Source organism: Mobula hypostoma, chromosome 9 (genome assembly GCF_963921235.1).
Source record: "Mobula hypostoma chromosome 9, sMobHyp1.1, whole genome shotgun sequence".
NCBI classification, from domain to species: domain Eukaryota; kingdom Metazoa; phylum Chordata; class Chondrichthyes; order Myliobatiformes; family Myliobatidae; genus Mobula; species Mobula hypostoma.
In genome coordinates this window covers 74,189,425-74,333,603 of record NC_086105.1, presented here as the reverse complement: position 1 = coordinate 74,333,603, position 144,179 = coordinate 74,189,425, and the positions used below count along the sequence as shown (strand labels likewise).

General features: G+C 41.2%; 2 protein-coding genes across 3 annotated transcripts; one reads left to right on the top strand and one right to left on the bottom strand.

The window, feature by feature from the left end:
- Positions 1-22,946: 22,946 nt before the first annotated feature.
- rpap3 (RNA polymerase II associated protein 3) lies at positions 22,947-85,384 on the bottom strand. Its single transcript, XM_063058497.1, has 16 exons — positions 85,169-85,384; positions 83,118-83,258; positions 76,019-76,117; positions 71,602-71,729; positions 68,074-68,195; positions 67,855-67,925; positions 59,269-59,394; positions 58,686-58,813; positions 49,348-49,469; positions 46,650-46,720; positions 43,031-43,135; positions 33,481-33,674; positions 32,084-32,285; positions 31,680-31,777; positions 25,181-25,281; positions 22,947-23,232 (listed from the first exon to the last, which is right to left on the bottom strand). Exons 1-16 carry the CDS (start codon positions 85,328-85,330, stop codon positions 23,147-23,149), a joined length of 1,956 nt encoding a protein of 651 aa, XP_062914567.1. The 5' UTR covers positions 85,331-85,384; the 3' UTR covers positions 22,947-23,146.
- Positions 85,385-89,041: 3,657 nt separating this feature from the next.
- Positions 89,042-128,185, top strand: atp23 (ATP23 metallopeptidase and ATP synthase assembly factor homolog). Of its 2 annotated transcripts, XM_063058495.1 has the most exons (6): positions 89,042-89,392; positions 97,968-98,013; positions 100,300-100,381; positions 116,496-116,633; positions 120,880-120,963; positions 122,089-128,185. In XM_063058495.1, exons 1-6 carry the CDS (start codon positions 89,236-89,238, stop codon positions 122,290-122,292), a joined length of 711 nt encoding a protein of 236 aa, XP_062914565.1. In that variant the 5' UTR covers positions 89,042-89,235; the 3' UTR covers positions 122,293-128,185. The 2 variants fall into 2 exon arrangements, with proteins under 2 accessions (XP_062914565.1, XP_062914566.1); XM_063058496.1 differs by lacking the exons at positions 97,968-98,013; positions 100,300-100,381 and having other exon boundaries at positions 89,253-89,392.
- The last annotated feature ends 15,994 nt before the right edge of the window (positions 128,186-144,179 follow it).

Sequence of the window (144,179 nt, the reverse complement as noted above, 5' to 3'; positions counted from 1 at the left end):
AAGCCTGCACCGCCATTTATTATGATCATGGCTGATCATCCAACTCAAAACCCTGCACCAGCCTTCCCTCCATACCCCCTGATCCCCATAGCCACAAGGGTCATATCTAACTCCCTCTTAAATATAGCCAATGAACTGGCCTCAACTGTTTCCTGTGGCAGAGAATTCCACAGATTCACCACTCTCTGTGTGAAGAAGTTTTTCCTAATCTCAGTCCTAAAAGGCTTCCCCTTTATCCTCAAAATGTGACCCCTCTTTCTGGACTTCCCCAACATCTGGGACCAAGTCTCAAAATAATAACCTTCAGATGCAGACTAAGTATTTATTAAGCTAATTTACAATCCATGTTCCTTAAACTAATCGATATTCTAGAACCCTTTAAGTGTAGTGTCAGGGACTGAACTACCATTCAACTGGATGGGGGTTGGGATTTGTAGGAGGGAGGCAGGAGACAGGAGGGGAAAAATGGGGAAGAACTGAAGTCCATGTGGGAAAGGTACTCCCATATACTCTTTGATATGGAGTACAAAGTTTAAAGAAGACTTATTATCAAAGTACGCACACCATATACAACCTTGAACTTTGTCTGCTTACAGGTAGCCACAAAACAAAGAAACATAACTGAACCCATTTTAAAACATCCACACAACAGAGCCAGTCAAACACCCAATGTGTGAAAAAAGAACAAATTGTATAAACAATGAAAAAGTCAATAAGTAACACACAGAAGATGAACCGTAGAGTCGCCGAAAGAGTCCACGGCACGGAGCCAGTTCAGCACTGAGATGAGTGAAGCCAGTCCAGGAGCCCGATGGCTCTAGGTTACAGCCATGGAGACAATTCCAGCATTTCAAACTGATAAAGCCTCTATTTCTGCAATGAAGGTATTTCACAAAAGCTGATTTCATTTCTAGAAGCAAACTGGGGTCTATGCCAAGATGCAAAATAAAAACATTTGAAATCAGCATCTGTGAGGAGATCACACCTGTTAACATTTAAGCAGAACATGAAAGCTATTCATGTAATCAAAAACAAAAGTTAGCTAGAGCCAGGGGGAAAAAAACAAAGTGCTTGAAACCGATTTGAGCTGGAAGTAATTTTATAGTGTTGTTTTCTGGTGAGCCAATGCCCACTTAATTGTAGGTCCCTTTTACACACAGAGCTCGAAGCCCTTGAGCAGTGCAGAGGAAGGTAAATGGAGTGTCTGAAACTGAGGCCAAGTACAGACCATCAAGCTTATGAGAGGGCAGGGAGTCAAAGTCTAGAGGTGATGAGGGGTGGTGAGTCATCGAAGATCAATCAGGCTTGAGGTGCGGACTGGGGCTTCCTTTGGGGGTAGTTGCAGTGGGCATGAGCAGTTGAGTGGAAGATTGGAAGTTAAGCACTGAGCTAATTAGGAATCAGAGTTTTGGGAATGTTGGCAGCGGGTGGTGGTTGGAATTGTGAGAAGAAATGGGACTGAAGAATAAAAAGTAATTAACTTACCTGCCTGGAATCCCATCCTGATTGCCCTGCGGTTGTCTATTCATCTGCAATGTGGACTTATTTCCCCAGTAGCTCTCCATTTGAGAATGGTCATTTATTACTTGACTGACATGAAAATCAGTTATTTTTTTAAATTTCAGGAATATATTTTATTTTAAAACCATATACAGGGAATACAATCAGTTTCTGTCTTTCTTTACATTAATTGTGCCATCAAATAAACATTGATAAATGATTTTATTGCTATCACATGTACCAAGGTATCATAAAAAATGTTGCATATTGTTTATTTGGATCAATGCATCGAGATAGCACAAGGGAAATCAGTAACAGACTTCAGATTATTGTTGGGTTATAGTCCAGTGCAGGTAGACAATAAATAGCAAGGCCATAATGAAATAGATTGTGAGGTCAAGCAAAATTAATCATCAAGGATCCCTGCCATCCAGCTCTTGCTGTCTTCTCTCTGCTGCCATCCTAAAGGAAATACTGGAGCCTTAGGTCCCACATCACCAGGTTCAGGAACAGTCATTACCCTTCAACCATCAAGCTCTTAAGCCAGCATGGATATCTTCATTCTCCTTAAAACTGAACTGATTTTACAACCTAAGGACTCTACAACTCATATTCTCAATATAATTTATTATTTATTATTTTTTTTCAAAATTCAATGTAAATTTATTCTCAAAGTACATATATGTCACCAAATACAACACTGAGATTAATTTTCTTGTGGGCATACTCAATAAATCTATAGAATAATAACCATAATAGAATCAATAAAGTACCATACAACTAGGGTATTTAATCAGAGTACAGTGGTCAACAAACTGTGCAAATACAAAAGAAGAAACATCAATAATGAATAAATGAGCAATAAATATCAAGAACATCAGATGAAGAATCCTTGAAAATGAGTTTATTTGTTGTGGGAACATTTCAATGATGGGGCAAGTCGTGTTGAGTGAAGGTATCCCCTCTGGTTCAAGAGCCTGATGGTTGAGGGCTATTAACTGTTCGTCAACCTTGTGGTGTGGGTCCTGAGGCTCTTGTGCCTTCTCCCTGGTGGCAGCTGCATGAAGAGAGCATGCCCTGGGTAGTTGGGGTCCCTGATGATGGATGTTGCTTCCCTGCAACAGTGTTTCATGTAGATGAGCTCAATGGTGGGGAGGACCTTACCAGTGATAGACTGGACCATATCCATTACTTTTTGAAGGATTTTTCATTCAAGGGCATTGGTGTTTCCATACCAGGCTGTGATGCAGCCAGTCAATATGCTCTACACTACACATCCATAAAAGTTGTCAAAGGCTGATTTATACTTGTGCGTAATAGCTTACACCGTAGCCTATGCAAGTGGGCTACGCCGTTGTGAGCACTTATACTTGTGTGTTGGTGTGTCTGCATCGCTCTGCAATTCACTGCCAAAACACTAGTTGGCAGTGAGATTTCTATGCCACTGTGTTGAGTTTCTTCATGTTGAAACTCAACACCAAGAAACTCAAACTTCAAACAATGGCGACTGAAACTGAAGGAGGGTGAATTTTCTGTGCTTGTCCGGCCACTGAGAGACATGGATGAGGAAATACATTTCAACTACTTTCGGATGTCGGCAGGTAGATTTGATAATTTGGTTCATCGTCTCCAACCGTTTATTTCGCATCAGTGTACGCATAGCGTACTCTGAGACTGGCAATCACCATTCGAGTTTTAGCTTCAGGTGGAAGTCAACAGGCTGTAGCAGCTAGCTACAAACTGGCATCAAGCACAGGGTCCTCCATAATTTTGGAGGTCTGTAAAGCTTTATGGAAAGCATTGCAGCCAGAGTTCCTTCCCTGCCCTTCAGTCGCCCAATGGCAAACTATTGCAGCGTATGAGGAAATGCGATGCTACCAAGCAGACCAACCACAGTTGTTGCAGTCTGCGATGCCGTGATGCGTAGTTACATTTTGGGAGAGATGCGCGTTAGGCTATGGCATAGGGTGGTTGGCATAGAGTACAGCGTAGAGTACGTTGCTACGCCGTACCTACGGTGTACATTTGACACACAAGTATATATCAGCCTTTACCCGAATCTCTGCAAACTCTTAAGGAATTAGAAGTGCTTGAACTTTTTTTTGTTATTGCACTTGCATGCTGGGCCCAGGACAGGTCCTCTGAAATAGTAAACACCCCAGAATTTAAAGTTGTTAACCCTCTCTGCCTTTGATCTGCCAATGAGTACTGGCTCATGGATCTCTGGTTTTCTTCTCCTGAAGTCTATAATCAGCTCCTTGGTTTTACTGACATTGTTACGACACCCCTCAGATTTTCAGTCTTTCCTAAATGCTGATTCATCACCACCTTTGATACGGCCTATCACAGTGGTGTCATCAGCAAACTTGAATATGGCTTTCAACTTGTGCTTAGCCACAGTCGTAAGTGTACTGTGGAGTAGATGTTGCCAAACCGAACTGACTGGGGTCTGCAAGTCAGGAAATCGAGTATCCAATTTCACAGGGTCATTGAGGCCAGGGTCTTGGAGCTTTTGATTAGTTTTGAAGGGCTTTGTATGGGCAGTTTGTCTTCTTTTGCACATTGGATGTTCGTCTGTCTATGCTTGTGTGCAGTTTTTTATTGATTCTACCGTGCTCCTTTGCACCTACTGTGAAAGCTCACAAGAAAATGAATCTCAGGGTAACAAACTTTGATTATAAATTTACTTTGAACCTTGAACTTTGAAGAGTCCATCTTATAGTAAGGCAGCTGTCCTTGAGCCTGGTGGTATGTGCTTTCAGGCGTCTGTACCTTCTGCCTGAGATAGGATAGGGAATAGTATGTGGAGGATGTCTTTGATTATGTTGGTTGCTTTACTGTGGCAGCCAGGCATTCACTGTGCATTCCACCTATATGTACTCTTACCAAGCACCAATACCACTCACCTTTCTTCTTTAAACAGTACACCAATGAAAAGTCAGATGCATGGAGTAATGACACTGAGCATGGGTTCATTTTCCATTCTCCAGCCTTGACATAGCGTCCGACCCAGAGACAGCCGTACCTGCATTCTCAAGAGTCAGGTTTGCTGAATCCTTCAGGAGATTGTGAAATCACTAGTTTGTTTAGATGATTCAAAAGTAAATGTCTTAAAGGCAAATTACAAGCTGTGGATTGCAATGATCGTAGTTCAAAATTGTATCTAGTAACACATACAAAATACTGGATGAACTCCGCAAAACATTGCCACATGTCATCGGTGCCATTTTGCCAACCAATTCTTACCATTTTCAGCCTAACTACTTTCAGTTTAATACCTACCAAGTGGTTTTACATTACATTAACCATGAAAAGGAATTCTACAGAAAAGAGCTGTTGCATTTGCACCAAGCAAGTTTATATTCTTTTTTCATTTTCCAAGATTGGGCATTGCTGTCAAGACCTGCATTTATTATCCATTCCTAATTCCCACTAAGATGGTCACATTGAGCTGATTCCTTAACCTTGCAATGCTTCTGCTGAGGGTCCTCCTCCTGCTACCGACTGCTGAGGGAGGATTTCCAGGAATTCAAAACCAGCAGGTTTGGAGGAATGGTGATAAATTTCCAAGTCAAAATCATGTGCAACCATAAGACATAGGAACAGAATTAGGCCATTCAGCCCATCGAGTTTGTTCTGCCATTCCACCAAGGCTGATTTATTATCCCTCTCAACCCCATTCTCCTGCCTTCTCCCTGTAACCATTGACGCCCTTACCAATCAAGAACCTGTCAATCTCCAGTTTAAATAGACTCAATGACTTGGCCACCACAGCCACCTGTGGCAGTGAACTGCATAGATTCATCACCGTTTGGCTAAAGAATTTAGGATGACACAGGAGTCATAAATTAAAAATACATTAACATACTGTAAATGCAGTCCTTTTAAACTGATAAAAATCTTCAAATCATAAATGAAAGGGGAAAGATTTCAAATTGAATTAGCATGCTGTTCCTAATTTGATTGTGCTCTACAACTCTTCCAGCACTAATAACTGTAGGAAGCTTCGAGATTACATTCAGATACAGTAACAACATCCTGACTTAGATAACATATGGAAATGTACTTCATAAACTCCTCTAACACACTAGTTATAATACTTTGGTGCCACCCTGTGGCATTTAGAATTCCTCAAAAGGAGTCCGAGCATAGGGCGATGTTAGCCAGTCAGTCAAGTTTACTGCCATAAGCACAAGTACATGGATGTGCAGGTGCTATGAAAAATTTAGCATCACAGACATGTAAAACTATATCAGCAATATTTACAAGACAAATATAAATTAAACATTTTTGCAACAAATACAGTAAGAAGAAAGAAAAAATCCCCATTGGTGCAAAGAGATCGAAATGGTCCTAGTGTTGCTAAACTGTAGTGAACAGAGTTTTGCCAGTTGGTTCAAGGACAGGATGGTTGAAGGGAAGTGGATGCTCTTGAACCTGGTGATGTGTGACTTCAGACTTCTGTACCTCCTGCTTGATGGTAGATGCAAAAAGATGGCTGGGCCCCGATGGTGGTGATATTTGACGACGGATGGCGTCTTCCTGAGGCAGTGCATTTTGTAGGTACTACCAATGGTGGGGAGGGATGTACTGGGGCTGAGTCCACTACTCTCTGCAACTTTTTGGCTTTGTGTGCATTTGAATTGCCATGATCCAGCTAGTCAGGATACCTTCAACAGTATATCTGTAGAAGCTGGTTAAAGTGTTTGATCATGCAAGCTTGAGTGATATATAGTTAGGAGATGATTCATTTCTTTATTCTGAATCATGCATACTGAAGAACATGGTGTCACAGTGGGGCAGCTAGCAGAGCACCAGTGAGCCAGGTTCAATGCTGACCTCTGAGACTGTGCAGACTTTCCATGCTCTCCAAAATTCCAAAATTGTTTTTATTATTATCACATGTACCGAGACACAAGCAGGAAATCACGTTTTCTACTGCAGCATGACCTCCACATGTTGCTTTGGCCTCTTCCACTTGCTGCCTGGTGGTGGATAAGCCAAAGTTTCCACCAATTAAACACTGGAAAGACCAATGCTATTGCTTCTGGATCCTGCTCCAATTTTCACTGATCAGCCACCAACTTTTTCCCTCCCCATGGCAATTATCTGAGGCTGACCCAGGTAAAAACTTTTCACTATCTCTGTACAAATGACAACAATAAACCAATACCAGACAATATGTAACTTTGCTGACAATGTTTGACCCTTGACGACTTGTCAATGTATCACTGTAACCACACATTTCCACATTCAGTGCAGTCGCTCCCTCATCTTAGAATGGGAATCCAAATGTTTATTATCACTAATATATGTTGCAAAATTTGTTGGTTTATGGCAGCAGTACAATACCATGCATAGAAAATTATTGTCAGTTACAATCAGAAATGAAATAACTAAAATGTCTGCAAGGGAAAATGAGGTAGAGGTCATGGGTTCCTGGACAATGTAGAAAACTGATGGTGGAGGGGAAGAAGGTGTTCATAAAAAGTTATGGTTGTCTCGTTATGATCCTGTACCTCCTCCCTGTAAGTAGTAAGAAGAGGGCATGTCCTTAATGCCGGATGGCGTCTTCTTGATGCACCGCCTTTAGAAATTGTCCTTGATAGTGGGGAAGCTTATGCCAGTGATGGAGCTGGCCAAGTCTACAATCATCTGCAGCCTCTTTTGATCCTGTGCAATGGAGTCTCTCTCTGAAGCCCTGTTTTATACGTTTGTACTTCATACTCTACGGTTTGCTATTCTATTGGACTCTTGACCAATTTGTCTTCCATCCTTCAGAAGTCAAAGGTCATCTAAAAGTCCACTGACCCTGATTAACCTGTACAATCACTTTAACCATCATACTGATACACACTGACTATTCAGTTCACTGAAGCTTTAGTATTAAAATTTCTTTTGCTTAAAAGAAAATCTACCAGAGGAATTCAGTGTGCCATTAAGTTCTACAAACGTCATCCAGCAGTTTGTTTTCTGTTCCACATTCCAGCATCTGCAAACTCTTTAAATTTTTCATCCTTGTTTCCAGATCACTGTGTATTGGGCAAGGTTTGAGAATTGGATTTGTTTTTAGAGGACGCTGCAGTCCATGTTATGATATGTTTCTGATTACTCCTTTTTTTATTGCTGTTTTACATTTTGATCAGGGCTGACTGGCTTTGCGGTTTGCAGTCAATAAATAACACAACAGTAAATTGAACTGAACTGAACTAAACTGATCATTCCTAAACTGTTTCAAGGACTCTGTAGTTTGGTGTTTAATTTTCTGTGTGTTATTTGATCATTTTTTTTCAGGCATTTACACAACTTGCTCTTTTTTTGGTGCTTTAGGTGTTTGAACAGGTTCCATGGTGTTTTCTTGTTTCAAGGCTGTCTGCATGATGACCAACCTCAGGGTCGTATACTGTATATCTACTTTCACAATAAATGAATTTTGAATCTTTGATCTCATCCCACTCTGCCTCTGTAATTGCTACAATTCCCACAACCCCTCTGAACCTTCACTGTCATTCCCCAGTATCAAGCAAGGAGTGTTTTTTGTCACTTCTCTTCATTCTAAACATCTCCATCACTATTTGAAATGCACCTTAAAACCACAACCAGCACCAATTATCCAGCACACTCGATTTTGATGTCATTCCTACTAATACTCCACAGATTTTTAAGATGTTATACAGTAACATAATAAATTTCCCATTCAGCAAACCTATTTAAAGAGAGTATGGGAATTGTGACCCAGGCAAAGTGAATGGGAGCTGGGGAGTTGAGGAACTGGGTCTCAGATAAGTGGGAGGAAGGGCATGGATCAGGGGACGCAGAGCCTTGGTGAGCAGGACACAGGCCAGAAGAAAGAATTGACATCCTGACAAATGGAAGAGAAGGGCAGCAACCACGCCAAACTGTCAGGATTTCTGAAAGGTTGAACAGCAGATTAGAGTTTAACTATATCTTCTTTTTTTCATTTAATCAAAATATATTTGATAATTTTCATGATCTTGTCAATTTAAAGACATTTAATTGAAAATGCTTCGTTTGCTTTATATCAGTAATTATAAATTTATATTACTATTTAAATCCTTCTCTCCATTTATTTCCAATGAGCAATCTTATGTCATTATTACCATAGTACCATTGTCGGACTTTTACCGCTGTACTACTGAGAGTATACTCACCAACTGCATCTCAGTGTGGTACGGCAATTGTCCCGTATCGGACTGCAAAGCACTCCAGCGTGTGGTGAAAACTGCCCAGCGGATTATCGGCACCCAGTTGTCCACCATTGAGAACATCTACCATAAATGCTGCCTGGGCAGGGCGAAAAGCGTTATCAAGGATGCACCTCATCCTAGCCATGGACTTTTTACTCTCCTCCCATCCGGTAGGCGCTTCAGGAGCCTCCGCTCCCACACCAGCAGGCACAGGAAGAGCTTCTTCCCTGAGGCTGTGACCCTGCTGAACCTCTCATCACAGCGCTAAGCAGTATTGCATCCATATTGTACTGTCTCAGTACTTTTATATTTGTGTGCTGTAGCACTTTTTTTATTTGCAGTTATTTTGTAAATAACACTATTCTTTGCATTTCTGGTCAGATGCTAAATACATTTCATTGGCTTTGTATCTGTACTCGGCACAATGACAATAAAGTTGAATCTAATCTAATTGAAATAGACTGGGGATCTGCATGATACAGAGTACCAATAATGGTTTAGGAATATTTATCATAAGCATTCTAAATTGCTGATATTAAGTGGGAAGTTTACACTTGACACTTCGGTAAAAATAATAATTATATATTGTCATACTCCATTATATAGCCTTGTAAGATTTGTGGTTAAATGTGGAATAAGACAAAATATTGCAAAGCCTTCTGCTGTATTTTACATTTACATTCTCTGCATTCTCTATTTACCTCTTACTAACTCCATTTAAATCTCCTGACATTGCAGTTTATTCTATAAATGTTTATGAATGCAAAAACAATAGAGACATAATTCTGCAATCTTAATATTGATGCTGTAATAACCAATGGGAGTGAAGCTCATTAGCATATTTTGCCCTAAAGATTCACAGAGGAGTAAGTCCCAAACCTCTCTTCACAGAAAGACGTACATTTAGTATAATTTGTTTGAGTAAATTGTGAATGATAAAGCACTTACAGTACATTCCATTAAGTAGTAAAACTTGTTCTACATTAATATTAAATTGCCAGTGTAGGAGCATACTGAAAAGCCACACGGAGCTGGTGCTCCAAATAACAGATTTATTAGAAAACTAGAGCACACCAGGAGTCCAGTCAAAGCTGATCTACCTGTATGAATTTGGTAGAACTTTTACATTCTCAGTTACATTACAATTTACATTAGCTCCATTTTTTAAAAAAAACAGCATGGTAGCTACAGGAAGACTTAATTAAGTAAAAGATTCTGTCCAGATTACAGAATAACATGATTATACAGAGGTCTAACAAAAAAATATCCAACTTTCTATGGTAATAATAGGTGCACGGTATAACATAATTAACGAAGTTCCTGGAACTCGGATGTTGTCACTGCTGCGTTCCATGTCTCCACTTCTAGGCCTTGTCAGTGTTTCCCTATTATCACATTAGCACCATCCACATCCCTATGTACTAGTTATTAGCACACACTATTCTTTTTCCGGAGGGCATGCCTCTCAAAGTGACATAAGAATGCCTTGGAAGTTAAATTCATCAGTACACCATCAGGGTGAACTACTGAATTTCCTTTGCATTGTGCTAAGCAAGGTTGAGGGTTTGGTGAGAGGACTGGATGTATTTGCAGTTCTTAGATATTTTGTAAGACTTTCCATCTTCACCAAATATTTACAGTACTTGATCATTCTCCTTCAACTCTTTGGCATCAAGTGGGGGTGTGGGGTGGGGTGAAGAAATTACCAGCAGTTAATGCATTCATTCTCCACGGCTTCAAAAATTGTTTCATTTCTTTAGCTCTACCATTTCTTTAACTTCCAGTAATTTCTCTCCATTCCCATTCTGCCCTTTTTCGTTCCCCATACTGGTTTCCCTCTTACCCCTTCTTCCTCACCTGTCCATCACCTCTCCCGGTGCCCCTCCTCCTTCCCTTTCTCCCAGAGTTCACTCTCCTCTCCTATTAGTTCCTTCTTCTTTAGCCTTGTACCTTTTCCACCTATCACCTCCCAGCTTCTCACTTCATTCCCCATCTCCCACCCACCCTCCTCACCTATATGACCTGCCAGCTTGTATTCCTTCCCTTCCCCCCACCTTCTCAGGGCTGCCCAACCTGGGGTCCACAATCCCTTGGTTAATGGCAAGAGCCCGTGGCATAATAAAGGTTGGGAACCCCCACTTCTTCCTCCTTTCTTTGTTGCACTGATGAAGGGTCTCAGCCTGAAGCATTGACCCCGTGTTCCTTTCCAAAGCTGCTGCTTGACCCGAGTTCCTCCAGCATTTACTCAGTGCATTACTCTGGATGTCCAGCACCTGCAGAATCACATACTTATGACTAGCCACACAGACGTGGGTGTAGAGAGAGTCAAGCAGTGGGCTAAGCTCACATCCTTGAGATGCGCCAGTGTTGATTGTCAGCAAGGAGGAGATGCTATTTCCGATCTGCAAAGCCTGGTCTCCTGATAAGGAAGCCAAGGAGCCAGTTGCAGAGGGAAGCATAGAAGCCTAGGTTATGGAACTCTCCCGTTCATTCTGCTCTCCAATGTCTGCTCCCTGGACAATAAATTGGACTACATCCGACTCCAAGGAAATACTCGGCGGGAATACAGAGTTTGCTGTGCGTATGTTTTCACAGAAATGTGGCTCACCGATGGAATCCCGGACGCTGCCATTCAGCTGGATGGGCTAGTCTTGTTTCGAGCGGACAGAGATGAAGCTCTTTCTGGTAAGACTTGTGGTGGTGACTTGTGTGTTTACATCAACACGGAATGGTGCAAGAACTCTGCGCTGGTTTCAAGATACTGCTCATTGCTAGTGGAGTTTGTGACTGTTGGATGCAGACCATTTTATTTACCACGGGAATTCACCGCTGTCCTTATAGTCGGTGTCTACATTCCCCCCAGCGCTAATGCTAAGGAGGCGCTCTGTGAACTGTATGGGGCTATTAGCGAACTGCAGAACCCACACCCCAATGGACTGTTCATTGTCGCTGGAGATTTTAACCACGTGAACCTTAAGTCAGTGCTCCCCAGATTCATCAGAACGTGGACTTTGCAACGAGAGGGGCGAACGCGTTGGACCTTGCTTACACAAACATTCCTGATATGTACTGGGCAGAGCCCCACTCCCACCTCGGCTACTCAGATCATATCTCTGTTATGCTAATGCCAGCATACAGACCGTTCGTCAGGCGCTCCAGACCAGTTCAGAAGCAGGTGAAAACCTGGCCAGCAGGAGCCATCTCTGCTCTTCAGGACTGCTTTGAGCACACTGACTGGCACATGTTCAGGGAGGCTGCAACCGATGGTGACTCTACCAACTTAGAGGAGTACAGTGACTAGCTACATCAGCAAGTGCATTGATGATGTCACCGTGGCCAGGACCATCACTACACGCGCTAACCAGAAGTCACGGATGACCACGGAGGTGCGTGCACTGCTGAGGACCCGTGACTCCGCCTTCAGAGCAGGTGACAAGACAGCCCTAACAACAGCGAGGGCCAAACTGTCCCAGGCCATCAGAGAGGCAAAGCGTGCACACGCCCAGCGAATCCACAGCCACTTCCAGGACAGTGGCGACACGTGGTGCATGTGAAAGTGCATTCGGGGCATCTCCAATTACAAGACAACACCACCTGCCTGTGCTGGTGGTGCCTCCCTCCCAGATGTGTTGAATAACTTCTACACTCATTTTGAGGTGGAAAATGACATGGTGGCGAGGAAGACCACCCCTCCTCCAAATGACCAGGTGCTGTGTCTTACCATGGCCGATGTGAGGAGGACCCTGTGTAGGGTCAACCCACGGAAGGCTGCTGGACCAGACAAATTCCTGGCAGAGTACTTAGAGGATGTGCAGACCAGCTATCTGAGATTCTCACTGACATCTTCAACATCTCCCTGAGCAGCGCCGTCGTTCCTACGTGCTTCAAGGCAGCCACCATCGTCCCCATGCCAAAGAAGTCTTCAGTGTCCTGCCTCAACGACTACCGACCCGTCGCACTCACATCCATCATCATGAAGTGTTTCGAGAGGCTCGTCATGAGGCACATCAAGACCCTGCTGCCTGCTGCCCCCCTCACTGGACCCACTGCAGTTCGTGCACCGTCCCAACCGTTGCAACAGATGACACCATTGCTATCACCCTCCACCTGGACAAAAAAGACACGTATGTTCGAATGCTGTTCATAGACTTCAGTTCAACATTCAACACAATCATTCCTCAGAAACTGATTGGAAAGCTGAGCCTACTGGGCCTGAACACCTCCCTCTGCAACTCGATCCTAGACTTCCTGACTGGGAGACCTCAGTCAGTCCGGATTGGAAGCAGCATCTCCAACACCATCATACTGAGCACGGGGCCCCCCCAGGACTGTGTGTTCAGTCCACTGCTGTTCACTCTGCTGACCCACGACTGTGCTGCAACACACAGCTCGAACCCACTTCAAGTTCACTGATGACACGACCGTGCAGGGTCTCATGAACAAGAACAATGAGTCAGCATACAGAGAGGAGGTGCAGCGGCTAACGGACTGGTGCAGAGCCAACAACCTGTCTCTGAATGTGAACAAAACAAAAGAGATGGTTGTTGACTTCAGGAGGACACAGAACGACCACTCTCCACTGAACATCGATGACTCCTCTGTAGAGATCGTTAAGAGCACCAAATTTCTTGGTGTTCACGTGGTGGAAAATCTCACCTGGTCCCTCAACACCAGCTCCATAGCAAAGAAAGCCCAGCAGCGTCTCTACTTTCTGCGAAGGCTGAGAAAAGTCCATCTCCCACCCCCCATCCTCACCACATTATACAGAGGTTGTATTGAGAGCATCCTGAGCAGGCGCATTACTGCCTGGTTCGAAAATTGCACCATCTCAGATCGCAAGACCCTGCAGCGGATAGTGAGGTCAGCTGGGAAGATCATCGGGATCTCTCTTCCTGCCATTACAGACATTTACACCGTACGCTGAATCCATAAAGCAAACAGCATTACGAAGGACCCCACACACCCCTCATACGAACTCTTCTCCCTCCTACCATCTGGCAAAAGGCACCAAAGTATTTGGACTCTCACGACCAGACTATGTAAGTTTCTTCTCCCAAGTCATCAGACTCCTCAATACCCAGAGCCTGGACTGACACCAATCTACTGCCCTCTACTGTGCATATTGTCTTACATAGTAACATAGAAACATAGAAAATAGGTACAGGAGTAGGTCATTCGGCCCTTCGAGCCTGCACCACCATTTATTATGATCAGGGCTGATCATCCAACTCAGAACCCTGCACCAGCCTTCCCTCCATACCCCCTGATCCCCGTAGCCACAAGGGCTATATCCAACTCCCTCTTAAATATAGCCAATGAACTGGCCTCAACTGTTTCCTGTGGCAGAGAATTCCACAGATTCACCACTCTCTGTGTGAAGAAGTTTTTCCTAATCTCGGTCCTAAAAGGCTTCCCCTTTATCCTCAAACTGTGACCCCTCGTTCTGGACTTCCCCAACATCGGGAACAATCTTCCTGCATCTAGCCTGTCCAAACCCTTTAGGATTTTATACGTTTCAATCAGATCCCCCCTCAATCTTCTAAATTCCAACGAGTACAAGCCCAGTTCATCCAGTCTTTCTTCATATGAAAGTCCTGCCATCCCAGGAATCAATCTGGTGAACCTTCTTTGTACTCCCTCTATGGCAAGGATGTCTTTCCTCAGAATAGGGGACCAAAACTGCACACAATACTCCAGGTGTGGTCTCACCAAGGCCTTGTACAACTGCAGTAGTACCTCCCTGCTCCTGTACTCGAATCCTCTCGCTATAAATGCCAGCATACCATTCGCCTTTTTCACCGCCTGCTGTACCTGCATGCCCACTTTCAATGACTGGTGTATAATGACACCCAGGTCTCGTTGCACCTCCCCTTTTCCTAATCGGCCACCATTCAGATAATAATCTGTTTTCCTATTTTTGCCACCAAAGTGGATAACTTCACATTTATCCACATTAAATTGCATCTGCCATGAATTTGCCCACTCACCCAACCTATCTAAGTCACCCTGCATCCTCTTAGCATCCTCCTCACAGCTAACACTGCTGCCCAGCTTCGTGTCATCCGCAAACTTGGAGATGCTGCATTTAATTCCCTCATCCAAGTCATTAATATATATTGTAAACAACTGGGGTCCCAGCACTGAGCCTTGCGGTACCCCACTAGTCACTGCCTGCCATTCTGAAAAGGTCCCGTTTATTCCCACTCTTTGCTTCCTGTCTGCTAACCAATTCTCTATCCACATCGATACCTTACCCCCAATACCGTGTGCTTTAAGTTTGCACACTAATCTCCTGTGTGGGACCTTGTCAAAAGCCTTTTGAAAATCCAAATATACCACATCCACTGGTTCTCCCCTATCCACACTACTAATTACATCCTCAAAAAATTCTATGAGATTCATCAGACATGATTTTCCTTTCACAAATCCATGCTGACTTTGTCCGATGATTTCACCACTTTCCAAATGTACTGTTATCACATCTTTGATAACTGACTCCAGCAGTTTCCCCACCACCGACGTTAGGCTAACCGGTCTATAATTCCCCGGTTTCTCTCTCCCTCCTTTTTTAAAAAGTGGGGTTACATTAGCCACCCTCCAATCCTCAGGAACTAGTCCAGAATCTAACGAGTTTTGAAAAATTATCACTAATGCATCCACTATTTCTTGGGCTACTTTCTTAAGCACTCTGGGATGCAGACCATCTGCCTTTAATCCCTTCAATTTACCCAAAACCACTTTCCTACTAACATGTATTTCGCTCAGTTCCTCCATCTCACTGGACCCTCTGTCCCCCACTATTTCTGGAAGATTATTTATGTCCTCCTTAGTGAAGACAGAACCAAAGTAATTATTCACTTGGTCTGCCATGTCCTTGCTCCCCATAATCAATTCACCTGTTTCTGTCTGCAGGGGACCTACATTTGTCTTTACCAGTCTTTTCCTTTTTACATATCTATAAAGCTTTTACAATCAGTTTTTATGTTCCCTGCCAGTTTTCATTCATAATCTTTTTTCCCCTTCCTAATTAAGCCCTTTGCCCTCCTCTGCTGAACTCTGAATTTCTCCCAGTCCTCAGGTGAGCCACTTTTTCTAGCTAATTTGTATGCTTCTTCTTTGGAATTGATACTATCCCTAATTTCTCTTGTCAGCCACGGGTGCACTACCTTCCTTGATTTATTCTTTTGCCCAACTGGGATGAACAATTGTTGTAGTTCATCCATGCAATCCTTAAATGCTTGCCATTGCATATCCACCGTCAATCCTTTAAGTGTCATTTGCCAGTCTATCTTAGCTAATTCACGTCTCATACCTTCAAAGTTACCCCTCTTTAAGTTCAGAACCTTTGTTTCTGAATTAACTATGTCACTCTCCATCTTAATGAAGAATTCCACCATATTATGGTCACTCTTACCCAAGGGGCCTCTTACGACAAGATTGCTAATTAACCCTTCCTCATTGCTCAAAACCCAGTCCAGAATAGCCTGCTCTCTAGTTGGTTTCTTGACATGTTGGTTCAAAAAACCATCCCGCATACATTCCAAGAAATCCTCTTCCTCAGCACCTTTACCAATTTGGTTCACCCAATCTGCATGTAGATTGAAGTCACCCATTATAACTGCTGTTCCTTTACTGCACACATTTCTAATTTCCTGTTTAATACCATCTCCGACCTCACTACTACTGTTAGGTGGCCTGTACACAACTCCCACCAGTGTTTTCTGCCCCTTAGTGTTACGCAGCTCTACCCATATCAATTCCACATCTTCCCGGCTTATGTCCTTCCTTTCTATTGCGTTAATCTCATCTTTAACCAGCAACGCCACCCCACCTCCTTTTCTTTCATGTCTATCCCTCCTGAATATTGAATATCCCTGAACGTTGAGCTCCCATCCTTGGTCACCCTGGAGCCATGTCTCTGTGATCCCAACTATATCATAATCATTAATAACGATCTGCACTTTCAATTCATCCACCTTGTTATAAATGCTCCTTGCATTGACACACAAAGCCTTCAGGCGCTCTTTTACAACTCTCTTAGCCCTTATACAATTATGCTGAAAAGTGGCCGTTTTTGATGCTTGCCCTGGATTTGTCGGCCTGCCACTTTTACTTTTCTCCTTTCTACTTTTTGCTTCTACCCTCACTTTACACCCCTGTCTCTCTGCACTGGTTCCCATCCCGCTGTTGTGAACTAACCTCCTCTCGCTTAGCCTCTTTAATTTGATTGCCACCCCCCAACCATTCTAGTTTAAAGTCACCTCAGTAGCCCTCGCTAATCTCCCTGCCAGGATATTGGTCCCCCTAGGATTCAAGCGTAACCCGTCCTTTTTGTACAGGACACGCCTGCGCCAAAAGAGGTCCCAATGATCCAAAAACTTGAATCCCTGCCTCCTGCTCCAATCCCTCAGCCACGCATTTATCCTCCACCTCATCGCATTCCTACTCTCACTGTCACGTGGCACAGGCAGTAATCCCGAGATTACTGCCTTTGCGGTCCTTTCTCTCAACTCCCTTCCTAGCTCCCTATATTCTCCTTTCAGGACCTCTTCCCTTTTCCTACCTATGTCATTGGTACCTATATGTACCACGACCTCTGGTTCCTCACCCTCCCACTTCAGCATATCTTGAACACGATCAGAAATATCCCAGACCCTGGCACTAGGGAGTCTCTGGACTGCGTCCACAGAATCGCCTATCTGACCCCCTTACTATCGAGTCCCCTATCACAACTGCCCTCCTCTTCCTTTCCCTACCCTTCTGAGCTACAGGGCCGGACTCTGTGCCGGAGGCACGGCCACTGTCACTTCCCCCGGGTAAGCTGTCCCCCCCAACAGTACTCAAACAGGAGTACCTATTGTTAAGGGGCACAGCCACTGGGGTACTCTCTATTACCTGACTCTTCCCCTTCCCCCTCCTAACCGTGACCCACTTGTCTGCCTCCCATGGCCCCGGTGTGACCACCTGCCTATAACTGCTCTCTATCAACTCCTCACTCTCCCTGACCAGACGAAGGTCATCGAGCTGCAGCTCCAGTTCCCTAACGTGGTCCCTTAGGAGCTGCATCTCGGCGCACCTGGCGCAGATGTAGACGTCCGGGAGGCTTAGAGACTCCAGGGCCTCCCACATCTGACACCAAGAACAACAAACTGCCCTCACACTCATACTGCCCCTCTCCTCAAATAACAACAGAAAATGAATACCAAACCTTCCTCGCCCGTTTCCGCCTAAGCCCGTTGAGCCGAAGCCCTTAAGCCTTCACTCTGCTCCCGGCTCACTCTGCTGCCCGCTCTATGAGGCTCTGTTCCTTTTAAATCTGCCACGCTGCACTGCCCGACGTCACACGCCTGCGCAGTCCCGCCTCTCTGAACGCCGTTGGAGAAAAAACCCGAAAATTTCAAAAATGTCTTTCTCCGCACTCCCGCTCCGACTCTCAGACTTCCTTCTTCGAATGTTCATTATTTATTGTAATGCCTGCACTGTTTTGTGCACTTTATGCAGTCCTGGGTAGGTCTGTAGTCTAGTGTAGTTTTGTGTTGTTTTTTATGTAGTTCAGTGTAGTTTTTGTATTGTTCATGTAGCACCATGGTCCTGAAAAACGTTATCTAGTTTTTACTGTGTAATGTACCAGCAGTTATGGTCGAAATGACAATAAAAAGTGACTTGACTTGACTTGTTTATTAGTACTGAGAGGATGATGGTGTTGAATGCTGACCTGTAATTTATTAACAGCAGTTTAACATAGGTATTGCTGTTGTCGATGTGATCCAAGACCGAATGGAGAGCCAGTGAGATTGCATCTGCTGTATACTTATTGTGGCAGTAGGCAAATTGCGGTATGTCTAGGTCCCGCTGAAGGGATTTAGCCCAAAGTGTCGACTGTACTCTTTCCCTAGGTGCTGACTGGCCTGCTGAGTTCCTCCAGCATTTTGTGCATGGTGTCCAGGTCCTTGCTCAGGCAGGAGTTAATTTTAGCCATGAACAACCTCTCCAAGCACTTCCTCATAAGTGCTACTGGGCAATAATTATTGTAGGAAACAATCCTGTTCTTCTTAGTCACTGATATGATTGATACCTTTTTGAAACAGCTGGAAACCTCCAACTGCAGCAGCAAGAGATTGAACATATCCTTGAACACTCCCACCAGTTGGTTGACGCTGGTTTTCGGTCCCCTACCAGGTACACCATCAGGGCCTGAAGCCTTTTGAGGGTTCACCCTCTTGAAAGATGTTCTGATGTCATCTCAAGACAGATATGACAGGGTCACCAGATGCTGCAGGGATTCACACTCCCTGCAGCATCTGGCAGCCCTATGACATCCGTCTCAGAGGCCTATAATCTGAACACCTTTTTTGGCACACTTTGAAATTTTCTTTCAAAGGACAGTGTTCAGCTCATTTATGATGATAGGTTTCACCTCGAAAATAGTTAATAGCCGGCAAACCCTGGCACAGCTGAAGTTCATCTGATTTTGTCTCCAAATTCATTTGGAATTGCTTTTTTGTTCTAAGAATGCCCTTTGTAGATCATACCTGGAACTCTGGATCACTGGTCATGAACAGCACAAGTCTAGCCTGTGAATCTTCTGATTTGGGTATGTCTGGTACATTCTTGAAGGCACACACTTAAACACACAAGTCTTGAAGTCAGAGACAACTATGGCATATTCAACGATGGGAAAATCTGCAGAAGCTGTAAATCCAAGCAATACACACAAAATGCAAGAGGAACTCAGTAGGACAGGCAGCATCTATGGAAGAGTAAACAGTCAAATTATCGTGCTGAGTCCCTTCATCAGGATTGTAAAAAAAAGATGAAAAGTTAGAGCAAGAAGGTGGGGTGAGGGAAGGAAGTAGTACAAGATGGTAGGTAATAGGTGAAATGGGGGGAGGGGTGAAGTGAAGAGCTGGGAAGCCGATAGCTAAAGAGATAAAGGGCAAGAGAAGGTGGAATCTGATAGAAGAGGGTAGAAAAACATCGAAGGGAAGGGGGAGGAGCATCAGAAGGAGATGATGGGCAGCTAAGGAGATGAGAGAGGGAATGGGAATGGTAAAGTGGGGGGTGGGGGGAGGGAGAGCAGGCACAATTACCATGTTCGTGAAATTGATGTTCATGCCATCAGGTTGGAGGCAACCCAGACAGAGTACAAGGTGTTGCTTCTCTAACCTGAATGTGGCTTCATCGTGGCAGTAGAGGAAGCCATGGACTGACATGTCAGAATGGGAATGGGAAGTAGAATTGAAATAGGTGTCCACCAGAATAACACTAGATCACACTTCTTCTGGTGCTCTGCAAAGCGGTCTCCCAATCTATAATCGGGTTTCACCGACAATCATATCTGTCTGAAGCCAACATCAGAACATCTTTCAAGAGGGCGAACCCTCACATGGCGTCAGGTCCTAATGACATACCTGTAAGGGCACTGAAAACCCATGTCAACCAACTCCCCCCACCTCCCCACCTTCTTGCTCTAAGTTCTCGTTGTTCTTTCCAGTCCTGATGAAGTCTTTGTACATGTTCCTCTGCCTCTTTTGACTATATGTTCTCAGTCCTCACGAGAGGTGCCACAATCCTTGGTCTCTGCCTCTATGCTGGGGGAGTAGAAGTACAGTCAAAGTGCAGGCATGGGATGGTACGGGAAGCGTTCTTGATGGTGGTATGACAAGTAGTCCAGTATTTTGACTCCTCTGGTTCCACAGGTGACATACTGGTGGTAGTTGCTCAGTGACTTCAAGCTGACCTGGTTTAAGTCCCTTGCAATGATCGGTGCACTGCCTCATGACTGTTGATCACAGTGCTCAGCTCCTCCAGTGCTAGCATGATGTTGGGTCGAAATAGAGTGTACACTGCAACCAGGATGAAGGCTGAAAACTCCCTTGGCAGATAGAAAGGACAAGACTTGACTGCCGGATGGATGTTCCATAACTCAAACTGTTGTTCCAGAACTAAGCATAGCACTATTAGAAAACTCTTCTGTTTGAGATGTCAGGCTATAGTTCAGCAGGATATAAACTGGTACAATTTGAAGAAAAGATTTCTCTAATGGCCTTCTGGCAAATCAATATTTCCAATTCAAAATAATCTGTATATTACCACAAGGGTACATTTGAAAGAGCTCATGTGCACAAATTGGCTGCCACATCCTTTACACAGTGAACTACATTAATAAATTCCAGATGCTCATCATGAATGCATGTCCCTCTGATTATTATTGACTATTTAGGTGAAAGGTGAAAATTTGTCTGTAAATATACTTCTATTGCCAGGCTGTGAGCAATCCAATATTAAATCCAATTCTAAATCCAATTCAATATTATACTGCTTTGGAAAATATTATCTTATGGTTTTCATAATTTTTGGGAACACTTAAGCACCTCGAATGACAAAGAAAAATGTATTTTGCTATAAAGCTAAGCAAATGCCTTCATACTGGTTATTACCTCCTAATCCAAGTATTTTTGTTCAATACAATTTAGTAAACTTTTCTGCACTTGGCTCTCCACAAAGCTGCTGGGCAAAATGCTTGGTTGAAAGCAGCTGGATAGATTTTCCCTTTATTTACTTGGAGCTACTCATACAGGTAGTTAATTTTCTTTTTGAAAGGAATTTTGAAATATTAATTTTGAAGCTTCTGCTTTCAGAAGTTTATTCTACTGAGTTCTTTAGCACATTCTGTACCACCAGCAGCCCATCTTTTTTATTGCATTTAATAATAAAAGATTTTCTTTTAATATTGTATGCATGTTCATAATCTTGTTGCAAATTTGAAAAAAAGCTATTATTGCATTTTGTCTTGGAGCATTCTTCTAATCTCTGCAATTCCAACTAGGAAGCAAGAGATCATACCGTGTGCTGTCTATTAACTGAGCCAAATGGCTTACAATATTTCTGTGCAGAATTGTTAATAAGTTTTCATCTCAACTCTTTAATAACTGCAATTCCAAAGTGGAAAATAGACCATGCATAAAGTGCAAGTAGAAATTTTTAAAGTTTGTACATTTTAACTCAGGTTCACGCCAGCTCATTGCAAATCTCAGACTGATAAAACACTTGGATTAAAATATTGATGCTAGATAAATCTTAGATAACATTCTCGCTCCACTTTATTTGCAATAGATGTAAATAAGTCTTTCAGATACCTCAAAAATAATGCAAGAACTCATGCAAATCAGAAAAATAAATTGGATTTAATTTGCCAAAGGAAGACTAAATCAGAACAGGCCAGGGTGAAAATTTCATACAGCAAAAAGTGGTGCCTTAGTTCATGCACCCTACAATCCTACGATGAAGTTTCTCAAGTGCCACAGCACTTAGATAATGTTCTGTAGTTTCAGTCAAGCTAGACATATGGCTAAAATTCCAAAAAAAACCTCATCTCCCAATGATGTTCAGTGCCAGGATCTTCAGCAGGATCAATCAAGCAGCGAACTGACCAAACAAAAGGAGATCAGGAGAAACACTCACAACAAGCTGGAGGAGCTCAGCAGGTCAGGCAGCATCCGTGGAAACAATCAGTCGATGTTTCAGGACGGAACTCTTCGTCAGGACTGTAGGGGGAAGGGGCAGAGGCCCTATAAAGAAGGTGGGGGGAGGGTGGGAAGGAGAAGGCTGGTAGATTCCAGGTGAAACACCAGTAACGGGAAAGATAAAGGGGTGGGGGAAGGGAAGCAGGGAGGGGGATAGGCAGGAAAGGCGAAGAAAGAATAGGGGAAAACAATAGGTAGTAGAAGGAGGCGGAACCATGAGGGAGGTGGTAGGCAGCTGGGGGAGGGGGCAGAGTGACATAGGGATAGGGGAAGGGAGGGGGAGGGAATTACCGGAAGCTGGAGAATTCTACGTTCATACCAAGGGGCTGGAGGAGCAACACCTCATATACCGTCTAGGTAGTCTCCAGCCCCTTGGTATGCACATAGAATTTTCCAACTTCCGTTAATTCCCTCCCCCTCCCTTCCCCTATCCCTATGTCACTCTACCCCCTCCCCCAGCTGCCTACCACCTCCCTCATGGTTCCGCCTCCTTCTACTACCCATTGTGTTTTCCCCTATTCTTTCTTCGACTTTCCTGCCTATCTCCTCACTGCCTCCTTTCCCTCACCCCTTTATCTTTCCCCTTACTGGTTTTTCACCTGGAACCTACCAGCCTTCTCCTTCCCACCCTCCCCCCACCTTCTTTATAGGGCCTCTGTCCCTTCCCCCTACAGGCCTGACGAAGGGTTCCGGCTTGAAACGTCGACTGATCGTTTCCACGGATGCTGCCTGACCTGCTGAGTTCCTCCAGTGTGTTGTGAGTGTTGCTTTGACCCCAGCATCTGCAGGTTATTTTGTGTTTAGGAGATCAGGAGAAATACTGCACACGTACACCTTGTGTTAAAGTATCTGTTAATGAAGGAAATCATGTACAAATAACATTCAGTTAATGTGGTCAAATCAAATAACCTTTCAAACACTGTATCTACTCTTCAATGCTATCAGCAATGGTTCTTCAATGCCAGATTTCCGTAGATGATCAAATAGTTCTTTTACAACTGCAAAAACAAAAATTAATTTTTGCTTTACATTGACAGTCATTAAACTTCTCCACAAGTCTTGCTGAAAAGCAATAAACACTAAATATTACAGAAGATGAACCAGTGATAAACGTTAGTCATAGGGAACATTCAAAAAGAGCTTACTATTCAATCCGCATCTCTCTTTAAACAAGGGTTTCTAGATATGGACACTCCCAGCACTTACTGCTATAATGAAGAAACATTTGTGAATTAGCTGTATTCATTCATTTAACTAGCGAGTCCATGCTTTCAGTTATTTATTATATAAATCATATTCCCTTCTTCACTAATACAGCTATTTGCTTTAAATTCTTCACAAGAATTTAACCGAGTTTAAGAAAGCTGACAATAGCTCTGGAGACACTAAGTGACTGACAGTGAATCACGTTTTGATTCAATGAAATAACTATTATAGCCTTTGACTTATTGACCAACTATTGCAATGAAGCTCTAGGAAATAGCTTCAAATTATTACTGCAGTGTGAAAAGGTAGAACCGGGTAATAATGTGGCACAATGCTGAATCAAGAGAAAAAATTTCAAAAACCTTGTGCCTGTCACTTTTCCAGTTCAGGTATTAGGATTTCTTCCATTGTTTTGAGAAATTGGTTTATTAATGTTAGGACTTTACTTTATGCAGAACTGCCTACTTTATATGAGTTGTGTAGTCAAAGCACTGGCAGGATGCACCTGATCGTTATTCATCCAATCACAATAAAGAGTGTTTTATACATGACACTGAAATCTGTGGCTCTTTTTGGTCAGCGTTGTTGGCAATGCTGTCTTTTCATAATGTTACCAATGTTACAATTGTTCAGTGGACTCAATTACTTTAAAGATAAAATCTTTATCTTTACTCACCCTCATATGCCTTGCTTTCTTTTTGTCCATCCCACATACATAATCCAAAATAAAACAATTGTGCTCTTCAAATTTAAGGAAATAGCCAAAAAAAACTTTGATTTTGTCCTTCTAGATACAAATAATTTTGTTTAACAAGTCCTCCGATTTTAGGGAAATAATTTTTTTTAAAAAAACAGCCCATACCAAGCCTCCGACTTGACTTCTGCATGGTGTAGCTATACAGATAACATCAAATATATCAGCAAATTAGCAAAGGAGATGGGAAAAAAAAGCAGCTCTTGTAACAGTGAAGAGTATATGCTGTTATGTTACCACTGACAAGTTGCATCTCCATCTGGTATAGCAGCAGCCAAGTACTGGATCGTAAGTCCCTACAAGGGACTAAGAAAGGCTGACAGGATCATAGGGATCTCCCTACCATCCATCAGGTACATTTATCAGGAGTGCTACATACGCAGGGCCCTTAGTATTATCAAGGATTCCACCCATCCATCCAGCATCCTCTGACTTTCATTAGGCTTCTGAAATCTCTGCCACATTGCATTCTAAGCGTCACTGATTAATCTGTTCTGTGTCCTGCAATAAGTAATTTTTGTTTATGTATATTACAGTGCTGTACACCCTGGTTCGAAGAAACATTGTCTCTCTTTGATGGTACACATATATACAGTTAAATAACAATAGACTTGACTTGATTTACAAGCAAATCAAATAAATCAGTGTGTTCCTCAGTGCATAGAATGCTGGATACACTTATGCAAAGGTAAACAGTTAATACTTCAGGTTGAAGATATTCTGGAAAAGAGAAAACAGGTTAGTTTTAAGCTAGAGAGTGGGCAGTGGTACAAGGGACAAAGAGTATCCCTGGTATGCAAAACCAAAGCTGCCAAAATGAATCTGTGAATTATGGGATTGTCTAGATTCCAGATTAATGAGGACAAGAGAAAACAAAGGAATTTGTAAACAGATGACTGCTGAGTGCTTCGCACTATTGTTTTATTTCAGATGCCCAACATCTGTAGTTTCTAAGCTTCTCAAACTTCAGCATAATAATAGCTTACCTTTCCGTTCAGAATCGGACATGAACATCACTGCCATATCAAATCGCTTTACATTTGATAAATTCTTCAGGATGTCAAAAATTAGGGAAGGTTCTTCAAATCTATAAAATACAGTACAATCACCGATTACTTTAGAAATCAATTCTGTACAAATATCTATGTTCCAAATTTCTAACGCAATCTAAAACTTCATGAGAGAAGTAATGGAATCAAAATTTGCTTGGACAGTTGCAGGAATTATTCAGTATGATGCAAGATATTGTTGCACCCACAATTTAATAGCATCAAATGACACTTACAGTGACCATAAGGCATCCATTCCTATTGGTAAAGAACAGAATTGTTAGGAGCTGCCCTGGAACTCTGTGTGGACAACGCCCTATCCATTTAAAAAGCCATAATATTTCTTCAGTTTTATTTTTGGTTCAAGAGTGATCTTGCAGCTATTTTCAGAGTTTGTCAAAACAGAGTACATCAGTTTAATTATTAGTTTATCATATTAAAATTGCACTTGTAGGTGAAGAAATTCACACTGAAGGAGCTGAACAGTCATTCATACCACACATTTTTAATCTATTCCAGTTTTTTCCCTACTACCCCAAGATATCCAGTCACTGGTTGAAAATCCATTTGGACAGAAGAAACTACAAACCAGCAGACAAACCAGTTGTCTTTGTTTCCCCCTATTTTGTGGACTCCAAACTGATTCTTGCTTTTGGATAATCTAATCTGAGCAACTGAATGTGGACACAGGGAGCTTCAAGAAATGATCTGCTAAACCTCAGACCATTCTCAAGCAAACAACAGGAATTCTGCAGATGCTGGAAATTCAAGCAACACACATAAAAGTTGCTGGTGAACGCAGCAGGCCAGGCAGCATCTCTAGGAAGAGGTGCAGTCGACGTTTCAGGCCGAGACCCTTCGTCAGGACTAGACGAAGGGTCTCGGCCTGAAACGTCGACTGCACCTCTTCCTAGAGATGCTGCCTGGCCTGCTGCGTTCACCAGCAACTTTTATGTGTGTTACCATTCTCAAGCAAGTAGCTATTTGTTATGTAAAGAGCATGGACTCTGAACTGATTCTTGCTCTGGGACAACCTAATCAGAGCACCTGAATGTGGACACAGGGAACTTCAGGTAATGACCTGCTGAATCTGAGACCACTCTTGGAGGAGTAGCTACTTATTACTTAAAATGCCAGACCTACCAAAGAAGCAATCTGGAATCTCATTAGACTCTGTCTAGGTTGCCTCATTTAACTGGTTTGGACCAGTCAGAGTTGAAAGACACAAATACATAAGGCTAGGGTGGGCAGAGCTGTTGGTTGTAGTCCTATACAATGACCAGTAAGAAAGTGACCAGGTAGGTCAGGTGACCTAAAGCCAATGGGATGAGGAGCACTATAAGAGTCAAGGAGCTCCAAATACGCAGGAGCGATAACTCTCCAGCAACTAGAGACCAACTATCGCAGATAAGGAGGACCCCACAGACACGTGGAGATCGGGACTACAAAGAATGCCTGGTCAGCACAGACTTCTTTCCCGGGTAATACTTTTTCTCTTCATTGACTGTTCATGGAGGGTCAGGGATCCTAGTAGGGTGCACACGGAGACAGTTTCTGAACCCATTTGCCTTTTAGTTGAAACAATAGAAGTTATTTGTCCGTCAATACAGATTCTCTGTGCTTCACTGATCATTATTACAAGGGGTAACTCTTGTAACAATGTCATAAACAAAATATCTACATTTAAAATTTCATCTGACATTTCCTTTCATACCTTTTAACTCAACTTCTGCTGCTTCAAAGCTAAGAGACATTTTTCAAAACAATATATGGAGATAATCAGGTCAGTTAGAAATAGATTGATAACTATCCAGATGGTATTTGTTTTACAGCATCCACAGTTTCTTTTTGCTTTCAAGCCTCTTGTTCATCTCCATCTTCATGCTTTCCTGCTAATGTGTTGCTGATAAACAGCAACATTCCTAACTTTCAATTCAAACAGAAGTTAACTGACTCAAAACATGAACTGCCTCCCTAATGGAGCTTCACTACTCACAGTGGTTTACTTTTGCTTTGTGCTCTTATCATCAAGCAAGTACAGGAGCCTGAACACACACTCAGTGATTCAGGAACAGTTTCAGGAACAACTTCTTCCCCTCTGCCACCTGATTTCTAAATGGATATTGGAATCCTTGACCACTACCTCATTGCTTTTCTTTATGTTTTTGCACTATTATTCTTAATTTAATTATTTAATATACATATATACTTAGTGTACTTCATTTATTATTTTCCTATATTTATCATTTATTGCATTGTACTGCAGCCATTAAGTTAACAGATTTCACAACGTGTGCCAGTGATATTAAACCTGATTCTGATGATAGGACTAAAGCCATTATATTGAAGGCAGCTGGATTATTCAAGCTTGTTCCTTTGAAACACTGACAAAAAAGTTTACAAACAAAACATGTTTTGATGTCAGATTTTCAGCACCTCGTTTAAATGCTGCTTTACCATTTACAGTCAGTGTTGACTAATTTAAGTGATCTAATAAACCACAGCATCCTATTAACATCTACACTCTTCTTTCACTATTAAAGCTACTTTTCTTCACTTTATCTCAACTTGGTCTTTATAAAGTATTGAAGTTTAATCTGGAGTGGATATTTGTAGTACTGCTGCAGTATATCTTACCAGCAAAATGCCAATATGTTTAAAACCAATGCACGTTAACTACAGTACTAGAGCATGCCATATGTTCTGGTCAAAAACACACACAATGGACAAATGCTCACAAGGCCCCCCCAAGTTAAAAATAAGGGGGAATATATATAGTGCTAGGTTTCAGAATCAGAATAACATTTAATATCACTGGCATATGTCACGAAATGTGTTATGTAGCAGCAGTACATTGCAATACATAGTGGAACAAAGCTATAAATACATTGTATATACATACATACATACATATATTTATATAACAAAAGAGTAGCTGTAGGTGGGTCATATTCTGCATGGAGGTTGGTCACCAGTGGAGTGCCTCAGGGATCTGTTCTGGGACTGGATGGGGAAGTGGAGGGATGAATTTGCTGATGATACAAAGGTTGGAGGTGTTGTGGATAGTGTGGAGGGCTGTCAGAGTTTTCAGCGGGACATTTACAGGATGCAAAACTGGGCTGAGAAGTGGCAGACGAAGTTCAACCCAGATAAGTGTGAAGTGGTTCATTTTAGTAGGTGAAATATGATGGCGGAATATAGTATTAATGGTAAGACTCTTGGCAGTGTGGAGGATCAGAGGGATCTTGGGGTCCGAGTCCATAGGACGCTCAAAGCAGCTGTGCAGGTTGACTCTGTGGTTAAGGCGTACGGTGCATCAGCCTTCATCAATCATGGAATTGAATTTAGGAGCCGAGAGATAATGTTGCAGCTATATAGGACCCTGTTCAGACCCCACTTGGAGTACTATGCTCAGTTCTGGTTGCCTCACTACAGGAAGGATGTGGAAGCCGTAGAAAGGGTGCAGAGGAGATTTACAAGGATATTGCCTGGATTGGGGAGCATGCCTTAAGAGAATAGGTTGAGTGAACTCGGCCTTTTCTCCTTGGAGCAACGTAAGATGAGAGGTGACCCGATAGAGGTGTACAAGATGATGAGAGACATTGATTGTGTGGATAGAGGATTTTTCCCAGGGCTGAAATGGCTGCCACAAGAGGACACAGTTTTAAGGTGCTGGGGAGTAGGTACAGAGGAGATGTCAGGGGTAAGTTTTTTACTCAGAGAGTAGTGAGTGCGTGGAATGGGCGGCTAGCAACGGTGGTGGAGGTGGATACGATATGGTCTTTTAAGAGACTTTTGGATCGGTACATGGAGCTTAGAAAAATAGAGGGCTATAGGTAAGTCTAGTTAATTTCTAAGGTAGTGACATGTTCGGCACAATCTTGTGGGTCGAAGGGTCTGTATTGTGCTGTAGGTTTTCTATGTTTCTATGTTTTAAGAAGCTGTTTCTGAAATGTGTGTGTCTTCATGTTCCTGAACTTCCTCCTTGACAGTAGCAATGAGAAAAGGGCAATGTCCTCGGTGATAGGGGTCCTTAATGATGCTTGCCCATCTTTTTGAGGGATCGTCTTTTGGAGGTATCCCTGGTGCTGGCAAAGGTAACGCCCATGATGGAGCAGGCTGAGTTTGCAACTTCCTGCAGCATTTTCTGATCCTGTCCAGTGTCCCCTCTATTACCAGATGGTGATGAGACCAGTTAGAATGCTCTCCAGAGTACATCTGGAGAAATTGGTGACATAACAAACCTCCTCTAATTCCTAACGAAACACAGCCTCTGTAACTATGTTGGACCCACGATAGATTCACAGAGATGTTGACACCCAGGAACTTGAAACTGCTCACCCTTTCAACGGCTGATCCCTCAAAGAGGACGGCATTGTGTTCCTTCGACTTGCCCTTTGTTCCACAATCAATCCCTTGGTCTTGCTGATCGTCAGCAAGGAGGAGATGTTATTTCCGATCCTCACATACTGTGGTGTCCCAGTGAGGAAGTCAAGTATCTAGTTACAGAGGCCCAGATTTTGGAGCTTGTTTAGAACTGAGGGTATGATTTTCTTGAACAATGAACTGTAAGCAATAATCAGCACACTGACATAAGTATTACTAATGTCGATTGAAGAGCCACTGAGAAAGCATCCACTGTTGATCTATGTGGTGATAGGCAAATTGCAGTGGGTCCCGGTCCCTGCTTAGGCAGGAGTTGATTCTAGCCATGACCGACCTCTCAAAATACTTCATCACAGTAGATGTGAGTGCCACTGGGTGAAAGTTGTTGAGGCAGCTCACCCTGCTCTTCATGGGCACTGGTATGATTGCCACATTTTTGAAGCAGGTGGGAACCTCTGACTGCAGCAGCGAGAGTGTGAAGATGTCTTTGAACACTCCATAGTTGGTTGGCACAGGTTTTCGGAGAACTTCCAGATACACCATCAGGGCCTGATGCCTTGCAAGGGTTCACCCTCTTGAAAGATGTCCTGACATCAGCTTCCAAGACTGAGATCACAGAACCACCAGATGCAGTAGGGATTCGCAAGTGTAGCTTTATTCTCCTTTTCAACCTGTACAGAAAAGGCATTGAGCTCATCTGGGAGTGAAGCATCACAGCCATTCATGATGTTATGTTTTGCTTTGCAGGAAGTAATGGCCTGTAAACCCTGCCAGAGCTGACGTGCATCCAATTCCGTCTCCAACCTCAATTGGTATTTGTTTTTTTTTGCTCTTAAAATAACCTTTCATAGGTTGTCCCTGGATTTCTTGTCTTGAATGCCACAGATCTAGCCCTCAGCAGTCTATGAATCTCCTGGTATGTCTTTGTCAGTTTCCTGCCTATTCCATGACAAGAATTTCAATGGCTGGATTGTACATTTCAGGAGTGAAGGATTGACTGACAAGCTTACTTTCAAGTCAGCAGATAACAAAGAATAAATTGTGTGTGGGTTCTCAAAAAGCTATTGATTAACCCCTGTAAATTAATCATTAATTGCCAAGTTTTACATCAAAACTACTGATAGAATGTTTTAACTCACAATGAGCTTGGAAAGGTTAACTTGATTTGTTTTTCCAACATATGCTGAGATTGGCTCACTGTTCCCGTTGTGATAGGCCTTAGAAGCACTAATATATCGAGTTTGAAAAATGTACACATTTAACAGCAATAAGATAGCACCAGAGACATTTGCATTTACTTAATGTCACTAACGAAGAAAATATTGCAAGAAGTATTACAAAGAGATTTTCAATCAGTATTGTGTCGTGGTCAAAATCTTGGTAAAGAGGAGGCATTCAACAACATGTAAAGTCTACAAAAATTAGTGGATGCGGCCCAGTTTATCACGGGTAAAGCTCTCCCCACCATTGAGCATATCTACATGGAATGCTGTTGCAGGAAGGCAGCATCCATCATCAAGGACGCCCACCAACCGGGCCTTACTCTCTTCTTGCTGGTGTCAGTGGGCTGAAGGTACAGGAGCGTAAGGTTCCACACCACCAGGGTCAGGAAGTTATTACTCTTCAACCATCAGGCTCTTGAACCAACATGGATAACTTCATTCACCTGAACACTGAACTGATTCCACAACCTATGGACTCATTTTCAAGGACTCTACAGCTCAAGCTTTCAGTATTTGTTACTTATTTATTATTGCTTTGTTTTATTTTTGTATTTGCACAGTAGTTGTTTGTCCATCTTTGTTGTGTGCAGTGTATTGTGTTTCTTTGTATTTACTGTGAATGTCTGCAAGAAAATGAATCTCAGGGTAGTATTGGTGACATATGTACTTTGATAATAAATTTACTTTAAACTTTACAAGACATGGGAAAGAAAAACATTTGGATGACTTCTGCTTTTTTTGGTAAATCTTCCTGTTGTTTATCACCATCACTCACACTTTGGTGCACTATTCAGAGAAAGTGGAATGAAAAGCTGAATATTGCTTACCTGATGTATAAATCATGAAGGATCTTTAAAATGTGATTTAGAATGTCGGGTTCCAAAGACTTTTGAAACAGTTGTGGATAAAAAGAGGGCTCAATTTGCTGCTCAAAAGGAACAATAATTTAAATAAATCAGAACAATGCACTGGAAAGTAAATATTTACAACAGTCTACATTTAACTACTGGAATTTACTGAATTACCCTAAATTGCTGATTGTGCTCTGCTGATTACAAAATGGAAGACATAATCCTCTGTACTTCTGATGCAATGTCACTTGATTATTGTTAGCCTCCTCCTTTACATTAATTTTACGAACCTAGGTAAATTTCTTTCTACCATTTAAGAACATTTAAAATTAACATACAAAAAAATTGCACACCCATGGATGATACACTATTATTCCTACCTTTAAATACTTATGGACCATCTCTGGATAATTTTTCAACTTGCGGAGGTCTGCTTCAAGCTGAAAGGCATTGGCAGGGGCAACAGGGATAGTTACATTGTGATGAGGCAAAGAGGATTCCGGTTTCTTCACTTTCGCCGAGTTTGCTACGGCAATGGCTTCAGCCTTACCTGGCTGTTTGTCTGGCACACCAGAATAATCACTGAAAAAGGACAGTTTCAGTAAAATACTTGGAAAGGAATACAATTCATTCAATATACATAAACCATTAAAACACTGAAGTTTCATATTTCCCAATTTAGTTTTTTTTAATCTATACTTTTCCAGCAGAACATTAAAGTAGCAAAGAAACTTAGAGCCACTTTTAAGGTCATGTAGGAAGTTCCATTGATGTATCTACTGGGGAACACATGATTTGGTTTATACAATCCTCAGGGTATTGAATGAAAGAAATCATAGCCCCAAGATGCAGAAATTTAAATACAAGGTTGAAACTGTGGCAGACTAGATTACATGCTCAAATATCTTCAAAGGTCAGAGTACATTTTATTTTCAAAGTATATATTCTTCATACAACCTTAAGATTTATCTATTCTCAGGCAGCAATGAAACAAAGAATGCCAATAAAATTAACCAAAAACAAAAGAAGACTGTCCAAACACCCAGTGTGCAGAGAGAGAAAAAAATTGTGCAAACAATAAAAGCAAGCAAACAGCAACTAGACTGGGACAGGACCATTATCAGTAAACTGATTGCTTTGTATGGTACTTTCAGAGTCACACTCTACACTCCAGGTTTACTTTTTAACAAAATAACCTTCTTCATTTCTCTGAAATATCAGTGTAAGTACACTGAATCATTAGACCAAGATGATGGTTCCTAGTTCACTGTCACCTAGTTGATTTCACCAACAGTACAGTAGCAGTGGACACACTATGAGAGCTCTCCATCTACAGGTGGAAAAAATAAGGAGAAAAGCAAACAGAGCTCCCTTAACACAGTATTTTTACTGGCATAAACATGCCCAAGATGTCAGAGATAAATTGTTTCTTCCCCCTCAACCCCCATACAGAATGGTGAATGAGTGGAACATGCTGCCAAGAGTGGTAGCCGAGGCAGAAACATTAGTGGCATTTAAGAAACTCTTAAGATAGGCACATGGATGATAGAAAAAAATGAGGCCTATGTAGGAGGGCAAAGTTAGACAGATGTTAGAGTAAGTTAAAATGTAGGCACAGCATCATATGCTGAAGGGCCTGTAACATTAAGGGCTGTTGCTCTATAGTTAAATGCCAATGCATAGCAAAACAAATACCACCCAACACTTGACATTCCTACCTTGGGGAAAGTCTACCCTACCTATGCCAATACATTTTCTTACAATAAACATAACATACCTCCTGCTAGAAGTTAATGGAGAGCCTCCACATTCTTCCACTTTAAGGATTTTGGCATTGGGAGCTTCAGGAGATAATAACGCAGATGTCTGCTTTGATGGAAGATCAGAAGAAGAAGAGACTGCAGCTGTTATCTCCTTAATGTTACTTGTTTTATCACCAACTTCTTCAATTGCAACTCTGATCAAAGGTTTCTTGAAGGGAATATTAATATTAAGGCAAATTAATTGTGGGATGTTACAGCTAAACTTAAGACAGTAAATTCAACTAAACAATAAATATACTTTTCCTCAATATTTGTTTTGTTTTGCAATGCAGATACAGATTGCTTTTGTCTGATCCTTTGTCAGAATGAATTATGAAATTACATTTCACAAAAAATTAAAGTAATATTAAAATGAATTTCCTCATCAGGAGCCCACAGTCTGTGTGGATTGGAAATAACATCTCCTTCTTGCTGACAATCAACACTGGAGCAGCTCAAGAATGCATGCATAGCCCACTGCTCTAATCCCTCTACACCCACCACTGTGTGGCTAGGCACACTTCAAACACCATCAATAAATTTGCCAATGACAACTATAGTCGGCAGAATTTCAGATGATGATAAAGAGGCATACAGGAGCGAGGTAGATCAGCTGGTTGAGTGGTGTTGTAACAATGACCTTGCAGTCAATGTCAGTAAGACCGAGGAATTGTTTGTGGACTTCAGGAAGGGGAAGTCGAGGGAACACACACCAGTCCTCATCGAGGGATCAGCAGTGAAAAGAATAAGTAGTTTCAAGTTCCTGAGTCTCAACATCTCAGAGGGTCTATCCATGGCACAAATTATTGATGCAAACACAAGGAAGGTACACAGAGGCTATAATTCATTCGGAGTTTGAGAAGATTTGCTATGTCACCATAGACTATTATCAAATTTCTGCAGATATACCATGGAGATCATTCTAACTGGTTGCATAGCATCTGGTACCGCGGAAGCTGCAGAAAGTTGCAAACTTAATCACTTCCATTATGGGCACTAGCCTCTCCTACATTTGGGACATCTTCAAAAGGCAATGCTTCAAAGAGGCGGCACCCATCATTAAGGACCTCATCACCGATGACTTGTCTTCTTCTCATTATATATTCATTCATAATGCTGGTAAAAAATAAATTATATACATCCTTATTGTAATTTAGTTTTTTTTTAATCATGCATTACACTGTACTGCTGTCACAAAGCATCAACAAATTTCATGACATATGCCAGTGATTCAGATTCTTCAATTTCTACTTTAAGGCAATTGACTACACAAAGAAATCTAGGTTGACATTCCACTTCAGCAACCTGGGTGTTTCACATGGATGCAATTGAAATCTTCTGTATGAAGCTTTAAGCTAAGGCTAAGTCTGTGTACACATATGGACAAAGAATCCCATGGGAGATTTCTGGAATGCACTAAGGGAGTAAACCTAAATGATATGACCATTATATTTCTTACATTATTATTAAAAATTAGGAACTACCTTCAAATTTTAACTGATGGAAGCATTCTGCACTAGATATATTACAAAAGTGATTAGACTCCAGAAGAACTGCACTGGATGTAAAGTTTTCCCCTGAAGTGAAGGACAGTCTTTGAAAGTCTGGGTCTTTGATTTACACAGGTTGAAAGAGGCTTCGGTCATGCCAAAATGCACTTGATAGAATTAGGATGTATATAGAGAACAGGAAACTGCTCACAAATTAAATAGAGTGTGGGACTTTAGGCAATGAAAATAACTTTTGGAGTATAACACATTATACCTAATCAACTGCAAAACACTTCTTTACAATATTCAATTAATACTGCTCCTATTGTACAAATACTCAAGATGGTGGAAAAAAATTGTTAATCTCAGGAAGAGAAGCGAGGAAACATGGTTGATTTCATCACCTCAGGACATGGAAATTAACTTTATATCGAATCCAGTAATTTTTATATTTAGTGATCTAGCATGTTACCAGATATTTTGTTAGTTTGCTCCCATAATATATTGCCATACAAATTGTATGTGGTTTGAGAGATGGGTAGAAAACCAGAACTACACTGCTGCTCATAGAATAAATTTATGACACCTGAGTTGGCAAGTGGCATTTTGGTTTAATGTCCGTCTCACCTGAAAAGTAGCAGCAACGTTAAAGCAGCATTTTCATAGCACTGCACTTGAGGTTGAAACCCACAACCTATTGACTCAGATCAAATGCCCACATTATATAAATTGTTTTTTGCTTAACTACATATTTAACTGACAAGCCTGCTAAATGAGTTAATTATTACTAATAGAGTAAAAATAAATAAGAGGGTACAATATTTTATGATAGTGACAACAGGATCCCTGACTTGTGATTTTCAATGTTTGAAAACTAATTACAATTTTCAGCCTTCATCTCTTGTCAAAAGATGCAAGATGAAAGGAGGCTGTTGGCAACAAGAAATACAATTGTTCCGCACCAAGCGTTCAGACAAAATGAGCTGTATCATTTTGATTCTTAATTACAGCCTGCAGTGCTTAAATTTCTAACTTCACACACCCAACACCAAACTGATTCCATAACCTATGGACTCACTTTCAAGGACTCTACAAGTCATGTTCTTGAGATTCAGTACTTATTTATTTACTATTATTACTTTGCTTTTTTTTCTTGTTTGTATTTGCAGTCTTTCGTCTTTTGCACATTGGCTGTTTGTCACCTTTGTTGTGTGTAGTTTTTCCATTGATTCTATTGTGTTTCTTTGTACTTATTATGAATGCCTGCAAGAAAATCAATTTCAGTGTAGTGTATCATGACATATATGTACCTCAACAATAAATTTACTTTGAACTTTGAAAGGAAGAAATAAGCTTGAGATTAGCTGCGACATCTAACCTCCTACTCTGCTGGACATGAGCTGGCAATATTCATTGTGGCTTCATGAATAAAGGCAATCTTTTGCAAAAGTGTATGAAGTGCAAACACTTAGGTTGTTTTTATTATTCTACATAAATTGTGTAAAGTCATATGAAACGCAAAGGATTTAAGCATATTGCTTTAAAAGTATTTCAATCTACTTCAGTAGTTCTTGAAGATCCCTGATCAGAATGCAGGCAAGCCTTCAAGGTACACCATTCAAGTTTAAGTGGCTTCAGCTACATCGAACCGGCCTCAAGGCCAACTGGACCCAAAGGAAAGCAGAAAGTACAACCACAAGAACAGACAGGAGTGTGTGAGTAAGCACAGGCCACGGGTTGGACTGAACCGCCAACTCGCACAGCCAAGCATAACAATGTCATTATTAGATGTTGATTATGTGATTTGCAGATGTTTTAGCAAGAATATGTCTCTGTATTAGGGTCTGAAATCCCTCAACAAGACTTCAGATTTGCAAGGTTCAATTCAATCATCACAGCTTGCCCTTTAGAAATGTCAGCTAAATTTTGACAATTGCACACAGTGCAGCTTGAAAGAAAAAAAAATCTCTTAATTCTTTCCTAATATTACCAAAGTACTGTCACATTAGTATTTTAAATACAGATTATTATAAGGAAACAAGATCTAAATTCAAGGGCACATTTATGTATAATTACATTAATGGGAAATGCTGCAAGTTGGCCTTTCTTCCCCTATTAACTACATTTAGTTATAGAGCCCATAGAAAATTACAGCACAGAAACAGGCCCTTTGGCCCATCTAGACTGTGCTGAACCATTTTAACTACCTACTCCCATTGACCTGCACCTTGACAATAGCCATCCATACACCTGCCCCATGAACCTATCCCAAATTTCTCCTAACTGTTGAAATTGAGCTAGTATGCACCACATGCACTGGCAGCGCATTCCACACTTTCACAATCCCCTCATGTTCCCCTTAAACTTTTCACCTCTCACCCTTAACCCAAGACCTCCAGTTGAAGTCCCACCCTACCTCAGTAGAAAAAGCCTGCTTGCGTTTACTCTATCTAAAGGCCTCATAATTTTGTATACCTCTAGAAATCTCCACTTAATCTTCAATATTTCAAGGAATAAAGTCATTCTTCAACTCATGTCCTCCAGTCCCGGCAACATCCTTGCAAATTTTCTATGTGCCTTTCCAACCTTATAGTACATCTTTCCTGTAGATAGGTGACCAAAACTGCACACAATACTCCGAATTCAGCCTTACCAAAGTCTTATACAACTTCAACATAACATCTCATCTCCTGCACACAATACATTGATTTATGAAGGCTAATTCTTTATGACTCTATCTACCTGTCACACCACTTCCAATGAATTATGGAAGTGTTTTCCCAAATCCCTTTGTCCTACTGCATCAATGCCCTACCATTCACTGTGCAAGACCTATTTTGGTTGGTCCTACTGAAGTGAAACACCTCACACTTGTCTGCATTAAATTCCATCTGTCATTTTTCAGCCTATTTTTCTAGCTAGTCCAGATCCTGCTGCAAGCTCTGATAGTCTTCCTCGCTGACCACTTCACCCCAATCTCGGTGTCCTCCGCAGGCCCTGGGGATTTATCCTCCTTGATTTGCCTTAAGACAGCAAACACCTCCTCCTCTGTAATTTGCATAGGGTTCATGACCCTGTTGTTGCTTTGCCTCACTTCTATAGATTCTGTATCCGTCACCTGAGTAAATAGAGATGCAAAAAGTCCATTTAAGATCTTCCCATCTCTTTTGACTCCCTGCAAAGATTTACCATTCTACCATTAACATTTCGAGGTTATTGAAGTGGACTTTTTATAATTATTATAACAATGGGCTTTGCATTTTTCATTTCAATAGTTTGCTGCAAAATGGTTCAAATTTAAGGTAATTTAAATATAAGAAGCAGGCTGAAGGAAATTCAATTTGATTTCAGGGACTCCATTTTATCTGCTAACATAAAGATCAATGTTTCTTGCTTTTTGATACTGACAGGAACCACACAGCAAGATAAAAGGCACTATTTTGACATTTCACCACAAAAGAGTGTCAGACCAATTGCCTTAGTGAGGGAGAAGTTCTGTACACCTTTGACCTCACAACACAGACAAGCCATTACTATATCCACCAATACACTGATTTATACAGTGCAACCCAAAATTTTTTTATTTTTAATATTGCTGATATCTGAGTAATACCATCTACTCTAGATTTCTACTTTTTTTTTAGCTCAACTTGAGAGTTAAGTTGCTTAAACAAATCACTTTTAAATTTAAAGCTAAAGCTCTACTGGTCTCAGGTGCACAGTGGAGAAAATCCTGATTGGCATTCATTGACAGTGCAGTAGGTATTCCCAACTACACATTATTGATGACCACTTGCTCTGTGCTGAACTTAAATTCAATCCTGCAAGTGAGAACTTCACCAGTATTGTCCTAAATTGGCAATGCTCAGCTGTAGCCTAGAGTTCAAAAAGAAAAGATTCAGGGGGAGAAGTTATGAACTCTGCATAGGTGGGACAGAATGACCAGCTGAGGTAGGGATAAAATGAAATGTGAGAAATTGATATTGGAGGGAGAGAGTGAATTTGAAAATTGGTGGAAAAGGAGATATCAAGCCATCTTTTAAGGATAGCACACACAGTGTATTCAGCTTTTAGACAAATGAAAGAGGGAGCAAAGCATCCAAGAAAACACTGTTCAAGTTATCATCAAGTTACTAAACTAAAAGGAAATTATTGAAACAAAAAAGCTGAAAAAATTTAAGTCCAATCAAACATTTCCTCAGAAAATACCATTCGTGGGGCTGAGGTACAGAAGCAACACCTTGGATAAATTTTCTGTTGGAATCCCTAGCTTGAAATCAGCCCATTAAAAGAGGAATGAAGATAATTTTTCACATAACTTTCTCACACAAGTGACAGCAAGGGTGGACCTTGGAATAATGAGAAATACAACTATGTTCCAAATAGGTACAAAATTTGCTGAGTGTGGCAAGGTCAGATTACATGTGGGGAAAGGAAATTATTTTCCTTTCCCCGAGCGGGAGGAGAGAAAGCAGTGCGCCGCACGTGCGCAGCCCCCCGGTGAAAAATGATATCGTATCTGTTAAATAGGGGCTGTGGACAATTCTGATTTGATGGAGAGGGACGTGAAAGCACAGAGGAACATCTGGAAAATTTTCTGAAACCCTCGCTCGCTGCTGTCGTTACTGCGCAGTCGGGGAATCTTTCGGAGGGAAGGCCTCAAAATCCCTGGCTTTGCCTGCTTTTGGCGACCGAGAAGGAGGTCGAATCGTTCGGATAGAGATGGCGCTCAGTACTCGGTGGCGGAGAGCTGATCAGAGCTCGAAGTTTTCGGATGACTCAGAGTCGGACCGTGGTCGGGTATGGCAGGGAGAGTTTTTCTTCCTTCTCCCACCTGCGTGAGATGTGGGACATTTGAGAGACTTTGAACTTTTACTGTGCTCATGGACTTCTTCATCAAGTTATGGTATTGTTGCACTGTTGTAACTGTATGTTATAATTATGTGGTTCTGTTAGTTTTTTTCAGTCTTAGTCTGCCTGTGTTTTGTGATATCACACCGGAGGAAATATTGTATCATTTCTTAATGCATGCATTACTAAATGACAATAAAAGAGGACTGCATGTCTTCATAATCTAAAATTATTTGAAAATCAGAAAAGAGCTGCTGAAATCTAATAAAATTATTTTTTTGCAATGTAATACGTATTAATTTATGTAAATTTTCTAATCACAGTGAAGGCTTTAGTGCAAGGCTATAATAAGCAAACTGCCAAGGTATAACTTTATGGCTAATTTACATTAAGACTGTCAATTAGCCTTAAAGTTATACATTGGCAGTTTGCTGATAGTAGGAATACTTTCTCGTCCACCCCCCATCTCATCCCTCACATTGAATTGGAATAACTATACAATGAAGCATAACCTTCACGCTGTTTGCAATGCAGCAACCATGGCAATGCAGTTAATTTGTGCTGCCCACTCAATGTGATCAGTTTATGATGGCAATAATGAATATTAAAAGACAGAAACAGAGCAATCATTTGATTTACATTTCAGTTTATGTCCAGTCATAAACACTTTCAACTCTCGACTTTTGTCAACTCAGTTTTGCTGTATCTTCGTTTAAATGAGCCATTATACATGCTGCCCAACAGTCCATTAAACTAGAACCAAAATCAGGTTTAATATCACTGGCATATGTCATGAATTTGTTGTTTTGTGGCAGCAATACATAATAATATAAATTATAAATTACAATAAGTATATATAAAGAAGAAAATTAAATTAAATAGTGCAAAAGAGAGGAAAATACTGAGGTAGTGTTCATGGGTTCATTGTCCATTGAGAAATCTAATGGTGGAAGGGAAGAAACTGCTCCTGGAACATTATAGTGCATCCTCACGCTCCTGTACATCCTCCTTGATGGTAGCAATGAGAAGAGGGCATGTTTCCTTTCTTTTGTTGGAGGCATTCCTACAGTCTAACAGTTCTGTGAGTTAGCACGTCACTGTTCATTTTCAAAAGGCTTCCGTCAAAAGCAATGTAGACTGACAGGTGAGGCTTTCTTTCTACTACCAAACTTAAAACAAAGAAATAATTTATGCTGGTTCAACTCTGTGGTATAAATGCAGACCAGAATTCAATATATTGGACCTTTTGATTTCCTTGTTCTTGTTTAGTTCAGATCATGGGGAGAAGCTTCTACAGTAAAATCATAGAAAGCAAATTTCAAAGTTTAAAGTTCAAACAAGTCATTCAACTTTGCTAAAAACTGGCTTTATTCCAAGAAAAACAATCACCTAATTTTTAAGTAATATCACATTTATTAAAAGGCTGTGCGTGTGACAGATTTAATAAAAGGCTAGTGTATTGTAGAAATTCATGACTGCCTTCAATGTTGATTTTTATTTAGTGATATAGCAGGGGATAGGCCCTTTGAGCCACGCAGCCCCAGTAACTCATAACCCCGATGAACCCTCATCCATAACCCCAATTAACCCTCATCTAATTAGGGGACAATTTACAATAACCAATTAACCCGGGCACCTGGGGAAGATCCACACATTCCACGAAGGAGGACACACAGGGACTCCTTACAGAATGGTGCTGGAATTGAAATCCAAACTCCAGAACACCCTGAGCTGCAATGGAATCATACTAACCACTCTGCTAACATGGCATGTGCACTTTGGCCAAGATTTTGCTGGCACAAAAATCAGTCTCCAAAATAGCCTGCATATCTACAGTCTCATATGCTCCTGAGACTTGGACTACCTGAGGCATGCATCTCAAAGCAATAGAAAAGTACCATCAATGCCATTTCGCCAATGTGCATTGTTCCCCAGGCCAGCACTCCCAGTATTCAGATCCTGGTTCTCAGTTGGCAAGATGAGGCTAACCATGGGATGCCCTTTCTTACACTAGACTTCTAAAGCACTCTATCATACGAGGCTGTTTATTAGCAGACTGTGCAACATTCCCATTGACTCCAAGGAATCTCAGGGCCTACGTCTTATGTAGAGAAGGAGCATTCTGGATGGCAATGAGTACCTTGCGCCCATGATTTGGGAATGCATTAACTACCCACCTAACAGTTGCACCAGGCACATCCTGTCCCATCCAGAAAACAGCCTGTGAATCCAACACTTGCCTCACTAGTCACCACAGAACTCACAAAACTAAAGTAGCAGCAAGCCAGTGCATATACTGAAAGACTAATGCCTAATGGTTGTAAATTTGGCACCTTTTTGTATTTTTGATAATACCATTCAAGTTTAAACACTAAGTGACTACTATTTTCATGAAAACTAATAGAAATTGGAATCCAAAATGCAAAACTAATTGGTCCAAAAAAGGAGTCACGCACACCTTGCTAAGAGTAAACGTAATAGCTGTGCAATGTGTTGGTTTGTGTTTAAAAGATTCCCTATTAAATAGAAGAAATACTTATATTTCATAATTTGATTCCATACATTTTTATGAAAGTAATGACAAATGTTGAAGTGAGAATCAGGACATAAGAATTAATTGCACAGAAAAAAATTAACTTTCAAATAACTATGCCAGATTGAAAGAAGTTATCATTACTGAACTCGCCTGTTCAGGCTGTATCTGTGGAGGGAAATGGACAGTCAACATTTCAGGCTGAGACCCTTCATTACTGAATACGAGTACTGTTCATCTAATAATAACACAACTCTTCAGTGAAAGACACTTTTCAATTTACTTCCCTCAAATTATGATTTTAGAAGATAACTCCAAAAGGCTGTTGACAAAATTTAACAATATAGGCATTAAGCATAACTCTGCTTTAGTGTTGATACTTTTATACTTGAGTTTTTCTGCTGTATAGCCAAAGGAGGAAACTTTCAAAATACACCACAGCACACCATTCTTCTAAAAGATCACCTAATAATAATTGACATGATTTTTAGTAAATTTAAATGGAATTATTCTGGAAACATGGATCCTTCGTATTCTTCACCTACAGACCACGAAAAGTATTGAAGATAATTCAACACGCGATCGTACAAGGATATGCCTCTGTTGGTCCAGTTATTCTAAATTTCTACTTGATAGTAATTCAAAACTTACTGTAGACCTTAGATGAGGTGGCTTATCAATTGCTTTGACTAGCCTTGGAGCATCATCCTTCTCTCCCGATGATTTTGTAAGTGTATCTCCTTGCAAAGCTAATTCCTTGAAAAAAACATTGAAGTTCTCATTACAAATTGATTATAAATACGCAGAAGGCAGATATTTTCTGCTGCAGGCCTATGATTTATCAACTTCATTAGACTTCTAAACTTGCCAACCATCTCGTTTGTTGGCCGAGAAAAATCATTAGATATTACTAAGAATTCCTATTTATTTTCCGAACATATAATTCTGACCCAGACTTCAACTTTGTGCATTATAAACAATTAGTCAACTTAAACACAAGTTATTCTTATTACAATATTAATTTACAGAAACAGTCAATGAACTGTAAGGAAACTATGTCAAATATGTTCTTGTAAACCATTTCCAAAGTGTTCAATGCAGTGTCATCCCTCATTAAGGATGAAAGCTATTACTTTTCTCTAATTTCCTACCCATTTTCTTCAAGTTAAAATTATTGCAAAAAGTTCTTATACAGTGGATTCTGATTAGTTGGGCCATCAGGTAATCAAGGCAGCCACTCATTTGGGACAACTCTTAAAGAACACAAACTAATCGAGAAAATAGCTGGCATTCCTTTTTGTTCATTTGGGATACTATGCTGCTTCATTAGGGCAGGAGACTGAAGCTGAATCATATGTATTTGTGTGGCCATTGGATGCTACAAAATGTTTATAGTGAGCATTTTTTATATAGAGTCAGCTGTGTGTGTTTGTGTTCAAAAAGCAGTGACTTTGTCACTGGTAGTTGGTAAGAAATAAGCAATAAGACAAATTGGAACTGTTTTGCTCACGGCAGTTTAAGCATTGAGGCTTGTAGATGCCAGAAATGGCCAGGAGTGAAAATGAAACGATTCCACTACTTCAACAAGTTAGGAACTACAAAGAATTGAAAGGCATCAACAATCATCTTGAATGTTACCATGAAAATGAAGATTTGTAGGATGGAATCGTCGAGAGCATTGTACAAAGTCAGTCCATTATCTGCACTAGGTACTTGTGCTGGATTTGTTAATCTACAAAGAATTCCTCTGTTGACAAATATTGGGAACTAATAAAGACTTTTAGCACTGCAGTAGTATTGGTAGTGCTCTAATTTCTTCTGTATTTCATTTAAATATGTAATTTGTTATTCAGTCAAACAGTAGTTTGTCTTTTTTATATATTAACAACAATTTCCATTAAACTTTTGATATTTGGAGCAGCTGTTTAATTGGACCAAAATGTACTGGCTCCGATGTGACCTAATTAACTAGAATTGACTGTATTTATTTACTAAAATGAGGCCACCATTCAACCCATTCAAGGCTGTGCCACCTTGCAAAACAATCCCATTCTAAAAACTACAGATGCTATGATAAAGATTGCTCACATTTTCTTCAACCATTGCATGCTAACACCCTTTATGCACAAGGGAGTCATTTGCGTGGGAACCTCCAAAAGAGTGATCCAATTAACCCTGCCTTTTGCTCCATCTCAAAAGCTCTGAAAAAGTTTCTATGTTCAACTATTAATCCACTTAATCATAAAACATAGGAGTAAAATCAGCCTAATGTGTCTGCTCCATTATTCCATCATGACTGAATTATCCTCAGCCCCATTCTCCTGCCTTCTCCTCATAACCTTCGAAACCCTTACTATTCAAAAACCTATCAACCACTGCTTTAAATATACCCAATTACTTGGCCTCCACAGCAGTCTGTGGTAATGAATTCCACAGATTCACAATGTTCTGGCTAAGAAAATTCCTACTCATCTCTTTTCTAAAGGGACAACTTTCTGTTCTGAGACTGTCCCATGATTGGAAACATCCATTCTATGTCCATTCTACCTAGGCCTTTCAATATTCAGGAAGATTCAATTAGATCCCCCCTCCCCCACCATTCTTCTGAATTCCAGGCCCAGAGCCAAACACTCCTTGGATATTAATCCTTTCATTCCCAGAATTGTTGTCCAAAGCTTCCTTTGGGCCCTCTCTAATGCCAACACCTCCTTTCTTAGCCCAAAACTGCTCTCCAATGATAGCACATCCTTTCTGGGCCCAAAACATCTTGTAGTCCTCCCACTTTCAAATCTCTTACCAGCTCTTCTTTCAGTTAGTCCTGACAAAGGGTCTCGGCCCGAAACGTCGAATGTACCTCTTCCAATAGATGCTGCCTGGCCTGCTGCGTTCACCAGCAATTTTTATGTGTGTTGCTTGAAATTCCAGCATCTACAGATTTCCTCGTGTTTACAGTACTTCAAATATAGTCTGACCAATCCCTGACAAAGCCCAGCATTACATCTTAGTCCTCCCAAAATGAGTGCTAATATTGCATTTGCCTTCTTTAATACAGACTCAACCTGCAAGTTAACCTTTAGGGATTCCTGCATGCAGCCTCCTAAGTCCCCTTGCACCTCTCATTTCTGAATTTACACCCTATTCATAAAATAGGCTACACCTTTATTATTTCCACTAAAGTGCATGATTATATACTTCCCTGCACTGTTTTCCAACTGCCATTTCTTTGCCAATCTCCTAATCTATCTGTCCTTTGCACACTCCCTGCTTCCTCAACACTACCTGCCCCTCCATCTATTTTTGTTTCATTCATAAACTTGGTCACAAAGCCATCAATTCCATCATCCAGGTCATTAACATAACGAGAAAAGTAGCAGACCTAACATCAACCCCTGTGCAATACTAGTCACCGACAGCCAACCAGAAAATGCCTTTCATTCCCACTTGTTGCCTTCTGCCACACAGCTAATATTCTACCTATGTTAACATCTTTCCTGTAATACCATGAGCTCTTATCTTGTTTAGTAGCCTCATGTATGGCACCTTGTGTGCACGTGGCCAAGTGGTTAAGGCATTGGACTAGCTACCTGAAGGTCGTGAGTTCGAGCCCCAGCCAAGAGAACGTGTTGTGTCCTTGAGCAAGGCACTTAATCACACATTGCTCTGCGACGACACTGGTGCCAAGCTGTATGGGTCCTAATGCCCTTCCCTTGGACAACATTGGTGTCGTGGAGAGGGGAGACTTGCAGCATGGGCAACTGCTGGTCTTCCATACAACCTTGCCAAGGCCTGCGCCCTGGAGTGAAGACTTTCCAGGCGCAGATCCATGGTCTCGCAAGACAAATGGATGTATAGCACCTTGTTGAAGACCTACTGAAAATCCAAGTAACAACATTACCTGTTAAATATTACTGTTGATTCTGCTTCTTTCACTCCTTCTGACATTGCATTCCAGTCCACAGCAACCATTGTGTTAAATAAAATATTCTTCACTTCAGCTTTGGCTGTATCTTCTGGTTATCAAATTGTTTTATTGTTGACAACTTCTCATTTACTCTCAAATCTATCACGATTTTAATAACATTTACTAATGGTATATCTACACCTATTTTAATGCCATAATTTGAACAATCTGCTACTGGTATCGATGAACACACTGCGGACATAGGCAGGAAGGATATACATGAGATGGTTGTTTCCAAAATGCAATTATTATACAATTTAATTCTATAATTTTCCTTTACACAATGCAATACAAGTTCTTCATTCTTACCTTGTTTATTTTTCCAAGTTCAGTTAAAGCCTGCTTGTTTCCTGGTTCCAGCCTTAGCACCATTTCAAAGTCTAATTAAATAATTAAAATGCAATTAAAAACTGTTTAAATGATCAACCGCAAATGAAGCAATTGTGCTACAGAAGTGAAAGTAATGACCATCTCCAAGAGAGAGAGGATCAAAAACCTGGGTGTTACCATCAGAAACTTAATGGATCAGGTCAGAACCTGGACTCATCTCCCACACCAACCATTTTCCACTACTGACAAAGCACTAATCAGAGGTACTTTCCACTTAACTTATCCAGAAGCAACAACTCAAGTGTCAGTATCTTCCGGAACATACAGATGCAAGAAAAAGTTTGTGAACCCTTTGAAATTACCTGATTTTCTCCATTAACTACTCATAAAATGTGGTCTGATCTTATACAAGTCACAATAATAGACAAGCACAATCTGCCTAAACTAATAACACACAAACAATTGTACTTCTTCACACCAATACTGATTACACCATATAAACAGTCAATCTACATTCAAAGAAGTACATGAACCTCTGGGGTAATGCCTTCTGCAAAAGCTATTTGGAGTCAAACAATGAGATGAGATTGGTGATATAGGTTTTGGAGGTGCCCAGCTCTATAAAAGAGACACACAAAATCAGAACGCACAATGTGTTCAGTAACGACATGATTCAGAACGGAAGTAAGGAGCGTTTTGTTTTAGCTGGAGAGGTGAATCCGTGGATTGCTCTGCTACAGACTGCAGTGGAGGCCAAATCCTTGGGTATATTTAAAGCGGAAGTCGATAGATTCCTGATTGGTTGGGGCATCAAGGGATATGATGAAGATCAGACTACATTTTATGAATATTTAATGCAGAAAACCAGATAATTTCCAAGGGCTCTCAAACTTTCACTTGCAGCTGTAAAATTCCATTTGACTGGCGCCTGTCAATCACACTAAATGTTCTTGCACTAAAACATCATAGTGCATTCTAACTACAGCATGCTCTATGACCAATAGTGTCATAGGATCAATATCGTGGAAGCAACAGCACTACACAGACACTTTGCCAGGATTGCAGCAGTTTAGGAAGGTCACCAATTCCCTATCTCACTGACATGCCCAATTCTCAGGGCACTTAGGAATTGATGTTGGTCCTGCCAACAACACCCGGATTATGAAAGAAAAAAAATTACTTTACAAATAATTAAGATGCAAAAATCTTTCAATGTTTAGATTATTGAAGAAATCAGCAAAATTATAAAGCAATTATTTGCATGAATAAACTCTGCTCGGATTTCAAGCTGAGTACAGGTATCGATTACAACAGACGTTTTGATGACAAATTCCGCCATCTTCAGGGATCATGCCCAGGCAGTATAGCCAGAAACCTGAAGAAATTAATACCATATTAAGATTAATACCATCCACAAACCCGTAAGGAAGCTCAAATCACAGCTTACGCGGGTAAAAGATGACCTGGGACTCAAGTTGCCTAAAGTTTACATGATTCCCCGTGAATGCAGAGCAGCATATATTGGCCAGACACAGTGGAAGCCCACATCAAGGATCACAGGAGGTGTATTCGATTGGATTACCCGGAGAAATCGGCAGTAGCAGAACATTGCATTCGCAATGACCATAGGATTGTCTTCAACAGCGCAAAACTGCTGTGCTGCGCCAATGGCTTTTGGGACTGCTGGGTAAAGGAAGCCATTGAAATAAAACTGGAGGAAAAGAATTTTAACAAAGATGAAGGTCTCGTTCCAAGGATTGGAATTCAATTGTAAACAATGTGGGAGAATGGAACTCTTTTTGGACAGGGTCTAGCCAACCAGGAGGGATGGACTACAAGGGTATAAATACCACCAGACTAGATATGCCCAGGCATCATCCCTGACGAAGATCGTGGAATTTGTCATCGAAAAGCTGGTTATAATTGATACATGTACCCAGTTGGAAGCCCGAGAAGAGTTTATTCATCCTATAGACCAGGAAAGCACTAGATCCTTTTTCAATTATTTTTATATTTTGTTATGTATGGTTGGCTAATTGGTCCATCAATTCCATTGTGGCTTTCAGAACAATTCATCCACGTGCTTTCTTTTCTGCAGACTGCTTTCTGTCTCTCACCAAAGTTACAAACACGAACTGAATGTCTGTCATTTTGTCCAGAGAGACAAATGGGATTACATACTTTTAGCAAGTAACAGGATATTGGTCACTAAGATTAATGGGCCAAATGATCATAGTAATTGACAAGATCACACCCAGATTAACTAAATATCAATAGCTTTCCCATGCAAGAACACAATGACAAATGAAAAGTAACTGGCATGGGAGACCTCCATGTTACAGAAGTTGGCACTTACATAATTCACAAATCACTCCCAAAACAACCTGGCATAAGAAAAAAGATCTGCACTTAATTTATGTGAAAATAGCAAATAAACACAAATTCTAGATGCAAACGCAGGTGATGCAGCTTCATGTTACAGAATATTGTGAAGAAACATAACACAGGGTTCTCCTGTTATACAAGTTCAGAGAATCCAACTTGTCCCCCCCAATAAGTCTTCAATACAAAATAAAACAGTGACTTCTGTTAATTTCTGTTCAAATTAACTGCAAAATCCAAGAGGAATTTTTCTTTGAAATAAAAATCATTTTTCTAAGCTTTAAACCATTCTCACCTTCTTTTGCTTCCTTTAATTTCCCAAGGCATAAACGGGCAGTTCCTCTTCGTGCAAAGGCTTTGGAATAAGTATTGTCCAATGAGATTGCTTGGCTGCAGTCAGCTTCTGCCTCTGCAAACCTAGAGAGTGTCAGTAAGTGGCTCAAAGGTGTTATAACAATTGGTTGTGAAAGAAAACATTTTCTTTGGTGCTGTCTTAAGAATATGTTTAATATTGCATGAGTACCTCAAAATATTTTATTTCAAAACATATGTATTTATGAATAAATAATCTCTCCACATATTGCCAGATTTTAGGAAGTTGAACATTAATTACAATTGATTTGAACCAAATAAAATTAGTATCAATAATAACTAAAAATAGGTCAAGTACATCAACAAACTAGAGTTCATCACAGAGGAGAATGAAAAGGTGTATGTTTTTTCAGATAGTCTCACATGGACAAGGATATCAAACACCACGTCACAACCCATTTAACCTAATGCATTTGTTTCTACACCTTCCCTCACCTCAGATACAACTTAAAGAAAACTAATAGTCTAAGACAAACACTGATAGTTAACCTTTTAAATTTGATGACATTATAAAATATCATATTTGAGAAAGATTTGCCTGAATGGTTGCTATTTCAACGATTAGACTCAAAACTCAGAATATGGATTTGAAAATATTAAAATTTAAACTTACAGTAATACTACCAATGTCATTTGATTACAGAGTACTTATGGAATATCAACAATTATCATGATAAATTTAAGGCAACATTAATTTTAACTAAATTAAATAACTGTTTTTAGTTAACATGCAAACAAGCCAACTAACCTAACATACCTTTGCACTGTGGGAGGAAGCAGGAGCATCTGGAGGAAACCCACATGGACATAGGTACAAACTCCATAAGATATAGGATGTAGGAGCAGAATTGGGCCATTTGGCTCATCCAGTATGCTCCACCAATCAAGAATCTATCAAACTCTGCCTTAAACACACATAAAGACTTGGCCTCCACAGCTACCTGTAGCAAAAAATTCCACAGGTTCACCACTCAATAGGTTTCAATGAATTCTAATGAATACAGGTCCAGAACCATCAAACGCTCTTCACACAAACCATTCAATCCTGGAATAATTTTCATGAACCTCCTTTGAACCTTCTCTAGTTTCAGCTCATTCTTTCTTCACCAAGGGGCCCAAACCTGCTCACAATATGCCAAGTGAGGCCTCACCAGTGCTTTATAAAGTCTCAACATTACATCCTTGCTTTTATATTCTGACTCAAGGCTAACACTGCATTTAGAATTAGAATTTAAATAAACTGTCCCATAGCCTGCTGGTCCTAACTTTAATGCTGCGGTAGCATTTGCCTTTAGTAAGCAGATAAAACAGTTTATGGTTGGGGTGACTGGCGTCCTTGATGATCTTTCAGGCCTTCTTTCTGCACCTGCTGCTATAAATGTCCATAATGGAGGGAAGTTCACATCCACAGATGTGCTGGTTGTCCGTACCACTCTCTGCAGTGCCTAGCGATCAAGGCTAGTACAGTTCCCATACCAGGCGGTGATACGGCCAGTCGGTAGGCTCCCAATGGTGCCCCTGTAAAAGGTCTTGAGGATTTAGGGACCCATGCCGAGGGTCTTCATCACCACTAGAAATTAGGTTGATCAAAGTCATGTCATCCGTGAATTTGATCAGGTTGGAGCTGTGTGTGCCAGTACAGACGTGGGTGTAAAGGGAGTAGAGAAGGGGACTCAGGACACAACCTTGGGTGGGGGAGAGAACCGGTGTTGACAGAGGTGAGGGAGTCCATCCTTATCACCTGCCAATGATCCGATAGGAAGCTGAAGTCCCTGAGCTTCCTGTCAAGTATGGAAGGAATTATGGTGTTAAATGCTGAACTGTAGTCCAGGAACAATATTTTAATATATACGTCACTCTTCTCCAGGTGAGTGAGGACGGTGTGCAATGCTGTAGCTATGGACGGTTCCGTCAGTAGGCGAATTGCCTTCCTCATCACAGAATCAACCTGCAAATTAACATTTAGGGAATCCTGCACGAGGACTCCCAAGTTCCTTTGCACCTCCATTTTTTTTTATTTTCTCATTTTAAAAAAAAGTTAACCCTTCATTATTTCTGCCAAAGTGCTTGACCATACACTTCGCAAGTGTATTCCATCTGCCATTTCTTTGCCCATTTTCCTAATTTGTCCAAGTCCTTCTATAGCCTACTTTCTCAAAGCTACCTGTCCCTCCATCCATCTTCACATTCTCTGCAAGTTTTGCAACAACGTTTCATTGACATATAATGAGAAAAAGAACTGGCCCCAACGCAGACTCCTGTGGATCATCACTAGTCACCGGCAGCCAATTGGAAAAGGCCCCCTTTATTCCCACTCTTTGCCTCCTGCCAATCAGCCACTGCTTTATCCATGCCAGAACCTTCCCTGTAATACCATGAGCTCATAGCTTGTTAAGCAGCCTCACGTGTGGCACCTTGTCAAAGGCTTTTTGAAAATCCAAGTACACAACAATCAATTTTTCTTTGTCTCTCCTGCTTGTTATTTCTCTAAAGAATTCCAGCAGAATTGTCAGGTAAGATTTTCCCTTGAGGAAACCATGCTGAACATTGCCTATTTTATCATGTGCCTCCAACTGCCCCAAGACCTCACCCTTAATAATCATCTCCAACATTTTCCCAACCACTGAGGGCAGACTAGCTGGCCTATAGTTTCTTTTCCTCTGCCTGTCTTCCTTAAGGAGTAGAGTGACATTTGCAATTTTCCAGTCTTCTAGAATCAATCCAGTCTAGCGATTCTTGAAAGATCATTACAATCTCTTCAACCACCTCTTTCAGAACACTAGCATGTACACCATCTGGTCCAGGAAAACATCAGTCCTTTCAGTTTCCCAAGAACTTTCTCTCCAGTAATGGTAACTTAACACACTTCATGCTCCCGACACCTAGAACTTCCACCATCTGCTAGTGCAAAATACAGAGAAGAATGATGCAAAATACTTATTCAGTTCGTCCATCATTTCCTTGACCCCCACTACAAACCCTCCAGCATTGTTTTCCAGCAGTCTGAGATCCACTCTTGCCTCTCTTTTACACTTCATCTATCTGAAGAATCTTTTGGTATACAACAGGAATTCTGCAGATGCTGGAAATTCAAGCAACACACATAAAAGTTGCTGGTGAACACAGCAGGCCAGGCAGCATCTCTAGGAAGAGGTGCAGTCTAACGCAGGACTAACGAAGGGTCCTGACGAAGGGTCTCGGCCTGAAATACCAACTGCACCTCTTCCTAGAGATGCTGCCTGGCCTGCTGCGTTCACCAGCAACTTTTATGTGTGTTGCTTAATCTTTTGGTATCCTCCTCTACTTTATTGGCTAGCTTACTTTATCTTCTTAATGACTTTTAGTTCCCTTCTCTTGGTTATTAAAAGCTTCCTAATCATCTACCTTCTCACTAACTTTTGTTCTGGTGTATGCCCTCTCTTTGGCTTTTATGTTGGCTCTGACTTTTCTTGTTAGCCACGGTTGTGTCATCTTGCCTTTGGAATACTACGTCTTCTTTGGAATGTATATATCCTGCGCCTTCCAATTTGCTTACAGAAATTACAAAGAAACATAGAAAATAGGTGCAGGAGTAGGCTATTCGGCCCTTCGAGCCTGCACCGCCACTTATTATGATCATGGCTGATCATCCAACTCAGAACCCTGCACCAGCCTTCCCTCCATACCCCCTGATCCCTTTAGACACAAGGGCCATATCTAACTGCCTCTTAAATATAGCCAATGAACTAGCCTCAACTGTTTCCTGTGGCAGAGAAATCCACAGATTCACCACTCTCTGTGTGAAGAAATTTTTCCTAATCTCGGTCCTAAAAGGCTTCCCCTTTATCCTCAAACTGTGACCCCTCGTTCTGGACTTCCCCAACATAGGGAACAATCTTCCTGCATCTACCCTGTCCAATCCCTTTAGGATTTTGTACGTTTCAATCAGATCCCCCCTCAATCTTCTAAATTCCAACGAGTATAAGCCTAGTTCATCCAGTCTTTCATCATATGAAAGTCCTGCCATCCCAGGAATCAATCTGGTGAACCTTCTTTGTACTCCCTCTATGGCAAGGATGTCTTTCCTCAGATTAGGGACCAAAACTGCACACAATACTCCAGGTGTGGTCTCACCAAGGCCTTGTACAACTGCAGTAGTACCTCCCTGCTCCTGTACTCGAATCCTCTCGCTATAAATGCCAGCATACCATTCGCCTTTTTCACCGCCTGCTGTACCTGCATGCCCACTTTCAATGACTGGTGTATAATGACACCCAGGTCTCGTTGCACCTCCCCTTTTCCTAATCGGCCACCATTCAGATAATAATCTGTTTTCCTGTTTTTGCCACCAAAGTGGATAACTTCACATTCATCCACATTAAATTGCATCTGCCATGAATTTGCCCGCTCACCCAACCTATCCAAGTCACCCTGCATCCTCTTAGCATCCTCCCCTGCCGTTATTGTGTCATCCGCAAACTTGGAGATGCTGCATTTAATTCCCTCATCCAAGTCATTAATATATATTGTAAACAACTGGGGTCCCAGCACTGAGCCTTGCGGTACCCCACTAGTCACTGTCTGCCATTCTGAAAAGGTCCCGTTTATTCCCACTCTTTGCTTCCTGTCTGCCAACCAATTCTCTATCCACATCAATACCTTACCCGCAATACTGTGTGCTTTAAGTTTGCACACTAATCTCCTGTGTGGGGCCTTGTCAAAAGCCTTTTGAAAATCCAAATATACCACATCCACTGGTTCTCCCCTATCCACTCTACTAGTTACATCCTCAAAAAATTCTATGAGATTCGTCAGACATGATTTTCCTTTCACAAATCCATACTGACTTTGTCCGATGATTTCACCGCTTTCAAAATGTGCTGTTATCACATCTTTGATAACTGACTCTAGCAGTTTCCCCACCACCGATATTAGGCTAACCGGTCTATAATTCCCTGGTTTCTCTCTCCTTTTTTAAAAAGTCATTGCTGCTCTGCCGTTATCCTTGCTTATGTTCTTTTCCAATCAACTCGGGCCAAATCCTTTCTCATGCCTCTGTAATTCCCTTTATTCCATTGTAATACTTGTATATCTGAATTTAGCACCTCTTTCTCAAATTTCAGGGTGAATTCAATCATATTATGATCACTTTCCCCTAAGGGTTCTTTTACCTTAAGCTCTCTAATCAATTCCAGTTCATTGCACAACACCCAATCCAGAATAGCTAATCCCCCAGTGGGCTCAACATGAGCTGCTCAAAAAAGCCATCTGGTAGGCACTTAGAAATTCCTCCTCCTGGAATCCAGTACCAACTTGACTTTCCCAATCTACCTGCATACTGAAATCCCCCATGACTATTGTAACATTGCCCTTTTGGCATGCATTTTCTATCTCTCATTATAACTTGTGGACCACATCGCTAGTACTGTTTGTGCGTCTGTATACAACTCCCATCAGGGTCTTTTTACCCTTGTAGTTCCTTAGCTCTATCCACAATGATTCAACACCTTCTGACCTACGTCACCTCTTTTTATGATGTTTCATTTTTTTATCAACAGAACCACACCGCACCCTCTGCTTCCTGCCTGTCCTTTCTCTACAATGTGCATTCTTGGACATTAAGCTGCCAGCTATAATTCAATGAAGCCTACAACATCATATTGCCAATCTGCAACAGTCCTACAAGTTCATTACCATATTCCGTATACTGTGCACATTCAAATACAATCCTGTATTCAATTTTTTCCCACCTTTCCTTTCAGTATTTTTTTTATTAGTTTCTACATAGAAGAATAGAGTACAAGAAAGTATATATAAAAGGTCAAAAAAGATAAAAACTACCAATTACATTATATCTATCCATAATAACAATCTCATTACCCCGTATTCATGCAAGTTAATCAAAAGTTATACTGAAATATACTAATTTATTACAAAAAAAATCTAACCCCTACCAAGACCAAAGCTGTTTATTAAGGAGAAAAGAGGTAAAATACCTTCTCATATAATGAAAAATAATAGCCAATATCTGAATTTAAACAACGAATTGAAGGTTTTGAAAATAATTCAGAAACAGTCCCCACAATGTTTGAAAGTCCTGACGAGGTTCAGAAATTGAACAACGAATCTTCTCTAAATCTAAGCATGACAGAACATCATATAACTATTGAGCATAAGTAGGAGGAAAAACATCTTTCCATTTAAACAAAAGCATCCTCCTAGCTAAAAGAGATCTACAGGCCAAAATATGTAAATCAGATGTCTTCAGCTTGATATCTTGTCTGGCAACAATACCAAATAGGGCCATCAGAGGATTCGGCTTAAAATTGACTTTGAAAAGTAAAGAAAAAGTTTGAAAAACTTCCTTCCAATATTTTTCAAGACTCGGCCATGTCCAAAACGTATGAATTAATGAAGCTTCTCCATTATTACATCTGTCACAGTAGGGAGATATATCCGAATAAAAACGAGATAGCTTATCCTTACTCATATGAGCTCTATGTACCACCTTAAATTGTATGAGGAGATGGCGAGCAAATAACGAAGTATTAACCAGTTTAAAAATTTCATTCCAAGTTTCCTCAGATCTTGATGTCTGTAAATCTTGTTCCCAGAGATTCTTAATTTTGTCTAAAGGAACATTCCTCGTCTCCAGTAACATGCCATAAATATTAGATATTGAACCATTATGAAAAGGTGTCAAATTGAAAATTATGTCCAGTAAGTTATCTGAGCTTACAGGAAATGTGCATAATTGAGATCTTAGAAAGTCTCTGATTTGTACGTTTGTAAGTATCTAAAAAAGTGAGTTTTGGGTCAGCAATAGTTAGCTGACAATTGCTCAAATGAAAAAAGATTTCCTCCAACAAACAGATCCCAGAAACATTTAATACCCAACCTATCCCATTCTTTAAAAACTAAATCAGTCATGGAAGGGTTTAAAAAAAAGTTAGAATAAGTGGGACTTGAAAGGGAAAATCTCAATAAACCAAAATGTTTTCTAAGTTCTATCCAGATCCTCAGAGTATGGTTAACTATTAAATTATCAGTTAGTTTACTTACAGATAAAGGAAGTGAGGATCCAAGAAGAGAAATAATAGAAAATTTATTAACAGAGTTAGCTTCTAAAGAAAGCCATACCGGACAGAATACATGATTAATATAACATAGCCAAAACGTAAGATATCGTATATTAACTGCCCAGTAATAAAACCTAAAATTAGGTAAGGCTAAACCTCCAGACTTTTTAGATTTTTGAAGATGAACTTTATTTAATCGAGGACATTTATTTTTCCATATATAAGAGGACAAAATAGAATCAAGAGCCAAAAAAGGATTTAGGAATAAAAACAGGTAAAGCCTGAAAAAGATATATAAATTTAGGTAGAATATTTATTTTAATAGAATGAATTCATCCAATCAATGATATTGAAAGAAGTGACTAATTTAATGATATCCTTTTTACATGGTTCAATAAAGTAAAAAAGTTTTCTTTAAACAGGTGTTTGTAATTCTTAGAGACTGTTACACCCAAATAAGTAAATTGATTCTTTACAATTTTAAAAGGGAGATTAGTACTAACTGATACCAAATTATTTAAAGGAAATAATTTACTCTTATGTAGGTTCAATTTATATCCTGAAAACTGGTTAAAACTGGAGAGTAAAGAAAGTACGCAAGGTTCCCACCTTTGACATTGCAACTCATCCGGTTGGCTGCAATTTTGCCATATCAACAGCCTCTCCTCGGTATACATTGTCTCTGTTTGTAAACCAGCTACCTCCTCTTCAGCACTATCATTCACCTTTCCTACGATACTTCTTGCATTGAAATACATGCAGTTCTGGACACTAGTTGCACCATGCTCAACCGTTTGATTTCTAACTTTGTGGAGGTAGATATTGGCAAGACCTCAGACAACCTCTCCACAAACTGTACTGGCACTCTGGTTCCCATCCCCCTACAATTCTAGTTTAAACTCCACTGTGCAGCATTAACAATTCTTCTTGCTAGGATATTAGTCCCGCTCCTGTTCAGATGCAAACCATCCCCACTGTACAAGGTTCCAACTTCCCTGGAAGAAAGTCCGATGATCCAAAAATGGTCCTCCCTCCTACAGCAACTCCTTAGCCATGTATTAAACTTCCTATTTCTGGCCTCACCAGCATATGCCATTGGTAGCAATGGCAATCTTGACATCACAACCTTGGAAGGTCTTGCCCTTTAACTTAATACCTAACTCCCTGATCTCTCTATGCAGAACCTCGACACTTGTCCTATCCATGCCATTGGTACCTACATGGACCACAACTTCTGGCTGTTAACTCTCCCACTTAAGAATGCTGTGGACTTGATCTATCACAGACCCTGGCACCCAGGAGGCAAACCGAACCTCCTGTCTGTTCCCCTTACTAACGAATTCCCTCTCACCACAGCATGCCTCTCTTCCCCTTTCCCTTTTGAGTTACAGAGGCAGACTCAGTGTCAGAGACCCGACCACTGTAACTTTCCTCTGTTCAGTCATTCCCACCAATCCCCCCCCACCCCCCACAGTATCCAAAGTGATACATGTTTATCCGTTGTTGAGGAGGATGGCCACAGGGGTACTCTACTGGCTTCTTAACCTCTTTCCCCTTCCTTACCTTCACCCAGTTTCCTATATCCTGCACCTTGGGGGTAACTACCTCTTTATATTTCCTATCTTTCACCCCCCTCGGCCTCCCAAATGATCCGCAGTTCCAGCTCCAACTCTTTAATGTGGTTTGTTAGAAGCTGCAGCTGGATACTCTTCTCGCAATTGTAGTCGTCAGGGACACTGAATGTCTCCCTGCCTTCCCACATCCCGCAAGAGGTGTGTTCAATTATCCTTCCTGGCATCTCTACTGTCCTGAGCAGATGTAAAGAAGAGAATGAAAAAAAAACTTAACCTTGAGCTTTACTTTACTTTGCTTTCACTAACTGAAGCCTCTCTTCACCAAAACCTTGAAGAGCCAAAGTCTCAAGATCACCACTCTGACTCTGTCAACTCAGACGACAGCTGTTGTGACAATGGCTGCTGTGCTTGCTCTCGCCTTCCTTTAAGTTGCTCTTGCTAATCAATCCCAACAGCTGACTGGTCGTTGGTCAAAGCTCTTTTTCGCTGTAGCCTTTCCTACTCGGGCCTTAAACTCCTTACAATCTGTGGCAGAATTGAATCCAAGTTGCTGGTACTGTAATAATGTTACATTAACTGCTATGTTACTGGGCTGCCCTAACATCTTACATGTTTAAAGCAAAACTTACTTTTCAAGCTTCAGAAAAGCCATGGCCCGGTTAGCTGGTAAAAGTACATTGGTGCCATCTGCTATCATCCCTTTGGTGTAGCATTCAATTGCTTCTAAATACTTGCCTTGCTTAAAGTAATCGTTGCCCTGTAATGAAACCATTTACATTTTTGTCTTTAAAATGACTGGAGTTGTAGTGAATAGAATACACTTCAGAGCAAAAGATTCACAACTTCTAATGTTAAAAAAAAACAATTTCCCCCGGGATCAATGATGTATAAGTATGACTATGACTATGTTAACGAGCTCTCTACAATTTTAATTATCACATGCCACAGGTGGAGGACACAACTACGCTGATAGTTTGCATGTATTTAGATTAGTGAGTTGGAATTATACTGCACACTCATGGTGTTGCACATTGGCATCAAACTAAAAGGTACTATTAATTAATGGATTTCTTCAAATATAAACTATTAAATTGCATGATATTAAACCTGGAATCAAACTGGACAACCTGAGCATCTCAGTTGCGTGACTAGTTAAACCTAGCCATTTTGAATGGCATTTTAAAATCTTCTCATCATTGGTCATTAACATACCAAGTCTTTCTCAAAAATGGCTTGCTGCTTTGCTTGTGCTTCGGTCACTCTCTTTTCTTCATGGGCATTCAACTTTTCATTGTTTGACCGATTCTGATCTTCAATAGACTTTGTTGGATCTAAAGCCTAGTGAGAAAAGCACATACAGACATTGAAATGCGTGAGGGGACCATCAGACAAAACGACTTGTGCTTGTTTCATGTTTCAGTAACTCTGCCCTTGTAGTTATTGCATAATGCAAATCCAGTTTGTAGCTTCCCAAAGATCATCACGATTTCTTTTGCTTTAGGTAAAATGTATAATTACTGCTATTCTTCATGTTTAAGACAGGGAAGCCTTGGAGAAGTATTCAAGAAAGCAAAATACTTTGATCGCACTCAGAATATTATACAGATTCCCTGAGAAATGTCGAGACAACCAAGCAATTCTCTAACACACAGAAGATTTAGATGCTGTAACCTGAAGAAAAAAATTGTTGGGGGAACTGAGTGGGTCAATCACCTTGCAACAGTTCCTATAAAGCGTTCAGTTCTTTTAGAGCTTACATTTGCTCCAGTTATTGTTAACAGCAAGAAACAGGATAAGACCAAGATTCTTAAATCAGACTGAAGAATCTCCATAGAATCTGCATCAGGAATTAGAAAATACATTAGATCATACATTATTAACAATATAGTAGAGAGCTGATGCCAGTCACACAAATCTGCCTTTTTAGAGTTATTGCTGCCTCTCATTCTCACAGAAAAAAATATTCAGACCAAGGGCAAGTAAATTCATTTTTCACACAAGGAAAATTTCACAATCTGTTTCTGAATACACCAACCCTAATTTTTCCTTGTCTTTAGACCCCAGCTAGCATGGTGTACTCAAATTCATGTTGAGCATGTACTTCAGCACAGAGTCCTGTGGCAGGATTAGATAATCTCTCAATTCCCATAGTTAACTGTCTAAATGTGGTCATCAAAGTTGGCTCCAATAAACAGAAGGAATTCTCCTCATTATTCTTCAATACAAAATAAAGGCCCACTGTTAATTTTAAAAAAAGTAAAATGGAAGTTCCAAATGGGTGAGAAATACCTCTAAAAGTACCTAATGAAAGGACAGTTGAGAACATTGCATCCATATACACCATGTAACACGCTGTAAGGTTTCACTGCTAAGGCTAATGTAATGGCTTCTATGTAATGTTCCAAGGTTAAAGTAATGGTTTCTCTGTAGCAGAATGCTTGGGTTATGACTAGAGATAACAGGACTTTGGAATGCAGGGGCTATCCAAAGGGAAATATGTTGTTCTTTCTTGTGTGTCTGGGAGCCAGGTTTTTCGCAGTCTTTTGTTGGGGAGCAATGTAGAGAGGATGCAAATGGAGAGAGTCAGAAGACCACCAGACGGAGTGGACTGAGGAGCGAGGGTCTGAGGGCTGGCTGAGCTTGGAGGTCATGGGAATAAATGAACAAACAGTGAGTTCCAATGATGCACAATAGACTTTTTCCTTAAAATGGGCCCTTTTACTTTTTATTTTCTTTACTAACCCTCTATCCAGATTAAGATTTATAAGGTTCAATCATTTAATTGCATATGGTGAACTGTTTGATATTTTGCGGTGCGGATTTGTAACCGGACAACACATCACGCAGCATCCACACAAACAAGATTTCTCAGTTTGGCGGGGCCAGAAGTTGTTTTCCCCTAGATGAACATGTGCTGGCCGAGCCTGAGGGTTACAACTATAACAGTAGTGACCTTTCATCGCACATTGCCTTAACTAATTGCCATAATAGTGAATTCATTCTTCATTTCCACAAGAACGGTGGCTCATAATGTTAATGGGCTTAATGGACCAGTGAAAAGAAAAAAGAATCTTAACATATATTAAAAAAATGAAGATAGATTTAGCTTTTTTACAGGAAACACACCTAACAGAAACAGAACATCAGAAACTAAAGAGAGATTGGGTGGGTAATGTTGTTGCGGCCTCATTTAATTCAAAAGCGAGGGGAGTAGCAATTTTGATCAATAAAACGTTACCAATTAGAATACAAAATGTAATAACTGATTCTGCGGGGAGATATGTGATTATACATTGTCAACTTTTTTCCGAACTATGGACTTTTATGAATATTTATACACCAAATGAAAATGATGCAAAATTCATACAAGAAACTTTTTTGAATTTGGCGGATGCACATGAAAAAATATTAATTGGAGGAGACTTTAATTTTTGCTTAGACCCAGTCTTAGATAGATCAACCAAGGCTGTTATAAAATCGAAGGTAGTAAATCTAACTTTATCATTGATGAAAGATTTAAATTTGATTGATATATGGAGAAGAATCAATCCTAAAGAAAGAGACTATTCGTTCTATTCCCATAGATATAAAACTTATTCAAGGATAGATTTTTTTCTATTATCAATGCATATTCAACACAGAGTGAAAAATATGGAATATAAAGCAAGAATATTATCAGATCATTCTCCTTTATTAATGACAATAATAATGGCTGATAAGGAAGAAGTGGCTTATAGATGGAGATTTAATTCAACATTATTAAAACGTCAAGATTTTTGTGATTTTATGAAAAAGCAGATTCAATTTTTTTTGGATACAAATTTTCATTCAGTGGAGGATAAATTTATATTATGGGATGCGATGAAAGCATATCTTAGGGGACAGATAATAAGTTATACGTCTAAAATTAAGAAAGAATATATGGCAGAACTAGATCAATTGGAAAAAGAGATTACAAGAATAGAAAAAGAATCACGAAGATATATGTCAGAAGAAAAACGAAGACAACTTGTCAATAAGAAGTTACAATATAATACGCTTCAGACATATAGAACGGAAAAAGCAATTATAAGATCTAAACAAAGGTATTATGAGTTAGGTGAGAGAGCACATAAAATTCTTGCCTGGCAGTTGAAAACAGAACAAGCTTCCAAAACAATAAACGCAATTAGAACAAGGGCAAATAAAATATTTTATAAACCTCTTGAAATAAATGAAACCTTTAAAACATTTTATTCTGAATTATATCAATCAGAATCCCAAAACAATGTTAATGAGATAGAAAGGTTTTTATCACAAGTTTCTCTTCCAAAATTGAATTTGGAAGAACAGAGGGGATTAGATATGCCTTTTACATTAAAAGAAGTTGAAGCAGCTTTAGGATCACTTCAAAGTAATAAATCTCCAGAAGATGGTTTTCCACCTGAATTTTATAAAAAATTTAAAGATTTATTATTTCCTCTTTTTATGGAACTAATACGTCAAGCAGAAAAAATACATAAACTTCCAGAATCTTTTTCAACAGCGATTGTAATAGTATTGCCAAAAAAGGACAGAGATCCTATGAAACCAACATCATACAGTCCTATTTCTTTATTGAATACGAATTATAAAATAATAGCAAAAATTTTATCGAATAGATTATCTAAATATTTACCAAAATTAATACATATGGATCAAACAGGATTTATTAAAAATAGACAACTGGCAGATAATGTAACTCGGCTACTCAGTATAATTCATTTGGCACAAAAAAGGGATGAGAAGAGTATAGTAGTAGCTTTGGATGCAGAAAAAGCATTTGATAGATTAGAATGGGATTTTTTATTTAAAGTATTAGAAAAATATGGGTTAGGAACATCTTTTATAAATTGGATTAAAACTTTAAATTCTAACCCGAAAGCTAAAGTAGTGACAAACTCTCAAATTTCAACACCATTCCAGCTAAAAAGGTCAACTAGACAAGGTTGTCCATTATCACCTGCTCTATTTGTATTGGCGATAGAGCCATTAGCAGAACTAATTAGATTGGATCCAGATATTATGGGTTTTAGAGTTAACCAAGAGGAATATAAAATTAATCTGTTTGCCGATGATGTTTTGATCTATTTAACAAACCCACAACATTCGTTACATAAATTATCTTCTAGATTGGATGAATATGAGAAGGTATCAGGTTACAAAATAAATTGGGATAAAAGTGAAATTTTATCTCTTACTAAAGGAGACTATAGTCAATGTCGATTAGTAACCCAATTTAGATGGCCAGTAAATGGTATAAAGTATTTAGGTATAAGACTTGATAGTGATGTAAAGAATTTATATAAATTTAATTATTTACCACTATTGAAAAATTCAAGAAGATCTTGACAAATGGATGATACTACCAATAACATTAGTAGGTAGAGTCAATGTTGTAAAAATGAATATATTTCCGAGATTACAGTATTTGTTTCAAACATTACCAATACAATTGCCACAGAAATTTTTTCAAGAGTTAAATAAATCTGTGAGAAAATTTCTTTGGAAAGGTAAAATGTCAAGAATATCATTGGAAAAACTGACATGTAAATTTAGGTTAGGAGGGTTACAACTTCCAAACTTTAAAAATTACTATAAAGCAAATCAACTTAGATTTATTGCATCTTTTTTCGATGATCAAAAACCAGCATGGATTAAAATAGAACTAGACAAGATAGGAGAAAATAAACCTGAAGATTTTATATATAAATGGGAATCTAAATGGATACGGGAAAAGAAAGAATCTCCTATATTAACACACTTGATTGATCTATGGAATAAGATAAATGTTGATAAGGAAACACAGAAATCTCTATTAGCAAGGAGACCTTTGTTTCAAAACAGACTTATTCCTTTTACAATGGACAATCAACTTTTATATAATTGGTACCAAAAAGGGATTAAATTTATAGGAGATTGTTTTGAGCGAGGTATATTGATGTCATTTGAACAATTAAAGGATAAATATAAAATATCTAATAATACTTTCTTTTGTTATTTTCAGTTAAGGGCTTACTTGATAGGTAAGCTGGGTCAAACAATGTTTTTGCCAAAAGCTAATGAAATTGAAATTTTAATTCAAAAAGGAAAAATTAAAAAATTTGTTTCTTGTATGTATAATTTGATTCAAGAACAGACAATTAAACAAGGAACCCATAAGTCAAAGCAAAAATGGGAAACAGATCTGAATATTAATATTGATGAAATAAATTGGTCAAGACTTTGTCTGGACAGTATGACAAATACAATAAATGTTCAACTTAGATTAGTACAATATAATTTTTTACACCAATTATATATTACACCACAAAAAATAAATAGATTAAACTCAAATCTATCTGATAAATGTTTTCGGTGTAATCAAGAAATTGGTACTTTTTTACATTCTACTTGGTCTTGTTTTAAAATTCAACCTTTTTGGATAAATTTAAGAATCTTATTGGAACAAATTACTGGAATTCAACTTCCACATAACCCTGTATTATTTCTATTAGGTGATATTGAAGGGATAAAACCGAAACTTAAATTGAACAAATATCAGAAAGAATTTATAAAAATTGCATTGGCAGTAGCTAAGAAGACTATAGCAGTTACTTGGAAATCTGATTCGTATTTAAGTATGGATCGTTGGAATAATGAAATGGCTAGTTCTATTCCACTTGAAAAAATTACTTATAATTTAAGAGATAATTATGTAACATTCTTGAATATTTGGTGCCCTTATTTACAAAAGATAGGATGTCATATTTAAGTGCTCCAACAAAGAATTTGGTTACTTGGGGAAAGTAACGAATAATTATACCAAATTTATTTTGAATCCCATGGAGCACGTGGAAACCTTCCAATACCCAGGCGGCTCTTTTTTTTTCTCTTTCTTTCTTTTAGGTAGGACTATATATGGGGGGGGGAGGGTTAAGGGGAGGGGGGGTACATTTTATCTTTTCATGGATTCTTTTTGAAAATTTAATAAAAATTATATTAAAAAAAAGAACGGTGGCTCAGATTCACTTGATAAGGTATTTCTTTTTTGAGTTTATAAAAACACTGGCCATATTTCAACTTTCAACACACAAGAGAATAGCAAACATTCTTCATGAACAACTGAATAGATTGGCTGACACTATTTTTTTTTTAAAACGGAGGTGGAGTAGACCACAAGATATAGAACAGAGTTATACTATTCAGCCCATCAAATCTGCTCTTCCTTGATTATGGATAATTTTTTTTCCCTAACCACATTCTTCCTTCTAAGGAAATAAAAGAAGGCATCAAACTCAAAGCTTGTGCATACAAAGTCGCCAGGAGTAATGGGAAATTGGAAGTTTGGGAAAACTTTAAAAAGTAACAAGGTACCACAAAGCGAGCCATAAAGAAAGGGAAGCTAGATTATCAAAATAAACTAGCACAAAATATAAAAGCAGATAGCGAAAGTGTTTATAATTCTATAAAGCGGAAAAGGGTGACTAAAGTGAATGTAGGGAGAATTGATATCGGGTAATGAGGAAATGGCCGAGGTTTTGAATGATTATTTTATGTCGGTCTTCTCGTTGGAGGGCACATCTAACATGCCAAATAGAGAAGATAAGAATGCGATGGGAGGTGAGGACCTCGATGCAATAGCTATTACTAAAGAGGTAGTGCAGAGCAAACTTGTGGGCCTAAAGGTAGACAAGTCCCCTGGTCCTGACAGTTTGCATCCCAGGGTATGAAAGAAATGGCAAAGGTTATAGGATAGGCTTTGCTGATAATTTACCAAAATTCTCTCGGCACTGGGCAGGTCCTGGTGGATTGGTAAAAGGCAAATGTCACACCACTGTTCAAAAAAGGATGTAGGCAAAAGGCCAGTTAGTTTAAGATCTGTAGTTAGGAAAATGCTAGAAGCTATCACTAACAAAGAAATAGTGAGGCATCTGGAAAGAAATGGATCCATCATACAGACACAACATGGATTCAGCAAAGGCAGGTCCTGGAGTTTTTTTTTGAGTATATAGCAAGTGCAGTAGATAGAGGGGAACAGAGAAATGTTATTTACTTGGATTTCCAGAAAGTACTTGATAAGGTGCCACATAAAAGACTTATCCATAAAACAAGGATGCATAGAGTTGGGGTTGATGTATTAGCATGAATAGAGGATTGGTTAACAGATAGAAAGCAGAGTTGGGATACATGGGTGCTACTCTGGTTGGCAATCAGTGGTGAGCAGTGTGCCGCAGGGGTCGGTGCTGGGCCCATAACTGTTCAAAATATACATGAACAATCTGGAAGAGGGGACCGAGTGCAGTGTATCTAAGTTTGCTGATGGTACTAAATTGAGTGGAAAAGCAAATTGTGTAGAAGATATGGAGAGTCTGCAGAGAGATATAGATAGGTTAAGTGAGTGGGCAAGGGTCTGGCAGATAGAGTACAATATTGGTAAGTGTGAGGTCATCCACTTTGGAAGGAAAAATGAAAGAGCAGGTTATTACTTAAATGGTAAAAAATTGCAGCATGCTGATGTGCAGAGGGATTTGGGAGTGCTTGTCCATGAATCACAAAAGCTTGGTTTACAAGTGTAGCAGGTTATCAAGAAGGAAAATGAAATGTTGGCCTTTATTGCCAGAGGGATTGAATTTAAGAGCAGGGAGGTTATGCTGCAACTGTATGGGGTACTGGTGAGGCCACACCTGGAGTACTGCGTGCAGTTCTGGTCTCCTTACTTGAGGAAGGATATACTGGCTTTGGAGGCGGTGCAGAGAAGGTTCACCAGGTTGATTCCAGAGATGAGGGGATTAGACTATGAGGAGATTGACTCGCTTGGGACTGTACTTGCTGGAATTCAGAAGGCGAGAAGATCTTACAGAAACATATAAAATTATGAAAGGGATAAATAAGATAGAGGCAGGAAAGTTGTTTTCACTGGTAGGTGAGACTAGAACTAGGGGACAGACTCAAGATTTGAGGGAGTAGATTTAGGACAGAGATGAGGAACTGCTTTTCCCAGAGAGTGGTGAATCTGTGGAATTCTCTGCCCAGCGGAGGATACCTTAGCAAATATAATTAAGGCAAGGTTGGACAAATTTTTGCATAGTAGGGGAATTAAGGGTTATGGGGAAAAGGCAGGTAGGTGGAGGTGAGCCCATGGCTAGATCAGCCACGATCTTATTGAATGGCCGAGCAGACTCGACGGGCCAGATGGCCTACTCCTGATCCTATTTCTTATGTTCTTATTTTCCACCTTCTCTCAATAACCATTAATACCACTACAGATAATGAAGCTATCTCTGCATTAAACGCACCCAATGACTTGGCCTGCACACCCCACTGTGGCAACAAATTCCAGATTCACGACCCTCAGGCTAAAGAAATTCCTCATCTCTGTTTTAAGGGAATTTTCCTTTATTCTGAGGCTGTGCTCACAGATTATACACTGGGTGGGAGGGTGAGAGAAATGGGTCTTGTTTGCTGCTGTTCCTTTGTTGCTATTTTCTGTTTTGCTTTGTTCTGTGTTGTATTGTGGTGCATTGTGGGATGCTGTGCTGGTGCCAGAACATGTACTCATGCTTGTGGGCTGTCCCCAGCACATCCTTGGATGTGCTTGTTGTTAATGCAAATGACACATTTCACTGTATGTTTCTATGTACATGTGATAAGTCCGATCCTGATGGAAACATCCTCTCTATCCAGGCCTTTCAGAGATCTCCCTCAACTTTCCAAACTCCATTGTGCACAGGTCCAGAGAATCAAATGCTCTCAGTAGAATGCTTTATAAAATTGTGCAGTTTGAGTTTCATATTTTACCTCATTTACTTTTCTGAGTTCATTAGTAGCTTCAAAGTTTCCTGCATCCAAGCTCAGTACCATTTCAAAATCTGAAACATTAAGAAAATAAAAATAAAGATTTACAACTGTTTAAATTAAAATCTATTAATTCTGCACAGATAGCAATAAAAAATTAAATGATCATGAATCTTTTATGGACAGCAATTCTAATTACTCCACAGACTTAGTATTACTAACCTTCTCTTGCACCCTGCAAGTTATTCAGTTTAAAACGAGCAGAACCTCTTCGAAGGTAGGCTTTGAAGAAGGCTTTGTCCAGCGCAATTGCCAAATTGCAATCTGATTCTGCCACAGCATACCTACATGGGAAATAAGCTTCATAGGATAAGTCATCCACAACATATTTTCATTCAAAGGGTTAACAAATATATGAAGAATTGCTCCAGAGTGTTTCCACACTGTTTAATTCATTACAGAGCAAAAGTAAGATGAACTGAGTGGGCAGGGAATTATCACAAGATCTGCTGGAAAGCCTAGTGAAAGCAGCAGCTTTTGAACCCAGTTGAAGTAGTGATGTAAGATGGCACAGGGAATAGGATAAGGAAAGAAAAGTTACTGAAATACCACGCAACATGAACATATGCAAAATCATTAACATATTTGAGTTATTCAGCTGAAATTTTTAAAATTTTAATTAGCTGGACCAATATTGAAATAAGAAAATGTTTTTTAGTACAATAAAAATTCAAGATGTCTTAAGTGAAAAATTAACAAGAATTGCAGAGAATATACCAAATGTTTTGTAATTCTTTGAGTGTTTGGGGAAAACAGTCATATTTGTTAGATTGGTGTGCAGATTGTTGGTTACATGGTTTTTTTTTATAGTTTACATTTCCTATGCTTGCTTATATTTTATATAACCACCTATGTAGGTGTAATCGTTTAGTGATCACAGTGCAATTGGTTCTGTATTTTTCTACAATTCTTACTTCTCAGTTGCAGCTGTCACACCACCTGGGTCTGGCTATTTTAAAGGTTAATTGTTATCGTTGGAATTTTGTTATCTCTAGACCACATGAGAAAACCACAATTGCCTTTTAGTCTGGTCTTTGCTTTATATCTTGACTCCTGTGTTCATTTTCCACTCTAATAACACTTAATAAAATGATCATAAGCAGTAAGTTTTATGCTTCACTCTTGACTTATGAAGAACCTTTGGATCAAAAATACCTGACCAAGCAGCAGGCCAAAAATTCAGTATGTATTAAACAGTGTATAAAACTGCCAAGACTTAAGAGATTACAGAAAGATTATCTGAATGGTGTTAACAACTGAGAGGTAGGAATTATGAATGCATATCGACAGAGAAGGGCATAAAGGTTTGAGGTCAGATTATGAGAATCTGAGGTTAGAAGTAGAGGTGTGATATTTAGGGGGAACATCTTCACTCGGGGTGGTGTGAGTGAAGAATGAGCTACTGGTGCAAAGTGGTGGATGCAGGTTTGATTGCAACATTGGAAGATGATTTGATAAGTACACGGACGGAAAGGGCATGAAGGGCCATGTTCCAGATGAAAGTTGATGGCAGTAGGCAGAATAACAGTTTGGCATGGACTAGATGGGCTGAAGGGCCTGTTTCATTAAAGAGGTAAAAATTATATATTTATGTTGGGAACGGGGTTCAAATAGAGTCAGCACGCACAAAAGTGAAGGAAGTTGGAATTATTCCGGAAAAGAGCACAGCAAGACTAGAGATAAAGGTTTCACAGAAACCAGCCAAAGATACCTTTTGCTAGTTTCTGAGTTTTAAGGATTGCAGCACAAAAGTTCAAATAGATTCTTTCTTTAATTACAATGAAAAGTTAAATTGTATAGCATGCAGAGCCATTAATAAACTAGAAAAACACCAGGGGTAAATACATTGCAAATGTGCCTTCTCAAACCAGTTATGAACGAGTATAACCCGAATAACACATCAGTCCAGCAGGACACTATTTTTTAAACCAGACAGACAATTAAAGTGCAAGACAATCAAAACTCTGGCAGGGTTTGCAAGACATTACTTCCTATAAAGCTAAACCCAATCATATCAATGGCAGTGATGCTTTACTACCAGACGAACTCAACACTTTCTATGCCTCCTTTGAAAGGGCGAACACAACTTCAGCTGTGAAGATTCCTGCTGCACCTGATGACCCTGTGATCTCTGTCTCAGAGGCCAATGTTAGGCTGTCTTTAAAGACAGTGAACCTCTGCAAGGTGGAAGGTCCTGATGGAGTACGTGGCAAGGCTCTGAAAACCCGGGCATTGGTATAATTGTTGTCCTTTTGAAGCAAGCTCCCACTTGCTTCAAAAAGACAACAATTATACCACTGCCCGAGAATACTGTGAGCTGCCTTAATGACTATCACCCAGTAGCACTCACATTGGCAGAGATGAAATGCTTTGAGAGGTTGGTCATGACTAAACCGAACTCCTGCCTCAGCAAGGACCTGAACCCATTGCAATTTGCCTATCGCCACAATAGGTCAACGGCAATCTCAATGGCTCTCCACACAGCTTTAGACCACCTGGACAACACAAACACCTATGTCAGGATGCTGTTCATCAACTATAGCTCAGCATTTAATAAGACCATTCCCAAAATCCTGATTGAGAAGTTGCAGAACTTGGGCCACTGTACATCCCTCTGCAATTGGATCCTCAACTTCCTTATTGGAAGACCACAACCTGTGCAGATTGCTGATAACATATCCTCCTCACTGACAATCAACACTGGTGCACCTCAGGGGTATGTGCTTAGTCTCTATATACCCACGTCTGTGTGGTTAGGCATAGCTCAAATACCATCTATAAATTTGCTGATGATACAATCACTGTTGGTAGAATCTCAGATGATGACGAGAGAGCTCACAGGAGTGAGATATGCCAACTACTGGAGTGGTGCTACAGCAACAACCTGGCACTCAACCTTAGTAAGATGAAAGAGCTGACTTCAGGAAGGGTAAAATGAAGGAACACATACCAATCCTCACAGAGGGATCAGAAGTGGAGAGAGTGAGCAGCTTCAAGTTCCTGGGTGTCAAGATCTGAGGATTTACTCTGGTCCCAACATATTGATGTAGTCATAAAGAAGGCAAGACAGCGGCTATACTTTATTAGGAGCTTGAAGTGATTTGGCATCTCAACAAATACACTCAAAAACTTCTATAGTTGTACCCTGGAGAGCATTCTGACAGGCTGCATCACTGTCCTGTAAGGAGGGGCTACTGCACAGGACCGTTAAGAAGCTGCAGAAGGTTGCAAATTTAGTGAGCTTCATCTTGGGCACTATCCTACAAAGTACCCAGGCAATCTTCAGGGAGCGGTGTCTCAGAAAGGCAGCGTTCATTATTCAGGACCTCCAGCACCCAGGGCATGCCCTTTTCTCAATGTTACCATCAGGTAGAAGGTACAGAAGCCTGAAGGCACACACTCAGCAGTTCAGGAACAGCTTCTTCCCCCCTGCCATTCAATTCCTAAATGGACATTGAACCCTTGGATATTACCTCATTTCTTTTAATATACAGTAGTTCTGTTTTTTGCACGTTTTTAATCTATTTAATATACGTATACTGTAATTGATTGATTTTTCTCCTTACATTATGTATTGCATTGAACTGCTGCTGCTAAGTTAACAAATTTCACGTCATATGCCGGTGATAATAAACCTGATTTTGAAATAGCCTGATCCCTTTTAAAGGTATATCGCCGTGCTATACATACTTTTTCATTTTAAAGAAAGTTGCTGCACGATTTGTAGGAAAAACTGGATTATATGGATCCATTGTCATAGCTCTCGTGTAGCATTCCATTGCTTCATCATATTTTCCTTCTTTGAAGAAATTATTACCCTGGGAGGAACAAAACAGAAACAAGTATACCCATCAGTTCTCAAAACATTTGCTCTGACAAAGAGACTTGATCCACAGATGCAAAAGTACAGAGTAATTATTTATCAAATTGCCATAAGAATGGAGATACTTATTTTCAGATACTAAGAAAGATGGAATTATCTTAACATATTCTGGTGCCAAGAAAAACAATGAATATTGTAAAAAGACTTTGTAGATTAAGACAATTTAAAGCAATTTAAAGCAGTCTAATTATGTACATTTCTTTGTTGAAAATGCTTCCCAAATATTTGTAAGAAAATATTGCATGCATCTCAGTAAAATAAATAACTGTGTTGTAACTGAAACACTCCATTAATAAAATGCTTAACAGTGAAAATAATCCACATTATATTAAAAGATAGGAGAAACAAAGTTTATGCTGCCATGGATGAAATTAATTTGGAATTGGAATTAAAATTGGATTATTATTGTCACATGTACAGATTCAGTGAAAAGCTTGCCTTCCATTCTGTTCGTATAGATCAGATTATCACACAGTGCATTGAAGCAGATCAAGGTAAATCAACAACAGAATGCTGAATAAAGTGTAACAGTTGCAGAGAAAGTGCAGTGCAGGTAGACAATAAGGTGCTAGATCGATCATAATGAGGTAGATTGTAATTCACATACCCATCTTGTGATCTCAGAACGGTGAGGAACAATAATTTAGCACAATAGAACAGTAATACCACCTGACCATACTAACAATATTACAAAAAGTGGCTGATTGTTGTTATCCTCACTTCAAAATCACAATCAGATACCACCAGCATATGTTGTGAAACTTGCAGCTTCATTTGCCAAAAGCGGAATTTCCCGGTGGCCAACCATTTTAATTCTGATTGCAATTCCAGTTCTGACATGTCGACCCATGGCCACCATAATGAAGCCATGCTTAGGATGAAGCAACATCTCACATTCCGTCAGGGAAGCCTCCAACCAAATGGCATGAATATCGATTATTCCTTCCTGTTAAAAAAAATTCCCCTCCCCCTTCTATTTCCCCCTCTGATCCCTTACCAGTTCTCACCTGCCTATCACCTCCCCACTGGTCCCTTTCTCCTTCTCTTTCTCCCACAGTCCACTCTGCTCTCCTATCAGAGTCCTCCTTCTCCAGCCCTTTACTTTTCACATACACCTGGCTTCACCTATCACCTTCTAACTTGTCCTCCTTCCCCTCCCCCCACCTTTTTATTCTTCCCCCTTCTTTTCCAGTCCTGAAGAAGGGTTTCAGTCTGAAACAGTGCCTGATTATTCAGTCATAGAACAGTATAGCACAGAAACGAGCTCTTCGGCTCATCTAGTCCATGCTGAAACTGCCTAGTCCCATCAACCTGCACTCGGACCAGAGACCTCCATCCACCTACCAATCTAAACGTCTCTTAGACATTGAAATCCAGTTTACATGCACCACTTGTACTGGCAACTCATTCCACATTCGCATCATCCTCTGTGTGATGAGTGAAGTAGTTTTCCCTTACGCTCCTCTTAAACTTCTCGCCTTTTACCCTTCACCCATTACCTCTGGTTGTAGTCCCACCAAATCTCAGTGGAAAAAACCTGCTTGCATTTACCCTATCTATACACCTCATAATTTTCTATACCTCCCCTCAATCTTCTATATTCCAAGGAATAAAGTCCTAATCTATTCAATCTTTCCTTATAACTCAGGTTCTCTAGTCCCAGTAACATCCTCGTAAATTTTCTCTGTACTCTTCAAACATTATTTACATCTTTCCTGCAGGTAGGTGACAAAAACTGTACACAATACTGCAGATTTGGCCTGACAAATGTCTTACACAAGTTCCCATCTCCTGTGCTCAGTACTTTGATTTATGAAGGCCAATGTGCCATAAGTTTTCTCTAAGACCCTACCTACCCGTTCTGCCACTTTCAATGAATTGTGGACCTGTATTTCCAGGTCCTTTTACTCTCCTCAGTGCCCTACCGTTCACTAGATACTGCCTGACTTGCTGAGTTCCTTCAGCATTTTGTGGGCAGCTTTGGATTCCTCTGGTTATTTTCATATTGTTTTACCACTAAGTACAAATTGACTGCTGGGTTTGCCACATTACAGCATTAACTATACTTTGGGGAACCGAACTTAGTTGGCTGTCAGTTGTTTTGGATCATAAAAGGTACTAAACAATCACAAGCATTTCTTTAGTGCCTTACGTAATAACATCTCATTGGTACACTGAGTAATCCGAATTAAAATTTTACACGGTGTTTTGTGATTTCCAGTTTTCCCTGCTGACAAGGAACTGGAGAGAACTTATTCGCAAATCTTAGTTGACACAACACCCACTGCAAGTGATAAAGAGAGGGGGGAAGAAAACTTAAACCTCCCCCCAGCACATTCAGATTGAACAACAAATATCAAAGATCATCTTCTGCTGGAAGTCTATCTGGCAGATCAACTCAGTGGAAAAGAAACCTAGTTCATAGGTCAATCTCTGGTCTTGCTTCAGTTGTGGCAGTGTTGTCTCAACCTCAAGTGCCATCCTAATGCTTTCAGCGACAGGAGGGCTGACTTTCAACAACACCACTTTTCAAACCCAAGACTCTCCTAGCTGGATATAGTGCACGGCTCTGAAGAATTTTCTTTGGTGTCCATGTTTATTCTTAATCAAAACAATTATCTGCATTCACATTGGTTATACAATTTCACTGAGGTCACTCATCACCCACAATGGAACTGTGATCATATTTCTGAACAATCTGGCTAACTGTGAAACATTGGGATTTCCTGAGATTGAAAAAAAAGGTTATTTAAATAAAGTTATATCTTTCTCTCCCTTTTTCGAGCTGGGTTGTGACTAGTGGTGTCCCACAAGAATCTGTTCTGGGACCTCTACTTTTCGGGATTTTTATTAACGATCTGGATGTGGGGGTAGAAGGGTGGGTTGGCAAGTTTGCAGACGACACAAAGATTGGTGGTGTTGTAGAGAGTGTAGAGGATTGTCAAAGATTGCAGAGAGACATTGATAGGATGCAGAAGTGGGCTGAGAAGTGGCAGATGGAGTTCAACCTGGAGAAGTGTGAGGTGGTACAGTTTGGAAGGACAAACTCCAAGGCAGAGTACAAAGTAAATGGCAGGATACTTGGTAGTGTGGAGGAGCAGAGGGATCTCGGGGTACATGTCCACAGATCCCTGAAAGTTGCCTCACAGGTGGATAGGGTAGTTAAGAAAGCTTATGGGGTGTTAGTTTTCATAAGTCGAGGGATAAGAATTTAAGAGTCACGATGTAATGATGCAGCTCTATAAAACTCTGGTTAGGCCATACTTGGAGTACTGTGTCCAGTTCTGGTCACCACACTATAGGAAGGATGTGGAAGCATTGGAAAGGGTACAGAGATTTACCAGGATGCTGCCTGGTTTAGAAAGTATGCATGATGATCAGAGATTAAGGGAGCTAGGGCTTTACTCTTTGGAGAGAAGGAAGATGAGAGGACACATGATAGAGGTGTACAAGATATTAAAAGGAATAGAGTGGATAGCCAGCGCCTCTTCCCCAAGGCACCACTGCTCAATACAAGAGGACATGGCTTTAAGGTAAGGGGTGGGAAGTTCAAGGGAGATATTAGAGGAAGGTTTTTTACTCAGAGTGTGGTTGGTGTGTGGAATGCACTGCCTGAGTCAGTGAAGTTTAAGAGACTACTAGACAGGTATATGGAGGAATTTAAGGTGGGGGCTTATATGGGAGGCAGGGTTTGAGGGTCGGCACAACATTGTGGGCTGAAGGGCCTGTACTGTGCTGTACTATTCTATGTTCTATGGGTTATCTAAAATAAATAAGTGGAACATGCAAAAAAATCCCAATGAGCACCATATCAGCATCCAAACTTTTAAAACCTGTCCACCACATGACTAAAAATAGACCTGCCAAGGGATAAGGGCAAGTTGGGATTCAGAGAACTTCCAAAAAAACGAGCAAGTTGGGAATGAACAAGCAGATCTTGTCATATTTCCTGCCAATTTTTCTTGCCATTCCTCCCTCAGACCCCATTGTTCAATAGATTGTCTCCAAATTACTTTTAGTTAATATATCATTTGTTATATAAATTGTCTGCTTGTAGGAGATTGTGAACATTAAACTGCAAAGTAGTTTTAAAGATGAATAAGCAGTATTGTGCCCATGGGTAGATCAACTTGTGCTGATTTACAGTTCTGTTCACTAATGTGCCACTCAATTTCACAACTCTCTTTAGGTATTCCTGGTTAGTGAGGGATCTCTGAAACAAACCTTTTCTTTCTCAGCAAGAGCTTTCTCTGCATCTACTTCTTCTTCTGTATCAGGCTCCGGAGTGCTGTCAGTTTTATCCATCTCTTCCAGTACTTTATCCTAAGGCAAAAGATGAAATACAACATCTATATAATCTCCAAGTGAGCAAAGTCAAATTAAACATTATCGTAGTCCATATAGGTCCTCAAGGCTATTATAGTCAGGGGTGGTAATGGGGACAAGCTGCCACTACCTATTAAATACTCCCAATGGCGTGCGTCTCAAATAGCCTCTGACAACCAAGTCCAGTTCCTGGCCTTCACATGTGGCTTAGCTACTAAGCCTGGTGGAACCGTTTCTACTGACAGGAGAAGGGGCAAAGGCAGGTTACTGGTGCCTTAAAACCAGTCGCTTTGGGCAGATGGGATTCACCTTAAAGGAAAACTCTGATTTCAAAACTCTGCTGTCTTGTAGCTATACTGACTCATGGAGAAGGCCTCAGGAGTAAACCCTGAGGGAAAAATCTGGAGCTGGAGTTCCTAAAGCAGTCCTACATTGAGTTCAATGTTGACTGGCAACTGCAGTGACGCTGCTGGTACCAAACTATATTGGTCTCTGCTGTTCCTTTGGGTTCATCAAATGCATGGAGAAGGGGAGCTTGCGACATGGGCAATGGCTTGCTCTCCATATCGTACTGCTCCGGCTTGCGTATCTGGACAGCTAGGGCTATGTCCACACTACGCCGGATAATTTTGAAAACACCGATTTCGAATAAAAACGACAGGCGTCCACACTAAGTGTTTTTCAAAATATCTCTGTCCACATTAGACGGATATTTGGGCGAATCAACTCCTACTGGGCATGCGCAGGACACACAGAAAATAAGGGAAGAGGAAACGATATACTTGGTGCGCATTTGTCCAGTTACGGAGTAGAAAAACTTCAAAGGAACTGCTCTTGGCTCTCGCGCAGGAGGACTTACAACCAAAAAAAAATACTGGAACATATGCAGGCAACCGACAGGGAGTTCACGGACAGTACGACCCGGCTGACGACGATCATAGAAAAACTGACTAACTCTGTTGCATTAATAAAGCACCTTGCTAAATATACAAAACATGTCTGCATCAGTGCTATCTTGTATTTCCATACAATGTTACATTAGGCTGTTACACATCTATTGTCAGAGAAGTACTTGCATAAATAGGTAAACCACCTTCATACAAGCAAGGACAGAAAACAGGGCAAAGTGAGTATACTTATTTATTCAGTAAGCTATGGGTCAAAGTATTTGGTGAGTACATTTCTAACCCTTCTGGCTTCAGTCTCGTTGCCGTCAGTTCTGAAATTGTTAGGTTATGTGGGGGGTTGCGTTCAAGAAAACAACAAGATGCCGCGCTACGGCCATCTGTTCCAGCACGTCATGACAGTGTTTTTAAACAGTCAAAAAGGCTCACTTTACAATTTAACTCTCACGCCGTTCACACTGACTGCGCGTTATAACAGCCGTACGGCAGTGCTTGCGCAGTACCAAGCAGAAGCAGAAAAAGATTGTTGTTGTGGTGTTGTCATGACAGCGTTTTTAAATCTCTCCGTTTACCCCGTACACACTACAATGGATATTAGGCGTTTTCAGATTTATTCACTCTGGAGACTGTTTCTGAAAATCTCCGTTTTCGGGGGATGAAAACGCCGTTTTCGTGTGGACGGAGGGTCAAAACGAAGAGAAAAAGCTTCATTTTCAAAATTATCCAGCGTAGTGTAGACGTAGCCTAGGATGCAATATCCATGGTCAAATCCAACCAATGGAGGCCCTCACCTCAACATATACTAACAACATTCATTTTCCTTTAGGCATTTACACAGGAAAATAAAGAAATACAATAGAATTTATGAAAAACGATACATAAACAAAGGCTGACAAACAACCAGTGTGCAAAAGACAAACTGTACAAATAATAATAGTAAATACATAATACTGTGAACACAATGAGGGGCCTTGGCCCAAAATGGCAACAGTCCTGGTGAGGGGCCCCAGCCCAAAACAGTGACTCTGTACAATTTTCCATAGGTGCTGCCTGGCCTGCTGAGTTCCTCCAGCATTTTGTGTGTATTGCTTCCATTTCCAGCATCTACAGATTTTCTCATTTACGAGTTGTTGCGTCCTTGAAAGTGAATCCATATGCTGTGCAATCAGTTCAGAGATGAGTTGAGTAAGTTACCCACACCTGATGGTTGAAGGGTAATAACTGTTCCTGAACATGGTGGTGTGGGACCCAAGGCTCCAACACCTACTGTCAAATAGTAGGAGCAAGAGGATGGGGGTGGGGGGGGGGTCCTTGATGGTGGACGCAGCTTCTTCATGGCAGTGCTCCTTGTAAGTGTGCTTAAGGATTGGGAGGGCTTTGCCTGTGACGGACTGAGCTGTTTCCACCAACTTCTGTACTTTTTATTGCAGATGTCAAATGGCACACAAAGTCACAAAACTATCTGATGAACAATTACCCTTAAGAGAAACAATCCTACTATCCTTACAAAGTTTTACATATGACTCCAACATTCTAGTTGATTAACAACCTCCTAAACAGACCATCAAGCCACTCAGTAGGAACTTGCTGTCAACACCCATGAATATACCAAAAAGTAATCACCATGTGATTGTAAAAAGGAACTCAGTAGCTTCTTGGAATTAAGCTTTTGGGGCTCTATAACTGGTAGATGGAAAATTGGATGGGGTAGTGCATGGGAAAACAGGTCATTACAGACATGTAGTTATTTTACAGTAGGCATAACAGTTCGAGCTTTTAGAGCCGATGGTACTTATCAGTCATTCACACTCTCAGTCCAACTCAAACCGCAGGTTAACCACGAAGACCCTTTATAACGTATTCTTCTTCTTCATGTGTCTTGAGCGTTACACGCTTGGGCAATCATGGCTTTCCACATCAAACGATCCCATGCAGCGTCAATGAAATCTCACACACTTAGATCTGTTAGTTTTTTTCACACTGTCCATATATTTTCTTCTTTGCCTTCCTCTTCTGCGTTTCGCAGGCATAAGGCATTATAATGTAATGCATTCTATTTCTCCCTTTCTGATGACATGGCCCAGGAATTTAAGTTTCCTCTCATTTAATAGAACCATAGAACATTACACATGGCCAAGTGGTTAATGCATTCGATTAGCTACCTGAAGGTCGTGAGTTTGAGCCCCAGCCGAGGCAGTGTATTGTGTCCTTGAGCAAGGCACTTAATCACAGTGCTCTGCGACAACACCGGTGCCAAGCTGTATCGGCCCTTGCCCTTCCCTTAGACAACATCGGTGTTGTGGAGAGGGAACACCTGCAGCATGGGCAACTGCTGGTCTTCCATACAACCTTGCCCAGGCCTGTGCCCTGGAGAGTGAAGACTTTCCAGGCGCATATCCATGGTCTCAGAAGACTAACGGATGCCTTAAAAAAAAAACATTACAGCACAGAAACAGACCTTTTGGCCCTTCTTGGCTGTGCTAAACCATTTTTCTGCCTAGTCCCACTGACCTGCACCTGGACCATGTCCCTTCATACACCTCCCATCCATGTATCTGTCCAAGTTTTTCCTTAAATGTCAAAAGTGAGCCCACATTTACCACTTCATCTGGCAGCTCATTCCACACTCCCACCACTCTCTGTGTGAAGAAGCCCCCCCAATGTTCCCTTTAAACTTTTCCCCCTTCACCCTTAAGCCATGTCCTGTGTTTTTTTTTTCCTCCCCTAGCCTCAGTGGAAAAAGCCTGCTTGCATTCACTCTATCTAAACCCATCATAATTTTATATACCTCTATCAAATCTCCCCTCATTCTTCTACGTTCCAGGGAATAAAGTCCTAACCTACTCAACCCTTCTCTGTAACTCAGTTTGTCAAGTCCCGGCAACATCCTTGTAAACCTTCTCTGCACTCTTTCAAGCTTATTAATACCCTTCCTGTAATTTGGTGACCAAAACTGTACATAATACTCCAAATTCGGCCTCACCAGTGTCTTAAACAACCTCAACATAACATTCCAATTCTTATACTCAATACTTTGATCTATAAAGGCCAATGTACCAAAAGCTCTCTTTAGGACTCTATCTACCTCTGACTCCACTTTTAGGGAATTTTGAATCTGTATTCCCAGATCCCTCTGTTCTACTGCACTCCTCAGTGCCCTACCATTTACCTTGTATGTTCTACCTTGGTTTGTCCCTCCAAAGTGCAATACCTCACACTTGTCTGCATTAAACTCCATCTGCTATTTTTAGGCCCATTTTTCCAGCTGGTCCAAATCCCTCTGCAAGCTTTGAAAACCTTCCTCACTGTCTACTACACCTCCAATCTTTGTATCATCAGTAAATTTGCTGATCCAATTTACCACATTATCATCCAGATCATTGAAATAGATGACAAATAACAATGGACCCAGCACTGATACCTGTGGCACACCACTAGTCACAGGCCTCCACTCAGAGAAGCAATCCTCCACTACCACTCTCTGGCTTCTTCTATCGAGCAAATGTCTAATCCAATTTACCACCTCTCCATGTGTACCTAGCAACTGAATCTTCCTAACTAACCTCCCATGCGGGACCTTGTCAAAGGCCTTACTGAAGTCCATGTAGACAAAATCCACTGCCTTCCCTTCATCCACTTTTCTGGTAACCTCCTCGAAAAACTCTAATAGAGTGTTTAAACATGATCTACCATGCACAAAGCCATGTTGACTCTCCCTAATAAGTCCCTATCCATCCAAATACTTGTAGATCCTATCTCTCAGTACTCCTTCCAATAATTTACCTACTACCGACATCAAACTTAGCAGCCTATAATTTCCCGGATTACTTTTAGAGCTTTTTTTAAACAATGGAACAACATGAGCTATCCTCCAATCCTCCAGCACCTCATCCGTAGGTACTGACATTTTAAATATATCTGCCAGGGTCCCTGCAATTTCAACACTAGTCTCCTTCAAGGTCCGAGGGAATACCCTGTCAGGTCCTGGAGATTTCTCTACTCTGATTTGCCTCAAGATAGCAAGCACCTCCTCCTCCTCAATCTGTATAGGTTCCATGGCCTCACTACTTGTTTGCCTTATTTCCATAGACTCCATGCCAGTTTCCTCAGTAAGTACAGACGCAAAAAACCCATTTAAGATATCCCCCATTTCTTTTGGTTCCATACATTGCCGGCCACTCTGATCTTCAGGAGGGCCAATTTTATCCCTTACTATCCTTTTGCTCTTAATATACCTGTAGAAGCTCTTTGGATTATACTTCACCTTGACTGCCACAGGAACCTCATATCTTCTTTTAGCCCTCCCGATTTCTTTCTTAAGTATTTTTTTTGCACTTTTTATGCTCCTCAAGCACCTTATTTGCTCTCTGTTTCCTATACATGTCATACATCTCTCTTTCCTTCTTTATCAGAGTTCCAGTATCCTTTGAGAACCAAGGTTCCGTATTCTTACTCACTTTGCCTTTAATCCTGACAGGAACATACAAACTCTGCACTCTCAAAATTTCTCCTTTGAAGACCTCCACTTACCGATCACATCCTTGCCAGAGAACAACCTGTCTCAATCCATGCTTTTTAGATCCTTTCTCATTTCTTCAAATTTGGCCTTTTTCCAGTTTAGAACCTCAACCCGAGGACCAGAACTATCTTTATCCATGATCAAGTTGAAACTAATGGTGTTATGATCACTGGAACCAAAGTGTTCCCTACACACACTTCCGTCACCTGTCCTAACTTGTTTCCCAATAGATCTAATATTGCATCCTCTCTAGTTGGTACCTCTATATATTGATTTAGAAAACTTTCCTGAACACATTTTACAAACTCTAACCCATCTAGACCTTTAACAGTATGGCAATCCCAATCAATATGTGGAAAATTAAAATCCCCTACTATCACAACTTTAATGATCTCATTAAAGATCTTTTTGTATGGGCACGTTGGAGTACTGTCTCATTAGTTACCCTATCTCTATATAATATTTTCATCATTCTTCTAAGAAACCACATTTCTGTTGCTTCTAAGTTTCTTGGATTTCTGGTGTTATCGTCCATGTTTCGGAAGCATACAGCAAGATTGACCAGATGTAACATTTTAGTAGCCTAAGCCTTATTGTCATAGAAATGTGTCTGTTGGTAAAAATGGGTTTCATTTTTTGGAAGTTGGTTTTGGCAATGACAATTCTTTTTATTTCTACTTTACTTCTAGCATCTTGTGATATAAAGCTACCAAGGTAATTAAAGCTGGTCTTTTGTTCAATCTCTTGGTTACCAATGTACAATTGGCAGTTGGGAGTATCCTGCTGTTTTGATATTACCATACATTTGGTTTTTTTTATAGTTGACAGTTAGACCAAATTCTGCACTTGTTTGTACTACTTTGTCTAGGAAGATTTGCAGGTCTTCTGCAGCACTTGCTACTAGAGTGGTATCGTCTGCATGTCTTATATTGTTGATGTTAACACCTCCAATTTTTAGCCCATCTGGGTCTTCTATTTCTCGGAGAATCATTTCACTATAGATATTAAACAAATCCAGTGAGGCAACGCATCCCTGTCTAACTTCTCTTTGAATGTTAGGCCAACTGTTTATATCATCATCAATTTTTACTGCTGTCATTTGGATCCAATATAAATTTTGAAGCAGTTGTTGGTCCCTTCCGTCAATGTTTAGTTTAGCAAGAATTTGAAATAATTTTTCATGTTGCACTTTATCAAATGCTTTAGTGAAATCAATAAAACATAAAAAGACATCATTTTGATATTCAATTGCCCTTTCTGGAAGCACTTGTAGTATGAAAATTGTGTTCCTAGTTCCTCTATTCTCAATAACGTATAACAACTCCAAAACAGCTGAAAAGATGATTTATGGTCCAAACAGTTCAGAATTGGAAAGAAATTCAGCCTTTTATTTTTAAACCTATAACTGTGAATTAAAGAGACTGGTTTAAAGACAGATCGAAATTACTTATTACATTTATATTTTATATCATTTTGGCTTTACAGAATAAACCAAGCTTTAAAAAATGCCAGAAAATCTGAGGCAATAATTTAAATTATGCTAAATTATATCAAGTACACAATCAAGACTTACCACATCAAATTTTTCCCAAGATTTATAATCGTAAGACTTTATTCTGGTTGCTTTTTTTTCTTCATTCTTCCTATTGTTCTGGGAGACAGGCTTCTTATTTGTTTTTTTCTTGAAATCTCGATTTCTTATAGGTGGCAAAGACTGCAAGTTATCCAAAGAATAATGGACCATTTTCAATGAAGTAATTACATATACTATTACATTCAAAATACTTTATCATACTTTGACCACAACTAGTTCAATATTCATTTATTTAAACAAAAAATTTAGCTAAAACAAAAACAGCCTATATTTCCTTATCAGCCAGGTTGACTCTGTGGTTAAGAAAGCATACGGTGCATTGGCCTTCATCAATCGTGGGATTGAGTTTAGGAGCCAACAGGTAATGTTGCAGGTATATAGGACCCTGGTCAGACCCCATTTGGAGTACTGTGCTCAGTTCTGGTCACCTCACAACAGGAAGGATGTGGAAACTATAGAAAGGGTGCAGAGAAGATTTACAATATGTTGCCTGGATTGGGGAGCACGCCGTTTGAGAATAGGTTGAGTGAACTCTGCCTTTTTCCTTGGAGCGACGGAGGATGGGAGGTGACCTGATAGAGGTGTATAAGATGATGACAGGCATTGATTGGGTGGATAGTCAGAGGCTTTTTCCCAGGGCTGAAATAGCTAGCACGAGAGGGCACAGTTTTAAGGTGCTTGGAAGAAGGTACAGAGGAGATGTCAGGGGTAAATTTTTTTCTACACAGAGCAGTGAGTGCATGGAATGGGCTGCCAGCGACGGTGATGGAGGCAGTACAATAGAGTCTCTTAAGAGACTCCTGGACAATACATGGAGCTCAGAAAAAATAGAGGGCTATGGGTAACCCTAGATAATTCCTAAGGTAAGGACACGTTTGGTATAGCTTTGAGGACCGAAGGGCCTGTGTTGTGCTCTAGGTTTTCTTCATTTCTAATTAGATCAATGCAGGCTTTCAGAGAATTTCCATCATTCCCATTCCACCACTGATTTCCCAGTTCTCTTTCACATACTCATCAAACCACCAGTGATTTTCCCTTTTTCCTGTCACACATCTGCAGTAGTGGCAATTTGATTTATTTACTGAGATAGTGCAGAACATACCTTTCAAGCCGCACCACACAGCAATCCCCAATTTACCCCTCGCCTAACCACAGAATAATTTACAATGACCAACTAACCTACCAACCGATACTTCTTTGGATTGGAGGAAGAAATCGGAACTCCCAGAGGAAAGTCACACGGTTCACAAAGAGAACTTACAAACTCCTAACAGACAGTGCCGGAATTGAACTTCGAGCTCCAGAACGCCCCAAGCTGTAATAACGTCGTGCTAACCACTACATTACCATCTTGTGCAGGCAGTGGGGGGGAATTGAACCTGGGTCAATGGTGAAACGTTGTGCTAACCACTACGTTACCATGTTGTGAATGTACTGAGGCACGTGCAGGCAATGGGGGGAATTGAACCTGGGTCGATGGTACTGTAAAACATTGTGCTAACCACTACACTACCGTGCTGCTGTTGTTAATTAACCTGGCAATACATCTTTGGAATGTAGAAGGAAAACCCACACAGACATTAGGGAAAGTAATGTGGTACTGCTCCATGGCCACACCACCTACTGTTCACGTTAACTAGATATGTGTGTCAAAGAGTATATTCCACCAGTTGAACAGAAACTTTCAGAAATGTAGACAGATTCAAAGTATTTTCATCATTTTAAAGAAGAATTGTAAACGCATTCAAGACCCCTCCTCCCCATCCCCAAACACCCTCAAGTGCGGGGACCCCTGCTGCCCATCCCCAAATCCCACATGTGGTCCCCACCAAAACCCACTCATTGGCCGGGACCCTCCACACTCCCTCAGGTGTGACAACGCTTCCCATCCACCCTCACCCCCAATGTGACCTCCCCTGTCCCGTCCCGCCACCTCACCCCCGGTGTGACCACCCCCGTCACGCCCTCTTACCCATCGTGTGACCCCCCCCACCACACCACCCGCTGTGATCCTTTCTCCCACTCCGCACCGGGTCCGCCGCCGGTACCACGCCGCTCTGCCGCCGGAGGTCCTCGTCCTTCTTTTTGATGTCCTTTTCCCAGCCGTCCAGCTCCCGCATGAAGTCGCGCAGCTCCTCAGCCTGATGCCGAACCTGAAACTGCAGCTCCACCGATTTGTTGAGTCCCGACATGGCGAAGCGCAGAGAACCCAGGCCCGGCGCGGCACCGGCACCATGACATCGCGTAACCCGGAAATGACGTCATGGCCGGAAGCGTTGCAGGCGGTCCTTAGTAACCGTGTTTCTTCTTGCTCTCTCCTCACTCTGACTGTTAGTGGGACATAGAGACGCCAGGCTGTAAGAAGTAGGGTCAATCAGCTCTACTTCACCAGTCAGTAGGATTAGAAACAGATTTAATATCAATTGGGGAGAGGTTTTTTTTATGTTTGGCTTGCTAGTTTCCAGTAATTGGGCATTGCTAGCCATTTACAAACACAATGCTGGAGGAACGGAGTCAGTCAGACAGCATCTGTGAAGGGATATGGACAGTAGACCAGATAGTCCACAGGAATTGACCGTATGGAATTTTCATATCTCTCCACAGATGCTGCCTGACGCCCTGAGTTCTTCCAGCATTTGTTTGTTGCTCTGGATTCCAGCATCTGCAGACTCGCCTCTCTTGCTAGCTACTGTTGTTTTGTAGTATAAATGCCCATGTTTAAATGAATTGAACTAGCAAGTGAGCATATACACGATTTGATCAACAATATATTAACCCTGGTTTTGTGCTCAATAGTGAAGCAACGATGGAGAATACGCATAGGAGACAGTGTGGTAATGATAGAGCAGTTTTGATGTGGATTATGTTTTATCTTCTTGAGAACTGTTGGAGCTGCACTAACCCTGGCGAGTGGAAAGTATTGTATCTTCACTTCTACCTTGTAAGTGGGCTAAAAGATAGGATGTCGATACGAGTCAGTCAGTGCAGGATACCTAACCTTTGACCTACTATTGCAGGTCACTATATTTTTGTGATGGGTCCATTTGCATTTCTGGTCAATGGTGATATGCAGGTTCTTGATGAACCTGGCTAAAGTAATGAACTTAAATGTCTAAGGTAGATGGTTAATCTCTCCCCTGCGAGAGATGTTCATTGCATGAAAGTTACTTGCCACTTTCATATTTAAGTTTATTGTCATTCAACATGTAGACGGCCAAATGAAACAATGTTCCTCTGGACCAAGGTGCACAACACAGTACATTTTACTCACAGACATAACACATGAAGTAATATTGCTACAAATAAATGAACAAATAATGGGGTTCATTTATGAGAGTTTAAAAAATAAGCGGTATTTAGCCTATGTTATCGAGGACATATTCTCTGGTGGCTGAGGAATTGCAAATGGAGTTTAAAATTGTGCAAACATCCCCACTTTTAACTTTAAGATGAAGGGAGGCCCTTGGAGGTGTTGAAGATACATTAGGTTGGACATTTCTCTCTGAAGAATTCCTGCAATCATATTTGGGGGTGGAATAATTAACGTATGACAATCAATAACTGTTTCTTTTGCATGAGGTGTGACTCCAACCACAGGAGTGTTTTCTCTTTGATGCTGATGACTGAGGATATCAGATTTGATGAAATGCTATTTTATGTCATGAGAAGTCACTCTTGTTCTTTCAACTCTGGAATTCAGACTTTTGTCCAAGTTTGTGATGCAGTCTGGAAGTAATTGGTTTAAGTAAAACCCAAACTGGGCGTTGAGAGCTGCTTAATAGCACCATTGATGACAGCTTCCATCACGTTCGCTGATGAAAGTGAGTAGACTGATCATATGTCCACCTGTTTGTAACAACTTTCCACAATCCAGTACAGCATCAGAACTGTACTGAAATGCCTTGTCTTAATGCACAGTCCATCCGAGAATGCATGTCTGCAATGTGATATCTGAGTGTTACAGTATCAAGTGTTCCAAGCCAACTCTTGTTACCACATAGAATTAATCAAATTGTTTGGAAACTGACTTCTGTGATACAAGAACACAAGACAATAGGAGCAAAAGTAGTCCAGTGGCCCTTCACAAGCCTGCCCCACGATTCAATCTATGATGGCCTCCACTCAATTCCTCTTCCAGTGCTCTATAACCCTCAATTCTTCAATCTTTCAAATATTCATCTTTTTTTCCATCTATCTCCACCTTACCATAAGTATATCTAACAAGCTGGCCTCTACTACTCTTCGGGATAGAGAATTCCAGAGATACATTGGGAAGATCGCCATTACATTTTTGTAAACAACAGAATCGGATAAATTACTATTGAATTAAATGAATCAGAATCAGGTTTAATATCATTGGCATGTATTGTGATATATTTTAACGTAGCTGCAGCAGTACAATGCAATACATGATAATATAGGAAAAAAGGAAATCAATTACAGCAAGTATATATGTGTATATTAAATAGTTAAATGTAAAATAGTGCATGAACAGAAATAATAAAGTTTTTTAAAGTGAGGTAATGTCCGTGGGTTCAATGTTCATTTAGGAATCCGATGGCAGAGGGGAAGAAGCTGTTCCTGAATCACTGAGTGTGTGCCTTCTGGCTTCTGTACCTCCTTTCTGATGATAACAATGAGAACAGGGCATATCTTGGTTGATGGGGAGTCCTTAATAATAGACGCCAGCTTTTTGAGGCACAGCTCCTTGAAGATGCCTTCGATACTTTGGAGGCTGGTACGCAAAATGGAGCTGACTAATTTTACGACACTCTGTAGTTTTTTTTTGTTCTTGTTCAGTAGCCACCCCATGCCCATACCAGACAGGGATACAGCTTTTCAGATGCTCTCCACAGTACATCTGTAAAAGTTTTCAAGTGTTTTAGGTGACAGACCAAATCTCCTCAAACTCCTAATGAAATATTCCCACTGTCTAGCCTTCTTTATAGCTACATCAATATGTTGGAACCAGGTTAGATCCTCAGAAATTTTGATACCTAGGAACTTGAAATTGCTCACTCTCTTCACTTCCGATCCCCTTGTCTTACCGTTACTGAAGTCCACAATCAGCTCTTTTGTCTTACTGATGCTGAGAGCAAGGTTGTTGCTGCAACAGCACTCAACAAGCTAGTATATCTCACTCCATCTCGTCTCCATCTGAGATTGTGCCGGCAATGGTTGTATCATCAGCAAATTTATAGATAGTAATTGAGCTATGCCTAGTCATGAGTATAAAGAGAGTAGATCATGGGCTAAGCACAACATCCCTGAGGTGCGCCAGTGTTGATTGTCAACGAGGAGGAGATACTGTTACCAATCCATACAGATTCTGGTCTTCTAGTTAGAAAGTCGGGAGGGAGGTACAGAGGCCCAGGTTCTGTAGCTTATCTATCAGGACTGTGGGAATGATGGTGTTAAATGGCAAGAGATTTGAAATCATTGTTTTGCGGCAGTAGTACAGTATATCAACTTTCCTCCAAAACGCTTGAAAAATACAGTGTCAAAAAACACAGATTTCCGCAGTGGAGGAATTTATACACTTGTTATTTCCAGCTGAAAAGTGTACCGCATGATAACTGTCAAAACTGCTTCACTACAACAGCTCACTGGCAAATAGAAATTGAGGCAACCTTCCTGGGCTTTTTGTCTGCGATGTGAATTTATGAATGGTATAACATGTATATCTACAGAGGTTCGATTATCGGTTGATATTGCAGAAAAGTAAACCATGAAGAAAACTTCCGAAAAGCAAAACGAGTAAAAAAGTTTCGACTTCCCGTCGTCCCAGCAAATGACGTCGGCGTGAAACCGGTCTATCTTGCCTAAGCGGATGACGTTCGAGGGAGTGACCACCAATCCGCGACGCCCTTATGCAATCGCATGCGCATCGAAAAACTCTGATCATAAAATACGGTCCTTTTAAAATAAACTATATAATTTTAGCATAGTATTATTGTAATAAATAAAGTAATGAGTTTTGGACTGCTTTTAAAGTTATTGGAGTAGTTTGACCTCTAACCCCTTTCATGGCAGTGCTGTGCCTGACCTCCAGTTCTGACCGGGAGTGCCTGCTCTGAACTCTCTCCACTGGACCTCAATGGATAAAAGCCAGCAGCAGCAACAGGAGGACGATTATGGCTACGGGCTATTTCCCGAACACAAAAGTAGCAAAGAGAAGAAAAGCATGTTGGAGAAAAGCCTCTTTACCTTCAACCACAAATGTCAGCTGATGCTGAAGGTGGCTCTGGACACGAGTGAGTGCGAGGGGAGAGAGGCGGTGCTGTGGATGCTGCGGGGGAGGGGGTTGTGAGGAGGAGGTCATGATGCTGAGTGAGGAGGGGGAGGATGAGCAAAAGGAGGTGCCGTGGAAGTAGGGGTGAAGTAAAAGAGGCAGTAGTGTGGAAATAGGGGGTGAGGAACAGGTGAGGGGGGATGAAGAAAAGGAGGCAGTAGTGTGGAGATAGGGGTGAGGAGAGGAGAGGGAGGGTGAAGAAAAGGAGGCAGCAGTGTGGAGATAGGGTGAGGAGGAGAAGAGGAAGGGTGAAGAAAAGGCAGTAGTGTGGAGATAGGGGTGAGGAGGAGAGGGAGAATGAAGAAAAGGAGGCAGTAGTGTGGAGATAGGGGTGAGGAGGAGGAGAGGGAGAATGAAGAAAAGGAGGCAGTAGTGTGGAGATAGGGGTGAGGAGAGGAGAGGGAGGGTGAAGAAAAGGAGGCAGCAGTGTGGAGATGGGGTGAGGAGGAGAAGAGGGAGGGTGAAGAAAAGGAGGCAGTAGTGTGGAGATAGGGGTGAGGAGGAGAGGGAGAATGAAGAAAAGGAGGCAGTAGTGTGGAGATAGGGGTGAGGAGAGGAGAGGGAGGGTGAAGAAAAGGAGGCAGTAGTGTGGAGATAGGGGTGAGGAGGAAGAGAGGGAGGGTGAAGAAAAGGAGGCAGCAGTGTGGAAATGGGTGAGGAGGAGAAGAGGGAGGGTGAAAAAAAGGCAGTAGTGTGGAGATAGGGGTGAGGAGAGGGAGAATGAAGAAAAGGAGGCAGTAGTGTGGAGATAGGGGTGAGGAGGAGAGGGAGAATGAAGAAAAGGAGGCAGTAGTGTGGAGATAGGGGTGAGGAGAGGAGAGGGAGGGTGAAGAAAAGGAGGCAGTAGTGTGGAGATAGGGGTGAGGAGGAGGAGAGGGAGGGTGAAGAAAAGGAGGCAGCAGTGTGGAAATGGGTGAGGAGGAGAAGAGGGAGGGTGAAGAAAAGGCAGTAGTGTGGAGATAGGGGTGAGGAGGAGAGGGAGAATGAAGAAAAGGAGGCAGTAGTGTGGAGATAGGGGTGAGGAGAGGAGAGGGAGGGTGAAGAAAAGAAGGCAGCAGTGTGGAGATAGGGGTGAGGAGGAGAAGAGGGAGGGTGAAGAAAAGGAGGCAGTAGTGTGGAGATAGGGGTGAGGAGGAGAGGGAGAATGAAGAAAAGGAGGCAGCAGTGTGGAGATAGGGGTGAGGAGGAGGAGAGGGAGAATGAAGAAAAGGAGGCAGCAGTGTGGAGATAGGGGTGAGGAGGAGGAGAGGGGGAATGAAGGAAAGGAGGCAGTAGTGTGGAGATAGGGGTGAGGAGGAGGAGAGGGAGAATGAAGAAAAGGAGGCAGTAGTGTGGAGATAGGGGTGAGGAGGAGGTGCCTGAAGAGGGGGAAAGATGAGGTGGTGTGGAAGTGGAGGGTGTGCTGAGGAGGGAATGGTGAGAGGCAGGATGAGGTAAAGGAGGCAGTGGTGTGGAAGTGAGGGGCCAGATTTTTATACCATGGTGGGTGCCTGAAATGCACTGGCTGGGATGGTGGTAGAGGTGGAAATATAAGAGACTTTGAAGAGATGTTTATATAGGCACATGAGCATGAGACAGTAGGGATTAGTTTAATTGGCAATTTAATTGGTTTAGCAAAACATTATAGGCCGAAGGGCCTCTTTCTGCAACGTACTGTTGGATGTTCTACTTTCCATGGTTTCTTATGTCCGTAATGGGGATTATATGTTAAGTTGCACTGGAAGCTGTTGGTTTCAAAACATGCATAGAATGTGTTAAAGTCACGGGGAAGGGATGTGCTGGTTTCAGTAATGCTACCTGACATAGTTTTGTAGCTGGTTAAAACATGCCTCATTACTCTGTGGCTAGGTATGGCTCAAATGCCATTGATAACTTGGCCGATGGTTAGTAGAATCTCAGATGGTAATGAGGCAGTGTACTGGAGTGAGGATAGATCAGCTGACTGTGGTGTTGCTACCACGGCTTCACACTCAATCTCTGCAAGACCAGTGAATTGATCGCGAAGGACAGGGAAATCAGAAGAACACACATCAGTTCTCACGAGGAAATCTGCAGATGCTGGAATTTCAAGCAACACACATCAAAGTTGCTGATGAACACAGCAGACCAGGCAGCATCTCTAGGAAGAGATACAGTCGACGTTTCGGGCCGAGACCCTTCGTCAGGACTAACTGAAGGAAGAGTTAGTAAGAGATTTGAAAGTGGGAGGGGGAGGGGGAGATCCAAAATGATAGCAGAAGACAGGAGGGGAGGGATAGAGCCAAGAGCTGGACAGTTGATTGGCAAAAGGAATATGAAAGGATCATGGGACAGGAGGCCCAGGGAGAAAGAAAGGGGGAGGGGGAAGCCCAGAGGATGGGCAAGGGGTATAGTGAGAGGGACAGAGGGGGAGAGAAAGAATGTGTGTATATAAATATATAACGGATGGCGTACGAGGGGGAGGTGGGGCATTAGCGGAAGTTTGAGAAGTCAGTGTTCGTGGCATGAACATTGATGAAATCATGAAGGAAACACTTCAGTGGCTCTACGTCATTGGGAGTTTGAGATTTGGAGTGTCAGTGGCTCTTTGTCTTTGGGAGTTTGAGATTTGGAGTGTCAGTGGCTCTACGTTTTCGGGAGTTTGAGATTTGTCGTGTCAGTGGCTCTTCGTCTTTGGGAGTTTGAGATTTGGAGTGTCAGTGGCTCTACGTTATTGGGAGTTTGAGATTTGTCGTGTCAGTGGCTGTACGTTATTGGGAGTTTGAGATTTGGAATGTCAGTGGCTCTACGTTTTCAGGAGTTTGAGATTTGTCGTGTCAGTGGCTCTACGTCTTCGGGAGTTTGAGATTTGTCGTGTCAGTGGCTCTACGTTATTGTGAGTTTGAGATTTGTCGTGTCAGTGGCTCTACGTTATTGAGAGTTTAAGATTTGGAATGTCAGTGGCTCTACGTTTTCGGGAGTTTGAGATTTGTCGTGTCAGTGGCTCTTCGTCGTTGGGAGTTTCAGATTTGGAATGTCAATGGTTCTCCTTCATTGGGAGTTTGATATTTGGAATGTTAGAATCAGAATCAGTTTTATTGTCACTGTTGTACAGTATGTCATGAATTTTTTTTGCGGCAATAGTACAGAGCAAGATATCAAATGTTGCTATAAGTTACATATTTTTTATATGCAAGATAGGAATTGTGAGGGAGTATTCATGGGTCCGTGGACCATTCAGAAATTTGATGGCAGATTGGAAGTTGTTCCTAAAATGTTGCGTGTCCCTGGGTTTCTCTGCCTTCTCCCTGAAGGTGGTAGTGGGTAGATCCCTGCCTGATGCTGAAAGTTTTTGATGATGGTTTCACTCCAACACACACCATCACCAAAGACTAGCAAACTTCTACAGATGTACAGTGGAAATCAGTGTGACTGGTTGCATCACAGCCTGGCATGAAGGCTGCAATGCACAGGATCAGAAGAGGCTGCATGGGGTGATAGACCCAGCCAGCTCCATCGGGGGCACAGTCTTGCCCACCAGCAAGGACATCTTCACAAGGCAGTGCCTCAGTCAGGCAGTATCTGTCATGAAGGACTCTCGCCATCTGAGTTATGCCCACTTCTCATTCCTACCATCAGGGGGAAGGTCCAGGATTCAGAATTAGGTTTAATATCACTGGCATATGTTGTGAAGTTTGTTGTTTTTGTAGCAGCAGTACAGTGCAATACATAACAAAGAAAAACATGAATTACAGTAAATGTATAAAATAAGTGATGCAAAAATAGGAAAAAAAAGTGATGGGTGTCCTTAATAAAGGATGCTACCTTTTCGAGGCATCACTCCTTGAAGATGAAACCCCTTTTTATTGGGCATCTCTGGAGATGCAGCGCGATAGCCTCTCGCTAACAGCCACCGGACTCAGCGGTGAGAAAACCACCTTTCCTCAGACTCCGTATGTCTAGGGTTGATATGACCTGGGTCCCACCATGAGGTTGGGCTGTCTCACCCACCCAAACTCCAATTTGTGTGAATACTGTGTAACTTGCTGCTCCCATGCAATCGTCTGGCGGCAAGAAATAACAGACTGTACACTGCATCCAACTATAAAGAAAGTATATTTATGAATGTTAGTTTAACCAAAGAGTTATTACAGAAAAGTAAGAAACAAACAAAAGGACCCATCTTAATTAAACAGTCAAATGTGTACAGGTTGCAGCTCAAATCTTCCAAAAAGCCATTGTGTACTCGTGGTGCTAACTCATATTCACCAATCACCAGTAGCATTCCCCCTCTTGGGCTCCATCGAATTGCGCATTCCCGCTGGATCAAATCCAACAGCCAGTTCTTTAAAGCTTCTTCTCTCTCCAACTCCCATCAATAAAGACCTCGACCCACCTCAGCGTAAGTCACAAAACCTCTCCCCCAGCATTGTCTAGATCTTTTTCCCAGTTGCACCATCCTGATTGGATGACACAATATTCCTAAGCATTCCTTATCTTTAACAGTAACCCAAACACTACCAGCAGAACACACTGCTTCTGCAGAAAAACCATTACATTAAATACCCTACAATGTTAGCAGTAAAATCTTTACCAGGGCATTACAAAGATGTCCTGGATAGTGTGGAGGATAGTGCCCATGATGGAGTTGACTAAGTTTACACATCTCTGCAGCTTTTTTCAAATCTATGCAGTAGCCACCCTGCCCCATACCAGATGGTGATGCAGCCAGTTCGAATGCTTTCCATGGTACATCTGTAGAATTTTGCAAGTGTCTTTGGTGACATAACAAATCTCCTTAAACTCCTAATGAAATATAGCTGCTGTCATGCCTTCTTTGTAACTGCATTAATATGTTGGGCCCAGGATAGATCCTCAGAAATATTGACACCCACTCTTTCAACTTCTGATCCCTCTGAGAACTGGTGTGTATTCTTTTGTCTTACCCGTTCTGAAGTCCAAATCACTTCTTTGGTCTTACTGACGTTGAGTGCAAGGTTGTTGCTGCGACATCACTCAACTAGTTGACCTGTCTCGCTCCTGTACACCCTCTCATCACCATCTGAAATTCTGCCCACAATAGTTGTATCATCAGCAAGTTTATAGCTGGCATTTGAGCTGTGCCTATTCTCACTGTCATGGTGTAGAGAGTGTAGAGCGCACGTCCCTCAGGTCCGCCAGTGTTGATCGTCAGTGAGGTGGAAATGTTATTTCTGATTTGCACAGATTGCGGTCTTCTGTTTAGGAAGTTGAGGATCCAGTTGCAGAGGAAGGTATAGAGGCCCAAGTTCTGGAGCTTTTTGATCAGAATTGTAGATTGTGTTAAATGCTAAGCTGTAATCAATAAACAGCGTCCTGCCGTGGTTATTTGTATTGTCCAGGTGATCCAAGGCTGTGTGAAGAGCCAATGAGATTGCATTCACCATAGACCTATTGTGGCGATTGGCAAATTGCACTGGGTCCAGGTCCTTGCTGAGACAGGAGTTAATTGTAGGTATAACCAACCTCTCAAAGCACTTCATCACTGCAGATGTGAGTGCTACTGGATGATAGTTGTTAAGGTGGCTCACCCTCCTCTTCTTGAGCACTGGTGTAGTTGCTACCCTTTTGAATATCCAGTCACAGCAATGAGAGATTGAAAATGTCTTTGAACTGTGCCAGTTGGTTGGCGCAGGTTTCCGGAGGCCTACCAGGTACCCCAATGGGGCCTGTCACCTTGTGGGGGTACATCCTCTTGAAAGACAGCATGAAGTCGGCCTCCGAGACACAGATCACTGGGCCACTGGGTGCTGCGGGGATCCTCGTAGCTGTAGTTTTATTTTCCCTTTCAAAGCGAGCATAAAAGGCATTGAGCTCGCCTAGAAGTTGGGTTTTGCTTTATTGGAAGTAATAGCCTGCAAAGTCTGCCAGAGTTGACTGTGAGATAGCCCTCCATAATTCGTACCTGGCTTTCTCATACAGACCTGGGTCGCCAGACTTGCATGCCACAGATCTAACCCTCATCAGTCTATGAACCTCCTGGTTCATCCACGATTTTTGATTTGGGTTATGTACAGTATGCTTTCCTGGGCATGCAGTCATCCAGATGGGTTTCAATGAAGTCAGTGCCAGCTGTGGCATGCTCATTCAGACTCAAAAATGAATCCCTGAATATAGTCCAGTCCACCAACTCAAAACAGTCCTGTAGGTGCTCTTGTGTCTCCCATGGCCCTACCTTCTTGGTCCTCACTACTGGTGCTACAGCATCAGTCTCTGCCTATACTCAGAGTAGAAGTACAGCCAGGTGATCAGACTTTCTGAAGGGTGGGTATGGGATAGCACGTTCAACAGTCTTGATGGTGGTATAATGGTGGTCCAGTGGGTTGGTTCCTCTGGTACTACATGTGATTTCATCACTCCTTAAAATTTGACTCTGGAATCTCATCATGTTTTATACCATTGTCTTTAAGACAGCTCTGGCTGTTCACCCTCCCTATCCAGGAATTTTTTTTTCCAGCTGCTCATTGATAATCTCTTCACTAGCACTAAGGAGGTGTCTATAAACTGGAGAGAAGGGCAGGAAGTGGCTGCTTCCATAACTTTGAAACTCACTTCTGTGCTTTTAGCTTTCTCCCTATTCCGTGTATGATTGAGCTCCCCTTAGCTATGGTTTTAGCAATGGCTTTACTTCCCAGGAGAACCTCTACTGTTAGGAGGACAAGGTGTCCTTGAAGCTGAGGAGAAGAAATGGGTGGCGTGCTGAATTATTAAATTGCCTGTTTTTTTGGGAGGGAGCTTTTTCTGGCAGTTGCTAATTTCCTCTTTGCTACATTCTCTTGAGGTTTGGTGGGGGGTGGCAACTGTCTGCTGAAACATGGGAACTGTATGATACTGAGCTTCACAGAAAGATCATTGTGGCATTAGCTGTAAAATCTATCACTCTTGTCATTGAAATGTAATTGATTTTGCTAGAACCCATTATAGCAGACATCCCACCTCTCCTGGAAGTTCTGGGACTCTCCTGCATATAGATAGTGGCTCCCTGACGCCCGGAAATTATATACAATATCCCCGAAATCAATTTTTTTGAGAGGGAGCATCCTGATTGGTCTCTCTTCGTGCTTAGTGTGATCCCCAACTGATATCATTTGGTGACATGAAACGATATGAGTCAGCTGCACCTTTCCTCATTCCCTGTCACGCACTGTTGAACTTGAACGCACGCGAGGTCATTACGCATGTGTCATCCATGTCAGCGCAGGAAGATCAACTCCTCGAGCTTGCAAATGACGACGGGCTGAAAGGTACGTTTGACGTAACATCTTCGCCGGCATTCTGGTTCAAAGTCAAGGCTGAATATCCTGAGATAGCCACGAAAGCACTGAAAACGTTGCTTCCATTTCCAACATATCTCTGCGAAGCGGGGTTTTCTGCAATGAATGCCACGAAAACTAAATTGCGGAATAGACTGAACATAAGGAACCGCCTTCGAGTATCGCTGTCTCCCATCACCCCTCGATAGCACCGTCTTGTTGCAGGAAAACAAGCCCAGGTCTCCCACTGATTCAGCGATATTGGTGTGTTGCAATGATTTTATATGTTCATACGGGGAAAATAGGTGCTGTGTGTTTAATAATCAAATGTTAATTAAAATGTTATGATGCTATTGCCTTATAATTGACTTATCACTATATTCATGCGAGGAAAATATGCGCTGTGTGTTTAATATTAAATTCGTTAGATAAACCCTTTTAGAAACGAAATTGAGTGTATTAGCCACTTATAGTGACTTATAGTTGACGACTTATCACCTATATTCCGGTTGTGATTAACACCCCCTGCGCGCCCCCCCCCCCCCGGTCGACCGGTCCGCGGTGCAAAAAAGGTTGGGGACCCCTGCTAAGTAGACCTATCAGTTTCCTCTGTGGGCGGGCTTTACAGTCGACCTCAAAAATAATGACGGTGTTGCTCACTGCACTGTTTGCAACAGTGACTTTTCTATTGCTTGTGGTGGGTTAAAATGTAAAAGACATGTTGAGGTGAGTTTAACAGGTGTCATTCGTTCATCAGCATAGCTAACGTTATTTAAACTAGCTGGCTGGCTGCTAAGGAGCTACTCTATTGATGTCCTACGTGATGAGGCTAAACTCCCTGTAGACTTGCTTAAAGTTGTAATAGAATAAACATAATATAAGTACATATTTTAATGTCATATTTTCTGCATATACCCAACGTGGTTTACAGGTAGACAAAATCACTAAACAAAGTATTACATACGCCCTTGGAGGTCGACCGGTGGGGGGGGGGAATACCTCCCTGAAATGAGTTTTTGCAGGGTGGGATGTCTGTTATAGTTGTGAAGAGTTGTCTTTCTCTACAACCTCGGTCTGGAAATATTGCTTTCTCACTACAGCTCTGACTAGCTTAGCTCTCATTCTAAGGTTAAGCAGTGACCTTCAAAACACAATTGAGTGTATCTGTTTGCAAATGTTCAAATTTTTCAGAAATGACTGAATGCTAAATCAGTTTTCATTTTGAGTTTCTGAGTTTGAGTTCAGTGTTCCTTTGAGCAGATTTCTGACACTTAATCCTTTCTGTAGGCCCTTTTGCAAAACTACTTATGGATGCCATGAAAAGTTCAGGATGGTAAGTTGAATCTGACATTGCGTCTTGGCAGCTGTTAAAAGTCTTTTCTAAATAAATGCACATATTTGCTTTCAACCAATTTTACTGACTATTAAGTTCACTCCAATGCATTTGAGATACAAAGAGTACAGAGTTACAATGGAGAACAGAATCCTTGGGATGTCACGGTGGCATAGTGGTTAGTGCGATGCCTTACCATATCGGTGATCAGGGTTCAATCGTTCTTCAAGTGGCCACATGGGTTTCTTCCACATTCCAAAGCCTTAATGGTGTGGGCATGCTATGTTGGCAAGAGAAATGTGGGCTTGTAGGCTGCCCCCAGTACAAACTTTAGACTGTGGTCGTTAGTACAAACTACCATTTTGCTGTATGTTTCAATGTACATATACCAAATAAAATTAATTTAGTAGATTAGAAGATATTGAAGACTAGATAGCATTTTGGCATATATAGTGGATTCCAGTTAATTGAGACACATCGGGACCAGTACATTTTGACTCAATTAAACAGCTGCCCCAGTTTGCCAAAGTTTCATGGAAATTGTTGAAAGAAAGAAAAACAAACTACTATTTAACTGAGTAACAATTTAAGTATTGAAATGAAGTACAGAACTATTTAGAACACTACCAATGCCTTAAAAGTACTATAAAACTGTGTATTAACCCATAGTAGTTATTGACAGAAGAATTCATGTACTATTTTATTTTGATTGACTGTAAATGAACAAAATCAGTGCTGACACCTAGTGCAGACAATGGACTGCCTTCGTATAATATTGCAGACAATTCCTAACTTGTTGAAATAGTGAAATCATTACTTTTTCACTCCCAGCCATTTCTGCCATCTCCAAGCCTAAATGCTTGAAACCCCAGTAAAGGAAACAGTTCTGAATTGCCATACTGCTTATTTCTTGCCAACTATCAGTGACAAAACTCACTGCTTTTTGATCACAAATGCATGCAACTAATGCTATTTAACAACTGATTTCTCTAAGCAAGGTGAAGTGTCTACTGCCCACATGTGTACGCAACTGAGGTGTTAGCCAGAAAAGTTTTCGCAACCGTGTCCTGCACCAATTAAATGGTTGAGGTCCCAAACAAATGAAGGGAATCCTGGAAGTTTTCTCGATTAGTTTTTGTTCCTCAAGAGTTGTCCCAAATAAGGGCCTGCCCTGATTAACCGATGGCCCAATTAACCAGAATCCACTCTACATAGATAACGTAAGAGGCAGTTAATACTTTGGGCAACATCTTTCCTCAGAAATGACTTCTGAGCACGTAGAAGTTGAAAGAAATGGACTAAAAGTGGAAGGCAGAAATGGTTGATGATTGTGGTGGTTATGTGAGAAAAAACTGATCAGGATAAGTAAAGAAAAGATTAGCTTTTGAATAAGTCAAGTTCAATTTATCGTCATTCAGCTGTGTTGATGTACACTGCCAAACAACAGACAAGGTGCACAACATAAAGTAACGTTGCCACAAATAATATAAATTAAAAAGTAAACTGTATAACACGCACAACACGCTGGACGAAGGGTCTCGGCTCGAAACGTTGACTGTTCGTTTCCACGGATGCTGCCCAACCTGCTGAGTTCCTCCAGCATGTAGTGCGTGTTGCTTTGACCCCAGCATCTGCAGAGTATTTTGTGTTTACAAAACTGTATAACACTACTGGTGCTTCATATGTGATGAATCTTGGGAGGTGGCTGGGAGTTCAGTAGTCTTACAGCCTGGGGGGAAGAAACTGTTTCCCATCCTAACAGTTCTTGTCCTAATGCCTCTGTACCTCCTGCCTGATGGTGGGGGTAGGGCAGATATTGTTGGACGGATGGGAGGTTATCGTTGACAATGCTAGGGGCATTTGTTTGCAGAGTTCCTGATAAATATATTTGATGAGTGGAAGAGAGACCCTGGTGATCTTTTCAGCAGCCCTCACAATCCTTTGTAGGGACGTGGTCAGATGCCTTGTAAGAATTTGTTAGGTGGGGGGGGTGGGGGGGTGATGAGAGCTTCTCTTCCTTCAATCTCCAGAAGTGGAAATGCTGCTGTGTTTTCTTGCCCAAAGAGGTGTTGTTGAGGGACCAAAGATTTAATCAGAGCATCTATGTCTAGTGAAAGACTATATATCTGACGTGTTAACTTTATTTTTTACTCCACATTACTGTCGGTTTTGATGTGCTCGTAGCAGTTTGCTTTTTATTTCAGATACTCAGCAGTCATAGTGTTGTATTTTATGTGTCCACAACAAAAGCAACCAAATTATATCTACAGTATTCTATGTCTTCAGCACTGTTGATACAAATCGTCACTTTTCCTGTGAAGACTGTGATGGAACAGTCAGTGGAGGCTTTGATGCTGAAATATCGCAGGTGAGTAACACACCGAGACGAAACACACTATTGTCCTTGTGTTGGCTCCTTAAACTTATTCCTACTACTCTGCTCATTATATTATAAATGTATTCCCTTTGAAATATTTATCAAATTCCCTTTTGTGATTCACTAAATCAATTTTCAGTGCTGATTTATGTAGCTCTGTAAAGAATGTAGAACGTGGAACACAACAGCACCGTTCAGGCCTTTGGGCCAAAATGTTGTGCCAACCCTTCAGTCTAACCCTTCCCCCTTACATGGGTGTCCATTTTTTTTCTATCATCTCCAGGCTGGAGTTCAGAAGAATGAGGGAGTCGAGATCTTAATGAAACCTACTTAACTATTTAGCATGTGTGTGTATATATAATTTACTGTAATTCAGTTTTTTTTCTATACTGATTACATTGTACTGCTGCCAGAAAGTTAACAAATTTCATGACATATTCTGGTGATATTAAACTTGATTCTGATAAAATATTGGAAGGCCTAGATGGAGTGGTTGTGGAGAGGTTGTTTCCAATAGTGGGAGAATCTAGACCAGAGGGCACAGCCTCAGAATAGAAGGAGGTCTCTTCTAAAGAGAGATGAGGAGGAATACCTTTAGACAGCTGGTAATGAACCTGCGGAATTCATTGCCTTAGATGACTATGGAGGCCCAGTCATTGGGTATATTTAAAGCAGAGGCTGATAGATAATTAATGTCAAGTTAAGTCACTTCTTATTGTCATTTCGACCATAACTGCTGGTACAGTACACAGTAAAACTATCAAAAGTTTATGGGGGAAGGCAGGAGAATGGAGTTGAGAAGGAAAATAAATGACCATGATCGAATGACAGAGCAATTCAATGGGAAATAGCCTAATTCTGCTCCTTTATCTCTGATCTTAAAAGGAAAGTGATGATATCTTTTTGAAATTTATGTTAGAATGCTGTGAAAAATGTAAATAAACTTAAACTGTATGAGGTGTGGAAAGTAGTTGAAAAGCTGCTAATCATCTGTGCAGAAAAGCCACCTACGTCAAACTATTGTTTATTGACCACAGCTCCACCTTCAATACTAAAATTCCAAGCAAACTTATCAACAAACTCCAAAACCTGAGATTCAACACCTCTTTACATCTGGATCCTCAAATTCCTGACCAACAGACTACAGTCAGTAAGGGTAGGCAGCAACAGCTGTGTCTCGATTATCCTCCATACTGGTGTCCCTCAAGGCTGAGACACTAATCCCTGTGCACTCATGACTGCATGGCCAGATTCTGCTCTATTTCCATCTGCAGGTTTGCAAATGATACTCCCAGAGTGGGCAAGTAATTATATTGAATTGGAGACGGACAGGCCAGTGACAGTATCATGGCAACAACCTTTCCCTCGTCAGCAAAACGGAAGAGCTAGTCATTGATTTCAGGGAGCCAGGTGGTGCAATTGCTTCTGTTTACATTAACGGTACTGAGCTCGAGAGGGTTAAGAGCTACAACTTTCTTGGAATGAACACCCCACCACTAACTGGTCCTGGTCCAACCATGTCAAGAAAGCCTCGCCAGCCTCCTCTCCAAGGACTCTTCTATACTTGTCGCTGCAGTGGTAAAACATCAAAACAATCAAAGATCCCACCCAGTCTCCCCACCCCATTGGGTAGAGGATACAAAAGCCTGAAAGCACGTACCACCAGGCTCAAGGACAGCTTCTATCCCATTGTTATACTATTGAACGGTTCCCTAGTGTAATAAGATGGATTTTTGCCGCACAATCTACCTCGTTTTATATGACCTTGTACCTTATTGTCTACTTGCACTGTGCATTCTCTGTAGCTCCAACAATTCATTGTGCACCCTTTTATTATATGACCTCAATGAACTGTTGTAATGAATCGATCTGGAAGAATGGTGTAAAAGACAAGTTTTTCCACTTTACCTCGGTATATGTGACAATGGTATTTACCAATTTATTTTGATCAATTATTTGATACAACATGCAGTGAAACAACCAAACGGTGTCACTTAGGTTACTATTATGCACATTAGAAAGTACATTTCAAGATGTTCATGATGGAAAGAGACCTTCTATCTTTGCAGAGTATAATAACATCCTGTCAAGTGCCCTTCTCTCAAGGACTATTTATAATTTGTTTCTAAAGATGATGATAATGTGAAATTTGGACAGTTGCTCATAATGGATCCTTAATCAGCATAATATTGCTAATGCCTTGTTGTAAATTGTGGATACTCTTCAGTGTATGACTTATAAATTGGTCAAGTATTTTAATCCACAGCTTCTGTGCATTTTTCCTTTCTTGATGCTGAATAAGGTAATGAAGAGCTAAGGCCATGGAGTGATGATCTTCAAATTAATTGTCAAAATATCTACAATATACAACTGAGATTCATCTTCTTGCAAGGATTCACAAAACAAAGAAACACAATAGAATTCAGTAAAACACACTCACATGGACCATATATCTAATTTGCAAATGAGAACCAAAATGTTGTGCCAACCTTTTAACCTACTCACATGAATAGTGAAAAAGTAAACAAAAACACAAGGAATGTGAACCGCAGAGTCCCAGAAAAGTGAGTCGACAGCTGTGGAGTCCATTCAGCATTGAGGGGAGTAAAGCCCATCCAGGAGCCTGATGACTACAGGACAATGACTGCTCCTGAACCTGACGGCATGGAACCCAAGATTCCTGTACCTCCCGCTAGACTGTGGTAGCGAGAAGCGATGGAGACTGGTCAAATGCAGGCGGACATCGCTGAACACCTGTTTGTTTTCCACTCGGTCCTCAATGATTTTAATCTTGATCAACACCTTAATTGGCACAAGTAATGGAGCTGACCATGGGTTTGTCATCTGTTATCAGGCCTTGACGCAGAGTCCACCCCCAGCGATGGCTGTACCAGCACTCTCAAGAGTGTTGCTCACTAAATCCCCCAGGAGATCACAAAAGCGCCAGATCATTTAGTTACAGTTGAGAAGAAGTAGTACGTCTACTGGTCTCATCAACTAATTTGAATAGCCAGTTACACAGAAGAATTACCATGGACAGCAAATAAGGAAGTTAAGTTCTAATTTTTAATTACTTTGTAAAGCAAAATAATTTGTTGCATAGGAACAGTTAAAGGAGCTGATTGAAACATTATAATCATATACTCAGTCACCATTTTATTAGGTATATCTGTATGCCTGCTTGTTAATGCAAATATCTAATCAGAACTCAGTGCATAAAAGCATTCACACTTGGTCAAGAGGTTCAGCTATCATTCAGGCCAAACATCAGAATGAAGAAAAAATGTGATCTAAGTGACTTTGATTATGGAGTGATTGCTAGTGCTGGGTGGGGTGGTTTGAGTATCTCAGAAACGGCTGATCTCCTGGGATTTTCGTGCATGACAGTCTCTAGAGTTTACAAAGAATGGTGAGAAAAACAAAAAAAGAAATCCAATGAGTGGTAGATCGGTGTGTGTTACAACAGTGCTGTAAGAGCATACTTGAATGCACAACACATCAAACCTTGAAGTGGATGGGCTATAGGAGTAGAAGACCATGACCATGCACTCAGTGGTACAGGAGGTATCTAATAAAGTGCCCACTGAGTGTATTTTAAAGGAATAATACGAACATGCATACGTTTGGAACCAAAGGTCATTGTGGAGTAATAATGATGTGGGACTTCTGTTAAAACTGAATTGCAGTTGATTCAAGAAGGTCCACTTGCATCCTATGAGGGTATTGTATAATAAAACAAGCTCTCAGTGGTTCGATGAGTTCAAATACTTTTCATTCACTCATTCAGTGGCCCAACAGGGCATCCTATGGAGATGGGGTTGGACATGCGGGGATGGCTTGTGGGAGCAGGGTCTGGATTTCCATGTTTAACTGTTCACGGAAAGACAGTGGTTACTGATGCACTGTGTACTGACATCGCACAACCAGAAGTCTGCTGAGGTTAGATGAGTATCTGGACTTGGTGTAAGACCATAAGATAAGGGAGCAGAAGTAGTAGAATTGGATCAGGTCAAAGAAATAATATTGCTGCCTGTTATACAGATAAAGATATAATTTTATTTCTTTTGCATAAAATTGCTAAATCATGGTGAACATTAGAGGGAAATGACTTTACCTGCTTTGTAATGTTAGTAGTTCGTTAGTTTTATAAACTGTCTAGGTTTGTATTCCCATTTTTTTTTATTTCACTTCACACTACACTTACTGTCTTACAGATTAACACAACTGATTTCCTAGATCCTGGTAATTTTTTGTTCTCTGAGACCTAGGGGTGGGGGGGTGTTAGGATTAGTTATTTTTGACATTTTCAACAGCGGCAAATTAAGCAAAAACACGGCAGTTTAATTTATCACTTCCAGACCATTACTATACCGAGCTAAAATAAATGTCAAATTTAAATAAGCAGAATAAATAAATAACACCAGAGCAAAGAACTTCTCTGTGGATTATGGTTGGGTATTGGGATAAGCTGATTAATGTCGCTATTAGAATGGCAAAAGAAATCTTGATGAATGTGACAAACTGGCAGTCATTTCGAGCCAAATTAAATAGGTGTGGAATCATTATTTATATCATTGTAGCACTAAATTTAATTTTAATGTTCAAAAGCCTGTCTTTGACAGGATTTCTACACTAATTTTCCTGTTCTTCTTTAAAAGTGATAAGTCACAAACAAAATGTTCTGTTTTGTGAAGTGGGTAGCCTCCACCTTGTGGGTTGTTAAAGAATGGCAGGAGGTGTGAGGAAACAGATTTGCCTGAAGCGCAACATGCACAAAAAGCTGGAGGAAGTCAGCAGGTCAGAGTCGATGCTTTGGGCCAAGACCGTTCGTCAGGACTCTCTACCGCAGGCATTTCCAACCTTTTTATCCCATGGACCAATGCCATTAACCAAGAGGTCTGTGGAGTCTACCACATTTTATTTACCTTAAAGTTTAAATCTTCTCTTTGAAAGGAGTTCAAAATCAGGTTAAATATCGCTGGCATTTTTCATGAACTTTGTTGTTTTACGTCAGCAGTACCTTTGCAATAATACAGGCAACAATTATACCAGTGCCTAAGAAGAGTAATGTGAGCTGCCTAAATGACTGTCGCCCAGTAGCACTTATATCAACAGTGATGAAATGCTTTGAGAGATTAGTCATGTCTAGACTGATCTCCTGCCTCAGCAAGGACCTGGATCCATTGCAATTTGCCTATCGCCACAATAGGTCAACGGCAGATGCAATCTCAGTGGCTCTTCACATGGCTTTAGACCACCTGAACAACACAAACACCTACGTCAGGATGCTGTTCATCGACTATAGCTCAACACTTAATACCATCATTCCCACAATCCTGATTGAGAAGCTCCAGAACCTGGACCTCTGTACCTCCCTCTGCAATTGGATCCTCAACTTCCTAACTGGAAGACCACAATCTATGCGGATTGCTGATAACATATATCCTCCTTGCTGACGATCAGCACTGGCGCACCTCAGGGGTGTGTACTTAGCCCACTGCTCTACTCTGTATATATACATGATTGTGTGGCTAGGCACAGCTCAAGTACCATCTATAAATTTGCTGATGATACAACCATTGTTGGTAGAATCTCAGGTGGTGAAGAGAGGGCATAAGGAGTGAGATATGCCAACTAGTGGAATGGTGTCGCAGCAACAACCTGGCACTCAACATCAGTAAGCTGAAAGAGCTGATTGTGGACTTCAGGAAGGATAAGACGAAGGAACACATACCAATCCTCATAGAGGGATCAGAAGTGGAGAGAGTGAGCAGTTTCAAGTTCCTGGGTGTCAAGATCTCTGAGGATCTAACTTGGTCCCAACATATGGATGTAAGTAGCCATAAAGAAAGCAAGACAGTGGCTATATTTCATTTGGAATTTGAAGAGATTTGGCATGTCAACAAACACACTTAAAAACTTCTATAGTTGTACCGTGGAAAGCATTCTGACAGTCTGCATCACTGTCTGGTATGGAGGGGATACTGCACAGGATCGAAAGAAGCTGCAGAGGGTTTTATATCTAGTCAGCTCCATCTTGGGTACTAGCCTACAAGGTACCCAGGACATCTTCAGGGAGTGGTGTCTCAGAAAGGCAGCGTACATTATTAAGGACCTCCAGCACCCAGGGCATGCCTTTTTCTCACTGTTACCATTAGGTAGGTGGTACAGAAGCCTGAAGGCACACACTCAGAGATTCAGGAACAGCTTCTTCCCCTCTGCCATCCGATTCCTAAATGGACATTGAATCCTTGGACACTACCTCACTTTTTTTTAATATACAGTATTTCTGATTTTTGCACATTTTTTAATCTATTCAATATATGTGTACTGTAATTGATTTACTTACTATTTGTTTTAATTTTTTCTTCTATATTATGTATTGCATTGAACTGCTGCTGCTGAGTTAACAAATTTCACGTCATATGCCAGTGATAATAACCTGATTCTGATACAAGTTGAGTACCCCTTATTCGAAATGCTTCGGACTGAAAGTGTTTCCGATTTCTGATTCTGGAATATACTAGACAACGGGGTGACCCATTGGGGCACCCTTTGAGAGGAGGGTGGTGCAGTCTGATGTGACCAGAATGAACATTAAATTTTCCTGAATGCTATTGGTATCGCTTTGCTTTGGAAACTGAAGTAGAAAACCTCAGTTTATTAAAGAAGAACAACGCGTAGCAAAGCAAATATAGCTCCTCCTCATTTAACGAAGGACACTTTTGATGGCATCATTTCTGGTTTATCTGCCACCCTTGTGCCTCTTGTCATTCTGGAGACGTGCAGTCCTTTCATTCCCCGTCTCCATCTCTTCTGCTGTTTGTTGTTTATCTCTGATCCTGGAGATGTGCATGCCTCTCCTCCTCTGTCTCTTCTTCTCTCATTTTTTTGTCCTCTTTGATCCTGGAGTCGTGCGACCCTGGCCTCATCCAATTCTTGTTCTCTCCCTTTCCTTGCCGCTACTTGATGACGTTTGGCATCATCTCTTGATCATAATGTCACCCTTCCCTCTCCATGTGGCATAATTAGGCTGACCATTTTTTTTTACCCTAATGCTGGATAGGAGATACGAAGCACTAACACCAAAGGATGCTGATTATTCTTGATGATGTGGTTGGCGCTCTCCTAAATGGATGTGATATAGTCACCACTGTCCTTTAACTGCAGCAATGGGTTTTATGGGTGTCTCAAAGTATGTCATTACAATAGATTTAATTATCTCTTATTGATGGGTGGCAGTTAGATCTGTCCCAATCCTGCACATGCTGATGGTGATTAGCAGAATGTGGACCCCTCGAAATAGAGCTGCCCTGCCCTTTTGCTCCAGTAGGTGTCGCTGCTGAGGCTGGTCTTGCGCATGCGTCGGGCTGTTGCGTCTGGATTTCCATGATGGCCGATCAGGTGTCGGTTGAAAGGTTGCCTGTTGATTTTTGCGAATGAGCAATTTTATATGAATATATAACCCTGAACTTTGCCTGCATTGTGTAAGTTAGCGCATTTTAATTCGATTTAGCCAAAAAAGTGCCGCTGTAATGCGCCGTTTGCGCTAATTGGAGGTCGCAAACAGAGCATGAGAGTTTTAGTAGTATATAGATAATGAGATAGCTTGAGATTGCCACCACTTCCAACTCTGAATTTATGCGCTACCAGTAAGCAGATTTTGTTACTGATAGCACTTGTTCATCACACAAAAATTCTTACATACCATTAATATAATGAAAATATGTGTGCAGGGTAACAAAAGCAGTAAGGCGAATACCTGACTCAGCTGTTGAACAACAACAAACAACGGCAGGCTTTCGATCTCCACCTATGATGCTGTGTTTTGATTAAAAGATTACACTATATTTGTATTTTTCTTTTTAGGTTTATGTAAAGTATAAAAACCAACAGCATTGTAAACTTGTTCTGGTGTTAGATTTTCATCAGTGACGATCTTCACAAACTTATCAATGAATTTCTCTGCTCTTTTCATGATCAGCAGACGCTTTATCATTAACATTTTTTAAAAATGTAATGCCATGCCTTTTCTTAAATTTCTGCAGCCAGCATGCTGCATATTCACAAATACCTTCAATTTTTAGTTTGTCATGTTAGGTCTCTGCTTGTTTCATGATCAGCATACCGTTAAGGGATCCATCGATGCTTCTGATCCACTCTGTCAAAGCACCATCAATGCAGTGTTTTATATTTTTCACTAACCTCTGTTCAGAACTTCTTAGAACTGCCTGTGGTATGCAGAGACCTGCACATTATCTGGGAGCCTTCTCAGCACCTTGTGGAATTTTCCATTTGTGATGTCGAGTCAGCACTCAAAGTAAATGAGGATTTCGGAGGATTTCAGGTTTTGGAATTTTGGATAAGGAGTACTTAATCTGAGTGTATATATAGTGCAAAAAGAGAGCAAAGGAAAACAGTGATACAGTGTTCATGGGTTCATTATACATTCAGAAATTTGATGGCAGAGGGAAATAAGATGCTCCTGAAATGCAGGGTATGTATCTTCAAGTTTCTGTACCTCCTCCTTGATGGTGGCAAAGAGAAGGGAGCATGTCTTGGGTGAGGGGTCCTTAATGATGAATGCTACCTTTTTGAAGCATCCCCATTGAAGTTGTATTGAAAGTTGGGTAGGCTAGTGCCATGATTGAGCTGGCTGAGTTCACAACTTGCTGCAGCTTTTTCTGATCCGGTGCAGTGGCTCTTCCGTACCAGACAGTTATGCAACCAGTTAGAGTGCTCTTCATGGTACACCTACAGAAATTTGCATGAGTCTTTAGTTATATACCAATTCACCTCAAATGCCTAATGAGATATAGCCACTGTTGTACCTTCTTTATAATTGCTTCAATATGTTGGGACCAGGATAGATCTTTAGAGATGTTGACACCCAGGAACTTGAAACTGCTCACCCTTTCCACTGCTGATCCCTCTGCTGACTGGTGCGTTTTTCCTTGACTTCCCCTTCCTGAAGTCCGTAATCAATTCCTTGGAATTGCTGATGTTGAGTGCAAGGCTGCTGCAATACCACTCAACTAGCTGATCTATCTCACCCCTGTCTGCCTTTCCATCACTACCTGCCAGTAATAGTTGTGTCATCAGCACATTTATAGATAACATTTGAGCAGTGCCTAGTCACACAGTTGTGGATGTAGAGAGAGTAGAGCAGTGGGCTAAGCACACATCCCTGAGGTGTGCCAGTGTTGGCTGTCAGTGAAGAGGAGATGTTGTTTCCGATCCGCACTGTCTCTGGGTCTTCTGATGAAGTCCGGGATCCAGTTGCAGAGGGAGGCACAGTGGCTCAGGTTTTGGAGCTTGTTGATCAGGACTGAGGGTATAATTGTGTTGAACGGTAGCTGTAATCAAATAACAGCAGCCTGATGTTGGTATTACATCGTCCAAGTGGTCCAGGGCCCGGTGGAGAGCCAGTGAGATTGCATCCACTGTAGACCTATTGTGGTGATAGGCAAATTGCAGTGAGTCCAGGTCCTTGCTCAGGTAGGAGTTGATTCTGGCCATGGTCAACTTCATCACAGTAGATGTGAATACTACTGGGTGATAGTCATTGAGGCAGCTCACCTTGCTCTTGTGTACTGGTATGATTGTCGCCCTTTTAAAGCAGGTGGGAATGTCCGACTGTAGCAATGAGAATTTGATTTGGCCTATTACTACGTGTTGTGTCTTATAGCCATACCAGAATGATGCTGCTGCCCAGTGGTTTTGCTAATAAGTTTTGAATTTTCCTGGGACTAAATGTTGCAATAAGTTTAAGTCAAAGTTCAGTTAAAGTCCAGTTTCTAATGCACAAATACATGTATGTCCAGATGCTGTGAAAAGCTTAGTTACAGCAGCATTGCAGGCACATAGCATCAGATAAGCAGCATTCACAAGAAATGGAATGTACAGCATTACCAGATGATGGCAGAAAAGTCCCTCAGCAGATAAAATGGATGACATTTGACCACTAGACGTTTCAAGTTGAGTGAAGAAGATGGAGACAAAGCCACCATATCTGTGCACCAAGATGAGTTAGTCATAAAGCATACTTCACCACCTCTACTTTTAAGACTTGGCCATCCTTTCTTTACTGCAAATAGTGAAGCCACTGAGCTACAACCCTGCATTAGAAATTAGAGTCTGCATGAAGCAGTCCCTGATGTCCCTCTGGTACTGCAGTCTTGCTCTGTTGTCTTCAATTTTTATTTTCCAGAGACTACGTTCGTCAGCAGGATAGTCAGCAGTAGGAGTCTAAGACCTTTGTGTTTCAATCGTACCTGTAACCAGGGCACCATGCCATGTATATTTTCTTAAAGGGATCTGTAACTGTTACAGTCTGTTTTTATGAGAGAAAGCTGGCAGGGAACATAAAAACTGACTGTGAAAGCTTTTATGGATATGTGAAAAAAAAAGATTGGTTAAGACAAATGTAGGCCCCTTACAGTCAGAAACAGGTGAATTGATCATGGGGAGCAAGGACATGGCAGACCAATTGAATAATTACTTTGGTTCTGTCTTCACTAAGGAGGACATAAATAATCTTCTGGAAATAGGGGACCGAGGGTCTAGTGAGATGGAGGAACTGAGGGAAATACATGTTAGTAGGGAAGTGGTGTTAGGTAAATTGAAGGGATTAAAGGCAGATAAATCCCCAGGGCCAGATGGTCTGCATCCCAGAGTGCTTAAGGAAGTAGCCCAAGAAATAGTGGATGCATTAGTGATAATTTTTCAAAACTCTTTAGATTCTGGATTAGTTCCTGAGGATTGGAGGGTGGCTAATGTAACCCCGCTTATTAAAAAAGCAGGGAGAGAGAAACCAGGGAATTATAGACCGGTAAGCCTGACATTGGTGGTGGGGAAAATGCTAGAGTCAGTTATGAAAAATGTGATAACAGCACATTTGGAAAGCGGTGAAATCATCGGACAAAGTCAGCATGGATTTGTGAAAGGAAAATCATGTCTGACAAATTTCATAGAATTTTTTGAGGATGTAACTAGTAGAGTGGATAGGGGAGAACCAGTGGATGTGGTATATTTAGATTTTCAGAAGGCTTTTGACAAGGTCCCACACAGGAGATTAGTGTGCAAACTTAAAGTACGAGGTATTGGGGAATGGTATTGATGTGGATAGAGAATTGGTTGGCAGACAGGAAGCAAAGAGTGGGAATAAACGGGACCTTTTCAGAATGGCAGGCAGTGACTAGTGGGGTACCGCAAGGCTCAGAGCTGGGACCCCAGTTGTTTACAATATATATTAATGACTTGGATGAGGGAATTAAATGCAGCATCTCCAAGTTTGCGGATGACACGAACCTGGGTGGCAGTGTTAGCTGTGAGGAGGATGCTAAGAGGATGCAGCGTGACTTGGATAGGTTAGGTGAGTGGGCAAATTCATGGCAGATGCAATTTACTGTGGATAAATGTGAGGTTATCCACTTTGGTGGCAAAAATAGGAAAACAGATTATTATCTGAATGGTGGCCGATTAGGAAAAGGGGAGGTGCAACGAGACCTGGGTGTCATTATACACCAGTCATTGAAAGTGGGCATGCAGGTACAGCAGGCGGTGAAAAAGGCGAATGGTATGCTGGCATTCATAGCAAGAGGATTCGAGTACAGGAGCAGGGAAGTACTACTGCAGTTGTACAAGGCCTTGGTGAGACCACACCTGGAGTATTGTGCGCAGTTTTGCTCCCCTAATCTGAGGAAAGACATTCTTGCTATAGAGGGAGTACAAAGAAGGTTCACCAAATTGATTCCTGGGATGGTAGGACTTTCATATGATGAAAGACTGGCTCGACTAGGCTTATACTCTTTGGAATTTAGAAGATTGAGGGGTGATCTGATTGAAACATATAAAATTCCAAGGGGATTGGACAGGCTAGATGCAGGAAGATTGTTCCCGATGTTGGGGAAGTCCAGAACAAGGGGTCACAGTTTGAGGATAAAGGGGAAGCTTTTTAGGACCGAGATGAGGAAAAACTTCTTCACACAGAGAGTGGTGAATCTGTGGAATTCTCTGCCACAGGAAACAGTTGAGGCCAGTTCATTGGCTATACTTAAGAGGGAGTTAGATATGGCCCTTGTGGCTAAAGGGATCAGTGGGCATGGAGAGAAGGCAGGTACAGGGTTCTGAGTTGGATGATCAGCCATGATCGTACTGAATGGCGATGCAGGCTCGAAGGGCTGAATGGCCTACTCCTGCACCTATTTTCTATGTTTCTATGTAACCTGAGTCTGATGTCCAGGGTCCGCTGATATGGATTTGGGTATTGGTAGTTTTTTAAAAGTTAATGCTTACTAAATACCCATGTCTGTGACTATGGATTTCAACTGTAGTAGTCCTACAGGAGTTCAGTGAGACCCTTTCTCTCTGCCCTCCCTCTGTGACCTCACTGCTCTCCAACTCTTTGACCACATGTGCTCACCCAGAGTTACGACCACAGTTCATGTTCTTCCGGCATGTTGTGTGTGTCACTCTGCACTTCCAGCATCAACAGAGTCTCTTGTGTTCATGGATTCCTTGAAGAGTTATTTAGTTTTAAATGTCTTTCAAGGATGGAAGCATCATCTGTCTGGTTTAGTGGGTCCACAAGTCAGTAATCAGGTTCACTCCTATTTTCCCTGGAAAATAACTGCGCAAACATCTCAGTTCAGTGCCTCATTATGGGAATGGGTGGTGACTGCTGACTTAGCTACTGACACCTGCATCCAAGAAAATCTTTGAATTTATCATTTATACCTATCGCACTTTGAAAGACATTATACAAGACTGAAGATTATATAATGTCATTTCCAGCACACATTTGTAAAGAAGAATGAACTAATTGTTACTCTGGATCTGATGCAGCACAAAAAAAGCACAGTAAGATAAAGAACGCAGAAATAAACAAAACGACAATAAATATAAATACATTATGTAGATTGTATGCACTATGTCAAGGGCGTACATTACCATTCAAAGGTCACAGGCACATGTAACAAACATTGATACAAGAGGTGAAATCAAAACTGCATTATCCATCATCAGCAGTACCCTACTGTCCATCAAGGACATGTATACATAAAATGATGCTAGGTACTGGAGGTGACTGGTGGGAAATGATATAGTAATGGTGATAGGTTAGTGAATGGAGGTGTTATTTGGGGCAAATAACTGTTTTTGAGTCTGGTGGTCCTGGTGTGGATGCTATGTAGCTTCTCTGATGGGAGTAGGACAAAGTCCATGAGCAGGGTCGATGGAATCCTTCATATTACTGGCCTTTTTCCAGCACCTTTCTGTATACTTGTCCCTTGATGGCGGACAGGCCAGTGTTGGTGATGTGTTGGGCAGTTTTGACGTTACCTCTTGTATCACTTTTTTTTTTACACAGTTCTGGATGGGCTTTATGACAGATAGTACAGGAGTTTGAAAACAGTGAAGGTATTTTCTTGGATAGTGCTTTGAAAGTCCTGATCCTATTTTGGACGTGTTATAATCTGGTTACCCCATTGCAGAAGGATGTGAAGGCTTTGGAAAGGATACAGAAGAGGTTTACCAGGATGCTGCCTGTGAACTGATAACAGAGTAGTTCTTAGCACAGGACATTAAGATGGGTAGATGTTGCATGGAAGAGATTGTAAAAGAGTAACCTTCAGGTCTCAGCCAAAACTTTTAAAGAGGTTGTTAGGTTACTGCATGAGCTGTAAGGAGAGGATGGACAAACTTGGGTTGTGTCCTCTGAGGAGAAATCTGACAGAAGGTTATAAAGTTCTGAGAGGCATAAATAGGTTTCTTTCCTTCCCAGGATGGAATTGTCAATTACAAAGATGGGGCAGGGGGGGTGGCAGGCAGGGTTGGTGAGAAGAGAGGAAGTTTAAGGAGAAGTCCAGGTAACTTTTTTTTAGGTGTCTGAAATAGTGCAAACAGATTCACTGGTGTGTTTAATACCTTTTGAACATACGGGTATGCAGGAAGTGGAGGAGCTATGGATCATTTACAAATAAAAGAGATTAAATTTAAATTTGCAATATGTTCAGCACTGAGACTGTGGATCAATAGCTTTATTCCTGTGCTGTACTGATCTATGTTCTATAAGCAGTTAGATCTTTAACTACAGGTGTCCCCCCGCTTTTCGAACGTTCGCTTTACGAAACCTCACTGTTACGAAAGACCTACATTAGTACCCTGTTTTCGCTTTCAGAAGGTGTTTTCACAGTTACGAAAAAAATCAGCGCACGATAAAAGGCAGCGTGTGCCCCGAGCAGCCACTCTCCCCCGGATTCGGAACGGCGTTACTTTAACACGTGCCTGTGAGCAGCCGTTTGCAAGATGAGTTCTGAGGTATTGGAAAAGCCTGAAAGAGCTTGTAAGGGTGTTACACTTAGCGTAAAACTAGACATAATTAAGCGTTTTGATCGTGGTGAACAAAGCAAGGGTGAAGTGAGTTTGACTTGTGGAAGCTGATGAAGATGATGTTGAAGAGGTTTTGGCATCCCATGACCAAGAACTGATAGTTGAAGAACTGATGCAATTGGAAGGGAAAAGGATAACAATCGAAACCGAATGCAGTAGCGAAATGAACGTGAAGCCCCTGCGTGAGATTTTCGCTGCAATGATAAAGTACGACTTTAATTTTGAAAGGGTACGTCGGTTTAGGGGATATTTGCAAGATGGTTTGAGTCCTTACAAAGAACTGTATGATGGAAAAATGCGCGAGGCTCAGCAGTCAAGCAAACCTTCCACATCAGCCACAGCAGATGATGAACCTCGACCTTCGACATCGAGGCAGGCAGTCATAGGAGAAGATGAGAGGCCTGCTCTAATGGAAATAGATGACAAGATGACACCCCAGTGTCCCACCACCCCAACACCCAGGTCGCGGACAGATACCGATTCGCAGAGAATGCAACGGTAGCCAGGAGACACACAGCACAAAATTGCCTCTGATCTGGGCCGACATTTACGTGTCGGGCGGCACCTAATTAATTAGCATGTTTATTTTGGCTTTTTTCTTAAAGATGTACTGTGTGCCTCCCGGCTACCGCTGGACCCCTGCATGCTTCGGTCAGCGGGCTGGAGGATGGGGGCCACTGCACCACCCCAACCTGCGACGACTCAGTCTAACACACCATCATCAGTGTGCTCAGCAAGCTGTCTTCCCGATTACGATAAGTGATACTACACTGTACATACATTATTTCTACTTTATATAGGCTGTGTATTTTTACGTCTTACTTGGTATGATTTGGCAGCTTCATGACTTAAAGGTTACTGGAGAGCGCTTGCGTGAGATTTTCGCTTCAGCGAACGGTGCAGTAATGATTGTGGAAAAGTATTTCTACTTTATATAGGCTGTGTATTAAACATATGATTCCTGCTTTTACTATATATTACTGTTATTTTAGGTTTTATGTGTTATTTGGCATGATTTGGTGGGTGATTTTTGGGTCTGCGAACGCTCACAAAATTTTCCCATATAAATGGTAATTGCTTGTTCGCTTTACGACATTTCGGCTTGCGAACCGTTTCATAGGAACGCTCTACCTTCGGATGGCGGGGGAAACCTGTATCTCCCTTTACTGATACGCAAGGGTTAAAATGGTGTGCTAACCAAACAGAGCACTGACACTTTGTATACTCTGTGTGAAAGCTTATGAAGACGAGTTAGGATGATAAGCTGACAAAGACAGTGCTGTCACCCAGACGGAACATGGTCCTCACCTTCCTTTGTACTTACAGCCTTTCTGTTCAAGCTTGAGAACCAGGGTCACTGAGTATAATCAGACAAGATAAAGGTGTAAACGAAGGATCCTAGGACAGTTATTACTGGACAGTTATTTTACTAATTCTCTAGTATTATTGGTCTTTAACATGTAGATTTGATTGGTTAATAAAACCTGAAATATATAATATAATGGGATTTAGATGTGCACAAAGTCTCTATTGAGTCAATATTTGTATACAGCTGGTCAATTTCAGTATAAAGATGCCATTTCTTTGTTCAGAGCAGTTTGGTGATGGGGCCCGGCTGTTCTCCTTGTGCACAAGTAAATGGAGTGCGTTTGAGTTGTCAGAGTCCTGTTAATCAGCTACAAGACCATATTTGACTTGTGCTTTTTTTCTTTAGATCGTCTTATGCCAGAATAATATCCATCAGCAACAGCACATGAACCGGGTGGTGACCCATGAATTAATCCACGCGTTTGATCACTGTCGTGCGCATGTAGATTGGTTCCACAATATAAGACATCTGGCCTGCTCGGAGGTAAGATATCACTTGAGGATGGTCAAAGTCTCAAGATCTATGCAGGTAGTCTTTGGTTGCTATAGTGCACTGTTTGTGAATGAGACATAAGTAGAGATGGCTGTGACAGGTGAGCGAGCATACAGGGGAAGAATTGGCACAGGCTGGCCTTAGTGAGTGAGTCTGATCAGCAGTCTGGCTTTGCTGTGCTCCATCCAGACCTGATTTTTGTGATTCAATATTGGGGGGGTGGGGTAAGGCTTGTAGAAATGCCTCCTTACGATCAGGGTAAGATGCCTGTTGCTTAAAAAAATCCACCTCTATCCGAAAAAATATTTGTCCATATGTGCAGGCTGTCCGTTAGTCGGGGGTTTGTAACCTGGGGACAACCTGCATTATGAAAGGTATCTCCATATTCAAAGATTTTGGTATATTAACGATTAGCTTATATTTGTCACATGCACATCAAAACATATAGTGAAAAGTATCATTTGCATTAAGGATGAGCTAGCAGACAGCCATGCTTCTTTGCACCAACATAGCAAGCCCACATTTACTGACCCTAAACCAAATTTCCCTCGGGATTAATGAAGTATATCTATCTATCTATCTAACCTGTACATCTTTGGACTGTAGGAGGAAACTGAAGCATGCAGTCTTGGGGAGAACTCCCTGCAGACAGTGCAGGGAGTTGAACCCTGAACATACAGCAGGTGCTGTAAAGCATTACACTAACCACATTGCTATTGTGCATCCCTCTTAACTCCTGTGTTGTTCCTGAATTTACCTGAATAAGTGTTTTGCAATGTGCAACATGGCTGATTCTTACATGAACTGTGAAATGGCTGGTATTCCAGGGATGTTGACTGTGGAATGTACTGTGACATATCTGCTTCCTGGTGTTGATGTAAACTTTCTTTCTTTATAATTCACCAAATAGATGTTTATTTTCCTTTGCTGCTAAAATTTGCTATTGATGGCTAAGAAATGATGAACATCTGCTAGAGAGGCAGTAATTGGCTCAGAGAACACTTTTCCTAGGTTAGTTATTGTTCATATTCTGTGCATATTCGGATGAATGCATGAATCTGCTAATGACAGATGGCAACAATAATTACAAAAAGGCAGCAGCATCCTCATTATCTGTCAATTTCCCTGAATTATTTAGCTACATAAAACATCTTCAAAGTAAGTTTATTATCAAAGTACATATGTGTCACCATGTACAAACCTGAGATTTGTTTTCTTGCGGTCATACTCAATAAATCCAATAACCATAATAGAATCAATGATAGAAAACAACCAGTGTGCAAAAGACAGCAAGATAAGCAAATGCAAAAAGAAATATGATAATAAATATTGAGAATTTGAGATGAAGAGTCCTTGAAAATGAGTCCATTGGTTGTGGGAACAATTCAGTGATGGGGGGAGTGAAGTTAACAACTTTGGCTCAAGAGCCTGATGGTTGCGGGGTAATAACTGTTCCTGAACACACTGAGGGGAAATAACTATTCCTGAACAGTCAGGAGCAAAACACAGCCTGCTGGAGGAACTGAATGGGTCAGACAGCATCTGTGGAGGGAAACGAATGATGATATTTCTGGTTGAGATCCGACATCCAGATTGAAAGATAGTGGGGAGATCACAAACAAGAGAAAATCTGTAGATGCTGGAAATTCACACAAACACAAAATGCAGGAGCTCAACAGGCCAAGCAGCATCTATGGAAAAGAGTACAGTTGACATTTCATCATCATGACTGGAGAAAAAAAGATGAGGAGTCAGATTTGGAAGGTGGGAGGAGGGGAGGAAGAAACATAAGGTGATAGGTGAAACTGGGGGGGGGGTGAAGTAAAGAGCTGGGAAGGAGATACGGGGCTGGAGATGGGGAAATCTGATAGATGACAGCACGCTATGGAAGAAAGAAAAGGGGGAAGAGCACCAGAGGAGGTGATGGTCAGGTAAGGAGATAAGGTGAGAGAGGGAAAAGGGAATGGTGAATGGTGGGGGGGGGGCATTAATGGAAGTTCACGAAATTGATGTTGATGCATCAGATCGAAGGCTACCCAGTCGGAATATAAGGTGTTGCTCCTCCAAACTGAGTGTGGTCTCATCACAACAGTAGAAGAGGCCATGGGCTGACATGTTGGAATGGGAAATGGAATTAAGATGGATGGGTGGCCACTGGGAGATGCTGCATTTTGTGGTAGGCACTCGGTGAAGCAGTCTCCCAATCTATGTTGGGTCTCACCGATTATACAGGAGGTCACACTGGGAGCACCAGATACAGTAGATGACCTCAACAGACTCACAGGTGAAGTGTTGCCTCACCTGGAAGGACTATTTGGGGCCCTGAATGGTAGTGAGGGCGGAGGGCAGATGTAGCACTTGTTCTGCTTGCAAGGATAAATGCCAGGAGGGAGATCAGTGAGGAGGGATGAATGAACAAGGGAGTCGAGTGGGGAGCGATCCCTGTGGAAAGCAGAAAGTTGGGAGGGAGGGAAGGATGCGCTTGGTGGTCGGATCCTGTTAGAGGTGGCAGAAGTTATGGAGAATTATGTGTTGGATACAGAGGCTAGTGGGGTGGTAGGTGAGGACAAGAGGAACCCTATCCTGATGGGGTGAGGGCAAACGTATGTGCAATGGAAGAGATGCAGTTGAGAGCAGCATTGATGGTGGAAGAAGGGAAGCCCCTTTCTTTAAAGAATGAGAACGTCTTTAAAGAGCAGGTGCAGTGGAGATGAACCAATTGAGAGAAGGGGATGGGATTTTTACAGGTTACAGGGTGGGAAGAGGTTATAGTCCAGGTAACTGTGAGAGTCAGTGGGTTTATAATAGACATCAGTAGATAAGTTGTCTCCAGCGATACAAACAGGAAATCGAGAAAGGAGAGGTGTTGAAAATAGACCAGATAAATTTGAGGGCAGGGTGGAAGTTGACGGCAAAGTTGATGAAGTCCATAAGCTCTGCATGGGTGCAGGAAGCAGCACCAATGCAGCTGTCGATGTAGCAGAGGAAAAGTTGGGAAGTGACATAGGCTTGGAACATAGACTGTTCCACGTAGATGGTCAGTAATAGAGGTGAGGGGAAAAGGGTAGAGCAAGAACAGCAAGTGCTAGTTGGATCCAGGTAAGGAAGTGTGACTGGTAGATGGAGGAGGCAAGAATGGAAATAACAACACACTGAATTCAGGAGAAACTCAGCAGGTCAGTTAGCACCTATGGAGGGAAGTAAACAGTCAATGTTCTGGCTCTTGATCCTTAATTGGGACCGAAATGTGAGAAGAGAAATAGCCAGTGTACAAAGTGTGGGGAAAGTACTGATGGAACAAAACCGTGACTATTTATTGATGCTGCTTGACTTTCTGAGTTCCTGTAGCATTTTGTGTGTGTTGCTCAGGATTACCAACATCTATGGAATCTCTTCGGACTATGGAAATAGTGTTAGAGGCTGGAAGGTTGTGGATGGGAACAGCCGAGGGCTCTTGGTGAAGGAGATAAAACATGTCAGAACTTTTTAAGGGAAGTTAGGTTGGAAGTTATTTCATTCTTTGTGTGAAGGTTAAAACACTTCTCTGTAGGCGTATTGCAGATAAGAATCCATGAACATCTGTGTTCTTCACTGGCATGTTTCAGGAATTGATATAATCCCATTTTTACATGTCAGAAATCTATAGTCGCAGAGCCATGGAATTGGGTTCAAATAGTTGTGAAATGGAGAATATTTCAGTATTATAAGTTATTGCTGTGTTCATTTCACTTTCAAGACTGCTCACAGAAAGCTTTTGTTCTGTTCAATTGGATTAGTTATGTGATCTGTCAGTTTATATTGACACCTCCTAACTAGTTCAGAGAGAATTCTGATCTTCAGCCTGTGTAACCAATTCCACTTCAAAAGTGCTATAAATAGACATGTCTTTCAGTTAATTAAAGGGTCATTACAACTGGTCAGGAATAGTTTTGTTTTAAATAAAATGTGACATTGCAATGCCACCCTTCCTTGAGAAACTGAGAAGAATGGATTGATGGCTTAGATAAGCAACAGCTTGTAATTACCAGACTGCTTCTTTTATAAAGGAAAGAGATCATCAGAGAGAAAACCAGGAAGAAAGGTCTCACTCCGAGTTATTTTGAAATGTTACATGCTTCTCTGATGGCTTCAGTCATTTTTAATCAATATGTGAAACAGACTTTCCATTGCGTGATATTTCAGAAAAGAAATCTTGCTGGAGTTCTATTATATACACTGACCTTGACATTTTCAACAGATTCGAGCTGCTAATCTCAGTGGGGAGTGCACATTTCAGAATGAACTGAGCAGATTCAATTTTGGTCTAAAGCAACATCATCAAGTAAGTATGGTAATACTGCACATATTGCTAGAATCAGGGATTTCTTAAGGAATTTTTCAGATTAACGTAGCTTTTGTGGAATTCGTAGGCTTGTCTGACAAACTTTGAGTAAGATGATGCTAGAAATTTGGGAAATCCTGTGGTGGATCCCGATGATATCACGATAAAAGGAGTTCATACTCAGATATACACAATTGTATTTGCTCTTTTTATAAGTACAAAATTATAAATGTTACTCTATACTTAGAATATTTATTCTTCCTCCTATGTATTTTGCCTTCTCACTAATAAATACTCACATATTTATACGTGGTATCAAAAGTTTAAACCTTTTATCCAGGCTAGCAAATTAAGCTGTAATGATCTGTTGTACAGTATTTGGGAAAAATATGTAAACCTTTTACATTGCATTTATTCATGATGGTGTGAAAATAATATAGCCGCGATAGGAAAGGGTTATTAGACAGAGGTTGTATGTTATCTCTTTTTGACAAAGAGAAAGATGTCTGGTCACTTTTGCACATCCCTGAGAGTTACAAAAGTAATGTGCATGCTGATCAGTTATTGTTGGCCTTGTAAAGTTTTGCTTAATGGAGAGTTGATCATGAATCACCTTCTTCTTAGCCCTTATCACCTCAACTGGGGCAGAGGCCACCTACAGCAGCTCACCAAAGTCCTCTGTCCTGGGCCAGTCTTTCAAGTCGTCCTCGGGTGTACGCCGTCTTACATTTTTTAGGTGAAGGTCTTTCCTCTCCCAAGGTTAAGGTCTCTGGAGCTTTTATTGGCATTTCTGTAGCTCTGGGATTTTATGGGATAGGGTTTCTAGCCCCATGTCCAACCCTCCTCTTTTTGCATCTGGGCTTGGGAGTGTCCATGACAGAGTTCCAGACATTACAGTTGTGTAAATTGCATTGTGACAAGGTAAGAAGGCATTACAAATCCAGGTATTTTTTAAGCTGTTTAAGGTGCTGAGGTGTGCTCTAATGCAACATTCCAAATGCTTTTCATTTTGCACAGAGGAATTATCGTACCAATTACCTGCGAATAACATTTTGCTTGAATTGTGCTTTGTAATTGCTATCAACTCTGACTCTAGTATAATCTTGCTCTTTTATTTCCACTCAGAAATGTGTCCGTGAGCGAGCTTGCCGTTCCATTTTAGCTGTTCGCAAAGTCAGTCAAGAAACTGCAAAGAAAGCTGTTGATGATGTTTTTGATAGCTGTTTTAATGATCATGAACCTTTTGGAAGAATTCCACACAATAAAAAGGATGCAAAGTATGCCCATAGGAATTTTCAGAACAGGAACAGATTTTATACAAATCTTTAAAAAAAATTCTGGTGTGGTGTCATTTCAATTAATTATCAACACAATTATAAAATCTGTTGTAACTAGAATCATTTATTGTTTTACAGATATTTCATTTTTCTTGAGCATGACTTTTTCAATCAAGTTGTTAATAAAATAAACAGAACTCTTGTGCATGGCTGGACGTAAATCCTTTTAGAGTTTTTAATATAATATTCTTTATTTTTTCATAAAATTATTCCAGTTTGTGGTGGTCATGTCACAGTTAAACACAATGACAATTATTCGATTATTACCATAAAAATATCTGTAATGTTGTAGAAAGAGTGATACTGATTTTAAACCATTTTCCTTGCTCCAGTTGCCATTCTATATTTACTTGTTTTTGTTATTATAAGATTACTCATCACATTATTATATTTCAAAGCAAAGACATTGGACAATGAACTGACTTCACATATAATGTGATCTGTTTCTGTGAAGAGAGGAAAGCTAGTCCAAAACTGAAAATCCTGAGTGAATTTATTTTCAGAGCATAAAAAGTTAAAATGGTTAATGGAATGTCATACCAATTTAGAGAAAATGACTATCACACCTCTTTCCTTTGTCTGATGTCAAAGATTTGTGTTTTTTATATTAAATCTGTCTGTTTTACTGAATATGCAGAATTAACCTAATACATGTGTGAACAAGCAGATTGCCAAATATTGATTGAAGGTCTTTGTACGGAAAGTTATAGATATGGTTATGTTTTATATGACCAATAATATATAAGAAGCAGAGGAATACAAAAACATCAGTAGACTTAACTGTGATCTAATTTCGCAACTGCTATTACACCTCCTGTACACATTGCAAATATATACATAAAATCTTGTAATCATTGCTTATTCCATATGCTATTACATTAACTAATTTATTACATTTTATGAAAGTAATGATAGATTGACATTGATGTCACTTTTCTATAAATCCATTTTGTTTTTATTATGGGGCAGGCAGGACAGAATATTTTTCCTCCCAATAAATCACGTCCTCTAACTCCATTTCTTCAAATATGGAATTCTGTCTTGTTCTCTGGTAAGTTTCTTTTTCCTTCAACTGACACGGGTAGAGGCAAAGAGGCCACGCTCAATGTAAGTGAAGTATCTATGTAAAGTTGTACCGTTACCTGTGTTCACCAATGGGATTTAGATAAATACGATGAGGGAATGCTCCTCCTCAGGAAAAGACTGAAAATCCTGACTCCTTTTGAGGATTCAGTTCTACTTAGTCTGAGATTAGAAATGCTTTTGTTTCTAGCAGTGGTGGGCGTGCCACTCATCCCGACTTGCCTCCATACATTTGGTTCCTATAAACTTTAGTGGATTTGAATGTGAAGGTGATCTGATATTTTTGTGCTTAACAAGTGATCAAAAACCAATGTTTTCCTGTGATCGTCATGAATTGAGCATAATATTACTTCGGTACCATTTACACCCTCTGACGTCAGCAATGTTTGTTGCTTGCCTGTTGAAAATTGTTTTGTGAAGTTTCATAGAATTCTGGACCAAAACATCTATTGTTAATAATAGCTGGTACTGATGACAGGGTGATGGGTGTCGGCTGTAAGCAGGTATTTTTATATATGTGAGATACATCACGTAGGAGTGTCTTGGCAGCTTTCATATTTAAGGGGGCACCGTGAAGTGAAGTCAGTTTGTTGTTTAGTTACTGAGTTGGCCTGTACTGTTGTGAGAGGCATCTCCCCAGGAGAGGAATAAGGAGCAGAAGTGGACCAAATTAAAAGTTCCTGAAAACTTAATTTTCTTCCTTCTTGGCTGCAGTGTGTGTGGAATAAATGTAAGGTAGAAAAGGAATATTACTTTGCTATGTGGGTCACCATATTAGCTCTCAGGATATTTTTAGACATTTTAATTTTCCTTATTTCCCATTTTAGTTAAAAGGCTGACTATCTGCCCTTTAATCCTGGAAAGATCTATTTAGTGACATATTTTGCTAATGGTCTTATTAATACTGAATAGCCAAGCTTTCAGTATTCTATTAAAAGAGATACTTTATCTGTTCTGAAATTCATTGCCTTTTGTGATTGATATTTGCTTAATTGTAAATAAGTCATGTTTAAGACACTCAGGTTAGATATCTCATCTGTGCTTTATATATGTCTGTTCAAAAGGAGTGTATGACATGGTGTTGTACATCCACACAATACAAGAGCAGGGAAGTTATACTGAAACTGGCTAGGCTACATCCTGAGCATTGTGCCTATTTCTGGTTACTGTACTTTAGGAATGTTGTAGAGGTCCTATTTATATATTTAGTTTTCAAATCTGAAAGCAATCAAGCAAGATGGAGTTAATGCAAGAAAATGGTGTTGGAGGAAATATTTGCCATGATTTCATTGATAGGTGAAGCAGGCACGGGCCCAAACAACTTCCGTTTCTAATGTTCTTCATTAAATCCCTCATCCCTGATGTGATTCCATTTGAAGAGATTAAGTGGAATTGTTCCAGGAATGAGAATTTCTGCCAAAATTGGGAAAGTTGAAGTTGTTTCCTCCAAGCAAATCAAAGAGCAGTTGAGTGTACTCCCTGATAGAGATATGAAGAGCGTGACAGTTCTAGCTAAAGTAAGAAAAGCTGGTCCTGTTCGAACAGCACACACAAAATGCTGGAGGAACTCAGCAGGCCACGCAGCGTCCATGGAAAAGAGTACAGTTAATGTTTCGGGACGAGACCCTTCATCAGGACAGAAGATGGATAGTGGATTGGTTCACCAATAGAAGGCAGAGAGTAGGTATAAATGGGTGTTTCTCCAGTTGGTAGTCTGTGGTTAATGGGGTGCTACAGGGGTTGGTGCTGGGCCCGCAGCTGTTTACTATTTACATTGATGATTTGGAAGAGGGGACTGAGTGTAGCGTAGCAAAATTTGCTGATTACACTAAACTGAGTGGAAAAGCAAATTGTACAGAGGATGTGGAGAGTCTGCAGAGGAATATAGATAGGTTAAGTGAGTGGGCCAATGTCTGGCAGATGGAATACAACATTGGTAAATGTGAGATCATCCACTTTGGAAAGAATAATCTAAGAGCAGATTATTTTTTAAATGATGAAAGGTTGTAGCATGCCATTTTGCAGAGGGACTTGGGAGTGCTTGTGCATGAATCGCATAAAGTTGGTTTGCAGGTACAACAGGTTATTAAGAAGGCAAACGGACTGTTGGCCTTCATTGCTAGAGGGATTGAATTCAACAGCAGGGAGGTCATGCTGCGACTATACAGGGTACTAGTGAGGCCGCACCTGGAGTACTGTGTGCAGTTCTGGTCTCCATACTTGAGGAAGGATATACTGGCTTTGGAGGTAGTGCACAGGAGGTTCACCAGGTTGATTCCAGGGATAAAGGGGTTAACCTATGAGGAGAGATTGAGTCGCCTGGCACTATGTTCTCTGGAATTCAGAAGAATGAAAGGGTCTTTTATAGGAACATACAAAATTTTGAAAGGGATAGATAAGATAGAAGTAGGAAAATTGTTTCCATTGGTAGGTGAGACTAGAACTTGGGGATTTTGCCTCAAGATTCAGGGGAGAAGATTTAGGACGGAGATGAGGAGAAACTGTTTTTCCCAGTGAGTGGTGAATCTGTGGAATTCTCTGCCCAGGGAAGCAGTTGAGGCTTCTTCACTAAATATATTTAACATACAGTTACACACATCAAAGTTGCTGGTGAACGCAGCAGGCCAGGCAGCATCTCTAGGAAGAGGTACAGTGGACGTTTCAGGCCGAGACCCTTCGTCAGGACTCAGTTTGTCAGGATACAGTTAGATAGCTTTTTACATAGTAAGGGAATTAAGGGTTATGGAAAAAAGGCAGGTAGATGGAGCTGAGTTTACGGACAGATCAGCCATGATCTTATTGAATGGTGGGGCAGGCTCGATGGGCTGGATGGCCTACTCCTGCTCCTATTTCTGATGTTCTAAGGGTCTCAGCCCGAAGTGTCGACTGTACTCTTTTTCCATAGATGCTGCCTGGACTGCTGAGTTCCTCCAGCATTTTGTGTGTGTTGCTTGGATTACCAGCATCTACAGATTTTCTCTTGTTTGTGATTGTTCCAGTAGGTGAATGGTTCAAGAACCAATTGATTTGGAGCTTAGATAATTAGCTGATTGTACAGAAAGGATGTAGAGAAAAAATATTTTTTATAGGTGCAGTGTGTATGATCTAGAATTTACAGTTTGTGTGGTGGGTACTATCTAGAACTTTGTGCTTGTAAGGCTTGTCATACAGGGTTTTCAAAAAATACTTATGGTCTTCATGGAAAATAATTTCCATAGCTCTAGGAAAGTTACAGAGGGACAGTACATATAAATCAGTTGCTCTGTAGCATGCTGGCATCTGCTTAGTGGATCAATTAAGTAGAATCTGATAACTCTGGGCCTGTATTCACTGGAAAATAAGACCTCCCCCCCCCCCCCCACACACACACACATACACAAACATACTGAATATTACAAGGTCTAAATAGAGTGGAAGTGGAGAGGATGTTTCCAATAGTGAGAGAATCTAGGACCTGAGGACACCGCTTTGGATTAGAAGGATGTTCATTTAGAACAAAGATGAGGAGGAATTTCTTTGGCTAGAGTTGGTGAATTGTCTGGTAAGGTGGTGACACACATGGCCACAGCAGCCTCTCCAGATCAAGATAAACCTATCATTGTTCATCCTTTGTCTTTTTTATGATTGCAAGACTTTGTTGAACATTATGAACTTCAAGTACTGCGGGTCTACCTATCAGTAAATTGTTTGAACTGGAGGGGTTACTTGTTGCAGCCGCCCAGGGGAAGAGACATTGGAGACACTGTGGCATGGTGGGTGTTCATTCTGGGTAGGGGTCTGGCCTCTCTCACTGGTGCTGTCTTTCAGTGTTCACTCAGTGGAAGACCAGCTGGGTTGCATTCATCTGTGACTGCGCTAGTGTGTGATGATTGAATTGCCTCAGATGTGTTCTTGCCGACAATATCCCATGCACTATCAATCTACAGGAACTTGGGCTAGATTATATTTTTTGTGTGACTGTATATTTCCTGCTATCTTGTATGTGTTATATGTACTTTGTTCTGTGTATGACTGTTGGTATTGTGTTTTATACACCTTGGTCCTAGAAGGATGTTTCATTTGGCTGTATTCATGGGTAGTTGAATGACAATTGAACTTGAACTTTAACTCATTGCCACAGATAGCTGTGGAGGCCAAGTCATCGCGTGTCTTTAAAGTGGAGGTTGTCAGGTACTTAATTAGTAATAGTGTCAAAGGTTATGGGGAAAAGGTAGAAGAATGGGGTTGAGAGAGAAAATAAATCAGCCATGATTGAGTGATAGAACAAATTTGATGGGTCAACTGGCAGAATGCTACTCCATGTCTTATGGTCTAATTAACATCCCATGCTCTAGCAGTCCTGATTTAGTCCTGCCGGATGGTTATCAGTTCATTTGTGCAGGACCAACCAAAAAGGACTAGTTATAATATATATTTTTAAATATCCATGAATTATTGAGAAATTCTTGGCATTGTAATGCATATTGAAATTATTCTGGGCAACAATGTTCAGGTTGTCAAGTGAATCTATCAGGAATGACTGTAATTCAGCACTAACTAATGATTTCATTGTTCTTTCCTACCAAACATTACAGATTCAAAATTATTTTACTCCTCTCCAGATTTTTCCATAAAAGATCTCCATTTTCACATTAAAATTTCCTATGGTTTATAATCTTAAATCATGTGCTAAGCTCTTCTACTCCACTCTCATGTTCTTTTGTCGCCTTCTTTCTGGTTTATTGTCAGGGACAGAGTTTTCAGCATCTGATTGGGAACTACTTGTTTCTCCCATGTTAAATTGTTTTTTTTCCTATGTTCACTTCCCATTTCCATCTATCTTTAATAGAAAGAAATATTGATTAAAATTTTTTTTAAATATATATGTTGTTGCCTTTGGTGTCTGGGTGCCTGATGTGGTGGCTTCACCTGCATCATGTGACAAGCAATGTTGGTGGGACTTCAGGATTTTCAAAAGCTTCTCAACATGCTCAGTCTAGCATAATACCAACATATAACACATTGATCCAGGATTTCTTCAGTAGTATTATATTGAATGCCGTGTTGTCCTCGGGTATTTTCACTTAGTCCTTGGAGAAAAAAGAAGTACAACATGATGCAACATGAATGATCTTTTCATTGGTGGCAAGTACTGAACTGTTTTTCGCATCGGTCAATCCAGATTAGCTCAGGAGTTAGTCAAAGTCGATTTTATTACCATATCCACAAGTAATGTATGCAAAAATGCAATGAAAACCTTAATTGCAGCAACATCGCAATCACCTAGTATTAGATACAAAGCACTCAGAAGATAAACATGAACTAAATGAAATTATACAAGAATAAACAAAAATAAAGTTTACTGTACTGCAAAGTGGTCATAATGTTGCTATAAAGAGGTAGTGATCAGAGTTTTGCAGGTGTATTCAAGGCTGAGTTGGACTATAACTAGAGGTCATGGCTTAAGGGTGAAAGGTTTAAGAAGAACATGAGGGGGAAATTCATTCAGAGGGTCCTGAGAGTGTAGAATAAGCTACCAGTGAAAATGGTGCATGAGCTCAATTTCAATGTTTAAGAAGGTTCATAAGAGGGTATGGATGGCTATGGTCCAGGTGCAGGTCGATTGGAGTAGGCAATTTAAATGGTTCAGCATACACTAGATGGGCCAAAGGTCTGTTTCTGTGGTGTACTTTTCTATTATTTGACTTGACGACTAACAGAATGGTTGAACAGAAGTACCTTCTCCTTCACCAGGTAATGTGGGATTTAAGGCCTCACTGACTCCTGTCTGATGGTAAGTTTGAGAAGATGGCAGGGATTTTGATAATAGATATTTTATAAGATCATAAGTTTTGACTAGCTTTTCTTTAATGTTCTTTATCACTTAAGTAAGAGATTTTTTTCCAAGGGCCAAAAGCATTATAAGGGATCACCAATCTGAGGAGTTGGATGACATGTCCAATGTAGATGTGTACTAAACCATTTGGAGACACACAAGATGCTTCATGAAGTGGTAGAATATTAAACACAAGAAAATCTGCAGATGCAGGAAATCCAGAGCAATACACACAAAATGCTAGAGGAACTCAGCACGTCAGGCAGCATTTATGGAAATGAATAAACAGTCGACATTTTGGGCCAAAACGTCTCCAAACATTCCATTTGGAGGAGTTCTCATTGGCAAATGAAAGACCATAAGATAATAAGACAAAGGAGCAGTAACAGGCCATTCATCCTATCGAGTCTTATCCACTATTTAATCATGGCTAATCCCAGATCCTACTCAACCCCATTCTCCTGCATTCTCCCTATAACCATTGATGCTCTTACTAACCAAGAACCTACTAGCCTTCACTTTAAGTAAACTCACTGGCAAAGTAAGTTACCATTTACCCAGTGTTTGGCTATGTCCTCAGTAGCAGGATGGGGAGGGGTGGTCGATCATCTCCATGTATTGATCTCCATCCAGATGAATGAGAGCAGTTGGGTTTAGTGCTGCACATTCTGACTTCCCTAACAATAGAAATGAAATAATTTACTAAATATGAGCTACTGTTACTTTTCCCCTCTTGGAAAGATGCCAGTTACAACAACATAGACTAATTTAGTGCTTAAATACAGATTCAGATTGAGATTAATTTATTTACCACACATATATCGAAACGTCAGTGAAATCCATCATTTGCATAAACAAACACAACCTATGGATCTGCTGGGGGCAGTTCACAAGTGTCACCACATATTACAGTGCCAGCATAGTATGTGTTGGCTTCTCATTAGATTCTGAGTGTACCATAGAAACATAGAAAACCTACACTACAATACCGGCCCTTCGACGCACAATGCTGTGCTGAACATGTACTTAATAGAAATTACCTAGGGCTACCCATAGCACTCTACTTTTCTAAGCTCCATGTACCTATCCGGGAGTCTTTTAAAGGACCCTATCATATCCGCCTCCACCACTGTTGCCGGAACCCCATTCCACGCACTCACCACTCTCTGTGTAAAAAAAAAAAATCTTACCCCTGACATCTCCTCTGTACCTGCTTCCAAGCACCTTAAAGCTGTGCCCTCTCGTGCTAGCCATTTCAGCCCTGGGAAAAAGTCTCTGACTATCCACTTGATCAATGCTTCTTATCATCTGTAGAACTTTTATCAGGTCACTTCTCATCCTCTGTCGCTCCAGGGAGAAAAGGCCGAGTTCACTCAACCTATTCTCATAAGGCATGCTCCCCAATCCAGGCAACATCCTTGTAAATCTTCTCTGCACCCTTTCTATGGTTTCCACATCCTTCCTGTAGTGAGGTGACCAGAACTGAGCACAGTACTCCAAGTGGGGTCTGACCAGGATCCTGTATAGCTGCAACATTACCTCTCGATTGATGAAGGCCAATGCAGGATATGCCTTCTTAACCACAGAATCAACCTGTGTAGCAGCTTTGAGTGTCCTGTGGACTCAGACCCCAAGATCCCTCTGATCCTCCACACTGCCAAGAGTCTTACCGTTAATACTATATTAATATTAATAGTATAGTCTTCTGCTGCTGAAGCCCATCCACTTCAAGGTTTGACACATTGTGCATTCAGAGATGTTCTCTGTACACCTCTGTTGAAATGTATGTTTTTTTTTTAGTTACTGTCACCTTCCTGTCAGCTTGAACCAGTCTGACTATTCTGCTCTGCCCTCTCTCTTTAACAAAACATTTTTGCACACAGAACTACCACTCACTGGATTTCTTTTTGTTTGTTTTTGCACCACTCTCTGTAAACTCTAGAGACTGTTGTGCATGAAAATCCTAGGATGTCAGCAATTTCTGTGATGCTCAAACCACCCCATCTGGCACCAACAATCATTCCACAGGCAAAGTCACTTGGATCACATCTCTGAGTGTAGTTTCTCTGCAATGGCATTGGGTCTGGCTAGTGTTGAAGAGGTAGAATTATTCACTGAGCACCATCCCAGCACTGTAAAATGAACAAAGAGCAAGTATATTCATTTGTCAAGCCATTGTAGAATGCAAAAATCAAGAACACTAGAAATCAAATGCCAGCAAGATTGACCTCTTACCCCAGCCCTAGACTCACCATAGATTTTCAAGATAAAAGAGATTTCACGTTATTTATCACACATATATCAAACATATAGCGAAATGCCTCAAAGTTCAAAGTAAATTTTATTATCAGACTACATATGTGTCACCACATGCAACTCTGAGATTCTTTTCTCTGCGGGCATACCCAGCAAATCTATAGACTAGTAACTATAACTGGATCAATGAAAGATCACCCAGAGCATAGAAGACAGTAAACTGTGCAAATATAAATGAATAGCAATAAATAACAAGAGCATGAAATAACAAGATAAAGAGTCCTTCAGGTCAGATCATTGCTGTTAGGAATATCTCAATAGAGTGGAGTTATCCCCTTTTGTTCAAGAGCCTGACGGTTGAGGTTGGTATACAAACTGCAGTCAAGATCACAGGTGAGAACTCCCAAGGCAGATAGAATGGTCTGCATTTAATTGATAGGTGTTCCAAGTCAGGGGAGCATGAGTTTGACATTACCAGAACATCAACAAGAATTGACCAAAAAGCATGAGCCACCACCTTTGCCTTACCAGAGTTTGCAGTCCAGTCCAGGCCATCCTGAAAATCATAAATCCTTCTGGTCTGGCGTGACTGCGGATAACCAAGTGTCGGTGCAACAAACAACTTGAGAGCTGCCTCTGATCCAGCAGCCTCGCTGTCCGATCACCAATTTTATTTTCCATGACTGCACATTCACCAGCACGAAGCTGGATAGAGAAGGCCTCATTCTTCTGTGTTTCAGCCTGGTTTGAATTCCACCACTCCTGCCACATTTTCAGCCATGGCGATGACCCTTAAAGGCACCGTGCTTGACTGCTCCACGTTCTTTTGTTGATCGTGAGATCTGAAGATCATTTGGAGTCTGTTATTCAGAGGAAAATTACATGTTGCAGATTGCAGCGAAATTAATTCAAAAGTATATTTAAGAGGAAACAACAGGGTCTTTTAAGAACCTCTTAGATAGGTACATGGAGCTAAGAAAAATAGAGAGCTATGCAGTAGGGAAATTCTAACCATCTTCTAGAGTATGTTACATGGTCGGCACAACATTGTGGGATGAAGGGCCTGTAACGTGCTGTAGAACTTCTATGTTCTATGAAATCGGGAACATTTTTCTACAGCCCACAGAAAGTCACCGATGATCAGTGGTGACAAGTTCCATGTTAATGACCCACGCAGTCTGATGGTGCAAGTGTTGCCGTGATCCTGGCCCTAACAGAGCATGTCACAATTTACTAACCCAAAGTTGTATGTATGTCTCTGGAATGTGAGAGGAAATTGAAGCACCTGGAGGAAGCCCATGAGGTCGCAGGAAGAACATACAAACTCTTTCCAGTTAGCAGTGGGAATTGAACCCCAATCACAATCGCTGAAGCTGTAAAGTGTTACTGTAACTGCTACAACATGGTACTGTCCCCCAGGGGTTTCCGAGGTTTTGCGTATGTTACTGATAGACTGGATTCTTTACATATTTCCACTTGCTATCAGTAGTGCATCAAGCATTTCATTCAGCACTGGGCCAGAGAGTGACTGCATATCATTGTGCCCTGCCCATTGTGCCTGATGTTTAACACTTTGTGTGCCAGGCATCTAAACACTGTAAATATTATTCATTGTACAAACTTGGATACCCAAACTGTAACTCACAGGGTTTGAGTTGAGTCGGGTTAGAATGTGCTATGTTAGCTCAGTACTTTAAACACTTCAATGTGTGTTATTGTCAGCAGGTGTTGGCTCTGTTGACCAGCATCCAGTTAGTTTGTGACTGAGCGTCTTGACCCAGGATGGAAAGGTGACTTGCATCAATGTCAAGGTCAGGCAAGGGGCTTTTTTTTTGAACTGGAGTCATTTGCTTTGAGGTCAGGTGTCTGGGCATAGATCCTTTGGGTCAGGTTTGAGCACTATAAGCAGATCTGTAGAAGTATCATGCACAGTACCTTTGTAATGATGCTTTAAGTCAGGAGTTCCCAGTCTGGGGTTCATGGACCCCTTGGCTCAATGGCATAAAAGAACCTCTTCTTTGAAATATGGTTTCTTATTAGAAAGCAAGGCTTTGGAAATTTCTTTGCAGATTAAGAAAGAACGAATAAGTATACTTTAAGATTAAATGTAATGTACAGCATGTGCTTTGCCCAGTTAACATATATACACTACATTCTCCACATACCTCCTCTGAATGCGAATACATGACTTGCTCTGCCCAAATTCTGCTACAAGGTAATAATCACAATTGAATGAATTCATGAACCACAAGTAAGCAAAAACAGAGTGTGTGAACTTTCCAATCAATTATCAGTAGTCAGCAAAACCAACCAATAAAAAGATACTGAGACCTTGCAAGGCATTCTCCTGCATGTACACTAAACATGGGATATTTAACCCTTTCACAGTCACTACGAAATTTACCCAGATAATGTAGTGTTTTTACTGTGGTCAGAACACTTTGGGAGCCTTCCAAATTTGTCATTCTTTTCTTGGGTTTTTAATTTATTATTAGGATATTGGTACTTCTGGCTGAGGCAAGATTTATTAGCCATTCCTAATTATGGTAATCTAATCACAATTAGTTTTATTATCCAGGTATATTTAATTAACTGAATGAAAGTACCATTTGAATTCTAGTACTTACATTCACTTAAATCAAGTATACTTGGAATAATAAATATCATCAAGTTCTTGGTTTGGGCCTCTGGATTATAACAAAGGTATCTTGTGATCTGTGCCACTATACTCCTGCAGTTTGTTTATGAGGCAGAGCGGGAGTCACAAATGCTTTGCTAAGGATTTTTCCAGATACAAAGCCTTTGTTCTTCCTGTTCCTGATGATAATATATAATCAATGGCAAGACTGTTTACTCACAGAACAAGGTTAAGATAGGATACTTACTATATGTATTAAAGGTTAGCTTTATGTGTTGAATTTACTGTACATTGAAACATCAAAATGTACAGAAAAATGCACTGGTTGTTCAATGACAAACACAGTCCAAGGATGTCACCAAGCTCCCAGCATCAACACGGCATAGCCACAACTTGCAACACACACAAAAAATGCTGGTGAACCCAGCAGGCCAGGCAGCATCTATGGGAAGAGGTACAGTCGACTCTCCCACCCCTACCGATGACCCCTTCTCCCGTCTTCAACCCTCCTCCTCTTCATGGACACCCCACTCTGGTCTTCTGCCTGCTCTAGATCTCTTTATTGCTGACTGCCAACAGGACATCAACCATCTCGACCTCACCACACCTTGTTCCAATTCCAACCTCACTCCCTCCGAACGCTCTGCTCTCCACTCCCTCCACACTAATCCTAACCTTACTATAAAACCCGCCGATAAGGGGGTGCTGTGGTAATCTGGTGTACTGACCTCTACCTTGCCGAGGCACAGCGTCAACTCGTGGATACCTCCTCTTATTTACCCCTCGATCATGACCCCACTAAGGAGCACCAGGCCATTGTCTCCCACGCCATCACCAACTTTATCAGCTCAGGGGATCTCCCATCCACTGCTACCAACCTTATAGTTCCCACACCCCACACTTCCCATTTCTACCTCCTACCCAAGATCCACAAACCTGCCTGTCCAGGTAGACCCATTGTCTCAGCTTGCTCCTGCCCCACCGAACTTATTTCTGCATACCTCGACCCATTTTATCCCCCCTTGTTCAATCCCTTCCTACCTATGTTCGTGACACTTCTCACGCTCTGAATCTTTTCAATGATTTTAAGTTCCCTGGCCCCCCACTGCTTTATTTTCAACATGGATGTTCAGTCCCTATATACCTCCATCCCCCATCAGGAAGGTCTCAAAGCTCTCCACTTCTTTTTGGATTCCAGACCTAAACAGTTCCCCTCTACCACCACTCTCCTCCGTCTAGCGGAATTAGTCCTTACTCTTAATAATTTCTCCTTTGGCTTCTCCCACTTCCTCCAAACTAAAGGTGTAGCCATGGGCACCTGTATGGGCTCCAGCTGTGTCTGCCTTTTCGCTGACTTTGTGGAACAATCCATGTTCCAAGCCTATACTGGTATCCGTTCCCCACTTTTCCTTCGCTAAATCGATGATTACATTGGCACTGCTTCCTGCACGCATGCTGAGCTCGTTGACTTCATTAACTTTGCCTTCAACTTTCACCCTGCCCTCAAGTTTACCTGGTCCATTTCCGACACCTCCCTCCCCTTTCTTGATCTTTCTGTCTCTTTCCCTGGAGACAGCTTATCAACTGATGTCTACTATAAGCCTACGGACTCTCACAGCTACCTGGACTATTCCTCTTCCCACCCTATCTCTTGCAAAAATGCCATCCCCTTCTCACAATTCCTCCGTCTCCACCACATCTGCTCTTAGGATGAGGCTTTTCATTCCAGGATGAAGGAGATGTCTTCCTTTTTTAAAGAAAGAGGCTTCCCTTCCTCCACCATCAACTCTGTTCTTAGACACATCTCTCCCATTTCACGTACATCTGCTCTCACTCCATCCTCCCACCACCCCACTAGGAATAGGGTTCCCCTTGTCCTAACCTACCACCCCACCAACCTCCAGGTCCAACATATAATTCTCCGTAACTTCCTCCACCTCCAACGGGATCCCACCATTAAGCACATCTTTCCCTCCCCCCCCCCGCTTTCCACAGGAATCGCTGCCTACGCGACTCCCTTGTCCATTTGTCCCCCCCATCCCTTCCCACTGATCTCCCTCCCAGCACTTATCCTTGTAAGCAGAACAAGTGCTACACATGCACTTATACTTCCTCCCTCACTACCATTCAGGGCCCCAGACAATCCTTCCAGATGAAGTGACACTTCACCTGTGAGTTGGCTGGGGTGATATACTGCGTCCGGTGCTCCCGATTCGGCCTTCTATATATTGGCGAGACCCGACACAGACTGGGAGACCATTTCGCTGAACACCTACACTCTGTCCGCCAGAGAAAGCAGGATCTCCCAGTGGCCACACATTTTAATTCCACATCCCATTCCCATTCTGATATGTTTATCCACGGCCACCTCTACTGTCAAGATGAAGCCACACTTAGGTTGGAGGAACAACACCTTATATTCAAGGCAAGGAGTTATAGTGAGAGGGAAAGAGGGAGAAAAAAGAGAGAGAGAAAAAAAAAGTGGGAAACAATAAAAGATATATTAAATAAATAAATAAGGGATGGGGTGTGAAGGGGAGGAGAGGCATTAACGGAAGTTAGAGAAGTCAATATTCATGCCATCAGGTTGGAGGCTACCCAGACAGAATATAGTCATAGTCATAGTCATACTTTATTGATCCCGGGAGAAATTGGTTTTCGTTACAGTTGCACTATTTAATTATTTATGGTGCAACTGTAACAAAAACCAATTTCCCCCGGGATCAATAAAACATGACTATGACTATGACTATATTCCGTCCGGGTAGCCTCCAACCTGATGGCATGAATATTGACTTCTCTAACTTCCGTTAATGCCTCTCCTCCCCTTCACACCCCATCCCTTATTTATTTATTTAATGTATTTTTTATTTTTTTTCCCCTTTTTTTCTCTCTCTCTCTTTTCTCCCTCTTTCCCTCTCACTATAACTCCTTGCCTGCTCTCCACCCTCCGGGCTCCCCTCACCCCTTCTCTTTCTCCCCAGGCTTCCCGTCCCATGATCCTCTCCCTTCTCCAGTCTGGTATCCCTTTTGCCAATCACCTTTCCAGCTCTTAGATCCACCCCTCCCCTCCTGTCTTCTCCTATCATTTCGGATCTCCCTCTCCCCCTCCTACTTTCAAAGCTCTTACTATCTCTTCTTTCAGTTAGTCCTGAAAAAAGGGTCCCGGCCCGTAACGTCGACTGTACCTCTTCCTATAGATGCTGCCTGGCCTGCTGTGTTCACCAGTATTTTTTATGCGTGTTGCTTGAATTTCCAGCATCTGCAGATTTCCTCGTGTCTGCGATACTAACCCTTAGTAACCTGTATTCCTTTGGAATGTGGGAGCAAACTGGAGCATCTGGAAGAAACTCACGCATTAATGTCCTTACAGACAGCAGCAGGAATCGAATCCTGATCACTGATTCTGCAAATTGTTGGGCTAGCTGTCATCCTACTATTCCTTTGAAAGTAATACAAATCCTTTTTATTATCTCCAGAAATTATGGTAATGTTATATAACTTCTTATGTAAGAAGGACAGAAAATATGATAATAACAGGATACGTTGCCCTTAGAGAGAGCATTGTATGTATTTATTAGAAAAATAACTGGACTCTGAGAGTTAATTACAAAGGTTACAGGGAGAGAATGCAAGTTGTTTTCCATAGAACTTCAGGTGATTAACAGGAAATCTGAATAAAGTTGTCAAGTTAATACAGTAAGATAACAGAGTGGATAGACAGAAACTAATTATACCAGGCCCTGGGCTCTGAGAGCACAGAATAAGATTTAAAAACTCAGCCTATGTCTTTGTGGAATGAAACTAGGATCTATTTAGAACATAAGATATCAGAGCAGAGCTAGGCCATTCAGCCCATTGAAACTTCTCCTCCATCTCATCATGGCTGATCCATTTGTCTCTCAGCCCCAATCTCCTGCCTTCTCCCCGATTCACTTCATGCCATGAATATTTAAGAATCTATCAAGCTCTGCTTTAAATATATACAATGACTTGGCCAATGACTTGAACGAATTTCCACAGATTCACCACCCTCTGTCTAAAGAAGTTCCTCCTCATCTCCATTCTACATGGATGTCCCTCTATTCAGAGGCTCTATCCTCTGGCCTTAGACTCCCCCAGCATAAGAAACATCCTCTCCACATCCACTCTATCAAGGCCTTTCAACATTCAATTAGTTTCAATGAGATCCCCCCTCATTCTTCTGAAATCCAGTGAGTACAGGCCCAGAGCCATCAAGCACTCCTCATATGAAAAGTCTTTCAGTCCTGGAATCATTTTCATGAACGTCTTTTGAACCCTCTCCAGTGTCAGCACATCCTTTCTTAGAAAAGGGCCCAACACTGCAAATGAGGCCTCACTGGTGCATTATAAAGCCTCAGTATTACATCCTTGTTTTTAAATTCAAGTCCTCTCGAAATGAATGCTAACATCACATTTGCTTTCCTCATCACTGACTCAACCAGCAAACAAACATTTAGGGAATTCATTATGAGAACTACCAAGTCCCCTTGCTGCTCAGGTTTTTGTGATTTCCTTTTATTCAGAAAATAACCAATGCTTCGATTTCTTCGGCCAAAGTGCATGGCCATACACTTCCCGACGCTGTATTCTATCTGCCACTTCTTTGCCCATTCTCCTAATCTGCCTAAGTCCTTCTGTAGCCTCTCTACTTCCTCTAAAACCATAAGACCATAGGACCATAAGACATAGGAGCAGAATTAAACCATTTGACCCATCGAGTTTGTGCCACCATTCAATCATGGCTGATTCTTTTTGGCCCTCCTCAACCCCAGTCCCTGGCCTTCTCCCCGTAACCTTTAATGCCATGTCGAATCAAGAACCTATCAAGCTCTGCCTTAAATACACTCAAATTCCACAAATTCACCACCTTCTAGCTAAAGAAATTTCTCCATATGTCTGTTTTAAATGGACACTCCTCTATCCTAAGTCTAATCCCTCTTGCCCTAAACTCCCCCACCATGGGAAAATCCTTTCCACATCTACTCTGTCTAGGCCTTTCAACAATTGAGATCCCCCCTCATCCTTCTGAATTCCAGAGAGTAAAGACCCAGAGCCATCAAATGTTCCTCATATGATAACCCTTTCATTCCTGGAATCATCCTTGTGAACCTCCTCCAAACATTCTCCAATGTCAGCACATCTTTTCCTAGATGTGAAATCCAAAACTGTTCACAATACTCAAGGTGAGGCCTCATGAGTGCCTTATAAAACCTCAGCATCACATCCCTGCTCTTGTATTCTAGACCTCCAGAAATGAATGCGAACATTGCATTTCCCTTCCTCACCACTGACTCAAGCTGCAAGTTAACCTTTAGGGTGTTCAGCCCAAGGACTAGCAAGTCCCTTTGCATTTCAGATTTTTGCATTTTCTCTCCATTTAGTAAATGGTCCACACATTTATTTCTACTACCAAAGTGCATGACCTTGCATTTTCCAATATTGAGTTCCATTTGCCACTTCCAAATCTGTCTCAGTCCTTCTGCAGCCAATCTGTTTCCTCAACACTACTGCCTCTCCACCAATCTTCGTATCACCAGCAAACGACAACAAAACCATTGGTTCCATCATCTAAATCATTCATATACAGCATAAAGAAGCGGTCACAACACAGACCCCTACAGAACATCTCTAGTCACTGACAGTCAACCAGAAAGGGATCCCTTTTATTCTCACTCGCTGCTTCCTACCAATCAGCCAATGCTCTAACCATGTTAGTAACTTTACTGTAACACCATGGGCTCTGAACTTGGTAAGCAGCCTCACGTGTGGCACCTTGTCAGAAGGCCTTCTGAAAATCCAAATGTACAACATCCACTGCATCACCTTTATCCATCCTACTTATAATCTCCTCAAAGAATTCCATCAGATTTATCAGGCTGGATTTTCCCTGAAGAAAACCTTGCTGACTTTGGCCTATCAACACCTTGTCTCCATAACATCCTTAACAACTGACTCCAACATGTTCCCATCCTCTGAGGTCAGGCCAACTGGTCTATAATTTCATTTCTGCTGCCTCCTCCTTTCGTTAAGGGTGGAGTGACATTTGCAATTTTCCAGTCCTCTGGTACCATGCCAGAGTCCAATGATTTTTGAAAGATCATTTTAACGCTACCTCTTTCAGAATCCTAGATTGCAGTTCATCCAGTCCAGGTGACTTACATACCCTTAGGTCTTTCAGCTTTTTGAGCACCTTCTACCTTGAAATAGCCACTGCACTCACTTCTCTTCCCTCACACCATTCAACATCTGACACACTGCCAGCATCTTCCACAGTGAAGGCTGATGCAAAATACTCATTTAGTTCATCTGCCATCTCCTTGTCCCACATAATTATTCCTCCGGCCTCATTTTCTAGCGGTCCTATATCCACTCTCGTCTCTCTTACATTTTTACATACTTGGAAAAGCTTTTACTATCCACTTTGATATTGTTTGTTAGCTTGCTTTCATATTTCATCTTTTCCCTTCTAATGATTTTTTTAGTTGTTCTCTGTCGGTTTTTAAAAGCTTCCCAATCCTCTATCTTCCCACTAATTTTTGCTTCGTTGTACGCTCTCTCTTTTGCTTTTACATTAGCTTTGACTCCCTTTTGTCAGCCACTGTTGTACTATTTTGCCATTTGAGGTTTTCTTTGTTTTTGGAATACATCTATCCTGTACCGTCCTCATTTTTCTGGGAATCTCATGCCATTGCTGCCCTGCTATCATCTCTGCCAGCATCTCCTTCCAATTTACTTTGGCCACTCCTCTCTCATACCACTGTAATTTCCTTTACTCAACTAAAATACTGTTACATCAGATTTTACTTTCTCCCTATCAAATTTCAAGTTGAACTCAGTCATATTGTGATCACTGTCTTCTAAAGGTTCTTTTACCTTAAGCACCCTAATCACCTCCAGTTCTTTACATAACACGCAATCCAGTATAGCTGATCCCCTGGTAGGCTCAATGACAAATTACTCGAAAAAGCCATCTCATAGGCATTCAACAAACTCACTCTCTTGAGATCCATTACCAATCTGATTTTCCCAATTGACCTGTGTGTTGAAATCTCCCATGACTATCATAACATTGCTCTTTTTACATGCCTTTTCTATTTCCTGTTGAAATCTGTGATCCACATCCCAGTTACTGTTGGGATGCCTGTATATAACTGTCATTAGGGTCCTTTTACCCTTGCTGTTTCTTAACTCAACCCACAAGAATTCAACATCTTCTGATCCTATGTCACATCTTTCTGCTGATTTGATGCCATTCTTTACCAGCAAAGCCATGCCTCCCCCTCTGCCTACCTCCTATTCTTTCATTATAACATGTAACCTTGGACATTCAGCTCCCAACTACAACCATCCTTCAACCACAGTTCTGTGATGGCCACAACATCGTACCTGACAATCTGTAATAGTGCAACAAGATCATCCACTTCTTATACTCCACACACTGAGATCTAACACTCTGAGTACTGTATTTGCTACCCTTCTTGATTCGGCATCCCAAATGGACTGATACTCACCCGGCTGGCTGCGGTTTTGTCCCATCATCTGCTTCCCCTCCTGACAGTCTGACTGCACACTATCTTTGCTTTTTTACCATCTGTCCTATCCTGAGTCTCGTCTCTCTGGTTCCCATCCCCTACCAAATTAGTTTAAACCCTCCCCAACAGCTCTAACAAATCTGCCCGCGAGAAACATAGAAACATAGAAACATAGAAAATAGGTGCAGGAGTAGGCCATTCGGCCCTTCGAGCCTGCACCGCCACTTATTATGATCATGGCTGATCATCCAACTCAGAACCCTGCACCAGCCTTCCCTCCATACCCCCTGATCCCCATAGCCACAAGGGCCATATCTAACTCCCTCTTAAATATAGCCAATGAACTGGCCTCAACTGTTTCCTGTGGCAGAGAATTCCACAGATTCACCACTCTCTGTGTGAAGAAGTTTTTCCTAATCTCAGTCCTAAAAGGCTTCCCCTTTATCCTCAAACTGTGACCCCTCATTCTGGACTTCCCCAACATCGGGAACAATCTTCCTGCATCTAGCCTGTCCAATCCCTTTAGGATTTTATACGTTTCAATCAGATCCCCCCTCAATCTACTAAATTCCAACGAGTACAAGCCCAGTTCATCCAGTCTTTCTTCATATGAAAGTCCTGCCATCCCAGGAATCAATCTGGTGAACCTTCTTTGTACTCCCTCTATGGCAAGGATGTCTTTCCTCAGATTAGGGGACCAAAACTGCACACAATACTCCAGGCGTGGTCTCACCAAGGCCTTGTACAACTGCAGTAGTACCTCCCTGCTCCTGTACTCGAGAATATTGGTCCCCCTCCGATTCAGGTGCAACCTGTCACTTTTGAACAGGTTATACCTGCCCCAGAAGACATCCCAATGATCCAAGAACCTGAAGCCCTGCCCCCTGCACCAGCTTCTCAGCCACACACTTATCTGCTAAGTCATCCTGTTTCTACCCTCACTGGCACTTGGTACAGGCAGCAATCCAGAAATTACTACCCTGAAGGTCCTGCCTCTCAGCTTTCTACCTAGCTCTCTAAATTCTCTTAACAGAATCTCTTTGCTTTTCCTTCCTATGTCATTATTACCAATATGTACCGAGACATCTGGCTGCTCTCTCCCCTCCCCTCCAAACTGCTGTGAACACAATTCAAGACATCCCTGACCCTGGCTCCTGGGAGGCAACATACCATCCTGTTGTCCCATTCATGTCCACAGAATCTCCTGTCTGTTCCCCCACTGTTGCAACCCCTATCACTACTGCTTCCCTCTTCTCCCTCTTTCCCTTCCGCACCATGGATCCGTGTTCAGTGCCAGTAACCTGGTCTCCGTGACATTCCCCTGGGAGGTCATCCCCCACAACAGTATCCAAAGCAGTACTTATTATTGAGAGGAATGGCCACAGGAACGTTCTGCACTAACTGCCTATTTACATTTACATTCCTTCTGACACCCAGCTACTCACCTCCTGCAACTTCAGGGTGACTACTTCCCTGTAACTCTTATCAATTATCTCCTCACTCTCCTGTACAAGCCAAAGGTCATCCAGCTGCTGCTCCAGATCCCTAACACAGTTTTAAGGAACTACAGCTGGATGCACTTCATGCAGATGTAGATCCCTGAGAGACTCCGGGTCTCCCAGGACTCCAACATCCGGCATGAAAAGCACACAACGGCCGTTTACTACACTAGGTACAGTAAGAGAAAAAAAGGGAACCTTAACAGAAGCTTACCCAAAGTCAATGCCTCTTTCTAGCCAAAGCCTCCTTTGAGCCAAAACCTGACACTCCTACTCTCTCCATTGGCCTGCTACCAACGACAGCCACCCTGCTTGTCCCTTTTCTACTTTTAAACAAACATTGTAGACCTGCGAGAAACTTCATCACTGTGATCTGCTGCTGTGCTCTTTGGGCTACCAGAAAACAACCTTCTTCTCCACCTGTCTTTGTATTGTCCACAAACCTGGACACAAAGCCACCAAATCTGTCATCCAAATCATTGATATATAATGTTAAAAGGAAGGAGTCCCCACACAGGCTACTGTGGAACATCACTAGACACTGGCAGGCAATCAGAAAAGGCTCCCTTTATTCCAACACTTTCCCTCCTGCCAGTCAGCCAATACTATATATCCATGCTAGAATCTTTCCTGTAATAGCATGGGCTTTTAACTTGTTAAACAGCCTCATGTGTAGCACCTAGTCAAAGGCCTTCTGAAAATCCAAGCAACAACATTACCAATTCTTCTTTGTCGATCCTGCTTGTTACTTCAAAGAATTCTAACAGATTTCTCAGGCAAGATTTTCCCTTCAGGAAACCATATCTTAGCATGTGGCTCCAAGTAAACTAAAACCTCTTTGGAGGCTAGTAAGGACCACAATATCTTCAGACATCTCTTTCAGAAGCCTGGGGTGTAGACCACCTAGTCCTGGTGACTTATTTACCTTCGGACGTCTCAATTTCCAAAGCATATTCTCCATTGTAATGGCAACTTCACACACTTCTTCTCTCTGACACTCTCAAACTTCTGGCATACTGTTAGTGTCCTTCA

Excerpts from the sequence above, each read along its gene's own strand:
- atp23 (XM_063058495.1), top strand. The coding sequence starts at position 89,236 with ATGGATAAAAGCCAGCAGCAGCAACAGGAGGACGATTATGGCTACGGG. Across the intron at positions 98,014-100,299 it reads GCCATGAAAAGTTCAGGATG|CACTGTTGATACAAATCGTC; the intron begins GTAAGTTGAATC and ends CTATGTCTTCAG. Across the intron at positions 116,634-120,879 it reads GACATCTGGCCTGCTCGGAG|ATTCGAGCTGCTAATCTCAG; the intron begins GTAAGATATCAC and ends CATTTTCAACAG.
- rpap3 (XM_063058497.1), bottom strand. The coding sequence starts at position 85,330 with ATGTCGGGACTCAACAAATCGGTGGAGCTGCAGTTTCAGGTTCGGCAT. Across the intron at positions 49,470-58,685 it reads GCTTTTCTGAAGCTTGAAAA|GTTTGCAGAGGCAGAAGCTG; the intron begins GTAAGTTTTGCT and ends GACACTCTCTAG. Across the intron at positions 23,233-25,180 it reads GTCCGATTCTGAACGGAAAG|TTGTAAAAGAACTATTTGAT; the intron begins GTAAGCTATTAT and ends TTGTTTTTGCAG.